This window comes from Anopheles merus, chromosome 3R, assembly GCF_017562075.2.
Source record: "Anopheles merus strain MAF chromosome 3R, AmerM5.1, whole genome shotgun sequence".
Lineage (NCBI taxonomy): Eukaryota > Metazoa > Arthropoda > Insecta > Diptera > Culicidae > Anopheles > Anopheles merus.
In genome coordinates this window covers 22,039,270-22,182,167 of record NC_054084.1, presented here as the reverse complement: position 1 = coordinate 22,182,167, position 142,898 = coordinate 22,039,270, and the positions used below count along the sequence as shown (strand labels likewise).

The window sequence follows — 142,898 nt, the reverse complement described above, 5'->3', positions numbered from 1 at the left end:
CGAGCAAAACTGAACTGAACGGACACAAGCAGTGCCGTACAAGCTCCGAAACAAGCCCCCGTGTCGTGCGTGAATGAACGACCAAAAAAAAAAAAATTGCGGCGGACCACGCTGCTCCCACTGCTGCTCAACAAAACAGCGATCTGTAATGACATTTCAACCGGATTATGATGCTATATTTAGTTGCTGGTAAGAAAAAGGAGAAGTTAAAAAAACATCAAACCAAAGAGAGCGAGTTCCTGATTTTCACGCTCGATACACACACAAGAGAAAGAGAGGCACGACGGTGAATGTTTTGTTTTAAATAAAACAGAGCGTTTTGCGCGAAAGGAGTGGAAATTCGTTAGCAGGAAGCAGGAAGGTAGCAGGCAGGTACGGGTGGTTCATGTTTGCTTGTACGGCACCGGAATTTCACCGGTCCCGGTTCACGATTCGTGAGCGGCTTGTTCGCACGCCTATATCTCTTTCCCCAAACGAGTGAAAACAAATCTGAAAGGCACATTTTTTGCCTACGAAAACATGTCGTCCATTTCGAGCAACCCGATTAGGTGATGAAAAGATGCTGCGCTACAAACAGCTAGCCAATCCGACCCGAAACCGGGGTTTTCGCTACGCAACGTCATGTCTCAAGATCCTTCTCCCGCTCAATCCACCAATTAACTGATTGGCAACAGCAAAAAAAAAAGATTAAAAACCGCCCAAATGCCTGTCAACGACCGCATCATTATTTTTTAAGACCCAATCATATCCCACCCCATCGGTTCGATTTGTCACCAGGCTGGCCCCAAGCCAACGGTCGTGAGCGTTTGCTAAGTTCCGGGACGATTTCTTGTCCTCATACACAAGCCACAAAACTGGAGTGGTGAATGGACAACATACACCGCCAAAAAAAAAAAAAATATTACAAATTGCTTGCCTGGCATGACCATTAACCTAGTTTTGGAACCACCAGTTTTTGGCAACTGTTCATCGCCCAGGGCCCAGCAGTCCCGCAGGCCTCCGTATAATGATGATGGCCCGTGTGTGTGTCATCTTTTAAACGCTCCACACGCTACACGGAACTGTATTTTAAGTAGCCACATTGAAGATGAACACAGAGTACTGTGTTTGAGCCGCAAAAGTTGCTTTTTTTCTGTGTATGGCGCCTTTGTATTTATTGATTTCCTGGCAGCTTGCTGTTTTTTTGTTTATAAAACGATCAAGTTTGTTGCCCTCTTGGGGTGTTTGAGGGAGCCAAAGTTTTGAAAAACATGTTCCAACCCAACGTACGGGGCACACTGTGTGCATTTGGATGGTTGCCAATTAAAATGGTTGAGTCACTTCACTTTTGAACTTGAATTTGGAGTGAATTTTGCAAAGTATTCGAAATTTTTTCAAGTTCTTCTGAAGCTTAACTTGTTCCGAACCTACAGATAAGTTGTCCATTTGTATCTCTATTTCTTGCTTTTATTGAGATGACTCTTTCGATGAATCAACACACCTGTGCTTGTTATTCAATTAATTAGTAGCTCAATCTATTACACACCCACCACATTGAAACTGCGCGCAAACACACTCTAATTATTACAAATTAGAGTGAAACTTTAACCCATTCTCCCACCGGGTGTTGGTGTGTTTCCATTTGCTGGAAAAGGTTACGCTAAATGTCACAGCACTCATCGGTTTTCATTTTCCCCAAGAAATACACCAACGAAACTCAGCAGTTTTCTCCCAACCCGTAAGAGGACTTACTACTGCCCAAGTAAGCAACAGCACCCAGCATTGCAACGTTTCCCTCATTGCCCCGGAAGTTAATCGCTAGCAAAATGCGAATTAAATATTACCCCCCCCCCGACCGGACCAACCGCACGTGTAGAGGCCGAACTGTGTGCGGACACAACGCGATGGCACACCACCATTTGTCATCTCAGAAGCGTTTTGTATTCGGTGCAGTGCGAGAAAGGAATGCGAACCAGAACCCATTCCTTGCCTTTCTGCTGGTTAAGCAACGGGAACTGCGTCCACGCAAACGGGAATGTGTCACCATTAAGCCGGCGTAGGGCTTACCTAGGACAAAAAGGGGGAAACATTTCATCCCTCCCCACTTTAATGATGCACGCATTTGTCATCGGAGTTCGTGGCGTGGTGGCAGTTTTAGCGACGCGGGCGTGGCGCGCAAGATTCAATTTAACGCTCGCGGAAAACGTGCCGGTTTGCGTGCAACGAACGCCACCCGAAGTTGAGGCAATGGGTGGAATTTATGGATTATGGAGCTTGGTTGTTTTGTTTTCTGTCCCCAGTCGCCCTGTTGCACTGGTTTTTATTACATTTTAGTAGTGGAGGAGGTTTGGTAGAAAAAAACGAAAACCTCTTTCCCCTTTTTGACGATGCACAAGTGTGTGAAACACGCCACACATGATGGGAAACGTGAAGCATATAAAGCAGAGCAGCGACAAAAAAACGAGGCATGGGAACCGATTTGTAGCAAAGTGTCAACTGGCGCCAGCCGGTTTTCTCGAACGATCCTCCCGTACCCCCTACCCTTCCTTCTGAGTCACAATTTTCACCTGCTGGGCGCGCGCGCTCACACGATCGTGAAGCAGGGCAATTTCGTCACACGAACGAGAAACGCTAGCGACGCATTTGCACTCACTCACTCACTCACTCAGAAAACGAACGGCCGCGCGAAGTGAGTTACGGCTCACGCGGCTAGCAATTAAAAAAAATGCAAGCAACTTTGGGGAAATCCTCCAACCCCGCGACTCAATCTCAACTGCCGGTTCATTCTGGTTTGGGGAAGGGTTTGTGTTTGCGATCGCATCACGTTCATTGCGCTAATCTCCCGACGGCTTGTGGCTAGAGCTAGCTCGTGCACACCGCCGTGCACAGTTTGTCGCGTTCATTTGCATTTTGTTTTGCACCGACACGCTGCGTGCGGATGCTGACGATGTTCACCTGTTGACGTGTGTTTGAATTTCTACGTACTGCGTTACAATGACGGCTCCAGGGGAAGAAAAACTTTCCATCGCAACGGCCGTGTGACGGCTGGTGTCTGTCGCCGTGCTCGCCGTTAACACCTCCTACCGATCACACCGGGGGTCGAGAGCAAACACCACCCGTTAACCGTAATACATCGATAATAAACATAATAATAACCTCAAAAGCGCTACCAGCCCGAGTAACGGTGCCGAGCTGTGGTGGCCTCATCAATAATGCATAAACTCACTGCTAGTGCACTCGATTTCCCTTCCCCGAGTCAAACAAGGAGCGCTAAAGGAAGGGGAAAACAATCAAGCAAACACACACACACACACACACACACCAGCTGCCAGCGACTAATCGGTGTAAAATCATGCTTTTCCGCGGTCCCAGCCTGAGCCTTCCGCGGGCTGCATAATTTTATCCTTTTTGGCACGTTTTGTGCATCGATCATACCTTGAACTGGGTGCGTTGGAGGAGGATTTAGTTTGTTTCTTTTTTTATTATTTATTTGTAATTTTAATCCTTCCCCTTTTGCGCGCGCACAATGTTGCAGTTAGCGTTGCATTTTGCTTCACACCAAAGCAGGCTGCTGATGGAGTTAATTTATTCCTGCTCCCATTTATCATCCATCTTTTTTCCGCTATTCAGTAATTTCCATTCGATCGAATCAACGTGTTTGTGTTGACGAGGCTATACCATCGGTTCGAGACTTGTTTGCTCCCATGTTTTTTTTATGAGCCATTTCATTATGCTTTTTTTGCCTCAACGATCCAACGGCTCAGGGACAGCGTGGTATTAGGGGCATCATGTTTGGCCAACCTTATGCACACCCCGACCTTAAGGCGTGGTGATGCGTGGTGTACGTGGAATTATCTCATCATTTGGACGCCGCTCAACGATCATTGTCAAGGGCCATCGGAAAAGTGGATCCCAACCCTTGTACCGCCCTTCTGTAGTGACCATCGGGGCCATCAGGACCGAACCGTGGGGCGTTTGTTTTGCTACCATTTCGACACAAACAACCATTTCACGAGCGTCGCTGCGATACCTATGCGTGCTGCTGCTACTGCCGTTGGAAAAACACGGCGATAAAATGGAAAACACTGAGCTTTGTCGCAAAAGGGCTTTACGGGCGAAAACGGTTGATCAATGTGTGTGTGTGTGTGTCTGTGTCCTTCACCACCGTATTGGATGCGGATTCAGGTGCTCTAGATGTTGATCCGATAAAAGGTTTTATAGCTCTGGCCTAATTTCACTTTCGAGTGCACCCAGCCGGCGAAGGCCAACCGCTGCTCATTCCTCATACTGTCCCTGTCCATTGCCTTCCCTTTTAGTCATCAAAATTAGAAGAAGAAAAAACTCCAGCGAGAGTGGTATATCGTTGAGCTGACGATGGATGAAGCAAGATTTACTGTCCCCTTTTTTAAGAGATGGATCAGTGGAAGCACCATTTGATGTGTTCGGTTTAGGGACGGTGGAATAGATCCATTCCTACATCAGTTCTGATGCCTACGATATCATAAATTTTGCTTCTGTCCCCCATTAAAAAAATTCCATTAAACCTTTAATTGCATAACTGCACCGGCGAGAGCTGATGATGCGCTGCGGTTAGGGAAATTTTAAAGCTGCAACCTTCAAGTCCAATCTTTGCTCACCGATCTGTTGTGTGTTTTCCAATTAGTTTTTCTTCTTCCTAGGATTCCCACTATTAGAGCACCGATGGCGACGATACATTAGCGGTGTGGGTACGGCGAATTATCGTAAAAATTCCGATGGCCTTCCTACTACACCCATGGCAGCTGTCGCCCGTCCCGGGACGGCACAGTAATTAAGATGACAGACGCAGTCCCACACGTGGAACCTGCTCCAGATGTGCGCGTGCGAGATGGTGTGGGCCATCGGTTTAGAAGAATCCCGCCCGACCCGAACCCCCAAAACCAATAAGTAGCGGTAGTAGGGATGAGCCAAAGCAAACGACTCGTCGCATTCTGGGAAGTGGGCAGTTTTGCTTCGTGCCCACACGTGAGCAATTTATTGCGTGGAAACAATTGGTCGAAATTCATTGACAATGATCCGAACACGGGCAGACATGATTAACTGTCGCGTGAGGGATAGTGTGCTCAGAAAGGCACACAATAACACATCTCGTACGAACGTCATGCTTGGGGCGTTCGGAGGAGAAAAAAGTGTGAAGCGATCATGTTGGCGCTAGGTATGTTTACTCGCTCACGTGCGATATGAATGAAATCATTCTTAAACACATCTTGAATTGTTTCATGTCTGCTTTAGTTAGGAGCTGTTGGTTCAGAAACAAACAAATTTAAACTACTAACTAAAACAAATCATGATACACAACATACAGAAGGACACAAATACTTCAATATCAAGGACTATGAAAATATACTAAAAATGTATGGAAAAATGAATACTAAAGCACGATAAATTGTCTTCATAATTCACTGCAGAAGAGTAAAAGTCAAAATAATAGCCAAAGGAAATGAGTGAATCATCAACAAACATTTACCATGTTTAAAAACAATTCTGAATTCGTAGTCCAAAATTGTAACTTTTCAAGACATTTCCTAAAGATTATGTATAAAATCATCTCACCTTATAAATTACATAAAAACATAAACCCATGCGCATAAATAGTTTAAAATCAACATCAACAATCTAGACAAGGCAGACAGCTTTACAATCGACAGCTGCATGGAACTGATGCACTACGATTGCTAAAGTCTTGCCTTACTGGCTTGGAAAATTGTTTCCAATTCTAAGAATCGGCAGCGTCACATTTCCCTGGAGGGCGAAAAGAATGTGCTCTTTAGCTGGCTTTTTTTCATTTCCATCCCACAACATTTTCTCACATTTTTCCATTGATTGAGAGAGATTGTTTTCGCTTGAGTCAGCAGCAGTCAGATAAATATGCTCGAGAAAACATTTCCTACGGGCAGCAGATGTACTAACAACAACAAAAATTACATTCTCCAATAAACCACAACAGCGCTGCTTGATGATTTGCTTACTCTTGCCATGAGTCCCACGATCATTTGCAATCAGGAAGCGAACGTGTGTGTACGAGCTCAAGCCGAGAGAGCGCTGTAATTACCCTGCATAAAAACAAAAGGTGGGCCCGTAATTTGCTGAGCGTAAACAAATACCCGCCGGTTCGATGAGTGAAACTAATATTTGGGCCAATTTTACGATGTTTACCACACCAACCGTCCCACCAACATCCAGAAAAGATATGAATGAATGTCTCATCGCCGCTTCCCCTAACAAGCTGCTCTACCATGGGGTTGTTTTGGCCAAACTCAACAGTGTCTTAACTGTTTACGCGTGCAGTTCTCCACCTGGATACGCTTTTGCGACGTTGCTCCAGGGAAGAATTTTGCATATGCTCTTTCTCGGACAGAACGGGGCCACACATTCCCACCAAAAGCGAATCAGACAAAACAGTTGGAATGCGTGCGTGGGATCGATGCTAAAATCCAACTTTAGAACGGTGCGTCGATGTCTACCGTTCCGGGAACACGACACGTACATTCCCTCCTACCCGGGCGCTATTTATATATGCAAAAAGGAATTTATGAGCAGCGCATCAAAGCGAGACAACGCAGCATAGATACTGCGTGCAGCGACGGTACAGTTGAAGAACGACCTGATCGTCATCATCATCATCATCATCACCATCGTCATCATCGTGTGCATCGGCACGTCGTCTGATGCGTCCCCAAACCCGGTGCAGCTCGCTACTTTCAAATGGCGTCCGCTTGTCGGTATTGGATTCGAAAATAGCATTCCCAAATCCCAAGACGTGCGTGTGCGTGTGGGATCGTATTCTAAGGGGAGGGGGGGCGACAGGGCCCATTGGAATGTTGAGGAACGTCTCTCTCTTTCTCCGTACGCCCCGGGAACGGAATGCAGTCAAAATGCAGTCATGCTGCACACGTCCGTCCGTGAGGAAGTACGTCCCATGGGGGAAAGGTACGTTTCTACCTTGGTAGAGTTGCTTTCCGAGGACGGCAAAAAGAGGGATTGGGCTTGGTCGTCTGATTAGGCTTCTACATAACATTACAGTGCATTTGCGCGCAAAGCAATGCGACGAGCGACTGTGTCGAGCGATCGTATCGACCGCAAAACAAGGAGCAAATTCTCTACAATCTAGGCAAAGAATGTGTTTCTTACCTTACCTCCACCGTCCTCCGATGAGGTGTCCCACCGTAAGCAGCAAGAGCAAAAAGGTAGGGTTGTCAACCTTCGGGAATTAATTTAGGACTTGCTACCCACAATACCGCACGCAGTACGAGAAGAAGTGTGTTCGTCAATCAGCAACGGACAAATCGAATCGATTGGCTTGAAGCTAGAGGATACAGTGGCTCTTCAGCATTCCAACGCTGGGAGGGGACAGTATTGAAAGTGCTTCAGACGTACAGCTTCTTTGTTTCGGGCGGTCCAATCGAGTTGGACTTGGTGGCATGAAGAAGGGTTAAAGCTGAAATTCGAGATGCTTCGTACGGCTGGAGGATTTGTTTCGTACACGAACCGTTGCGAAGGGTCGGAACCGATGAATTGAAACCCCTTGAAAAGGGTTTGACTGATGCTGGTTGAGTGGATCCCACGTACAAGTGAATATTTAATCACTTTCTTTCTCTTGCACAACCGAACAACCGAAGGACAGAAGGATCGTTTTGCAATCAAATTAACTCGACACTGTATACAAGTATCGAACTTCATCATATCAGCATTTTCCTTTGGAAATTGCCTCTTCTTACTCGTAGAGCCAAGCCTTCCGATGCTTTACTGGAATGTCTCATACAGATTGGAATGTGTACATCTCTCTCACTCACCCCGTTTCATATGCGCTCGCTAGGGAAAGTAAATCAAACGCCCGAGTGCGAGAATACGGTCAGCTGAATTCTAGGTCGAAACGATAAATTCCAACCCGATAATGAGCCCCGCGGACCTGTACCGATCGAAACCGCAGCTGTGATGGGCATCCAACAGTGGGATTACTCAATCGCTCGGCCGTTGCGACGGCCGGTGGCGGCAGCAAACGGCGGCTTAAGCTGCTTGAAAAATATGTTTCCTCACTGTAAACCCCCGCTCCGAAAGGCGAGTTTAGTCCCTCGAAAAACTACCCACCCACACCTCAATGCCCGTCCATCACCCGCAACCGTCACGAACTTGCACACGCGTGTGTTTACAAACATTCCACTTGGACCGAAACCTAGTGGCGGCGGCTAGTGGTCAATCTTTCCAATCTTACTGCGCGGTGGAGACGCCCGGTCGGTTATGTGGTCTCGTTGGCGCACCACGCGAAGGAATGTACATTTTCGCAATTATTATTTATCTAACGCGGCTTACAGATGAGGAGCGACCATTTACGTGACTCACAAATGCGTGTGTATGAGTGTGTGTGTGTGTACATGCGAGTCTAAACGCATCAGACATGCCGCCATACTTTAGCCGTTGCTTTGCGCGAGGAGCACCCATCTTGCGACCGACCGTATCGAGTTTCGTTGCGCACTACTTGTTGCGACAAACCGCACACACACACACACGCGAGCGCCAAGGAACCCCCTTGCAAGTAACGCTAGGCCGATTGTGTGCACGCGCTTTTCGCCTCACTCAGACGTTGCCTAACCGCACGGAAGGGTGTTGCTTGGGAGGGATTTAGTTTGACGGGGGGGTTTTCTTTTTTCAAGATTATGCAACGCACCAACCCGTTCAAGCATCACCCCTTTATAACTGTCTAGCGAAATACCGAAACATTCATCATTACAAATCGTAATTGGCGCCGGCAGCAGCAGCACGCCAAGAGCTTAAATCACAATTTGAGTTTGAAGTGTTGCTTTAGCAGAAGCAAAAAAAACCATTAAAAGGCCTCATTTGAAGTCCCCTGATTTACTTGGAATTTACTAATAAAGTACTGGGAGGGGGGAGAGTTTGCTGTCCTCAGCTTTAAAATGATTAATTTCCTTTTTTTGCCTCCGCACTCTATCGGTGGGAGACATCAAGAGAGTTTACAGGAAATGGAGGCGCCTGGTTGCAGGATGCCGTAGGCGTCCAACCAAAGGGGGCTACGGAGGATGGGAAAAAATAAATTAAAACAACAAAGCGGATCTGTTATGCTTGCTCGCAATCGCCCCATGTTCGGTACGCTTTTTCATGCTGATGGAGAAACAAAACCTCCGGGTACTAACCAACCAACCACCACCCCCGAGCACCGAGCCGAGAGGAGAGAAGCTGTGAGAAGGAAGCAGATGTGCATCGGGTTGACCTTGACATTTGGCACAGCAGTACCACACCAGCAGCCCAGTACGAAACGCTCTGGAATGTGTGTCGTTCTCGAACATTTGATACACGTGGGTCGGTAAGTACATGGCAACCCCGCATGTCCGGGAGGGTTCTCGGATGATGGAAGCGTGTATCGCAAACAATTCTGGTAAAAGATCCTTCTTGAAATTTAATAATGAAAAATAAAAACATTTACATGAAGTTTTTTACCACCCAAGCTTATTTGGAACTTGTGTTGCAAATTCTTATTACGTTGAAACACCTAATTGCACCAATCGATGAGCAGTTGTTGCCCATGATTTGTCTTCAAAATTCAATAATCCGGTCAAAGTTCTTTTTCAGCGTAATTGAACGGAATGGGTTTGTTCGCGCTTGCAACTGTAATAAATTAATAAATCTCCTACCTCACGTATGATGCAAACTATTCCATTTGCAGTTCAAAAATCGCATTCCGCTTGTGTGATGGGAACACTTTCCAACCGCACCTTGGAACCACTCAGACCGCGGCGTGCGGGATAAAGGTACGGATTACAGCCAATTACTATCCCACGTATATGCACACACACGAGCCATTACTCGCTACGATTTTAATACAGCCCATCCATCAATGCCCTTCTCCCGCTGCCCATGTACCAAGGGGAAAATTTCCTGTACACGAAAAGCGTGCGCACGCTAACTAATCATCTGCCCCATCATCCGGTCGATGGACGACGGGTACTGTGGGAGCGGTGTGATTTGTGTGGGTAAAATTTCATTCACTAGAATATGGTCGAGGTTTTTTTTTGGGTGAACAGGATGAAACACCCACACATAGTATCACATTTTTTATAGTCTCATTTGCATGTGATGAACTTTAAACTGTACTTACACCCTCTCGCTGCTTGCTGCTTGGGCAGGTAGGCTCAGAACGTTCACACAAAAACACGAGCACATTAGAGCGCTGTAAGGGTGGGTGTTACAACAAATTGACCCAAATATCGGGTTGCCTCCCCCCTAAAAGTGAAACCTTTTCTGTGCCAATTTCATGGTAAACGTAGGCACTTGTCATGAAAGGAAATGGTAGAAAAAAAAAGTCATTTCATTCAATTTGCAGTGGACTGTGTTTGCCTTCCCCGAACTCCATCATTCACGTGCGCTACAAAACCGATCCTTTCATGGAAAACTGAGCTTTCAATGTCCCCCTTGTCGAGTGGCAGTGTAGTCGAGAACCTTCTCTCAAAATGGAGCAACAAAAACCCCACTCCCCACATATTCAAACAATCAAAACCCATGCACTACTGCGCTACTGACTTCTTACCTCAGGTCGGTTTGGCAAATTCTTTTGTTGCCTGATCTCCCGCTGCTGTGCTGATCAAAGTCTTTGACACGGTCGTCAAGGTTTTCCTATTCACTGCACTGCCACAAAGGATTCGGGCTAATCACCTTCGGTTGCTTTAAGAATGCTGTCACTTTGCTGTCGAGCTCTGTTCGACTCGATCGACGGGCAATTGTTTCTTTTATGTTTCTCACAAAATGCACTAAATTGATTCCTTTACTTTAGCCTTCAAAAGGAAAATTAGCTCTGAATGTCCTTAAATCGTTTCAATTCGTCTTGATACCACTACCAACAGTCTTCACTGCACATTCTTCCGTTTTCTTTTTTTTTTTTGCTGAGGTTGCTTCTCCAATTGCTCTGACCACAACACACACTTTTATCTGTTATCTTCTTTACACTTGCACACCCTCACACACTGCACTTATTTGCCGGGCCGAGATTTGCAACTGATAAGCACGGCAGCCAGCAAACCACCGGAGCCGACTTGTTGCACGGTTGTAATTGACCGTTTTTTTTATTCCCACTTCACTTTAGCGTTATTTTGCTGTTGCTGCTGTTACTAAATCGCAACAGTTGTGCTTTGTAAACTCCAACTCACACACACCCACTCACTGTTGTGTTTCGTCCACTCTAGCACGGATGCTGCAGTGCACGATTGCGATTACAACAACTGCTAATACACGACGCCGTAAACCGTACGCCAAAAAACCTGACGTCAGTGGTATCTGTGATGCTGGGTGCTTGTGTGTGTATATGTATCTGTGTGTCTGTGTTACGTTACTACAGACGGTACACGCGTTACACACAGAGGAAGCGTTTTAATACCTAACAGGGTAGACCGACCTTTTTTTGTTTGTTCGTGTGTCTTCTCTCGCTTTCGGTACTGTTTGGTACTGCACCGGGAAAACTATGCTGTTCGACTGAAGCCGGCACCCCGATGTGGACTCTCATTTATAGAAATCTGGTCGGTTGCCGGCGCCCGGCATCATCGGCGAGAGAGAAACAGTCAGGGAAATCCCACGCTTGGGAGACAGAGAGCGAGAGAGAGAGAGAGAGGTTTGTTATTGCATCGTGCTGGGAAGAGGAAAATTACTGCGAGAGTTAATAACATATTTGAGAGCGAACGATAGACCCTCGCTCGTTTTATGGTACGTGCCATAATAGCCGAGGAAACGTTTGCATGAGAAGTATCCCTTTTTTGATAACTATTTCTAATTTTAATAAGTTTTTTATTGAACGATTTTTTAAAACTTTAAAACAGCAAAAATCTTAAAGAATATATTGCTTCAAATAAAATTGCAAAATTGAAATATGTTCATGTATCTAAACTCAAATGCACAGCGATGATCATACTAATCGGTTGAATCAAATCACAAATTGCGTCTCCTGCTAGTTGTGGACTAGTTTCTAATGGATTACTTAATAAAATACATTCATTATGATGAAGCTATGGTTTTAGCTCAAAATATTGTTTAAAACTAACTTGATGCGTTACGTCCTACATCCTTCGTTCAGTTATTCCCATACGCTTTATGGACTCATCACTCTTACAGACTACAAAGAGTCATCCCTACATTCCATCGCTATTACGCACCAATCACCCACAGTAGAGCCCTTTCTGACGGATTGTTTATCACGTTTTTTCAACACCCTGCTCTGCCCCGTGAACTCTTCCACAGCTGTGGTGGAATTAGCTTAGGAATGCAACTCAACTGTTACAGTGCAACCCCGCCGAAAAACAACACACACACACAAACAGTCGTCAGAAAATCCGTTCTTCACCCAAAGACACCCGGTCCTGGCTTTACTGCACTCAAGATAAGGCCCCGGGACAAGTGCCCGCGCGAAGACGGTACGGCTCACGATCACGGCCGTCCCGTGCTGATATCCAAGATTTCTTATCTTGCTCGAACGCGTGCAAATGGAAAACGCGGATCTTTAGATAAACAAGCAACCTTGACGCGAACGAGCGAACAATCTACGGAGCGTCTGCTACGGAGAAGAACCGTTTTCATGCAACAACAACAACAACAACAACAACAGCAACAGCAATAACTGATCGTGTGCTATTCTGCGCCGATTGAGTTATCAAATTTGCGGCAAACACGGTTGTTGGGAAACCAAAAACTGATGTTTGCCCCGGACAGGAAGTGGAAGTCGTAACGCAATATCGATCATAAAACGCTCTCTCTCTCTCTCTCTCAAACTCAAATACACAGATCATGTCGGTGCCTGGTTTGTCCAGCACCAAAATTGTTTGCCCTATGTGCTGTATACATCTGGCAGTATTAAAGAGACACAGACGCATAGTAACGAGCAATCGTTTCATTGATGGATTAGTGTTTTTTTTAGGAGAATCTTGACACTGAACTTGAGCACGATCATTCAACTTGACCGAACCGGCAGCCGGGAGTGAATAGAAATTCGGTCAGCCTTTTAAGGCAACTGTTTGCGGATGTCTTGTTGATGGGTGAACCATCTTATTGAAAGACAACTGGCATGCTTTCACCATCCTAATGAATCCTTTCCATCTCAACAAGCAAAGATGGATTAAGACGTTTGATCCATTGTTGCTACGGACGGTCTGTTTGCACTTTTGGCTCTCGGAGTTACGTTTAATAATTTGTTCCTGTTTCCAGGTGCATGAACCTTTCATGCGATGAACGGTTAAACACGCCTGACAGTGTTCCAGCTCTCCGGGGTGGTTGGGGATGCTAATTTGCCTTGAACGGCCAACCTGGCTGTTTGGTGAACCCGGTGCCAATAATTCACCATGCAACCCCACAAACAGCTCACTCACTCAAAGTCATCGTCGCTATTAGTGACCCATTACCGAAGGCACACATCATTACGCGGGTAGGCAAACGAACACGAGAGTGAGAACAACAACAAAAACCCCACCATGGAGCGGGAAAATTGAAAGAACATGGTCATGGTTTGGGGTTGACTGAAGCAACAATGCTGGGAAGAGGATTGGAGGTGGAGGTAGCCATTGGTTCGGGTCAAGACATCGTCGAATTCAACGAACTTCCTCAATTTGAGTTTTCCCCCGTTTTCCCATTCCCGCTTTCCCCGGTGATTCGATTGTAGCCGCCGGGACTGGGCAAGAGTCACGTATCGGGGGCTCAAAACGTAAACAATCGGGGTCGACTACTTCCATCCCCGGTGAGTGGCCAGTAAGGTAGGCCCAGTAGCAAGTGTTTGGCTTTATTTCCATGGCGATGGTGTGGGGTAGGAGCAAGGGGTAGGTTCAAGATGCTGGAAATGATCGTATCCCCCTAGAAAGGATGTTGGTTTTTGTAGCAGATTTAGGTTTAAGTTGTACGAAAAATATTAAAAACTCGCTTCTTTGACTCTAAACGCGTGTATTTGTACTGAAATCTTCACTAGAGAATCAGTTGATAAATTATAATTTTTCTAATATTTTAATGTGATAAAAATCTTTTTTTTTATATATTAAAAATTAAACGCACTCAATAGAATACGCATGACTTTTATCTCAATTCCAATTGGATTGGTCAATTTGATTTATCCAATCCTACCAAAAAAAAAAAATCGTCCAATTGAGGTAAAACAGTAAAATCTACGCAGCCCCGAACTTCAATCGTCTTCTCTCCAGTCCTCTCTCGACAAGAACCGTAAACTTTCATAACATTCCCATACCGGTGGGTAATGGCTTTTTGAAAGATGATTTTCTTTTTACTCCTCTACCGTCCGAGGGGGATGGTTTCTTTTTTCTTTCCCTCTGTTCGTCATTTACTTCCTTATGCAGTACGGCAGTACCCAGCAACACCTCATCCGCCGGGTGCAACGGGCAATAGCGCAAACAAACGCCCCAGATGCATCGGAATGTCTCGCGCAGAGGCGTCCGTGCTTTAAGCGACCATTCACCGGGAGCACCGGGTGTCAATTGGCGTTCTGGTCGCAACATGTAATTCCCATAATCAACCGGCGATGAAAGGAAGCAAAGGCAGTCAAGTCGCTGTAAATGATGTTTTGTATCCAACTTACAGAGATTACCGTACCCCAGCAATAGGGAAAAAGGAAAACATCCGTTCAGCGTGCTTTTAGGAGCGAAAATACGAAATGGGAAGTTTACTTCGATTCGGTATATGAATGTGTGGATGTGGAGCGATGAAAGTGAATCGTGCGTGAGAGCAAGATGAAAGGGCATGAACAGAATGGGCCATAGTTTACACAACGCCTGCCCTAGAAAACTACTAAAGTGGTGCGATCCGATTCCCCCTAGCCGATCAAGGTTGACCAAACAGGCAATTAACTTTTTGGCCCTAATTTCGTTCGATTAATGGGACACGGTGGTTTTGGAGGGGAAGGATAGGGCATTAGGAGCTGGTCCCTTTAGCTAAGCAGAGCTGGACGGCAACAGTTTAAGGGTCAACAGATTGTGCGCTCCGTTCCGTTCGCACCTCATTTCGATCGATCACCGAATGACCTTACGAATTCCACGTGGCAGATCGAACCCTCACATCGATGTAAACAGTCACCAGTTAATGGAGTGTATCCCTGAACTGGGTTACGCTTGATCGCTTGTTTGGTCACCGATGGTTGGCTGGAGCATTTAAACGAAGCAGAAATATTCGATAATACATGCGACACGTTCCACTAAAACCAAAAAAACGGCCCCCCTGTTTACAGAAAGCACATTTCTTTCGCTTCAATCAAAAAGCCAGCGTTCCCATCAAGCACAGTATTATGTCAGTGACATTGAGGGGGCGTTCGCCGCCGTCGGTGACTGTTGCTGAAGGGGACTTGCTGCTTTCCCGTCTGCTGGTGGCATGTCGCGCGGTAAACTCTTTTGCTTCTGAGACGCACCGTTTCGGGTAGATGGATCCAGCAGCAAAACTCCTCTTCAACTGTCCTGCCGTTACAGCAAAAAAAACCCTTCCCCGGTGAGGGTCTACACGTTGCTTAGCTCCAGTTGTTGTGCTGTAGCTGCTTCTTATGCTCGCACCAGACATCGCTTATGCCATGCTTCGAGAAGACGCGTGCTAAGCAAATTACGCCATAGGAAGCAATCGAGCAAAGAGAGCGAAGCGCTTACATCGGGCCTTTCCCGCGATGTGCGTACGGTTATGGCAGAGCTCCAGTACAGCTTCCGGTGCCAGGTTTGTGACCTTTTTCCAGACCCCTGTGACTTACGGAAGAATCTGTTATGGTGCGACCGGTTATCCTTGCGTGCAGTGATACGTTAAGCAACAGTTGCAACCGTGAGAAAGTTGTTTGGAAACTTTGTTTTTTCTTCGACCATGTGCTTATCGCTTCCCTTTTTTGCTTCCATCCGAATGGCAAATGCCCTTTCCTGGTACCACTGGGCAGTACACTGGCTGGTCAGTACACTTTGTAGTGCTAATTATTTTCACCACTTACCGAGCCAATGCGAGATTCGTGGAAAATTGTTCCTTGATCGTTTAATTAGCTCCCCATACCGTGGGACGAAAAAACCATCGCACTCGATCGTTAACGAATGAGTCGCCCTCCACTGCCCCATTCCAAATAGCTATAACTTTTAACTCTGCCTTCGCAACAAGTCCCTCATAATGGATTATGCAGAAGAAAGTATAAATAGCGTGTATGGTATGCTTCGCTTTCACCATTCAACAGCCTGTTGGGATGGGGACAAGTTTTTCATCGTAAGAGTTACTTATGACTTTCTCGAGGAGAATGTTTAATCTTACCTTTTTCAGAAATTGATGAACCCTAATGTATGCTCATAACTGGCATAGAATATATAATACATAGGTTTGAAATGGTCGCTCGAAATATTCGTTTTGAAGTTATACTCCAACAGAAATTACATGTTTACATGCATAGTGCGTAATTAGCTAACATTTTTGACGATGGTTCTTCTTCTGTGGTACAAGTATTTAGTGGTGCTAAAACATAATCAAATTCAATTAAATGGCATTTTTTTCATTTGAAAACATAAACTGAAACCTTTTTCATGGTAAGCATTCAAACGCTGCATCATTACGTTTCTGCATATGGTGAACATCGTCACATCGCCCGTACTGCGCGTATTGCATAATGTTAGGCGGAATAGGGGAGCAATCAGCACTAACATGAGTGCGGTGAGTAGAATAACACTTTTACAGTACGTAGATTAAGCAAAAGGGTTTTTTTTTATTTCTAAAAAAAGGATTAATTGTTAATTTACTTTCTCGAGCATTTGGAAGTTATTTTCTCTGTTAAGTAATAAGTAAATATTATTTATATTCATACACTTTCAATTGCCAGTTTTAAAAAGTTTTACATTTTTTTTATTGCCAATACCTCTACTAGGTATGTAAGATTAAATTTGTATAAATAATACCTCTTCTTTTTCCTTACGACATAGCTACGCGTAATTTTGTACCAAGAATATTTTGCAATATTTTCAGATTGTTTTACCAATCGCCATCTATCGACCGGTGTGATATGTATAAGAATCATCCTTATTGCAATACTTAAGCGATATAAAAAATGGAACTACCATTATGAACTTTGATAGTAGATTGTCTTTAATCTTTAATTTTCTTGTCTACAACCATTACAAACACTTGATGTAGCTTGCTTTTCTCTGCTAAATATATAAGCGATTTGTATTTAATTAACTTTTTCATACCGTAATTGATGAACTTTTTGATTTTTTATGGATATGTATATCTACACACAAATTTGGATAAATCTATATTTATATAACACAAAACTTAAATGGAAAAGCACCAGAACTACCTTTCATCATCATAATAAATATATTTTTTTTCTCTATTATTATCAATTACAAATAGTCTTAACTTGTTTGTGGTTTTAACATCTAGAAAATTACTAGAAACAAATGCAAAAAAACTCGTAAAAAAATAAAACTAAAACAACTACAGTCTTTCCCCGAGTTACGCAAATAATGCGTTTCGGAGACATTCGTGTAACTCGGATTTTCGCGTAAGTCGAATATCACGTTTTTCAGTCAAAATAGGAAGTATAACAAGTTATTTATGATCAAATTTAAAAATTTAATGGCCATTATTGTGATTTCAAACTTTAAGCAAAATTGCAATTTTATTTTATAATTTTATTTTGCATTTGGAAATTGTTGAAGGAAATTGTACCAATTTGACGTATGAATTGTCAAAAACAAAAAATCGCGTACCTCGAATTCGCTTAACGGGGAAAGGCTGTATCTCATATCATCATGAATTCTACTTAAAGAATAAGTGTGGCTGGTGAGTTCATAGTAAAAATCTAGTGAATTTGTGAGTCTTAATCTAACTACTTGAACAAATTCGTTAATCCTTAATTAAATCATAATTTCAAAAAATTGGGTCATATGACCCATTTTATACTAGCTAATGCAACACCTTGAGTTGTCTCGAGACAAAAAAAAAGGCATCCCCATGCTCCTACCGCACCCTTAATGTAATCGTTCGGTATCGATAGTCTCGTCCCCACGGGGATGCCAAGCAATACCGAAACCCAGCAGTGCGGAAAAACACACACTCGCTCAAGCGACGGTAAACCACACAAGCCCGTCACCCCTCCGCCTAACAGTATGCAATCGCTGCTGCAGCTTAGCAGTGGGGAAAACTTTTCACCACTCCAAAGCACCCAAGCTGCATCCCCGCCTGTGCTGGTTTTTATTTCCTTGCTCCCCGTTTCTGCTGTGGCACACTCTTGCACGGCAGGACAGCCGCCAATCCCTTGACTGCATTTCCGATCAATTAACACAGTTTCCTTGAACTACATTACATAAGCGCTACCTTTTGCTTCCACTTGTTGCGTTGCGGGACATACGGCATAAGGCAAAAGGCCATCCCTCCATGCGTTCGGTGTCTTGTATCGAGTTTTGCCACGCGCTAAACTTCTCCACCCTTCGCGCCTTCTCGTGCCTCCCATACGTCGCAAAACCCCTTCGTTGAGATCACATCGATCAAAGTGGACCGCTACGCTTCCACCCTACGGAGCTTATTGGTTACGATTTTACCTATCGGGCTTCTGCATCAGCTTCCACACGCAGCCTCTCGCTGCCGTAGCGGACAAGCACAAATAAGGATTAGTTTCAGCGCAATTTCTCATTACGTGACACACGGACCTGTAAGTCGCCTTGCTCGTGCCATCGGGATCCTTTAATCTACCGTGCCCTATTCACCTTTTCTTTTGGATTTTCAGTCTTCCTCACTCTCTCTCTGGACTCTATCAGCTAAACGGCCGTTTAATGTGATGGCAATTTGTTGGCTCTACTTCAGTGTGTTCAGCGTGTGCTTGGAATCAGCTGCAACATGGCGCGATTATTCATTCTTCTTCTATAGATGAGTGTTGTGCCAGCTAATGCAGACTTCTTCTCCGTACGCTTCTTGGCGATTGGGATCGTAAAATCATTTTTGCGACGGCGGCAGCCCGCTTTGGTGCGGCGATTTCACCATCAACCACCAGTCACGAGACGTTCGCGCGGGTGCGAATGCAAAGAAAAAGGTCAACCATCGCTTATCAGTGGGTGCCCGGCCGCCCGCCGGCCGCACAGTTTGTTGTTTCAATTTTGAGCGAAAAGCATGATCGATGTGCGTCATTCGATCGAGTACGATCGTGGCCCGCTGGAAACTGGGACGATGATGCAAAGGATTTTGCCGTTTTCTTTTTGGTCCCAGGAATACACGCTCACACGCTGACAGACTCACTATCAGCTGTTGGGTGGATGGTTTGGTGGTAATATTGAAATTTATTGCCTGAACTGTTTGTGCCACCCGGTTCGGTAATTGCTAGAGGAGTGATTAAGATGAGACCTTTCTGGCTATCTATTGATTTAAAGCTGTTTTTGGGTTTCGTTTCGGTCTAGCCGTTCTTTAGAAATAATGAACTTTAAAGGGAAATTATAAAAAAAATAGAAATATTTTATTTATTTACAAATGCTTTTATTTACATCAAAGTTTGTTAGTTCCAAATGTACAACCATTTTTTGTTCTATTTCTTGATAAGATTCCATTTTACAGCCTCTTTGAGTGAGAAGTTATCACTTGATGTCAGTGGCATACAATAGACTAAATAAACGACTGTATCTTCAGGCTATACCTCAACTACAGCTAACAATAATGAAGAAGTAAGCTTATCATTCCCACACCCCAGTCCATTATGAAAATGTACTTCACATTTTCTTTCCTCCCCCAAACACAATGCTATCAACTCATCCCGGAACGGAGGCTTAGCGAACGGCACACGTGCACGTATGTGGCTACGATAAGACACCCACCGAGACACTGGTACCGGCGTCGATCAAATCGACTATCCCTTGTCAGTCGATGCTTTCCTGTCAATCATCGTAACGCGCATGGAGGCGTATTTCTCTAGCGATTCGCCCTCCGCGGCACTCCTCACAGAACCAGCGCGCCCGCAACGAACCGAATAACTCAATTAATGTTGGCATCCACCTACTCTGTCTAGGGCTGCAAACATATCATCTTTAAAGCGGGGAGTAGGACATGATGAAGCTTCAGCACTATCGAGGTTGGCATGTGTATTGGCCTTGTCTTCCCTGTTCAATGCGTTCTGACGATCGGCGATAGCAACTGAGCCTGAGCCCACTGCTAATGCATGCCACGGTTTGTGATAAGCGGCGATACGGTGGAGGATGCTTTATATCTTGATGGACCGCCGAAGGTGAGCCGTGTGCTGCTTTGCATTCAAATGAACCGAAGGGGTCAATTGCAGTTCAGTATTTATTGGCTGTTGTTTCCTGTTTCACGGTGAAATTGGAAATGAAGAGAACATGTATTGGATGTCCTGTGGGGGAACATCGAATGATTGAATGCATTGCTGGAAGAAAGGTAGGTCAGTACGGATGTTTGTTTGTAGAGCTGAGATAAAGCATATGAGTTTTATGATATCACCTGTTGCTTTAGTTCAATTTTATTGGGCTGTCATGATGGTTCGATCAAAAAATAAATTGAAGAACATATTTATGGACTGGCAAAGAATGTAGAACAAGGTCATACTACACTAGTAGAGTAAATTGATTTTTTTTATTTCTCATAAGTACGGCCAAGTATTACATAAAATATAATCAATAATTTAATAGCTAATAGAGTAATTAAATCAGCTGCATTGAAAGTGACTCTTTCTTCTTTAGAACTTCAACAAAATATATGTGCAAATTTATAATATTTTAAATTATTTAATCGAAAATACTTATTTAAACAAAAAATAATCGAACCTGACAACACGTGTACAGTCGTTTCCCCGAGTTACGCGACACTCGAGTGAAACGAATTCGAGTTGCGTGAATTTTTAATTTTGACGGTTCATATGTCAAATCGGTACAATTTTCTCAAACAATTTCAAAAAAAAAAAACAAAAAAAAATCTTTTTTGTTAAATGTTTGAAATCGCAAAAAGTCATAAATTACCGATTTATCAACACGAATTGTATTACATAAGTAATTGAGTACATAAGGACATCTATAAGGACATATAGATACGGACCCAGTATGTTGGCTAATATTTGACATTCGTAAAATTCCGAGGTACGCGAATGTCTCCGGCACTAATATTAAACTAATGACAATAAACGCTAAACGAAACAAACTTGACATCGTAAGGGTTAACAAGAGACACACATGTACGTCTTGCTGATATCTACCCCCCACCCTCCCCATCCCCAATGCACTGGCATTACAGAACGAACGATAGCTCAGCTGTTGCAAAGACCGGTTTGTTGCTCGTAACATCAAACAATAAACCATACCCCTTCACTTCCCCAGGGCTCCCCTTATCGGTTGATCCCTTCAAGCTCCTTCAATCTTTACGCGACAGAATAACGGTGAGAGAATTCACACTGAAATGCCGGCACTGTCCGAGGATAGAATTTCTTATTTTCCCAAGAAAAATAAAAGGAAATCGACACCAGCAACAACAACAACAAAAAACACCGAGTGCCGGTCTCAATGAAAATGTTATGAGCAAAAGAAATCACATAAATGCTGCTTCTCATCACTACCAACGCATTCCTCATCCCTTTCATTCCTTCCCGTTGTAATAGCGCATGTATGTCGTTGTTTGCCGTCTTCTCACCAGCGTGGGTGTGATTTTCTTTGTTCAACACCATCGGCAAGAGATAAAGGTGACACCTACACACCATTTTCTCTCTCTGTATCTCTCTGTATCTCTCTACACACTGAACGTTCAACGTTGCTCAAAAAACTGCCCGTGTCTGGGCGGGTTGGTTCAGTTGGTTCATTTTCATCCCTCTCCTGAAGATTAAACACAGCTTTATGTAGACAATAACAACAACAAAAAACATCCCCCTTTCTGTGAAGCTTCATTTGGTTGAGATGAGCGTGAGTGAGCCAGACAACAACACGCACATTGAAAGCATTTTTGTGCAGATGCTCTACCATGACCTCCGCTAAGAATTATAGCAAATTTGTCATTGTGGTGTAAATAAAAATGAATAATAAATCCGCATTTCCCCTTTTTGCTTTGTGTTCGAAAGTTTTACACATTGTTTTGCATACTTTTTAACACACAGACACACATACACAAACAACCATAGAAAAAGAGACTATTTTTATATCCAAAAACCAAATCCACGCTGGCCCACTGTGCTTCGGTGGGGGTGGAAAACCGTTTCACAAAAAGTGGAAAACTGCTCACAGCATCCTCTACAGCGCCGGCACTTTTACTCTCTTCACACACGCGCTCACGCGGCTTGGTTGGGCTGATCTTTTGCGTTCACTCCCGCACTCGCTGCCGACCGGAGTGTATGTGTATGTGCGCAATTCGGATGGAGAGCAGTTAACGTGCTTCGCGATTGCTAGTTTGTGTCACTTGTGAAAAGAAAGGCCCAGAGACATATTTTAGCTGCAGACTTCTTTTTAATGTAAGTATTTTGTGTAAGAAAACGGCGATAAATAAGCAAGAGTGTAGCGTTGTGATAAGATTTTACTTGTTGAAACGCAACGCGTTGCTTTGTTTGCATGAGGGCGCTACAGAGTCCGAGTCCGCGCGATAAAAACCCTTGCCACGGCGCGAGCTCCACGTATCCACGCGTACGCGTCACTGTATGCGTTTCGCTGTAACTGCATACGAGCCTGTTAGAATTGTTATGGTTGCGGCGCTGGAGGAAGTGTGCGGCAGAGAAAAAAGACACAACACAAACACCAAACACAAACCAGCGAGAGCGAGAGAGAGAGAAAGGTACGAATGTACGAGAGAGTGTGCGGTTAGCGTAAAAGATTAGAAGGAGCTTAGGAACGGGCCGATCGATTTTTAATCCAAGCCGGCGTTGGCGAGAGCGCGATAGTAGCCACCGCGAAGCAAACGAAAGTGAAATGCGAAACGGGCAGCTGAGAGCGCGATGAGAGCGGCACGATGCGAAAGAGCGAGATAATGAGAGAGTGAGCACGAGCCCGCGACCACCACACTGCTACTACGCATCCCTTCACTACAGCGCGGGCTAGCCGGAATCGAGGGTGTCTGTGCGACCCTCTCCCGTACACATCCACACAAACACCCAGCCGGAGAGCACCACTACACCGGCAGCAGACCCGTCGGTGGCAGCGGTTTAAGTAGTTGAACCGCGCTTTAAAGCGAACGCACTTAAGCTACAGCAGCGGTACGAGCAGCAGCGGCGTGCTTTCGCAGCAGCAGCAGCAGCAGCAGCAGCAAAACTTCTTCAACAGGAAGTGGCGTAGGGAGAGGAAGCTGGTTAGTGTCTCTGTGGTTCTGTGTGTGTGTGTTTATGTCTGCATCCTTGAATTGTCCTTTCTGAGTTTTGGTGGATGCTCAATGTAAAATCCAAAAACAAAAACCCAAAAACAAACGGTCTAGGAATTGGGGTATTTTCCGACTAAATCGCTCGTTGTGTTTGTATGCGGCTATAGTACGGCTTCCAAGGAAAAGTGTTTGAGTTTGTGGGCCTATAGCCTGTATCTTTCCCCGAGTGCAACGTTGCCCAGACAACGACCATGAGACTTTGGTCTTTTGTTACGTGCTCCGTCTGTGATAGTGATAGTGTTCCACCAGACAGGGACCGATTTTATAATTGTTTGCGTGTATTTAGTCTGACATGTTTTTGTTCCCTGTCTGTGTGCTCCACCTTCCCTAAGTACACCTTTGTCTAATTAGCTCCCCTTTACTCACACTCTTTTGCATCTTTTTCTTTCTCTTTTTTTTTTGCAGGATTTGCAGTGTGAACGGCTTTGAAGCAACGGCCTAACTTTTCAACAAAAAAACAAACATCACACAACCTGCCACACTCCTTCACCTCGTCGTTCGGAAGAGAGAGAGAGATCGTGAGTGTGTGCAATCGAACCTACCTGTGTGTGTGTGAGCGAGTGATAGTGTGGGTCTATTGTGCGTGCGTGTGTGTGTATCTCGATAGTGTACGCTTGCATCTTAGCCGATCCAAGTAGACCTGTGCTAGCCGTGGGAGCATCGACACTTCATTTTGTGATAGAAATTCAACGTTGTCGGTTGTCGGGCGTGCTAAATTCGAACGTTCTTGCTGATAATCTCGCGCAGGTGTTGTGGAACAAGAAACCCCACGAACTCCTCCAAATTGTGCTAGTAGAAACGCCGCGTGTGTAAAGTGACGTCGCTCCATCTTATTATTTTACTCCTTCGTTCGTGTGTGTGAAAGCAAACTACCTGTAAAAAAGAAAAAGATGGCTCTCCGCGTCGTGGGACTGTTCATCCGCCAGGAGCTGTCCGGGCTGGCCAGCAAACCGTCGGTGCGCATGATCAGCACCAGCCGCGGCCCGAACTGTGCCAGGATCCTGGAGCACTCGCCGAACGCGCACCTCAACAAGACGCTGCTGGACCGGTACACCCGGCTAAAGTACGACCCGAAGTACGTGCAGGCGACCTACGTCTGGATCGACGGCACCGGCGAGAACGTCCGCCTGAAGGATCGCGTCCTCGACTACGTGCCGAAGTCGCCGGAAGATGTGCCCGCGTGGCAGTACGACGGTAGCTCCACCTACCAGGCGCTCGGCGGCAACTCGGACATGAAGCTGGTCCCGCGCGCGCTCTACAAAGACCCGTTCAAGGCGGGCCCGAACGATGTGATCGTGCTGTGCGACACGTACCAGCCGGATGGGAAGCCGACGGCCTCGAACCACCGGGCCGCCATGCAGGACGCGTACAACCGCACGAAGGATCTGGAGCCGTGGTTTGGCATCGAGCAGGAGTACACCTTCCTGGACATTGACGGGCGTCCGCTCGGCTGGCCGGTGGGCGGTTTCCCGGGACCGCAGGGCCCGTACTACTGTGCGACCGGGGCGCAGAACGTGGTCGCTCGCGATATTGCCGAGGCGCACGCGGTCGCCTGCCTGTACGCGGGCGTCCAGTTTGCCGGCACGAACGCGGAGGTCATGCCGGCCCAGTGGGAGTACCAGGTCGGGCCGGCGCTCGGTATGAAGTGTGCCGACGATCTGTGGCTGTCGCGCTACATCCTGTGGCGCATTGCGGAAGACTACGGCGTGGTCGTGACGTTCGATCCGAAGCCGATGGAGGGCAACTGGAACGGGGCCGGCGGGCACTGCAACTTCTCCACCAAGCCGATGCGGGCGGAGAACGGTATTAAGGCGATCGAGGCCGCGATCGAGAAGCTGTCGAAGAAGCACGACAAGCACATTAAGGCGTACGATCCGCGCGGAGGAAAGGACAACGAGCGCCGGTTGGTGGGCCGGCTCGAGACGTCGTCGATCGACAAGTTCAGCTGGGGCGTGGCGGATCGTGGCACCTCGGTGCGCATTCCGCGCGGTGTGGCGGACGCGAAGAAGGGCTACCTGGAGGATCGTCGCCCGAGCTCGAACTGTGACCCGTACGCGGTGTGCAATGCCATCCTTACCACCTGCCTGCTGGACGAGTAAGCGGAGCGGGGGTGAACGAGAGTGTGTGTGTGTGTGTTTGAATGTGTATTGTGTGTGTGTGTGAGAGCCGAACGACATTTTCTCCCGTTGTTTGTGTTGGCACTCCCTCCGCTCCCACCACACGCGTTTGTTTCCCTTCTGCTAAATCCCACCGCTGCTCCTCCAGCATATAGAAAGCATGACGCAATCATGCCTGTGCAAGATCGATCGAAGCTTTTCCTCCCCACAAGACAACAAAGAAGACGGGGCGAACACACCCAAGATGGGTTCTATGTATACGGTTTATTTTTTGCTTCATTTTTTTTTCTTTTCTAAACCAAACTTTCCAATTGTGTTTGGCCGAAAGGACTCATGACTTAGGCAATGGAATGGCGTTGGGCAAAACATGTCAAGACTTTCACCGAGCGAACTCGATGGACTGATGATGACGGTAGAGATGTATATTTGTGAGAGATGCCTTTTTAATGAACCCGCTTTTATATAAAGATGTGTGTGTTTTGTGTGTGTTTTTTACAAAAAAGAAAGATCGCAACGAATGTATTTCTATTTTACAAGCAAAATCGTTAAAGGAATTGTACAAAAAAAGGAGCCATTACAGAGTGGAAGGAGCAAGAAAAACTCATCACAGAAAGGGTAAAAATGCTTCATTTGCTATAAATTGTGCATTTCGTTCTTTTTTTTTGCTCTTTTGTTTTGTCTTTTTAATCAGCAGCAACACGCTTACATTTTCAGCAATGAAGTTTGGTTTTACTCATTGGCAAAAAAGCGTCTTAAGAAAGAGAAAGAGAGATATCTGTTTGTAACGAGCAAGGGACAGGATGTGCATTATGATTTTTCGTTTTTTATAATGGAGGCTGTAAACTCAACCGGGCAGACGAAAAGGGAAAGCGATGATACTTAGCTTGGAAGCAAATGGGCAGAAGACGATCGTACGCAAATATTCCGAATACACAAGCATAAAACACATTTTATTTCCCGGTAAGCGTAAAGACAGGTGGGAGCGCGATATTTTAATGGGTGTGTAAGAAAGAGAGAGAGGGACGTCAGAGAAAAAAAAGAAAAACAAGATTAAAAGCGAGCAAGAGAGAGAGAAAAAAAGATAACAAAAATTATCGTAGCTGTTAAAGTAACTTGTTGTTTAGAATGTAAGTGCAGTTGAAGTGTAAGAGCGTGTTATATCAGCGAAATAAGGTGGGCAGACGCAGGAAGCAAAGAAGTAAAGATGGATGAAAACAAAATAACACAAAAAGAATAAATCCAACCATCACGTTATGCAAAAACAAAGCGAAACTCTTTATGTCTGTATGTGTGTGTATGTGTCAAATTGGCAGCCAATAGTAATACTTATGCGCGAAATATCAAAAAATTTAAAACAAAACAAAAAAACATTCGAAACAGACCGGCAAAATTGCATAAAAATAAAATAAAAAATATCAAAGTATGAATAAAACAAACAAACAAACCATTAAATCTAAAACCGCTTGGAGGATGTGTCACGTTCTTGTCTTCCCTTTTTTCTCTCCGTATGTGTTTGGTTCATTCGAGAAAGCAATATTTTTCCTCTTTTCGCTAGAAAAAACAGCAACCGCTCCACTACCCTACTACCTTCGTGGCGTTCAATTCCTTCCTTTGGGTAGGGTTATTTTTAAAACCTCTCCGTTTCCTTTCCTGCACTGACCTCATGTGACAAAACGGTCGCTCCCACGACTTAGCAGGCTTAATGATGACCATCATCATCATCATTATCATCGGAAAACTCATTCGACCTTCTGATCATTTCAAACATTTCACAAACCTGAAACGACCTTCTGGGTTCAGCGGGACACAGCTGACCGCATCGTGTTACACACAGCTCAGATGACAGTGCCACAACCCTTCCACGTACTGCCCTTAAGCCCCCTTTGTAGCTCCTGATCCATAAGGAACCATCTTTCGTTCGCCCATGTCCATGTCGAGCGAAGGTTGCGCCAGGTCCTACCGTGTGTACTGCTGGATTTGTTTACGTTGTGCTGTGAAAAATCGAAATCGATGCCTTGAACTTCGAACTAGCTCGTGGAGCATTGTTGTTGTTTTTCCGATGTTTCCCTCACTCTCGCCTTGGTTGTCAGAGTTCCGGTGTAGCTAAAAAAAAAGGGGAGAAGGTCTCGTTACGTTACACAACACTACGAACGAGGGTGTGTTTCGTTTCTTGTTCCTTCTTCAAACATACATACCCCATTGGCCCGCCAAATACGGCTGACAGTTGATTAGCCAAAAACGTGCTAGAAAAAGAGCACTCAAAGTACTTTCACTAGAGGCATGCTTATGATGGATGGATTTGGCGAAATAACGATTTGCGTCGGTTTGGGGTTCACGCTTATGTAAGCCATTTAAAGCTGGTGAAAGATCAGGTGAGTGGGGTTTTGGATGTACCTCTTTTCAACATACGATAGGAGCATTGACCTAGGGAAAGGTTTTTTTAGCGAGGTTTTGATTTTTGAAAATTCCCTCAGCACCCTTATGTCAGAAGTGGTATTTAAAAAATCCCCGTTTGATGCTTGATGTGATAACGAATCATGCAATCTCAGTTTGATTAGTTTTGCTAGACGCTTCTCACCCCATAAATCCTTTTTGCATGACATTACTTAACGATGTGTTAAGTAAAACATTGTTCTTCAAAGTCAAGATCGAGACCATCCAGCAAACGGGTATCGTGTATCATTTCCGAGAAAAAACGATCACAACGGTACAACATACCTTTGGCACAACGGCATTAACAAGTACAGCCCCGTCGAGCACCTTAACACTTGGCGACATTGTTGTTTTCTTGCCTTTGTTTTCGCCCCGGGGCCCTGCAGGGCGAAACAAAAACAAACCTTGTGCTGCCCCATCGCTCCATGCTGGCTCTGTTCCATTGCGGTGGCACACGACAGTCGCCCTATCGATGAGCTCACGAGTAAGGGCAGCAGAAAGCAACCCCAAAAAAAAAGGAAGGAAAAAACAACCACGCTACACAAATACGTACAGAAACACCCCACAATCGAATGGAAATGGGTCTGCCCTGGCTTCACAGAACCAACCCTCCCTCTCAGTTGTCGGAACACGGCTAGCGAACACGCGGCTATCAGATGATTTCGCGCGGGCGAACGAACCAACGAAAGCGAATGCGGCTTGCGCAAGTATGTGTTTGATGCGGACCCGTACGCGCGTATAACGAAGCATACGCTTTTGCGCCTGTGGGGCGCAAGTGGTTCAGTCGCGCGCGCACTCCTCTCGTCGCCTCGACGCAACACAGCAACGCGTTGGCGATGGTGGCAATAATAATAATAATAATATTACACTTCCCAAGCAAAATGAGAACGCGATACGCGGGGAGCGATAGAAAAGAGTGGCTAAATGGGGTGGGATTCTTTTTATTCTCTCTTTTTTTTTGCGTTGGTTCACCAGCTGATCGAAATTGGGTAAAGTTCAGACAATCCTGAGACCGTGTAATTGAGGCCGGATTTAAGCACTTTTTTTGCCACGCTTTAAATTTCATTATCAGTTGGATGTAGTCGTTGTAAATGTACTTATCTTTCGTTCAAAATAAAAAAGACAAGAAGATACATAAGAGATCCGCCTTGATGCGGGCTTTTATTAAAAGGCAGCGGGTTGTTTTTATTATATGTCTTTGTGTAAAGCTATCCATAAAATTAAAGAAAATGTTAATTTTTTACCCTTCATTCAAATAAACAAGAACCCATGGCAAAAAAATAAGCAAACAAATTCATTTTCAATGCGAACAACCACACAGACATCACCTACCCCATTTCTGAGCGGAGCTGTTGTTGCTTGTGGGAGGGAAGGGTGCGATAAAGCTTATAATGCGTGTCATCGAATCTAGGTTAAACCGTCTAAAATATCTGTCGCTTTACTGCCGCTTTACGATACCGCTCCACCACCGTCACCATACGAATACTACCCGCAACGGTTGATATAATGTGTTGGTTATTGGGTTGGTGACTGTTTTCTCCTGCAGCTAGCCAGATCGGGGAGAATAAAATCTCAGAAATAGAAGAAACATAGTGCGTGCGTTTGACGATTGTTTTTGTTGTTGTTTGGATTAGGGGATTTGTTTAGAATAAATGGCTGGCAAAATGATCGTGTATATTCGCAGCAGATTTTCGGGATAGGATTTTGCTTTATTTTATTACAACATGTTGGAAATAATAATCTATATTTTATTGGACAGAATTATCATCGTAGAGAATACAAGCAAGATGATCGCGTTTTTAGATTTTCAGAAGGTAAAGAGGATAACGTAAATACGATAAGGTAAAGGCAGAATATAATATATTTGTTTGTCAGATAATGTTAACAAAGCTTTCAAGTTATCAGAAATTGTAATTGAAGTATTATTAGAATAAACAACAGTCGTTTTTTATGATTTTAAGGAAGTTGAATACCCCAACGCGAGAGCGACGAGAATTGCAATAAAATTTCTTAGACGATCTTAGACGAAAAGTAGCTTCCAGCATGAGCACAATTTGTTACAAAAGGTACCACAGAGACAAAACAAAGAGCCAAGAAGCATAAATAAAGGAATTTGGAATAGAATTGGTTCGTCAATACACATTTGACAGCTTTTGACCTCGGCCAAAAAAATAAATTCTTTGAGGTGAATGTAGATTCGGTTAAGAAGGAGAATACCCCTGTCAAAGAGTAAAACGGGGGTTATTTGAGTGAGAAACACATAAACCAGATCGAAGAATGTCGTTACAAAACAAATTCTCGTACACAAAGTTGTTTTTTGCAACAGAAAATGTTTGAACATGTTTGAAATAAAATTCTGTTCCAATATCCGTAGCGTATTATTACATTTACAACGCGGATTTATTTATTAAAAAGGGGAAAGACCGATAAATTCTGGAATTATTCCTGTAATGTTATAGGGCTTTGAGATGTTCGATTTCAATGTTAAATATTTCAAGATCTTAATGAATATCACTCAAGAGGGGTGATGGCAAATCAGAACGTCATGAATAGAACGGAGAGTGTATTTATAAATGATAACGGAATTTATGGATAATCCCTATATTTATCAAACCAATCAATCCAGGTTTGCTATAAAGGTTTTCATATCTGTTTTAAATCTACAAACAGAATCATAGCCAAGTATTTTTCTCCTATTTTTGAGTGAAATATATGCCTATCTTTCGTCTAGTTATTAGACAATGCGAAGCTTACTGTCACCACGTCAAGTACACTATCAATAAAGAGGGAGAAAATGATCGCGATCGTTGTTGACTCAACGTCGTTTGACAGCCTAACCGTGTGATCGTCATCGTTGTATTTAATTTATCTCTTTAATTTATGTTGTTGTCTTTCCCTAATGCACATTCTATTGCATCGTAAACAAAAACAAAATACAATCATTTAGCTAGCTCTACCCAACAAAACAAAAAACAAAATAAACCCCTCCCCAGTACAATGACTTGGCAAACTGGTAAACCACACACACGCGCAGACGAGCCTTTCGCACCACAGCGAACACGCACCCGGCGCATTGAATTCGACCTAAGCAAACGCGACCGAACTAGATCCTCTTCCTTATGTCTCGGCTGGTTTCCTTTCGAATCCATATTGACTCATTACTGAACCACTGAACCACCTTCTCCCACCTGGCCGCCCACACTCTACCCCAGCCCTGCGCAGGTCGTTTTGCACACACAAAAACCACGAACCGCTCGCGATATCGCTTCCTGGTGCGGTGAATTGTGCCGTTCGGCTTACATATTTGCCACCCTGCCCTGGCCAGAGTTATTTCATCTTTCGATATTTGCATCTTGCCGTGCAGAGTGGGTTAACCGGTTTTTCTGGTTAAATGTGCGCGGATTGTTGGTTTACTTTGTGCTTGTTGTCTTCGTGCAAAAAAAACTCAAACCTTCCAAACGCGAGACTTTGCGACGATCAGCGCAGTTTGCGAGCGTTTTTGGCTTGTGTTGTTGCCTCGCGCGAATCAAATTATTCCCATCACGAGTACCTCGTCCCGTTTTGTTTTGCTTTTGTTGTTGCCGATCGTATGATGCTGTGTGTACTGTTTGTTTGCTGTTTGTGCCTAGCGTCATGACGCGACGTATTTATTACGCGTCTAAAAATGAAAATCAATCACTCTCCACTCCACCGGGAGCGTATTCTATTGGAAGTGACCACCTGGGGTGGCCATACGCCATTATCTACACCGCTCAAGAGCAAACACACACAACACAGCGGGAAGGTGTGTAGCAAAGCAGCAGCAGCAGCAGCAGCAGCAGCACAAAACACAATAGCAAACAGATAGCTGCAGCGATGCGATGGTTTGATTGAGCCGCGATGGGTCCGGCGGGAAGCCATTTTTATCAGCATCTCCGAGTGCGCTACGGTACGGCACATCACATCGACAACCGAGACATCGGACACGCTTCCCGCGGAATGGCGGACCTAGTAGCGGCACGTAAGCTGCGTACAGAGGCAACTTTATGACAAAAATAGCTCCCTTGTCAGCTGGTCAAATGACTGATGGTCTCGCTGTCTCGCGCTTCTATTCTACCTCTAATGCGTTCGTGTCGATGAAATCTCAAACTCGAAATCACACGCCACACGCACGTTCAATATGGGAAGACATAAGACATTTGGGTAGAAAAATACACATACATTCTAGAAAGAAAAGTGTCAAGGTCTCGAGATGTCAAGACACTATTTTTATAGGATTAGGTGGACGGTGGACGAGACATTCCTCCCAGCTGGTCCCGACAGTAGTTGCTTTAAGGTAAACGAACACATCTGTACATCTATGCAGCTCCAAAATTCTCAATTAACACCTTTTTTCTTCAAGTTGTCCGAGTAAATTTGCACACGTGCTAACATCTTAATAGTCGCAAATCAAAGAAATGCAAAGCACTGCCGCTGGGACTATTAGAAGTGTTAACTGGTTGTGTAAACCTGCAAACAAAACGCTACTATTTACATCCCCATACGTGATTACAATGCCAGTCAAACAATTCCTGTTGTGTAATCGCTGCCATTGAAATCCTGCTGAATGAACAAACATTTATCTCTTGATCTTGGAAGCTCAATAATGCCTTACCGTGTGCTCCTGATTACCGCTCTCGATCCATCCGTCTACTGCAATCGAACAAGATTTCCCTTTCGATGACTTCCAGGAGCATCTGAAACCGCCCATTGTGTTCACTCCAATGTACGTGTCCATCAATCGTTATCGCACCCACTCGCGCGAGGTGGTTGTCTTCTTGGACGATACCCACTCGTACGGCCGTTTGCAAAGAGATAGCCCAGGGGTAAACCCGCACTGTAAGATGGATTTACCCCCCTCTTGTCTCTCGGGAGGAACTGAAAAGAACAAAAAAAAGACACATTCATCGATAAAGCGTTCTCAAGCGAAGTGTTTTCTAACAAACAGCTACTGCTGGCAATTATTTAAAACGCGATCAACCGATCATTACCAGTAGCTAAGGCGGCCAAGAGTGCCTGCCCGCACGCTGTATGAACGAATTGCTGATTAAGGAGCAGCGGGGCGCGGCTACTATGATTGAATTTTTATAGAAACATACCAGTACACCATTACCCCATGAAGGCATGAGGATGAGCGGCACCCTGTTTCGGTGTTTCCCTACGGTGTGTAATGCAGCAATCCAAGAATAACACTCCAACACGCTCCAGTAGTCAATTGCTGATTAGCAATCGCACAGGCGTCATTAAACACCGTCAAGGTAATTTACGTTACAACGCATTGATGAAGTCTGCCCGCGGCCTATCTCGCGCGTGTTATTGTGATGTTAGAAAAGATTGAAATTGAATCCGTAAAAGGAAACAACTTGCAGCGGCAAGAATGATGATGAAATACTCTACCCAAGCGCGAATGTAGTGCAAGTCCCTCTTATCAATTCGCAGTGTGTGCAGTTGCAAAAAAATACGATTGTCAAAGAATCACACCTCGGTCGCTTGTGAGTGGTGTAAGAGATCTGATTAGGTTTGAGCATCGCATCGCTATTTTTGATCGATTGCGAACGATCAATTACAACGCATTATGGATTTTTTTTTGAGCAGTGGTTTGAAGAAGGTTCAATGTGAGTATGACAACTTCATTCGGTGGCTATAAGGCATCACACGCTAATAGTGTGCTGTGTGTATTAAGCTATTACTAAAACAAATCAATTTCCATCACAGCTCATCGGTCCCATTTAGCGCCGTTGCTAAACGACACTAATTAGCCGATAAACACACCAGTCGGTCTCGTGCCCGGGTCCCGTTCGTGTTGGAGGCTCGCCAGCAGCAGTCTCGATAATTGGTGGTTTGAGAAAACGTGCCCCATGCCCCAGCAACCTTCCTTTAGCCTACCGCCGCTCGCACGGGGATAGCAAAGATAGGTCAATATCTTACTCTACTCAATCGGACCCCAGCGTGGCGCTTTGTCTTACTTCACACTTGACTGCGCTAAAACACACGCTCCATCGTAGAACGTGAGCGGCACGTTTCGCTACTGTTTCGCTACGCCCCGACCAACGTGTATTCTGGGCATTGGTCCAGAGATGGGAAAAACTCTCCCTCAAATCTTTAAGCTTCATGTGCAAGCGAAGAAAAACGTGCAGAAGAGCCACGTCCCACGAACGAGCATAATGAAGCGCCCCCATGCCAGGCCCGGCGAATCGGTGCGTGCTGTGGCGAAAATGATTATCAACGCATCACTCTCCGGTCATCCGTTTGCTGCATGATTTGGAAGGGAGCCCCGGGACGGATAAGACGGACGCTTCCCGCGCTCCCGAGTCCAACGATCATTCCAGCGCCGCAGAACGCGCGGAACGTTTGTGGCTGAGTGAAGAAGATTCTTTGCCATTTATCAGTAGCAGCCTGGACAAGTTGGACAATGTCCTCTGGAGTCAATTTGACCTCCTTTCCCCTGGTGATGGTGGTGGATGTGTACGGTTTATATGAGCCCAGGGCAATAAAACATTACGACAGCTGACTGGTGTGGCTGGAGTTTCGTGTCATAAAAATGGGAATAGATAATGCTTGCTCCAGGGTAATTCAGACATGACCTTCCGTTATTGTCACGGTGCAATGAGTGGACCTCGAACCAACACAAAAACATGAGATTACACTTTCACTAGAGCATGGAGCAAAGTCACGATTTTTTTTTTGCAATAATAATGATCACTTGAAATTGCACGTTTATTGTAAAGCACAAAGCTACGATCGCACGTTTCTTTCGCTCTCGCTCGCTGTTTGGCTGTTTATTCCGTACGAGGGGAAGAATTGCAAACCAACGCCTTATCAGTGCACGGTCACACAACTCTCCGACCGAAGGGTGGGCAACCAAACATTCTTCCGGATGGTTCGGTTCTTATTTACCGAAAAGCTTAGCGTACCTCCCTAATGGTCCGCTGGTTCGATCGGTATAAAATGGAAGTGAGAAAAAAAAAGAAAAATTAAAAATAAAAACACACGCGTCTGCCAAAAAAGGGTTCGAGGGCCTAGACCTGTTTGCGTGTAGTGTCCACTCGTACCGATAGCACAACCTTGAACCTGCTTGGCTACAGGGAACGTCTCGAAAGAATGGCTTCTAAGCCACGACAGGAAAATAAAAACACTTCTCATGAGAGGAACAACAATCAGGTTTTCGTTTTGCGCGGTGTGTGTGTGTGTGTGTCTGTGTGTAGAATCCACTCGTTTCTCCCTTTACGTCATCGTCACGACCAAGATCGAAATCTGTAAAGCGCTGTCAAAATACGTGGCTGTCATGCGTTAATTAAACGCGTGGCGCGGCTCGACCGCGGTTGGGGCTTCGATACTGATAAGCAGGTTTCGGCCGTGATTGGTAGCATAATTGAAGCAGAACGATAAAGCCGTATGTTTTGGTGTGGGGCGTTTTTTGTTTTACTTACCGACCTTTGCTTTAAATCACTGGGTTCCACAGCTGGGGTGTGTTTCCAAGGCAACAAGGCTTGTTGCTTGGATGCGTACAATGTAAGTAAGCCGGTTCCAATTGTGATTGTCATTTGACCAGCTCGACGAAACAATGTAAAGAATAGCACTGGGAGCCGGTTCTACTAGTTGGAAGAGTTATATCTTCTTTAATTGTTCATATTTCAAATAAAGTATTGGGTTTTTAAGTGTTCTAGAAGTTTTATGCACACTTATTCAACACTTTTTTTGCAGATTGTAACAAGAATGACTATAAAAACATCAATAATAACTCTTTACTAATGACAAAAAAACGATATCAATGAAACGAATTGTTTAATGTTTCATATTATCGTGATACGAACTCAACATTTTCGCAGTAGTTTTTGCAAATTCCTCGGCCAGTTCTGAAGCTAGACTTCAGAATTTCGATGTCGTTCCATAGATAGCATTTCTGAGGTTTGAATATGTTTTAAAAATGAAATGTTTTTTTTTTTTACATTTTCTGTCATATTTTGCCCAAAATGTTGATAAACAAACGTTATCAAAGTAAAACAGTTGAATGTAAATGATCCTCAGTTCCTTAAGTTTTCATGGGCAATAAGGGCATCTGGTCTTCTCCGGCTACCATTAAACAATTAAGATTGTCCTTTTGGCCAATATGACTTTCGTAAATCTATAAAAAATAATGATCACACTTTGAAGAAAAATATTTTATAGACCCTCCCAGTTGTTGAGATTCTCTTTTAGACTAACCTTCTACTTCAGTCCCATACATGCAATAAATTGTGCACAGTTAGGTGTAATTAATTTGAATGAAATAAATAGGCAGAAAGGTAATTAATAATTAAGTATCATTAGCTGAATCTAATCTCGTAAGCTATGCAATACAAAAAATGTATTACGCTCACATTTTTAATTAATAATAATAATAATTTAATAATATTACATAAATGCATTGCATGGAGTGAAAAATCTGTGGTTGAAAATATGTAAAATGTTGGATTTGGCTGAGCTTCATAGGAATAATAAAGTTACTGCAAAAATGATATCGTTTATGCTCTAAACGATTGAGCAAGATTTCAATACTTTCTCTTTTCTCAAAGCATGTAACCTAAATATTATTAGTGTAATAATTGTTATGTTAATATGTTAATATGTTTGCCATGAAGATGTTTACTTGACTAGAATTATAATTGATACTATCACATCGTCCCCACGAATTGCATTGATCACGTACATTGTCACCCTGATGTTTGAATAATTTATTTTAAAAATAGTAGAACATGAAATCATTAAATTATGACGTTTCAAATTTTCATTTCCTTCCAAAACAAAAAATTAAAAAGAAATATTCATAGAAATGTTCATCAAAACATATAGTGCCTATCCCTAATTTTTTATTATAGCACTCAAAATCGCAAAACAACAACAATCATTCGATGCAAAAAAAGTATCTCCTTTTTTTCGGAATCAGCCGCTGAATCGTTCTTTTTATTCGTAAACAAAATAATGCACCCAGCCCCAAGTGCCAATGTCAAACATGCGTACACGCTCCGCAATCGGCCAAGGTTACGGACGATGCACGCGAACACACCTAGCGGCAGTAGCAGCAGCAGCAGGAAGAAAACCACCAACCACAAAGACAACGACCGAAACCGAGAGAAACGGTTCAAGGTGCAAACGTCGGCAAATGTGTCGACAGTCGGCTGCAATCGTTGGCGCTTCTGCAGCTCTGCGGTAGTAAGGAAGCGAACCGTCTTGTGGCGCCCTCAAGCAATTCAGACCGCATCAGCGCGTTGCGCTGTGCGCAGTGCTGGAATGCCGACAGACAGATGACAGGTGTGTAGAGTAGCGGTCAATATAATACAGGCAGGAGAACGGCAATGACAAACAGAGTTCGTTCGTTCGTTCGTTTTTCTGCTTGCTTTTTAGTTTTGCGGGCTGAACACACTCAGCTGATTTGCGTTTATGTTTGCGCGTAATGCAGCTTCGTGCAGCGGACGGTTGACGTTGCTGCTCTGCCGGAGGGTGCTTGCCGGTGCGTGATGCAAGCTGTTTTAAAACAGAAACATTGATCTTGAAGTTAACACGATCGTGTAAACGGTTGGTGACATACTTAATCACCTTTTAATTCAGTTCCTTCCTTAACAAATGAAGATGCTCATTCCTCACTGATGAGCCCGGGTCGGTGAACTGTTTAAATCAACCTCTACCAAATTGCGTGTGTGGTCTGGGGCGCTGATAGAGCAATAAGGTTAAAAAACACGAGACAAAAAGGCTACCGACAGAAGAAAAAAAAATAAACAATGTAAACCCTTACTGAACCCTGCAAACTAGTTCGCTTCCGAACCGATTAAACGATCGTAAAACTGTCTCATAAAATTGTCATAAAACCGATTGGGCGTATGTGATTTTTTTGGGCAGGTTACGCGGAGAATCGGGAGGGCGTGCGGATCATCGAAATGCCAAAACAAAGGCAGCAGCAGCAGCAGCAGCAGTAGCTACAGCACATAAAACACGCGCGTTATGCTCGTTAAAATTGGTCGGTTCCGATTACCTTCTCCACGGGAAAAGCGGTTGCGTGGCCGATGGGGAGTGGTCAAACACATGGACATGGATTTCATTTGTTTACGACCCTGCTGTGTTTGTATTCCCAACCCTACTTGGGGTTGCGCTCTAGAGCGGCGGGTGGTGATGATAGTTGTGTTGATTTTTAATTTACGACCCTTTCAGGTGAACTTGGCATTTGAAATAGGATCGTCTAAAGCAGGCACGTTTTGTGTTGGCCGGTGAGTTGCATGTCGCATTTAGAAGATCGTTGCATTTTTCTGTGATAACATGAAAATCCAAACGTTCTATCTTATCTGTCGAAGGAATGCTTTCATGCAAAGCTAAATCTTCTTTCAGGATTTCTCCCACAGGGTAGAAGCGTGATCACAATGATTCGCACAGACTGGATGGCCTTCGAATGAGCGAACATCACGCCACCGATGTTTTCGATTTTGCATTTTTTAAACCTGATTTCAGAGAAGAAGAAAACAAAATGAACAACCTACATGGACAAGCGGGTTGATAGTTTTGAGTTGGCCGGTTTATTTTTGTACTCCGCTCTGTTCTGACCGCACTTCAAATGCCTTTGACAGTGACCGAATGATGACTGTTTGACCATTACTCGTTCTAAACTGCTCGTAACATTAAAGAAACTGTATTTTTTCTATATCTTCCACCCCTGGAAGGTTGAGTTAATCTTTTAAGCATGGGGGCACATTGAAAAGCACTAAAAATAAATACCATTACATAATGTACACCATACGCACACACACGCGTACGCAGCAACTTCCCATCATCATGTCCATCAGCCCGTACACACGTGTGCGCATCGATCTGTGTGCGCTTGGCAACGGCGCGTTCGAAACCGCGCAAAAACCTGTATCCCTACGCGCTGCTTGTTGCGCTTCGCCGTTGTTGTTGTTTGGTGCTTTGCATTGTTTTGTATTATTTTGGTATTCGCTGGTTTGTTTGTTGCTGTGTTTTGCTTCTCCGTTTCGCTTTAGTCTTATTTGTTGTGTCTCCACTTCAGACAGCTTGCCAAACCCGTTTTGTGGAGATCGGCTTTTTGTTTTGCAGCTGGATGAGACAGCGAAATTGGTTGCCGAGCCTTTTCAGACTTCGACCTTTGTGCCGCTTTCTAGAGGGTGTACTGTTGCCGCGTGGACCAGCCTCCAGTCAAGCAAAGACAACACATTTTAATCGGATTATAGTGTGTGTGTGTGTGTTGCATGCGATGTTTTTATGTTATTTCACAAATTGTAGAATTATGAAAATTAGTATTAATACTTTAGACCAGCGGTCGGCAAACTTTTGAGGCAAAGGGCCAACTTTAGTAAATGATCGAGTGCCGCGGGCCAGGTGAATGCGTTTTTTATTATTGCGCTTAAATTATTACATTTTAATCTTTTAGAAACATTTTAGGTTTTTATTGTTGTTTTTCTGTAATTATATCATCCAAGTATGGTTCATCCAAATTAATGGTGCTTACTTTAAAAACTAATTCTAATCTTTAATCATTTGAGAATCGGCAGTAGATGGCCAAAAATGTGATCATTCAAAAAATAACAAAATGGGATCAATATCGCTTCTTGAAGACCCCATCCTCCCACACCGCAAAATATATTGAATATATTCCGGGGATGATGCCGGTCTCGAGAAGCCGGTCTCGTAGTATAGTCGTCAACTCGTGCGACTTAACAACATGCCCGTCATGGGTTCAATCCCCAAATGGACCGTGCCGCCATACGTAGGGCTGACTATCCTGCTATGGGGGGAAATCAATTAGTCACTGAAAGCAAAACCCACAAGTGGTGCATGCAGGCCTTGACCGGCAACGGTTGTTGAGCCAAAAGAAAAAAAAAATCCGGGGATGATACAAAAGTCAGAAAGGCTGAAAAATTATCGAAACAAACATAGATTCAGTAATTATAAAAATGATTTAAGGACAAGTCAGATGTCATGCCATGTCAGATCAATTGATAGGCTTTTTGCCCATGAGACAACAAAAAACTCTAAACATGATGACCAAAAAAGTGAACCAACCAACTTATAAGCGTGCGCGATCAACGAATGACACCCCGTAGCGTCTTAAATGGACTGCGTACAGAAGTCTGACGTCGCATAAGAACATTTCTGCGTATTGATCACCAACATCTTGGCACCTTTAGGCAACAATCAAAGCATCGCAGGAAATTACATTTGAGCCCAGGTTCATTTTTGAAGTTCCAAAAAAGCTAAAAATGAAGACAGAGGCACAAGTGGCTACATTACTGGGTTATCTGGGCCGGGAGATCGATGCTACCCGCCAAACAGTGAAATAGTATGGGAAAATTAACACACATATCAGGAAGCAGAAATCGCGTCCACTGACTTCGCAATGGCAAACAATGACGCCAAAACTCAATGCGTTCATACTAGGTGAATTTCGGTAGAATTTCGACATGACACCCTAGTCTGCAAACTGATACAACATCCGTCACACGTGTTCCATCGAATTTTTCTGGACCAACATGATGCAAAAGCTCTACTCTAACAATTTTGTCGCGAAAATTTATGATGCCTACAGGCATGTCTTCGTCCATAATGGCGAAAATTCCGGATAACTGATAAAAGGCAACTCCCAAAGTCCTATATTTATTTGTCCAAGGAAGCTTATATAATTACCTTTCAAATTATGTACATGTTAAGAAATTATCTCTCCTAGTTTTTTCCACAGCCAGCCGAAAAAAGGCATTTTTTTCTTGTAAACGTTACGGGGATATTGATCACGAGTTCGAACATACCGAACGATCCGTTATTGCACAGTACTTTAATTAAACTTGAAAGAGTACGATGGTATAAAATGTTATTTTTAAAGATATTCAGTAATTTGTATACGAATAGTTTCTTCACATCTTTCAAAATCAGTCAATCAGTTCGCGGGCCGGATTGAATGTTGCGGCGGGCCGCATTTGGCCCGCGGGCCGGACTTTGCCGACCGCTGCTTTAGACTATAGCATTTATGTATGTAACAGTCATTAAGCATTAAGACATACAGATTACGTATTTATCTCTCTGACTTAATTGTCGTAACTTTCTTCAAAAACATAAGTGAACATATCCTATCATCAGATTTACTCAAATATTAACCTACAACTGTTGTATTGGTAAAAAGGTGCACGAACTCAATAAAATTAATGTATTAAATTAAATCGAATAAATTAGAAGGCCAACTCTACATGAAATAGTGATCACTTTTTTGCAAAAAATAAACTTTTATTTGTAAGATATAAACTGTGCGCTTTTCACTATCACCTAATGTTGGGGCCCTTGACGATTTCAGTCAGCTTTTTTATATGGAATTAGACAGTTGGAGGCTGAAATCCTATCAACACTCCATACAAATACACACACAAAACTGGCCTGCGATTTGCAGTCTAGATTATTTCAGCCTCAAAGCTAGAATTAGATTCAAGCACCTGCTCGAAAAAGGGCAAAACGAGGTGGTGTTTACATTTATCCCAAGGTGCATTTCAGAGATTAGGTGGTGGAATCTAGAATCAAAGTATTTGTAGACCAGGACGTCTCATAGCATGTTTTCATAACACAAATTTTATTATCACTTTTTGACAGGATGGGTGGAAATTTTTGCTCAAACAGGCTTTCTGGTAGCTTGACAAATACACAAACAAACACTCTTCAGAAGCAGAAGCGACAAAAATCAGCCTTCCAATTACATACACTTTGGGATAAGTCCACCTGTATATTACCGCGTATGCTACACGAGGTGAAATATACAGCGAAATGAACTATTTGACAGGTAAAATATCTGTCAGATAACGCATCACAGCAACCAGCTGAAGTGCAATGTAAACCAATAGCTTGTACAAAATTGCAACTAAATCCATTAAACAGCTTCAATATCAAGTATTTCGTCAATTTTCAGTCAACAATTCTACATTTCTTCCAATTAGGGAATATTCTGCTTAAAAAGATATTCCTTTCAAGTGAATTTCAAAAGCGGTTGTTGTATCTCCTCCAACTCTTTAGCTGTATCTGTCAGATATTTCACCTGTCAAATAGTTCATTTCGCTGTAAATTTCACCTCGTGTAGCCGGGCGGTTATACCCACTTTGAAAGCTGCTCGAAAACGGCTGTACAATGCAAACGGATGACCGGCTGAAATTTCAGCCTACGAACTTAAAACGGAAAGGGGCCCGTTGATAGAGTTCTTATCAGAACTCTGACGTCCTTGAACTTGGTAATTTGGTTACAAAAAACGCCCTAATCACTAACGAACTCATTGGGAGCTAATCGACAAAAGAAAGAGTATTATTGAAAAACAAATTCCTGTTTTTCATTCAAAGTGCCATAACGCACAGGAATTCTTGTGGAAACACCTCATAATCTTATGCTTTCAAAGCTATCTTCAAGTTTAGCTATGCGAAGCAACTGCAACCTCTTGTAGCTTCAGCAAGTGTTAGATAAGAGATAAGAGAGGAAGGAAACACTAAAGTCATATGCTCTGCATCAACTACAACATGTCCACTACTCGAGCTCATCATCATCAATTGCAAAAGTGAAGAGTTTTATGACGCTACCCGTGTGTTGCTGTAAGGCCAAGAAATGGTCAAATGAAATTTTAAAACCTCATCCACTTTTATTACTCGCCCAACAATCCATTTCCCACACTGCACAGCACACACATGGTAAACCCATTGCCTATTGGTGCATCAAGCTTGCGAACTACCCCTATTTGCACATTAGCACACACACATACACACACACCGGTGGCATTACTGCCAGCCCTTGATCCCGCGTCGGTTTACGCCAACCAGTGCCGACTCAAGGACGCCAAGAGACGATGATGACGCGACACATATTGATGGCGTGGTCTCTTTTTTTGTTTCTGTATACCTTTTGTTTTGCATTTCACTGCACTTGCTGCTGCTGCTGCTGCTTGCAGTGCTGCATGTGCTCGATGTTTTGCTACCTTGGGCGAGGTTGCTGAACATAATGGGTACATTCGAGTGATCGCACAAAAGAATGGACAGAGAGAGAGAGAGTGAGAGTTGGTGGAGAAATGTTTGAGAAATGCAGTTCACCGTTACCCAATATCGATGGATGTGTTTATTACTACTGAGGTGTCAATGACATACTGCATGTTGCTGTTTTGTTTCAGCTCAAACAGCTGGCAAACTGCTGATCCTATATGAGCTGTCATAACATTGTTTAAAATTATAGAAATTCTGATTTATTACAATAAAGCCCCATTTACTGTAAAGTTAAATAACGATACCAAGGATGAAGATAAAAAACCACTCCTACAAGAAATCCACTCCGTACAATCGATGCAAAACCAGACGTCCAGTCGGGTGTGAATAACCTTCACTTTCTTGCGTTCGTCCGTTCAGCACGTTCAGGTCTTGCAGGCGATAGCGAGTGCATTGCCACCGTTACATCGAAGACGAAGTTTCAGTTTACATCTCTATCAGCTGCATACCCGGAAGCTTTTTTGCATTATCACACTCGAGAAGCCTCACTTGAGAGCAGCCGGAAAAAAACATGAACACGCAAACGCAAACAATAGAGCCATTGGAAATTCAGTGAAAGAGAATCTCAAACCCAATTTTTCGAGGAAATTAAACCGCCACCACCCCTCCAATATGTAGTGAAATGACCTTCGTTTTCAAGGACAATCGAGGATTGGGCACAATAGCAGAAACGATCCCTCGAAAGTCTTATTAGCTACCGTCGTTTGCAGTGTACAGCCGTCTGTTATAGGTACGCCTACGGATGTCGGTAAATCTTCGCCCGAAAGTCTGGAATGTTTTATTTTCCATTTTTCTGCACCCCCCAACACCCGTACAAGTGCAGTATAAAATTGGTTTTTCCGATAAATTTCCTCTCCCCAATACAAAAAAAAGCTAGCCAATCAATTCTTCTTTCATGTTCGTTGACCTTGCCACACCAATCGGGAATTGGGACTGCGTGATTGTGTGTCTGTGTGTTGCATTTCCGATTATTATAATTATATCCGACGATTTATAATTATATTTACTCAACATGGTCGTGAAAGGCATTTTAATGAATTTACTATATAAAATTAAACTCAATCCAAGGTTGTTGTGAGGTAGGACTGTAAGGGATTGAAATGTAATTCCCACTCCCAACCATAAGGGAGGTTGGCTTTCCCTTCATTGGCTCGGCCCACATGGCACATTGTTGCCGGGACGTGTGACCCCACAGCCGCTGCCAGCACCATCATTATCAGCATTTATTATGCATTCCATGCTCATGTTGCAGGCTTGGGTCAATTGCATCCCGACATCTCGACAACCACCACCATGCTTTGGCTTCAGCTTCGTATGCAGCACCGTCTCACCATGGCACACGGAGTGTCTCGCCTCTCTCCATACATTGCTTCATTTAATCACGCATTCATTCGTAGCATAAATTTTATGCCTATTGTTGTTTTTTTTTTGTTTTTGTCACCATTCTCCGAAACACACCATACTGCATCGAAAACTGCAAACCAAAATAGGGAGAAAAAAGCAGGTTTTTGATCAATTAATTGGCCGGCTTGATCTCTCGCCACGACCGGGCGTCGTCCTACATTCGTATTGCAGCGCGTATGCGTGAGTGTGTGTGTTTTAATTTTTATTGTGATAAATGGCACCGGGACCTTTAATGGGGCCAGACTATCATTTTCATTTCTTTTCTTTCGCTTCACACACTTTCCCGCGCCCCGTTTGAGCTCTTCTCATTTCCATGACGATCCAGCAGCAACACTGGTCATCATTATGCAGAGCAACAGTTTGTGCCGTTTGCAGCGTTACATAATGAACCATGTTGTGTGCGTGTGCGGGGGGAAGGAGTTGGTAAGGGAAGGTTTCGCTAAATGAAACCATTTAAAGTTTGTTTTTTTTTTTCAATTTCAAAACGAATCGCCCAAAGTGAGATCACTCTTCCCTCAACCCGAACCTCGTCCAGGCGAATGTTATGGTTAGATAGAGCCGCGATTGTGAACACAATCGATGAAAGTGTGCCTCGGCTGCCGTTCAAGGGGAACAGCAAACATGATACTTGTAAGAGCAAGTAGAAAGGGGAAGAAAATCAGATAAAAATAACCATTCCCTGGTACGGATGGGGGCTGTTTCTGCGAATCTGTTTTGTGGTAGAGAAGGAGGATTTTGATACCCGACCGGCGAATATTGACTGCATGTCCATCAACTGACCTACGCTAACACGCATGACGACACTGGGCCTCGGCACGCTACGCTACTTAGAGCCTAGAAATACATAAGACATGTGTAGGATAGAATAAAAATAAATGTACCCATGTTACTGCAATTCAGCAATGAGCAATTCAATATTTGTGTTTAATTATTTTTTTGCTGTTGTTGCCAGTTAATTTTACTATTTTAAAATTATTGATCTAATTCAATGCTGAAGTAACAAAAATAATCGCACAGCATTCCCACCAAACGTGTTTTTTATTATTTTTGTCGAATTTTTTACGGACCAAACCTCAATAACTATTATTAATTAAATATAATAAACAAATGGATTTCTTATTTATTTACTTTTCCACAGTTACGGTTGCTTCGTTTGAACTCCCTTCGTAACGATTTTCAAACGTCTTATGCTGCGTAGAAAGAGATGGCTGCAGATGTACGGTACAAGAGCAAAAGCTTCTAGGAAAGCTTTCAACAGAATAGTGAGAGCTTTAAGCTTGGACACAAAAGTAAGCTTTGGCTTTTTGTGTTTTACTTGAAGTTTTACTATTTTTGAACGGTATTTCTAACGAATTTAAAAAAATATATGTATAGCTGATTTAAGGTACTAGTAAAACGTTATAGATTAGTTATAACAATTCTCACTCAAAATACAGCACACGAAAAAAAATACTGAAATATGTTGTATCTGTTTATCTTATGTTGTGTTTATTGTTTATCTTATGTCGTAGTACGTTGTATAGTAGACCGTTCGATAGATGCGTTAGCTCCTACAAAGCTGGATGGAATCGAATCTCAATCGAACCGTTTCCCCATCGCAAAGACTGAGTATGCAGATGTATTAATAATTCTCGATGGCCTGCATAGGATAGCATGATCGCATAGGTAAACAAGAAAGAAGAAAGTTTGTCGGTAGCCTTGAATGTTTTTACATGTTATATAACTATTTTCTAACTAATCGTAAATATGCCAAGATCTAGCAAACAATGTTTTGATATTGTATTTAAACAAATTATTATTCCTCAGACGTGTTTAAACTAATGGCATGTGCTCATCATTATTCACCGCCGGCAAGATGTTCTTCAACAGCTATCACATATTGTATTAACATCACAATAAAGTCTCAGTTCTTGCAAATGATTTTCAACACACCACAAAGAACCAGCTTGAGACGTGTTGAAAATCTGAACAATTATCGTGGAAGAACTAAAAAATTATTGTGATGTCAATACAATGTGTGCTAGCTTTTGAATAACATCTTGCGGGCGGTGAATATAGGGTTTTCCAAGCCACTTTCGAATGTGTACATAATTATTCACCACATCCAAGATGTTTTTCAACAGCTGGCAAATGGCTTCAAAATAAAATTTCAGATTTCAACAAATAACAAATTCAATTCAAATTCAATTTCTTACACATGATTTTTAACACATAACAAAGAACTGTCAAACGTGTTGAAAATCATGCTGATGAAACTAAAAATTGTATTGATGGAAATGAAATGTCTAATTGATGTGGATTTACATCTTGCACGCGGTGAACAACAATGTTTACATTTGAAAACCGAAGGGATGGTCACGTGGTACAGTTGTAAATTCATACGACTCGATAACATGCCCGTCATGAATTCAAACCTAGAATGGACCGTCTCCTCGAAAAACCGTGTATTGTAGTGGCTTGACAATAAAGTCTCATTTCTTACACAATTTTTTCAACACACCACAAAGAGCTGTCAAACTCAATCCTGCTTGAGACGTGTTGAAAATGATATCAAACAATATTGTGATGTAATTATAACATTTGACAGCTGTTGAAAAACATTTTGCAAGCAACGAAAAATTCTGTAGACATTGGAAAGCGACTAGGCAAAACCCTGTAATGTATTCCAATAAGAGGCTATTGTGCTCTTGTATATTTTAATGCTTACAATTGATGGTTTCCTTATACAGCTAATGATTTGCTAACGCATATGATGTAGTGAAGCAACAGCAATCGACAACTCAACGACTGCTGACCTCACTTCTGATTAATTCCACGGTAATTCCATTTGGCAAAACGTGTCTCAACAACTTTCATTTCCTAGGAAGCAGCAATAATGAGTTTTATATGATATTTATCAAATTCGGTTGCAATGGATTGTATTCTTGGAACGCTTCAGATTGTGATACGAAGATTGTTGGAAAAGAGCAAAAAACCGTCCATTAAATATTTAGCCTGTGAAGGAAGTGCGCATGCTACTTTTCCCAAGACAGATAAAAACAAAATTTTCTTCCATTACAATCAACATTGGTTTATTTTTCTTCATTTATTTACGTGATATAAGTTATTGATTTCTGTTTATTTATTTTTATATTTTTCCTACCATATTTACACCTAAATAAACGTTCACCTCGAAACCGCCATGTTTTACGTTTAATTGAACGCATTCTTTAAATGTTCACTTGCCCAAAACTCAAACCCACCGACCCCCGGGCCCTATATCCAGCCCCGCTGATCGTAGATCCGCAGCGTGACCTCGAGCCGCCGATAGTAGTCCTCCTCTACCAGGTTGTCGTTGAAGAATAGTGCCGCGTCCTGTTCGCTCTGGTCCGGGATCGATTCCTTGCGCGCCAGCACCACGCGCAGCATCGATACGATGTGATACAGCTCGAACGGTGCTACCCGGTCGATCTCCTCCCGGAAACTACCAAAGCAAGGAAATGGGATAATAGAGACGGGTGAGAAACAACCAAGCAAAACCCTCCACCTCCACCTTCCAGCACATTTGTTAACGGCCGCGTGCGTGCTAATAATTAATTGCTTTTGGGTTTTTCGTCCCACCAGCGGGTACACACTGTTACTGTGTGCAAACATAAGCGAAACCTAATGCCCTGTCGCGCCAAACAGGAAAACCAACCCACCTTTCAAGCGTCAGCTCGTCCTGGGCGGGAAACTGCAGCCGGGCCAGGTTGGCGGCCAGCTGCTGGAAGTAATACTCGAAGTAGCCGTCCAGCTGCGCCTCCAGCTCCGGATCGTTGACGCTGGTGATGATGAAGAAAATAACGTCCCGCACGAGCGAGTCCATCTGTATCAGCTGGAAGTCGACGAACTTGAGGCTGCACGGGACCTGCCCGGTCGGGTCTGTGTGTGTGTGTGTGAGTGTGTTCGTCCGATAAGCGCATCGGCGTGTCGGCGTGAAATGGATCCCAATCCACCCAAAACAAATGAAGCCGAGGCAATAGTAAAAATAGAATACAAAAAGGGACGTGTCCGCTTTGTTAGTTTTCTTTATGACATCCAATGGTGACAAACTGGGAAAAGGAAGAAAAATTACCATATTTGATCATCATATTGTTCACCCACAGGTCGTTGTGCAGCATGGTACAGTAGCAGGTCAGCTGGTCCGAGATCAGCTGCGCCTGGCGTCGATGGCACTCGTTTATCTTGGCGTAAGCCCGCCCGGCCAGCCCCGCCTCCACTCCGGTCCGGAGGATATCCTGCCGAAACACATCCATCATCTGCCGGAGCGTCGCCTGGCTCAACCCCGCATCGATATCAATCTTGACGAGATACTTATGAATGCCTGCCTCAAACACGTCCGGCTTCAGGTAGCGCAACGCAATCGGGATCGCATGAAACAGGGCCAATTTCTGAAGAAAAAAAAAGAGGAGGCAATAGGAAGCAAACGAACGAAACGGGTTGCAAACAAAAGCGTATCCACTCAAATCCTTCTCTGCTTTCGACCCATCCTTACCTTCAGTACATATCGGGCCAGCTCGCGGTTAAAGCCTTTGCGACGGTCCGCCGTAACGTAGCCGGCCAGCTTTAGGTTTTCGAACAGCATCACACCGTCCTGATCCACCTTTTCCACCGCAGGGTCTAGCGAAACGCGCGCATTAAAGCAGCGGCAGAACACATCGATCAGTTCCCCATCGCCGTCGAAGCCTTGCTCGCGCTGCAGCGCCAGCAGGCTGGGCACTATCTTCAGATAGACGGCGGCTTCCTTTACGAATGTGATGTCGATTTGAAAGATTTCGAGAAACTCCTCACTGCTCGGGCGCATCTTGGCCACGAGGTGCAGCAGCTCTACCGGCGGTTGATCGTCGTTGCTCGAGTTGTCCTGATTGGGAGTAGGCAAATGAATACCATGGTGAATGTATGTTAAATATAGAAATTTTAATCTATGAACAATTTCTAGAGGATTTATTACAATTTGTTGAAACAACAGACAAGCGTCCTGTGTGGTTCAGTGCAGATTGCCTTTTAAAGTGCAGGTTCTATTCCTTTAATATTATGAAAATTAATAGCTGAGTTTATTTCAATCAGGAAAACAGAGTTAAAAAAAAATAAAACAAAAATAGCCAGATAATTAAAATTATTCACAGTAAAACTAATTTGCATTTAAACCACGAATGGCCCAGTCGCCCAGTGTTTTATCGTTAAACAGCATTACTCAAATATTCACTAAATTAGTGGAAATTCTTAAACCTGCATTCCTGTTTTTTTTGCTTTTTTTTAAGAAATAAAATGGTAGTTTTCAGACACTGGGAGAATTAAAATTTCATATTTTATTAATTTGTTGATCAATTAATAATTACGTGAGGAGCTAACAGCGTTAGATCAGCAGCAACAGCTGTTGTGCTGATGATGAGGCAGACAACGAAACCATGGTCCATGTATTCGATTCAAATCACTAAAACTTTCATAAATTTACTCAATTAAATTATTAAATTAAATAAAAGATACTAGAAAGAATGGTAATTCATTTTATTAGGTAATTTCTCTACTTTTATTTTACATCTCAAGTCGGTTTCAGCGTATACTCAACTTTTCATTTTTTTTTTGATATTGTTTGGGCCAGTGACCAATGCTGAACTCCAGAAGAGTTCGACAGCACAGTCAGCACAATGCTCGGCCGCCTGAGGACATTTGGTCACCCGACTTTAAAGTAGAGCTTCACATTCAGCATGTTTACTGGTCGCCCGACGCCAAAACCGCCACAAGATTTAGCATTTCAGCTTCAGTAAGTTCTAAGCTTTGTTTTCCAGAAACCTTTAATTTTTTATATGAAAATATGTTACACAAATACTAAATAATAATTGTTTCTTTGGCTTAGACGAATAGTATAAACATTTTTTAAACATTTACAAACAAGATTTGATGAAAAATGATTGCCGTTTAAGAAAGTCGTTATTTAGTCTCTTTTAGTTGTTCGGGTGACCAAAATATGGTATCAAATCGTTTCAAGCAGTTATTTCTATTTTTCAGTTTCTTTTTAAACTATTAAAAGTAGTTAATAGACTGTTTTCTCATAACACAACTGTATAATGTTATGTATGTAATTTGAAAACAATGATCTTTATTTTTTAACCTTAGCAACTTTAAAAGAAGCAACCATTCAGTACAACTGTTCCGAAGTAAACAACTTTTCCAATACCTCCAAGTATACAAATAATCACATTAAGCAAATCATCTCATCACAAAAATGACGAAGCATCGGGCCACTTTAAGCAGCCCCAGCCCCAGTGAACCATTTTTCATTCAAATTCTACCATTCATGGCATCGAACAACTGGCACTTCATTCCGCAAAAGCGGCGAAAACACATCTTTCAACACAAACACCTACCGAAAGCTTTAAAGTGAAGTATCTTGTTTTGGGGAAAAAAGTGGCCAAACAAGAAGAAGAAGAAGAAGAATAAGAAGAAGAAGAAGAAGAAGAAGAAGAAGAAGAAGAAGAAGAAGAAGAGGCCAAACGCACAACAAGATGGAAAGGAAACACAATTTGCATCAACTCAAGCATCGCATTTACGTGTAGGACGGTTGTAACGGTGCAATTGATGGACGCAAAAGGGAAGAAGAAAAAGGAAAGTAAACGGCTTTCAATAAATCACTTCGACACTCGGCTCAGAAGTGTAAGTGAAGTTGACGTTTTCTTCTTCCTCCATCCACCAGCCGCCCAAAAAAAAAGAAGGACTGTTTCCGGTCGCTTTTTTTTTAGGGGTAGCAGGTCCATTTCAGCTTCTTGCTTGAATGATCCATTTTTTGCTTTTTTCGTTATTGCTCACGCATTCAGGTTCACAGATCTTTAACCTGGCTGTACCGCTGCCCAATTCGTTTCAATAGAGCAAGAAAGGAAAGGTTTGACCGTAGGCCCCAAAATTTAATGAAACACAGCACGGCGCTAGGGCACAGAAATGGTAGCCAGATCTTCCAGCAGTTATGAAAAACCATTGCTGGATGGAAAAGATGGTTGGCTCTTTTTCTTTTTTTATTCTTGCTGAACAACCAAAACAATCACCCTGGAAGTAATGCGGAGGTTATTTTTGCTCTTTTTTGTGCAAAGGAGTAGGAGCGTTTTTCTATTCGTCTGAACGTAGGATAAAGCTCAAAAGAGGAACGTATCCACTACCGATTCCATTAAAAAAGCGTTGGAAATGTCTTCGGTTAAATAGGAAAATTCCCAGAATCCGTAGTCTCGAGTCTCGCAAAGAGGTCCTTTCCAGTGAATCATTAAATAATCAGAGAGAGAAGAGAGAGAGAGAGAGAGAGAGAGAGAGAAAGAGAGAGACCATGACGGATATTATAATAACACAAAAAAAGCACACACCACACATACCATAATTAAGCAACCTATTCAATGCATAAGTGGTTTTGCTAATAATTCCAGGAAGAAAAGCATTAAATTATGTACAACTTTTGAAACAAGTTTCCAAAAGCATCATCCATTGTTAATGATCTCTTTCATTCAAAATCCTTCACAAAAAAGGCACTCAAAAGCATTTGAGGCTCACATCGCGTTAAACTATATTGCATTGCTGCTAACAATCTTATCACAGCTCGATACAACACCAATCACCAGCACAGTGGAACACAGCCCAAAAACCATTGGCTTGGATGCCATTCAGGCGAAATGTTTTTCCGTCCCATTAGCACGTGGTTGATGGAAACTTTCGCTCTGGCGCCCGAATCAAACCATTTCGCCACGTCATTAGCAGACGACACACACACACACGACACACACACACACACACACACACACACACACCACACACACACACACACACACACACACACACACACACACACACACACACACACACGCAAGAAACGTGCTTTCTTCCTTTTTCGAACAACAAAATTGAATGGAGAACGAAACGAAGAGGCGAAAGATATAGAAAAAAAAAACAACACGAAAACAAAATAAATCAAAACAGCTATTCTTTTCCCTTTATTTTGTGCGCTTTTTCCTCCTCCTTTGCCGTGCCTTGTTCAAGGTTAAAGATGCGTGCACACAAACGCACACACACACACATCTCGATAAGGCGGATAAGTGTGTTGGTGTTGGATAAGAAAATGGGGCCGATAAATCATGTTCCACGCCACGGCATTCACCTGTTGCCGCTGGCTGGCTTTGTTGTGGAAGGATTCGCATGCACCCTTCTGTCCTTCTTTCTCTACCACCGTAGATTTGTTTGAAACAATGTGCATGACGCAATCGCTCCTGGGCAGGAAACGTGCTTTACCCATAAGGAATGGGTTGAGAACATTTGTTCGTGCCTTTCTTTTTTCTTCTCCAATCATCATCTTGAAACCGGAGCAGAATCAGGTGTCTTTAAATAACTTTACCTTGCAATCGCGCTTCTTGTGCGTTTTTTTTTGTGTGTTTGTGTACAGAAAAAACAGCATCATTTCGTCTTATTTCCATCACTTTTTGTGTGTATGTGTGGCAAGTATTCCATCAATTGATCATAATTAATCATCCCTGTACGAAGACCGCTTCGCATCGAACGCGAAAAATCCATCCGAGCATCACTTAGAGGGAATCAAAATGGGAAAGATCACTCGGCACTTACTTTCAAAAAAAAAAAAAAAAACAAAACAAATATCCTCCCACCAACCCTCTTATGAATTTGAGTTCTTTTTTGCCTTCCTTCACCACCTGTAGCTAATAATATCCAGCTGTAGCTGCAGAGCAGTTCCAGCAACGGAAGAAGATTGAAAAATAGTAGAAAAAAACACACCGGAATGCCCGTTCCTGCTTCAAAGCGTACACTTATACACCTCTTTTTCAAAAGGAAATCCTTTTCAGACGAAACCCATCACCTCGACGAGCATCCTTTCGAAATGAAAAAAAAAAAAAACCAATCAAACATATCTCACATTTACACCTTCCAGCGAAGCGAAGCAATAGATAACACGCCCGAATCATGCCCGTGGATGATGGTGCTATCGATGCTCGCAGAGAAATCGATTGCACATGTGTGTCGAACGGGGAAAGATGTTTTTTTATGTAGCAACATTAAACGCTGGTTAAATCCAGAACCAGAATGGTATTGAATTTGGAGCAGGGTGATATTGAACGACGAGAGCACTCGAGCACGAGGAGCTTTTCCCTCGCTGCTTTTGACCAATGCTAAGACACGAACAACAACAAAAAGAACATCACTTTTGATGGCCTGTTCCACTGTGGCCTTTGTCGTGAGGGAATGTATGTGCGCTTGTTGCCACTTTTGCGACATCACATACTCCCACATCCCTATACAAGCAGCACAATCAATCCAGTCAGCAACAGGAGATGGCATCATTTATCTTCGCCACAGAACTGATACACCTCCCGACTTGCCCACCGCACGTGGGATGGGGTGGTTTAACAGCCACAGTTCCGTAGCGTCAGGAGAGGATTTAATTTACAATTTATGAGGCCACACGATCTAGCTGGCACCGCTCGTTGAAACGGGGCGTGCAAGATGGCTACGATGCTGGGATACGCTCAGCGCACTGTAACGCAGCCACACACACTTCATACGGGTCAGCGTTGGGAGTAAGGAATGGCGTGTCAACACTTTCCCGTAAGATGGGATTTAATTTGATTAACCATTTACACTCGAGCCCGTCTTCAGAGTCGTTCGAGGCGACTCAGCTTCACACCATGCTGTGACACCATCCTCTTTGCGCACTGCCGGAAGACAAAGCAAAAAGGGGAACACAGAGGAAAAGGTTACGCGACTGTGTGTGTGTGTGTGTCTTCCTTGTGATGAGCTTCCCGACCTTCGTGCTGCTAATTGCTTTGCCATTTTCTTGGTAGCGGAAAAGCAGCGGGGCAAAAGAAAGACCATTCATCTGAAGCCGACTGGGCGCCTCCATCTCCAAACTCACCACGTGGTGAGTGTGGTTTGCGTGCTGAAGGCGGGTGCTACCGAGGGCTATGTTATGATTAATATGCGACACATTCTGCTCAGCGTTTTCTTGGCCTTTCTTTTTGTGTTTGTGTACTTTCTTGAGCAGACACCTTTGCCTTCTCCCATTTCCGGTTGATTAATTTACAACCCCCCCCCCCCTGTAAGTGATTGGCTTGACAAAAACCCCGACCCACTCGATGTTGGTACCGTTGGGGGCCGTTTACCTTCTGCTCGCGGCGCTCCTGCACTGAAGCGTCCTGGGCGGTACGAACCGTAACGGCCAGCATGGTGCTGCCGTAGTTGTCGCCGGGCGCAGTTAGATACTCCGACTCGTAGCCGAGCACGCGGGTGCCGGCGGGCAGGACGGGCGCCAGCAGTCCCTCCAGGTCGCGTATCGGGGGCGGTGGAACGGTAGGCATGCTGCTGGATGCGCACCAAATCAGCACCAAAAACAGCAACCGCACCACCAAACTAATGGCGTACGCGTGACTGACAGACGACGCCGTGCGGGAAGCACGAGCGCGCGAGCGTGCCTGTGTTCCCTGTTTGCGCGCAGCGACGTGTTAAGCGTGTTCTGGCACTTTTCCCACAGCACGTAACCTATTAACACTGTACTGTAACCGGGGTGCAGACCGAACCAAGCACCAAGCCTGCCCGGAAACCGATTGCTATCAGGACCGAACGCACCGAGCCGCACGCAACAACTGGCGCTGCTTTCGTGGACGATCGCACTGCACTGCTTAGCGCACGGACGCAGATACGAACACGAACAGCGGTGCCGGTTGGATATGGGGACCCCGAATGCGACTCCCGAAGCCGAACACTGGAACCGTGGAGCGGTGTTTAGGGAGCGCTCAGTTCGCCAGCGAGAGGAAACGGAATGGAGAAGAGACGTTTGGCCGAACAGACGACAATTGGTCAAGATTGCAACGCCGAGCGCGCCAAAACGGTTCCAGTTTTGAATGAATGGCTGATGCGCGATTGAGATATGAGTTAGGAAAAGGAATTTATTAATAGCTTCACATTAAATTATTGAGATTTATTGAAGAGATACATAATGTTATGGTACTCTATGTCTGTTAACATTATAAAATTGGTCAAATGATGCTCGTAGAAGCTTATTTATCATCAAAATCAATCCATTGTAATACTTATTCGTTTCATTATAATTACTAAACAAAAAAACGACCTATGATTATTACTTTGATCCTATTCCTACGTAGTTTAGGGCCTCTTACGCTGTGTGCACGTTCTAGTACACCCAAAAATATTTTTTTGTTGTGATTTACTTTTTAAACTTAATATTCATTTTTAAATTTATATAATTGAAACGTTTGAGCTAAGTGATTTACTTTAAATTCATAATAAAAGGTACAGAAAAAAGACAAAAATTTATGGGATAGATAATAATCGATGAAAAGGTCTGTTTCGACTCCTGCTGTTTCAATATTAATTGCTTCGTAAATTAATTTCCATTGTTTATTACAATATGAAATTATTATCCAGCTTTCTTTTTTCATGCAAAAAATGTTATTTTGATAATTCACCGTGAGTTTGAATAAAGAATTACAGGGTTTTACTAGTCGATTTTGAATGTATACATTGTTTTTCACCACGTGCAAGAAGACACTCCAAATCATTCTGATATTTCATTTCCATCACAATAATTTTTAATTTCATCAGCATGATTTTCAACACATCTCTCACACAAGCTGGATCGAGTTTGATAGTTCATTATAAGTTGAAAATCATGTGTAAAAAATTAAAATTGAATTGAATTTGTTATGTGTCAAGACCTGAAATTTTATTTGAAGCCATTTGACAGCTGTTGAAAAACATCTTGGATGTGGTGAACAATTATATGCACATTCGAAAGTAGCAGTATAATTTTCAACACTTCGACGGTCTGTTTTGTCACCGGGATTTGAAGCTGGATCTCATCACCCGTTGGCCGTATAAGTGTTGAAAATCATGCTGATGAAATTGAAAATTAATATTATAAAAATGAAATATCAGGGAGATGTGAAGTAACTTCTTGCACGCGGTGGAATACAATATTTACATTCGACAGTAGCTATCGAAAACCCTGTAAAACTTATTTTGATAACAGGTAACAAAATAAATAAATTGTTATATTTTTTAGCCCAGCAGAGTTAAAACCTGCAGAGAATAACTATGTTGCTCTATTATTACACTCTTGAATTCCGTAAAATTCAACAGAATGGTTCACTTCAACGTGTAAGATACGCTGTAGGAGTCCATCAAACATCTGTCACAGTATCTTCAACGCATTTACAAACATTTACAATACCCTCTTCTGTACATTAAAGACACTTTTTTCCTTCTTTCACTTCTTGAACTTATCAACAAGCAACCTACCGTACAGCGATCCCCAGCCGGGGGCGTCTGTTGTTATTTCGTACGCAGCGTTATCGTGGCGTATCAAAGCGTTTTTGGCTAATCGAAACGACTGCGTTTTTAAAGCGGCGAGTGACGATAACAAAGGGCGATAACAAACATTAACCTACCCGATAAACCATTGATTATCTATTATCTTAAACCTACGTAGGGGAAGAGTTTGATAAAATACTTTGAAGCGTTCTGTTTGTGTGCTTCTCTAGTTTACCTCAAAATGCAATCATGCCATGAACAAATAAATCAGGCCAACCTGTCCCAATCAAACACAGTTCAGGAGTACGAAAAACACGGGGCATAAGTCAATCTCTATTAGCACCGTTTCAAAAGTAAAGCACTTCATCACACACCCAGAACCCTTCGCTCGTTGACGCAATAGTTAAACGGTGGTGGTCGGTTGGTGATGATTTGGTCCCTTCCCGTGCGGTTCTTCCCATTCAAACAAAACGCACACATATGTCGGTATGCAATTCATGCGGCATGCAATTGCAATAACCCTTCCCTGCATGCAACGAGGGGGCACACACAGACACATGCACACGTAAGAGGCACGGCTCTGCTGACATGTCACTGCCATGGACATTGCCGCCAAGTGACCTTGGCCTTTTTCAAACACAGTGTGTAGTGTGTACAGGAAGGGCAGAAAGGTAATTTTCGAATCGAAACCAGACCTAACCGCCTTGTTGCTGCTCCGTACTATCGCTTTGCGTCTCCCTGCTAGAGTTCTGGCCAATTGACGCTGGGGGTGAAAACCACTTGACTGGTGCATTGATTGGTCCTCTTCCGTTTGGTTGGGATTTACGAGTTTTATGAGCACTAAAATTATTTAAAATTTAATTTAAAAGATTCTTTAATTGGCTTCAGTTTTTGGAGTACAGAATTTTAAAATTGCAACAAAAGGTTGTGCCAAATACATCCCAATCCTGCAATAAAATCCTCCCTTTGCACCGTTCTTTAACGCTTTGATTTGCTTCAATTGACCACCCTCGTGCTATCGTGTCCATTCGTCGGCAAATGTCCCCACCATCTTTTGCAGCACTTGTCAACCCGATTGATCCACTAAATTATGCAGTAACAGTACTTAATAAAGAGACAAAAAAGAGAAAACACCCAAAGCCCTCCCGGCCCATTCCCCCCGCCCAGTGACTGCACACATTTGCCAATTTGCCAATTTCGTCCCATCACGCTCCATCTAGAAAGGGCTGGCTCGCGGCAGCACGAAATCACCATTCCCCCGACCATCATGATGATGATTTCTTTATTTATGGGATATAATGTCCCATCCTTCTCGACATCTATTCTCGACACTGGGCGAGCGCGCGTACGCAAACGAAATGACTTTCTGTTTGTGTTTTACGGTTTGCGTTTGGGACGGTTTTGGGCCACCAAATGGCCCGAGAATCTGACACTTCCGGAATATAATCTGGCGTCTTAGTAATGGTTAGAGCTGCACGTTGGTTAGGGATTGCGAGAAGAAGAAAGTCTATTCTGAAATTCTGATAGACCGATCATACTCAATTTAAATGGTGAGTTCATAGTTTTAGACGGCCTGTGATGGTACAAGGGCATTTATTATATATTTTGAGTATTTTTTGTTCATGTAGTTGTTCTGTTATTTACTTATTGTGTCTTTTTTAAATATGTTAAGCATTTATACTTTTTAAATATTTATTATTTATCTTCAGTTTTGGTTATTTTTATCTGTTTCTAATTTAGCGCATCAACATATGTTTTGTTTATCGTTTAGAATAGTTGATTCTTTCTCCTACTTTTCACTCATACCCTTCCATTTTTCATTTCTTGTTGTTAAGTATTTTTATTCAACATTTAACAAGTATTTAACTATTTTTTTATTAAGTTTTCTGTACATCTTTTCTATGATTTCTATTTTTATTTTTCTTATTTTTATTTTTATTTACATCTTTTCTATTCATTTAATTTTTATTTAAAAATTCTTCATGTTTTTGTTCTTTCTTCTAGATCTCTTTATCATTTATACATGCAATACACATCTTATATTTTTATAGTTACAATTGAACTTAACTTCAATAACGATACATATTATTATTTCTTGATAGTTGCAAATAATTGAGCATTTTTCATATTTTTTTTTAAACAACTTATTACTAAAATTACATTTTCTTAAGCGATTGAAATGAGTATTTATATGTCAAATTTTCCAAATAGTTTGCACAAATCTCATGCATTCAGCAGTACAATTCGTCCTTAATTGCACAATTAACGTCAACAAAATTGTACATAGCACCAGAAACTTGATAGCTTTACCACCCCTCCCCCTTGCAACAGCCCAAACCAAACAACAATATTAAATTGAGCCACAAATGCTTAACAAACATTCAAGTTCTAATGATAATTTTTAATACCCTCTCTAACGACGTTAGCGAAATTTTCCGTGCCCGCACAAAACTGACACTAATCCGCTCAAGTGGAAAACCACAACGCTCGCGGTCGCGGCCGCAGGTTGGCGATTCCCTTCCTTCCTTTCTACCTTTCTGCCCTGGTCACAAGAAAATCTTCACTTTGTCATTGTCAAATTGTTGACCTTTTTTTGGCACTGTGACGAGTCGTCGTTCGTGCCTTCTGGTTCGTGCCCTCCAGAGCAGATCGCTTTTATAACATCAAAACAGTTCACCGTCTAAGCTCTAAAGGTACCGCAAAAACTGCGCCAAAAATTGTGCTCTAGCAGAAGGGGGGCAGGTTAAGGGTACAAGGAGTTTGGCGACAAACAATTCTTCCCCTCCATCATCAGCAGACGCGCACAGAACCGGAAGCTGATAGGCACACCGTTGGCCGCCGCCTAGAAATCAGTACCGAGTAAGACTACCCGCGGCTGCAAAAGGTTAGGTGAGCGGCTGTTGGAAAGTTAGGTTTGGTGCTATCGTAACATGAAATTTTAATTAACGGCCACCGTCTTAGTTACAGCTAGAACGCAGCGGCACAGCGAACGACGCTTGGGAAGGAGCGCCAAAAGCAATCTGTTTCTCTAATTTTAGACCAATGCCCTTAAATGACCACCACCACGATGGAGGGAAAGTTTTAATTACACACACACACACACAGCCGGACGTGGTCGAGATGCAATTCGAGAGTATGGAGAGGGAGTTCCTCGGAAACGCCAACCTACGGAACAGGCTCAGGAAAACAATTATTCGATTAGTTTGTTGACTGACGGACTGACTGACTGTTGTTGTTCCTCCAAGTGCCCATTGCTGCCCTCGCGATCTCTCTGTCTCTCACTCCTCATATGAATTAGCAGAGGAGAGCAAGGTGTTATTTAATTTCTGCACTCTATCTCTCTCACTTTCTGTCCTCCCCTTCCGGACGTAATAAACTGCCGCAGGGAAAAAAAAGGCTTCACACCCACCGTACGAGTGGTTTGGCTTTTTGGCTTGATGCCGCCTGCTCCTGCTGCTCCGGGTTGAATCAAATTAGTTCGGTCTATTACCGGCGGCGACAAACGCCCCGTCGTCGTTGCTCGTCCTTATATATGTACCGTGCGCTACTGGCCAACCATTGCCGGCGAATGGGAAGACATCGGAATGGTCCCAGCAAAAGGATGAGATAACAGATTTTAATCATCACGCCGTTCGCTTTGCTACAAGCGCACACAAACACACCGTCATCGACGTCCTTGCGCTCGGCAGAGAAAGGATAACGAAGAAACGAATATCTGGTGTGTCCTATATCTGGTCCGTGCTGAGGAAGGTATAGTGAATTCGGCGTAGGAGAACGATGGTAACTCTGGTATATGGTGTGTTTGTGGTCACGTCAGGGTGATTGTCACCATGTGGTACGTGATGGTGATGTAATTGATGCCTGAAGGTCAATCCTGGAGCCGTACATCATCTCTATAGGGAGCAGTGCGATCACAGAGACTAAGAATGCACTTACGGATGCATAATCAGAAAGAGAGAAATGTCGAATGTTGCCAAATGCACAGATGTGGCTGATGTTGATACATACGAGATATGAGATAAGTAATGAGAGACATATTTGTGGATTTATGGATAGCATGAACTGCAGACGTTACGATTCTTTTGATTTAGTTTTTGCAAGCAATTTGCCATGTTATTGAAGATGTGAGTAGGAGACGTGTCCAAATTACGACAATATCCAAATGTACTGTATTTTCTTGAGAAATTGACCTAAGCATTGAAAGCATCTTCGAGGAAGAATTAAGTCCATGGCGTAGACTCATCAGAAGATCAGAAAATTTCAACTCCAACAGAATGTACAAAGACCTCCACCGTTTCCCAACACGCATCGTAGCAACCTGTTCATTGCTTTTTGCTTAGCAACCTCTTCGGTCGGGTGTCTCCATTCGATGAGGAAGCGTCCACAGAAGCAGCCGTCATACCTAGAGGACTTCTGGCACGAATCGACCAATCCATCCAGAATGTCCCGCTGCAAACCACCGAAACCGGTGTCCTTTCCCGCACCGATACGCTACGAATGGAGCAAGGCGTACCTGGCCCGACCGAAGGATAACCTCATCGCCCATCCGGACAGCTTGCTGAAGCATCCGTTCCGGCCATCGTTCGAGAAGGTAAGTTTTTGAGGAAAGAATTGGTTTTAAGCAAAGGAGTGTATTTACTTTCTAAAAACACACGTACACACACAGCATGGTGATCCGACCATGGACTGTCTGCTCGACTGGTCGTACGCGAGAATTTGGCACTCGGAGGCGGAAGCGTTTCGCCTGAACCGGACGTTTGCGGAAAAACCGCCACCGAAGAAGAAGTTTCCGATCTACGCGAACCGTAAAGCGCCACTGGTGGAGGTGAGCAAGGAACGGTTCAACATGAGACGGTTCCAGAATGTGCCGGCCAAGGTGGAAACACGGCGTACCGCAGCAGCTCCATTGCGCCCGTTGTGTACTTTTTGAAGGGTGAAAATTGGTCGTTGAGAATTGTAAATTCCTACGAAACTAAATTTCCCACGCCATTTCGTCTAGTTGTGCAAAATCTAGTGTATATCACTGTAGAATCTCGTGCGTGAATATCTCCCCCTCCAACCGCGAACAGAGCATTCTCTCGCACTGTTCCTCTCTCAAAGCACGGCTCCCCATTTTACGCTCACAACTTCTCTCCAGTTTCCAGTAAACATGTGCGTTCGAATTGCTGCGAGCGAGTGACAAAGCAAGCGCTACTGCCAGCTGTCAAACGTCCTTCGCCGAACGTATCCTTCCAACGTGCGTGTTGTACGAAAAGAAACAGAAAGAGATGGCAAATGTTAGAGAGCATGCGAAATAAAAAAAAAAGAAACTGGTAAAAAGAAGGGAACACTTACATCAAAAACACCTTTCTTCGCTGCGTGTCGGTGTCACAGGCTCGAGGAGTTTTGTGTTTTTGTGTGCATAATTTTCCACCAACCTCCCAACCGATCAACGATGACTAAACTTTAGGGAAAACTGGCTTGGTTTGTCGTTTTTAGCGCTTTAGTTTGTTAAGGAAATAGGCCCTCCTCAGCTGTGTTTGTTAGAAACCAAAAATATCTGAATTCGCTCCAGGATTCTTTGAGTTCTGTCGAGTCCTACCATCAGCCACATAGTTTTTTTCGATTACGTACCAGTGTTTTCCCCCGTTCTACCTTGACTCCTCCATCCCCGAGTGGTGCTGTGTTTTGTGTCGTCACCTGCTTCCGGATGGCAAAATTACGAAGCATCTTCAAGTAAGAATTTCTCGATTGTTGTTCCAAAACCACAAAGTGACTCATATATGATATCTCTTTTTTTTTGTTGCAGAAAACACCTGATCCCGAATCTGGAGCGCAAATGTCGCCTGTGCCTGTCGGATAAGGAAATCGTACAATCGATCTTCCAGTCGGACAACAGCAAGGAAACAACCGACACGCTTGTGGAGAAGATCTTCGAATGTACCGCAATCATGGTAGGCGTTGCGACGACGGCAACAACTTGATGTGTTTATGTGATGTTTGAGTATCCCTTTCCTTATTGTTAGCTCTCCAAAGACTACGACTACCCTTCCCCCATCTGCGAGGACTGTGCACTAAAGCTGGACGAGTTCTTGCTATTTCGCACGAAATGCTTGCGGAGCAACGAGATCTACCGATTCAATCGACTTCACAAGCAGCGGCTTCTATTTACCAGAAAACCAATCACGACAGAGGACAGTGGTGGAATACCTTGTGAAAAGCTGGATAGTGAGTCTACTGCATCAACAGACGAGCCGGATGTTACTGGTGGTGTTGGTGGTGATGTGTATCCCAAAGAGGAAATTACTATCCCTTTGCCCTACTCAGTTCCTGCCGTGGTCATTGCCGAGGCGAGTGGATCGAGCAGCTCCGACAGTCGGACAGTTATCGAGCAGGAACGATGTACTGCCGAAGGTGATCCGGAACAGGATCACAGTTCGATCGTGACGCTAACGTTGCAAAACGGAGAGGAAGAAGTTACAGAAAGTCCCTCAATACAACATCAACAGCATCAGCAGCAGGAGAATGAAACGGGATGTAACGGGAACCATCAAGGTTCGTCCTCGTCCGGGTTGGACGAACCAGAGGATGAGGAGATCCCGCGTTGGAAGAAGCCACCGGATCCGGACGATAGTGAAAGCACCGGACGGTTATCTCCCGCACCCGTTGTACTTCTCGTGGATGAAACGGACAGTATGATGGGATATTCTATGTTTTAAAAAACCGCAAGAAGTTAGTACTTACTCAGAAATCTGTTCTATTTCAAACAGCTACCATAAGTGAGGCTGAAGACGTGGAGGAAGTGATACTACTACCTGCCGAGCTGCTGGACCCTTCCCCGACGACAGGTGACGAACTGGAACGGGTGGAGATGATCGGCGACGTAAAGTTCCCGATCGAAACGATTGAGCAGCTCGACCAGCTGGAACGATTAGTTCGAACGTGCGATACGGCGAGGGAGCGCTATGTAAGATCTTCAGAATCTCCTATTTTCGACCTCGCTAACCTTTCACCTTCCCAGATCACTCTGCTGCGACGGCTGAAAACACACGATACCTCGCTCAGTGACACATATCAACGGTTGTTTGCGGACCGGCTGCTGATCCACTACAACTACGATGGCATCTCGCCTAAGTACAACAAACGACCACTGAAAACGTTGCTACTGTTCACCGAATGTATGGCTGGTAAGTGGTTGAAATTGGGACGAAATGATTTTGATGATGTCGCTAATGTTTCTGTTCGCCTTGGACGTGTTCTAGTGGCCTGGGAGGACCATATGGATGCCGGTAGGGTTAGGGAGGCTGTAATTGAGGCTGTGAGAAAATCCCATAATCGCTACAATCAGTACAACCATCGGAAGGTAAGGATCATTGGTCTGTTTGTTTGTAGATGGTTCTTTTATACTCATTTTCTTCATATTCCCATTATCTAATGTCCTTCGTCTAGCGTGCCAGGTAAGATAGTATCTTAGTATACCTTCAAGAATTGCCTTTAATTCTTCCCCTTTTTCTCAAATTTTGATTAATTATAAAGCTACGAATGGTTATAGCTGAAGATACCCCACTAAGTAGCGGTTCAAGTGAGGGAGCAGATGAATCCACAAACTGCCAGCGAAGAAGCCGCATTAGTTACACGTTTTATCAAAACACTCCCCAATTCCCCTGAGAGGAGGTTTGTTTTCACTACAACATTCACTACGACACAGTTTTCTATGACACAATACACAGAATCGTACGGTTATTAGAACGAATAGCTAGAAAATTGCTACCAATAAGCATGGTTGACTGTTGAGACACAGAGCATAGTAATAGTAGTAGCAGTAGCATAGAGAGTATTAACATAGACGTAAAGAGTGAGTACGCACATCGTGTGTTTAGAGCGAATCGAACCAACTACACCGCGCAATTTGCAATTACCAGTATTACAATGATTGTAGTAGTCTCTATTTAGCAAAAACCTTCACTAGTGGACTAGTGCGTGATATACTTAGGCAATAAAGAACGACACTACTGACTGTAGGAGCTGAGTAGACAGACAGTGACGGTAGCAGCTCGGATTTAAGCAGCAACGTGTTCTTAGAGAAATTTAAAACAAACCCCAGTGATAGTTATGTGAAGCAACAAACAAACGTACAATGTACTAACGTCCTGCGAACGGAAACAGCGCTTCACTTTTATGGCAGCCATTAGTAGCAGTAGTAGTAGTAGTAGTAGTAGCGTGAGCAATACCAGTTAGAAATTATGTCAGTGTACACGTCAGTATCAAATCTTTTCACGCCGTTTTATCAGTTGCTGATGAGTGCGTACTTTTGTTAAAAGTGTTCGTAAACTTTTGTACCTTTACATAAGGCCTGCGTGCGTATGTGTATGGCGACTGCGAGATGCCATTTTTGAGCCATTTTATTGTGTGTATGTGTGTGTCTAGATAGAGTGATATCATGATGAAAGGGGACCAGCATAGGACACGATCCCCCGCTCCCATCTCCCATCTCCCAGCCAATGCTCCACTAAAACTCCAATTAACTTGGGCACTGTTTGCCATTTTAGCCTATTTTAAAGTTTCAAAAAGAACGAGCAATATCTGAATAAGCGGCCGTTCCTACTGAATAAAAAAAAAACAAATTTAAACACGTTCAACAATAATGATAACATGATAAAGCACACTGTTAGTGAGCATAAATAACGACAGCAGCAAGAACAACCATACAGCTGTGCACTTACACATGGCGTCCTTATCAAATCAAGCAATATTGCACTTGCAATCGAATGCAAGTTGGCTGTGTGGTGCGTGCGGTAGGATGGTATAATGCAAAGGAGAATTCGAGCTGTAGGGACAAAAGGAGCGAGCCACATTTTCACAAATTCATATTTTCATCTTTTCACGCGTGCACAAACATAAAGCTACAGGACAGGGGTTTACTTTTAAAATGATTATCTTACTATCATGAGAACGGATTTCTCTCTATCTCTCTTTCTTTTGTTATAATGTAAAGGAAACGCAAACTAATACTGTGAGAAAGATAGCAACACTACAAGGGAATAAAGTGCAATACAATCTTCCACATAACGTTACACACATACACACATCTTACGCCAGAGTGGCGTCGTTTCGTTTCTTTCAAATACCGCTCCGAGGGGACAAATCACCGATTTAGATGTTGTGTTCTTTTTAACGTTTAATTTCACCTGTAATTCTGTGTATGCGTTAGTTCTGTTGCTTCCCCTAACATCGGATTACATTGTATCATCATTGTTTCTGTTTTATGTATTGTTACTGTTTATACGAACTTAGTTAGAACGAAGTAGTTGCTTTTCGGGACACAATTTTTGTTTAAAAAGCATTTCAGTAAATTGATCCGAATCCAAAAAAGAGAAAAGGAGCAAGTTCTGCTGCAGTCACGTAAGACCTCACTATCGGGGACGGCGTATTGTAAAAATGTGTGGTAAATGGCTAGCCGTATTTCTAATATCAACAGAGTGGAAAATTGTTCACACAGTTTCTCTAAACGGACCTTCAAAAACCCCAACTACGTACCGGGTAGCGGGTTAAAGAGAAAGCGAGTAGAATGTAACAACGTTCATACTTGATCTCAAAATTTAAAAAAAATTGAAAATTCACCACTTTTTACGCTCATTCATTGCGTTTTCATAAATTAAGTTCATAGTTACATTCACCGAAAGCAGTGCAGCACTACAAGTTTGTTCAGAGGCAACAAACCGTAGCAATGCAGGGGTAGCAAACAACTACAACGATTTTATAGCGTGTTACGGGTACTGTTGTTACATTCACTTATTGTTGGTTGCATTACTGTAGTACAAAAGTGATGATCGGGGCAAAGGAATTCACAAACAGAGTAACAAAAGTGATTTAAAAAAAAGGTCATCCACGCACTTTGCGCAGAGGACGAGTACGAGCTAATTACAGTAGTTTGAGTTAGATACGGATCTCCCACGGTCATATACTTTACTACCTTGTTTTTTTTTTGTTTTGTTTTGCTATGTGTTTTTTTACCTTAACGAAGAAGGAAGTGTGCTCACTCACCACCGTTCGCTCTCTTTCTCTTTCTCTCTTTTTTGCCCTCCATTCTAAAGAGTACACCCCTGTGCAAGCAAAAGTGTCGCAAAACACAAACGCTACGCCAAACAGCGGCACGCGTCCTTGTCCTTCTCTGCCTTGTGCGTTCCGCATACCTTACAACGGAATACGGACGGGGTGAGATGGGGAAGGGGCACAGACCACAGACAGTATGGGGTAGTAGTACTTGTGTCGTTTCTTCACGGTTGATTACAATATGCGCTTAAACATCTAAGTATCTGCTGCACTCACACACCTCACCTTCTTTCACATAAATCATGCGCACGAGAGCTAGCAAGCAGCAGCAGCAGCGTCACACGGTATGTAATTAACCGAAATGGAACGAAAAGTTGGAACTGTTGCCACCGCCACCGCCCTGGAAGCCGCCGAACCCGTAGTCGGACGGGAAGAAGAACTGTCGATAGATTTGCTGCGGATCGATGTCAGCTGGAAAAGGTGCAAAGAAAAATAGTTCAAATTAAGCTTCGCCGTCCCTAGTTGGTTTACGCATATCTGCTTCGTTTACCGCTGTGGTTCATCTCCTCCAGATCCTGGCCACTGTCGTAGCGCGATTTCTTCACCGGATCCGACAGTATCGTGTACGCTTCGCCCAGCTCCTTAAACTTGCGCTCCTGCTCCTTCTTCTCCTCGTCCGTCGCGTTCGCGTGCCGGTCGGGATGGTGCACGAGCGCCCGCTTGCGGTACGCCTTCTTAATCTCATCCTCGGACGCCTGCTTCGTGACGCCCAGTATTTTGTAGTAGTCCTTGCGCTTCGACTTCTTCAGCTGGAACTTGGCGTCGCGCAGCAAATTCTTCACCTCCGGCGAACGGTCCGACTTGAGCGCCTTTTCGTAATCCTTCACCGCTTCCTCGTAGTTTTCCATGTTGTAGTACAGCTTGGCACGCTGCAGCAGCGCCTTCATGTACTTCTCGTTCAGCGCCAGCGCACTGGAACAGTCCGCAATCGCTTCGCGCAGGTTGCCGAGCTTCGAGTTCACCAGCGCCCGGTTGTAGTACAGCTTGCTGTTGATGTCCTTGTTCTGGGGATCGAGCTCGAGCGCCTCCGTGTACGTTGCCAGCGCGTCCCGGTACTTGCCCGACTTCCACAGCTCGTTGCCCGATTCCTTCTTTTCCTTCAGCTGCTTCGCTTTCTGCCTCATCGCCTTCGCCTTCTTGTGGTCCGGGTCGAGCATCAGCGCACGCTCGAAGTGTAGCAGCCCCTTCTCCAGGTTGTCGCTGTAGTACAGCGTCAGCCCGCGCACGTAGATCGCGTCCGCGTTCGTGCTGTGCGTCTGCATGATCGAGATCGCAATGTTGCACGCCTCCTCGAAGCGTTCCAGCATCGCGAGACACTCCGCCTTCAGCAGCTTGTTCTGTATACTGCCCGGTGCAATCTTGATTGCGTTATCGCAGTGATACAGACAGGTGCGATAGTCCTTCTTATCGTAGCAGGCAGCCGCTTTCTCGTTCAGGTCGCGCAGCTGCTTCAGGCTGGCAATCTCCTCCCGCAGTGCCGTGTTCGAGGGGTCCAGCGTGAGAAACTTGCGAATCGCTTGCTCCGTACCGATGACATCGCCTGGAAGGGAAGGGGAAATGGTTCAACGATTGAAGACAGCACATGATTTTCACCCATTCAAGGGCATCGCAGCCCTACTTACCGAGCATTAGGGAACATTTGGCCATACGGACGTATCCCTTCTCGTACTTCTCGTCGATCGTGATGGCCGTCTTCACATCGTTCAGGGCGGACCGATAGTCGCCGAGCATCATGTAGCAGGCGGAACGGTTGCCATAGTAGGCGGCCGTACCCGGGCTCAGGTGAATCGCTTCCGAGTAGAGATGCAGTGCCGCCTCGTACCGTTTCAGCTTGTACTCATCGTTTCCGGAGTTTTTCTTCTCCTCTGCCAGCCTGTTGGAAAATGGGGGAAGCAAAATCGAGAAAACAAAATGTAACTCTATTAGTACGGTTCGTTCTACACCTTTCGGAAAAGGTCACACCTGGTGGGGGCGGGGGGGGGGGGGGGGGGGGTAAACGAAACGTAGCATTTTTTTCTTTTTTTTTTTCTTTTGCTTTGCTTGAGCGACTGTGCAATCGAATTCAGAAGCTCAGTTATAAATATTCACCGTGAACGGCGAAATATACAATGGGGTGAGGTAGGCTGTAAGGGTTACGGGGTAGGTTAGAGGAAACGATGGAGCTCGCTACTCCCCCCGCGACCTATGTGTAAGGAGGTGATGGGTGACGCAAATTTGACTAGAAGGGAGGAGGGGGCAATCGTAATCGAATGATATTCGCGACACTGCCCCTTTACTGCCCCGTCCATTAAAAAAGGTGCTATAATTAAAACACCCTTACTACTGTGCACGACGACTGAAACTGAAAAAAATGCACTTTGGACAATATTTTATTCGACGTAATAACACACACACACACCTTTCGATTGCCACCACTTCCTCCATTGTGAAGCACTCAGCAGCACGATGTTGTAGCGTTAGCTTTGCTGGTATTCACTTGCGAAATGGGCTCGCACGCACTGTGCACCGTGTCCGTCCTGGCCGGTGGAAATTGTTTGCCAACGAAAACAACTTTTCTTCCCTGTTCCGTTTCTGCAAGAAAGGAAATTGTTTCCAAATAGCAACCAATCTCTCACCCCCACGAGCTCGCACCAAGGGCACAAAGTGAGCGAAAGCCAGGTCGGTGCAGGGCGTTACTGGATGAAGGCTACTTAACGTGGGCGCAGCACGAGCACTCGCTGACAGTTGTGCGCACAGTTGAATGGTGAAGTGGGTACTAGGAGTACGGGTGGTTCTCGAAATATGTCAAATGCCGTCAGGCGATTAAAATGCAATAAATTTTCACAAAAAAACTTCTTAAGAACTACTTGAAAAATATTATCTCTTCGAAAATTCTTGATATTAACCTGAATACGGTCTGTTCTCGACATTGGAGAAGCGCAGGACGCGCTAAAATTAACAATTCATTTATCAAATTGAAACGATTTGCTCTATTAATTGTAAGATGTAAAAATGCAATTATTAAAAAAAACATTTTGTGTAAATTTTTAAAATCTCATATGTAAATATTCTGTAGAAATCGTGTTTAGCAAACGATGTTGTAAATCAAAGAACTGAATTAAATCCAACTTATCCATTTCAAACAACCTTTTTAGGTAAAAAAATATATTCGAGTTATTGACATTTCAGGACAGTTAAAGAACACGATATTCAATCGTTTACAGTGACACAAAGCGATACAAATGCATCTCTTGAAAATGTGATGTGGTATAGTTTAGGGCAAACAAACACGAATTAAAAAAAAAGGTTCACCAATTTCTGGACAATCAGAATTTCTTTGTCAGTATCTGATCTGATCTTCTGATTACAGTAGAGTATCGATTTCCACGGATAATACAGGCGTCCAGGAGTTACGACGATTCGTAGATACGACGATTTAGATTTTGACAGTTAAAAGATGTCATTGAGACGAAATTGATCTATTTGTTTGAATTTCTGTGCAGATAACCATTACAAACATATTTCCTCAGATTCTACAACTCCCTGATCTTGAATATCTATATCGTGTAAACGGAAATATAAGATTTCATAGATTCCTACTCTTCAATTTCGGTTATAAACTTTATATTCACAGATATTCGACATACGACTATTTCAACTAACGCCTTGCTTTAGGACATTTTTTCGGTCCCAAATACAGTCGTATCTCTGGGGACACCTGTTCAGATAAGTTTAACCAATCGATGCGTTATCAGTAGAATATTTTGTAACTAATTGACTTTAGTTGTAATCATTCTTCTTCAACAAATATGAAGTTTGAAAAGCAATAGCAAGGTCCACTTTTTTTGAGTCCACTTTGAAAGGTCCACCTGAAAATCGTTGCAAATGTTCACCACAACTTAACAGCTGTCAAATTTATCAGCACGTTTAAGCCATCCACCTCTTAATCCACCCCCGGTCACTCGAAATTGTACTATATTTAGTGCAAATTTGCAAATTTAGTTCGATAATAAAATAATAAAATAAACCGCTCAACAAAATTTTATTTTTGAAGAAACCATGAACGACCCAACCTCTTCGCCATACTGCTCACGGGTTCATAGTGATGGTGCACGGGATCGGAACTTTAGCTCCGCTCCAACCTTCAACTCCCAATCCGGCCCGCTTGCGAGCTGTCAAACCGAAGGGTAACAAAAAAATCCTGCCCAATTTTTCTCTACCAATCTTTGCAATTGTTTTCAATTAGTTAACACAGTTTATTTTCTTACTTTTATACACTGAACGGTGTAACGAATAACTAAAGCGTGCGGGGGGAATGTAAACAAAGAAGTGTGTCCGAAGAGTAGCCCACAGCACCTCATTTTGATTCTCCAGTCGCCGCTAGCCAGAAGACCCGTGTGTGTATGGCGAGGGGCCTTGATACGATGGATGCCCAAAAGGAGGAATAAAAGTGAAGTGAAATTTGTGACCATTGCTCGAGGCTGCGGCAATACCCCTTTGCATGTAAGCATCTTTGTGTAGCCGGTCGAGTACGATTAGCAAAACAAAATCCAGATATTTATAGTAACCAAACGCACCCGGCCCACGGCTGAATACGAGCGAATCGAACGGTGGAACGAATGTAAAGGCGATTATTTTCTAAAATGGCGCATTGAACGTGTTAAATTCATCGCCCATTAGGTGGTGGGCCGATGCGAACCTCGAACCAACCACATTCCATCACCCCCAGTCGCACCTCTCCCCTCACAACCGACTCGCTGTGTACGCAAATCAGCTGTTTGCACCCCCGCAGGAGTTTTGTTTTGATGTCGGACAATTATTGAATAACCTCAATTTTGCTAGCCATAACCTAAGTTTGTGCTACCAAACAAATCGGCCTCCGTTGGTTGGCTGTGCCCTCAGCCTCCTCCGTGTGTGTACCGAGGCGAGCACCCATTCGTTCAACCACCGACATCTACTTGACAGCGCTCGCGCCCTCTGGTGGCAGACAAGCGTACCGGCGTACTCTGTTTTATCTCCCACGAAGCACGCGTGTGTGTGGCTGTGGGTATGTGTATGTGTGCACAAGTGCCGAAGCTAAAAAGAGCTGTCATTTCTCGATGCGCGATGGCAAGCGGTAAAGCAAATGGCAAATACTTTCATCTTCGTTGTTGTCGTTCTTGTGCCGTGTCTCATATTTCGAGAGCAAATTTTCGGTTGTACTAATCGTGTGTCCCTTCTTCTACAGTGGGGTAACCGTGGCGTAGCGTGCCAGCCATGAACCACAACAACCCATTGCCTCCGCTTTGGCAAGTGGCAACTACTACCGGCGGACACCAGCCGCGAATGAACAGCAGTGCCGGCAGCAGCACGAGCAAACTCACCGCCGGAAGCATTTCCTCTGTGAAGTACGTGTCCAATGCACGGCCTACCATGAAAATCATCAACATCCCCAACCAGCAGCAAGCGTCGATGACGGCCACCAGCGATGGGACGCTGCTTTTCGGCACGTCCATCGGAGGAGCCGGTTCGTATCTAACAGTGACGAACGAGCAGCGGCAAATGCAGCCGCCACCACAGGTACGCCGACCGGTGACAACCACCACCACCACCACCCATGCGGCACTGCTGAACGAATCCATCCTGCTGCAAACGCCGGACGGTCGGGAGTACCTGGTGGACGAACGGTCGATACAGAACATCGATCAAATACCGCCGGAAAACTTGATCTACATGACCGCTTCCGAAGCGCTGTCGGTGGTCGATGCCGATGACGTCGGCCAGCTCGCGATTGTGGACGAAAGCCAGCTCGCGCTGCACGATTACGTAGTGCCGGCGGAGGCGGCGATCGATCAAACACAGCACCAAGTACAAGAGCCCGCCACCTCCGCCGAGGCACAACAGTACGCGGAAGAGTGCGAGGTGACAGAGGAAGTGATTACGGACGATTGGGTGCAGCCGCAGGGCGAAGAGTGCGTGCAGGTGACGGTCGACCAGCTCGGTGTGAGTGCGGTCGTGGTGCAGGAGGAGGACGACATTTCCGTCCCGCTCGACCAGGACCAGTACACGCTGTCGCGGCCGTATCCGTGCGATTTCTGCAGCCGGCGGTTTCGCAAGAAGAGCAGCCTGCAGAACCATCTGATGGCGCACTCGAACGATCGGCCACACTGTTGCAACCTGTGCGGGGCACAGTACAGCCACCGGGCGGATCTGATCAACCATCTGAAGCAGCACGCGTACTCCGTGGCGGAGCAGGACGAGCTGGCGCTGCGCAGTGACCAGGAAGCGGAATGTATGTTATTTTTCATCGTTTTTTTTTGCATTTTCCGTGAGCTCATTGTTCTGTTGTTTCCCTTCTTTTGCTTTCAGATGATCTGCCCGATCTGGGGCACACTTCCTCCGGCGCCGGCGGCCATAGCATGAAGCATCGGTTGCGGCACTCGAGCGACGACGAAGACATGTACATCCAGAACTCGATGGTGAGCTACAACTCGCAACCACCGATGCAGCTGATTTCCACCACGCATTACGGTGCTTCTTCCTCGTCGACGATCGGCTCTTCCTCGTACGCGCATGACATACCGATGGAGCAGCCGCCTTACCTCGAGAGCGTTCCTCCCGTGCTGGAGCAAAAGTACGCGCTCGGCAAAATGGATCCGACCGGCCCGGCAACACTTTCCGTCACCAGCGGCACCACCGGCAAACGTACGCCGCGGAAAAAGCAATCCCAATCCACCCAGGATACGCGAACGGCACGGACAAAGCCCGTGTTTGCCGCGAAAGTCGGCAGTCGGCAGATTAAAAAAGAACCCCCGGATCATGGGGAAGGTGGTAACGCCATATCATCGCCACCTCCCACGAGGACGGTCGCAGCGGACTGGCGCAAACCGTTCGTCTGTCAGCAGTGTGGCGCATCGTTCGCGCGAGAGAAAGCGCTCCTTTCGCACGCCCGCACCCATGCCGGCAGCACGCGCTACGATTGCGCACTGTGTAATGCGCATTTTTGGGAGCAGTCGCTGCTGCGGGACCACGTGCAGCGAGCGCACCCGGCGCAGGAAGCTTGGGTGGCCGACCATGAGCCGTACGGCAATGCGCACGGAGCGATAGAGCTGCCAGTGGTAGCCACCACCACCAAGCAGTACAATTGTGATAGCTGCAGTGCAGTTTTCTTCGAGCTGGACCATCTACTGAACCATACGCACCACGCGCACGGCACATTCGAGCAGCATCAGCAATCGAGCTCTAACCGTAGTGTGTTGGTGAAGCAGGAACTGCTGCAAACCTCCAGCAAAGTGGAGCTGGAAAGTGACCGTGAAGCGGAAGCCACCGACCAGGAAGCGATCGAGGAGGACGAGGAAGAGGATGGCGAAGAGTACGAAAATCTCGAGTACACGATCGAACATTACGAGCAGCAGGCGCCGCCGCCGCAGCGTTCGAACGAACCCGACCAGTCCGCGCTGACGTGTCGCGATTGTGGGGAGTCGTTCGACAGCGCGATGGATTTGCTCGAACACAGTGAGGTGCACGGTGGTGGCGCCGCCCAGTACGAACCGCTCGAGTGTCAGCTGTGCGGGGAGAAGTTCCCGGACGAGGCCAACATCAAGCAGCACGTGCAGGACCGGCACCGGGACGAGCTGACCGCAACATCGTGCGCGATCTGCGGCAAGCGCTGCAAAAGCCAAACCACGCTGATGAAGCACGCGTGGGACCATTCGCGCGAGCGGGCCCACTCCTGCTCGAAGTGTGGCAAAACGTTCCACCACATGACGCGGCTGAAGCGGCACATGGACTCGCACCGCAACAAGGCGGTCCGGTGTGAGGTGTGCAAGGAAGAGTTCCCGGACGGCCGGACCCTGATGAACCATCGCCATTCGCACACGAAATCGAACGAGTATCCGTGCCACGAGTGTGGCAAAACGTTCGGTTCGCGCTCGTCGCAGCAGATCCACATGCGCATCCACACGGGGGAGCGGCCGTACGCGTGCCGGTTCTGCTGGAAAGCGTTCGCCGATGGGGGCACGCTGCGCAAGCACGAGCGCATCCACACGGGCGAGAAACCGTACGCGTGCCCCGTCTGCCCGAAAGCGTTCAATCAGCGCGTGGTGCTGCGCGAACACATCCGGGCGCATCATTCGCAGGCGGACGCGAAGCGCGGCTCGCCGGATCAGCCGTACTACTGCACGGTTTGCAGCTCACCGTTCGGCACGACCGCCGATCTGGTGCAGCATCTGATCGAGCACAGTGACACGAACACGGCGATGAAGCGCAAACCGCCCACCTTCCCGCGCAAGTACAAGCGGCGCCGAAAGCTGAAACCGCACGAGCTCGAGCGGCTGCAGAGCGGCCGGCGGAAGCAGAAATCCAAGCGCCAGATGGACAATGAGGAGGAGGAGGAGAGGAAGAGGAGGAGGACGATGACGATGGGAGTGGGGGTAGTGGGAATCAATTCGAGGACGGTACGACAGCGCGCACAACGGATCGCACGGTGGTGGAACGAGCGCGCGGCGATAGTAAACCAACCGGCTCCTCGTTCGTTCGCTACCATCCGGACGGGACGCGCAAAGCAAGCACGCGCGAAATGTACCTTGAGTATGACGACATGGGAGGAGGGAGCGCCACGCATGCCCCCAAGGCATCCTCGCAAGGTATGCTGGACGTCAATGGGATCAATCTGCTGAGCAATGTTGTGCTGCTGCACGGACAGCAGGAAGAGCCGTCCCACGCGCACAACAACAACCATCTGCCCGAATCTCCTCCCCAGCACATGTTCGGGGAGTTGCCCAAAGCGAAGCAGCAGCAGCAGCAGCCACCGGGAAGTTCGCGCATGATTTACACCCAAAAATCAACCACAAAAGCAGCCCCAGCGTCGTCCCGCAAAACGCCATCCTCCCGGAAACGGTCAGCCGCCAAAGAGCAACGCCCGGCGGCAGCGCCACCGCCGCCGATGAAGCTGGAACCCGACGAGGATGATCCTGCCATCGCGATGGAAGCGTTGTTCCGCGGGCGCAAACGTAACGCTTCACTACTGCCCGAGATCCCGCCGCACCGGATCTCGTCCGTCGGCTTCCCGCTGCTGGACGATGGCAACACGGACGACCCGATGGACGAGCCGGAGCAGCGGGCGCGCCGCAGTACCGCCTCGTTCAGCGCCTCGGAGGACGATCTGCTCAGCCAGCAGCTGCTGATGGAGATTTCGCACAAGAGCAAGTACACCGAGCGGTTCAACAGCGACACGCTGAACGATCTGGAGGAAATACTCCGCTCGCCCGTCAAGGGTGCCGGTTCGCCGGCCGTGACCAAACGTGTCACGACCGTTCCCTCCACCAGTGCTGCCAGTAAGAAGCAACAACAAAGTGCTGCTGCCGCTAAAAAGCCAACCAGCCAGCGTAAGCGAACGGCCGCACCGAAAGCAAAGGCTGCGGCGAAGGTGAAGAATAAATCTGCCGCTTCCTCCGCTGCCAGTGGTGCCGGTTCCTCCAGCAGCAGGCAGCCACCAAAGCCAGTGGAAAAGCGGGCGGCCCGAGAACCGCCGGCAGTGTTGCGCAGTCAGCGGCTTACGCGCCGCCAGCTCGAGCGTGAGGTGAACTTTCTCAAGGAAGCGTATGACGCCGGTGAACCGGTGCACGAGGCAACGGCTGACGGGTCCGGTGGCTCATCGTCCCCCGCGGTGGTAAAGACAGAAGCGGTCGACAAACGCTCCTTGCTGGATGGCGCCACGACCGGAGTGACTGAGGCGCTGGACCGACCGGACAGTTCCGAACGCTTGGCAGCGATGCTGCTCAACGATGGCCTTCCGGACGAATCGGACAGCAGCAGCAGCAGCGGTGAGGGAAGTCGCCGTAGCAGTGTGATGTCCACCGCAGCGCGACAGACGCATAAGTACGGTCCGGAATCGTACGCAGAAGGATTGCAGATGATGGAAACGGTGGAGGAGGAACATGTGGTAAAGCAGGAGGATGACCAAGGGCAGGGTGATCATGCCTATGAGCTGGGTGACGACGATGTGGGTGAACTGTATCTGGATGATAACGACACTACTACTACCTCAGCAACAACACCAGCCGCAGCCATCGGTGACGAACCGTTGCATCGATGTTCGATCTGTTGCGCCTGCTTTGATGATCGGGCACAGCTCATCCTGCACGTTCCGGTGCATATTTAGGTGTGTTAGTGTGTGTGTAATAAGGTGCCCTCTGGTGCATGCTAGGCATGCCGGTTTTGATGCGTTATATTGTTTTCTAACTGCCAATTTAAATCCTCTGTACAGTGTGCATTCATAAATTAGTGCCCCCCCAACGAGCCGTTTCGAGCGAATGATGGGGGGAGGTTAGCTTTTAAAACCTAAAGTCTCACAACTTTTTTTTTGTTAAGTTTTCCATCAACTTATTAAGGATCGCTTCTTAAAAAAGAATCCTACGAAAAGTGTCCGCGAAAGTCGCAGTTAAAATGAAACCCGATTACTTGAGCAAATAAAATCGTTACAAGTTAAGAGAGCTCTTGGCGTGTCTCTGTGTGTTTTTGTGTACATTTTTCATCTAAAAATCTCGCAACAAAAACCGCAACAGGAAACGGTGGGCACCGCAGAACGCCTTCACAGATAAACGCGCCCACCTCACACGCGATAAGACGCAGCGGGAGTAAGGTTTTAATCTTATTTCTCCCCAAAATAATTATCTTACTGCAACAGTTTTGATTGTTTGCAATTATAGTAGGCAAATAGTGTTACAAAAATCCAATTCGGAGGGCCACCCGGAACACCACCGTGTCCCAGTTTGTGCAACAATGGGAAGTGTGCGGATGATACCTTCCTGCGTTAATTGTGTCTACCTCAGATGCGTAATTGTTGTGCCCTCGAAACAGATGCCAAACCACTGGGACCGCTGTTGTTGTCGTAGAACATTAAACAAAGGATGGGTGCGTCGTCGTCGCCGTCGTAGGTTGGTGGGGATTGTTCGGGCTGGCGGGCAAATCGAACCGTTTGCAGTGTCGTGCGGGTGTAACACAAAAATAAATCACCCGTTCAGCTTCAGACCGTTAGAGGGATGTGTATCGCAAGTATTGATTTTGCTCTTGCTTTTCGCAATAGTTAGACGCAGACGGATACCGAAAACAGGGTCAGGGCCGTTTCAGATACTTTTTGTTACTACGGAACCAACATAACCTCCCCTGTTGGCTGTTGGTCGTGGGAAAATTTCTCTCACTGCACGGGCCGACAAGAACGTCATCTCTCCCTACCGTAGAGGAGGAAATTAACCAAAAACCTAACCATACAAATGTGCCATTTTGCTACACCATTGACGCACAAACGCATCAGACGATCGATCAGAGAAAGAGAAAGAGAGGCTACTCACATGTTAACATCGACCGGCACGAATTCGACCTCATCCGAATCCTGCTCGGAGGCGACCTCCACCGTCTCGCTGGTGTCCATCGTTGACGGTGTGCCCGCCTCCTTCGGTGCGCTCGTTTCCGGCTGATCCTCGATCATAATCACATCCTCCGACTCGGAATCGTTGCCGAGATCAATAATCGGTGTATCGGACATGTTGGCTGCACCCTCACCACCACTGCCTGCCTGCCTACCTGGGGACCCTTCTGTACTGCTTCTAATGCGTACTGCGTATACCACCAACAACCAGCACGGCACCGGATTTTACACTTTGATCCTGCTGCAAGCAGTGGCCCAATAGGGGGACAACAATCAATGGGAGGAAAACCCGGGGAAAACTGGACACGAACCGCACACACGAACGCACGCACACGCACACGCACACGGATGGGGGACTGCTTTTTTCCCACCGTTTCGTAGCGGAAAAGGGAAAATTTTTGCTACGAAAGAGTAAATAAATAACCTCTCTCGGTGGTACACAAAAACAGCAGTAACAGCAGCAGCAGCAGCTGGTGCAGTACGTGCGCGAGAGAAGGTTAGGGCACGGTGACGTTTCATATTGCTTCACCAGCTCATTCAAACGCGCGTTTGACGTTAGGGAGCAAAATAAAACGGGGAAAATTGAGGAGTTGCTCAAAACGAAATGTTTTTGTTTTTTTTTTTTTCTAATGATGACTTTCGTGGAATCAACTAATTACTTTAGCTAAAAATGCACTCGAATCCGAGAAGTGCATGAATTCCAGAGCACTTTGAAAAGAAGAGTTCCTATTTTTGCCTAATTCAAACTAGAAATCGAATCGAGGTATCGAACGTTTTCCCGCTCCGGAACTATTTCCTTTAGTCCAGTAGTTGAAACTTTCTACGAGAACAGATTTTATATTTACTCCGGCTCTGGAACTGAAGCTGGAACTGAACAGGAACTTATCCCCAGTGTCACAACTCCACTAAACGACCACCTGCTGCGGAGCCATAATTAAACATGATAAGTACGTAAGATTGACGAAAATATGTTAAGCTATTTACACCGGCACCCACAGTCTAATGACAGCTCCACAGTACGATTGCAACATTCCCCTAATCGATTGCAAAACTCCCCTAAGTGATTGCAAACATCCACAGCTTGCTTGCAACATTCCCCTACCGATTTGAAACATTCCCCTATGTGATTGAACTATTCCCTTATATGTTTCGAAACCCTGTATTACAACTCATCATTACATTGCTGTACTTTTCTTGCAATGTGTTTCGACAAGTTCATCTAATCATGACCTATATAGCCTTCTAACTTTCCGAGCAAAAATCTATACGAATGGTCGTGTGGTCAGATACGTGGGTATCAACACCAACGACCATTACTCAAATCTCACTTGCTTTCAGTGCTGGCGATTTCCATTGGAATTTAGTATTTAAACAATCGTATCGCCGTTCTAGTTCTAGCGATGCATAACTTCAATGCGAAACCATACAACAGTACAGAGGAAATGAGAAAGCTCTCCTCCAAGCGATGAAGCTCCACTGGTTGGGTATCCCATAAACAGATGGCGCCACCAGCTTTTTTTTGCTATTTTTAGAATGCATGAGTCGTTTGCCGTCTGCTAAACGAAGTCTTTCTATATGCCGTTTAGGTTGAGAGCTTGAGTCGTTTAAAACCCGTTTAGTGGTCGTTTAGTGGATTTGTGGCACTTGAGACCCGTGTATATGACCACACGATCATTCTTATAGTATTTTGCTTGGAAAGTAAGAATGGTATATAGGCCATGATTAGATGAAGCTAGACGACATACATTGTAAGAAAAGGACAGCTATATAATGATGGGTTGTAAAACGCCATCTATTGAGCAAACCAGTGAAGCTATGGAGTTTTCGTTTTTTTTCTTCTATGGATGCTTGATTGTCCAGTCGTTTCAGCTTAATGTGTAGCGTTTGGGATAGTCATCAGTCTGATTATAGTTTGGTGATGGATTCTCGAAATTGCACTCATGGGTAAAGCCCACTTTCTAGCATTGCTACTCCAGCTCCGATTCCGGCTAAATCAAACCAACGGCTCCGCTCAAAGCTGTTCCGAGCCGTCGCAATCGTCTGTCCCGTTTGGAGCCCGGACTACAACTAGCTAGCTGATATGACGGCTCCGGACGGTACGATTCCGAAAGCTCTGGACAGCTCCAGCGTCTCAGGACGGAGCCATCAATTTAATTTCGCCAAAATCGGTGTCAGGGAAAGCAATATATCACGGATATATTCCGATCTTAGAACTGAATTCAAGCCTATTTCCGTCTTGGAACTAGTTCCGAACATGCTCGAGTACAATCATTTAAATCCTACCAATTCTCGTTCTAGATCCATATTGCTTCTTACTAATGTTCTGTTAGCGAAGCTTCCGGGATCTTAAACCGAGCCTTATTAGGTTCTGAAACTATTCTGCAATCTTTCTTAGTCCAGGGATTGATTGAAGCTGCAATCCGAATCTCGTACCTGTAGCTGATGCTAATTCTGAAACAATCTCGGTGGTGGCGCTGTGCTCTTCAATCCACTATCTGTTCAATAATAGAAGGAAGAAGAGTTACAAATAATTCCAAAAAAATAAATAAAAAGAAGCAGAGTTATGAAGAGCTGATTTTGAAGAAATTTAATTCTATAAATTCAGCACCGATACTCACTCCGATGCTGCCCTTTTCCTCCACGGGCACTAGATGACACAACCCGTTCACCAGCAGCTAACTATGGGCGCGAGTCGACAACTTTGTGACCATAATAATCTGCCAGTGGAATTTTCCATCCACTCCGCTGGCCAAAATGATGCATTTGCTTGCCCGCTTGCCGTACCACACACAGCTGTCAAACCGCAGCAATTGCAGAAACGTCAGGTCGCAGAAGCCAGTTTGTTTCCTGCTAATTTGTAACCCGCGAGTGTTGCAACATTCTCCGTAAAAAATCTCAACTCCAGTTCTGCCGAGTGAGCCGAATAATTACTGCCGAATCTCGTACGTTTGTTGCCGATGTAGCGATTAGAAAGTTTTGTGAAATGTGTTTAGTTGTAGGGCTTATGGCGTAGCTTGTCTCCCTCCCCCCTTTAGTTGGTAGTTCAGTTTTGCGTTTCGGATTTTCGGACTCTTCCGCTGCCTACCACGTTCGCTGGAAAAGAGCGTAGAACGATTTCGCGAAAAAGTGTGAAGCTCAACAAAGGAGGCAGTGGAGAAAAAGCGTTGATGACGTTGACGCTGCTGCTGGTGGAAGCTGTGCCGCTCCTTCCGTGTGTGTGTGGCAACGCGTCGAAACACGAAACAACGCACTGCTCGAGAATGTGGGAGTGTGTTTTGGAATTTTAGGGAAATTTTGGGTGGACTCGTCGGCGTGGGAAAGCGGCGCAGAGGTGGACGCCCTTTCTAGAATCCTCACCTCTCCCGAAACGAACACACAGAGACGTGCACACAGCCACACTCACACACACAGCAAGCGCAGCATTATCCATGCTTCCAGACGCATGAAACGCTCTGTGGAGGCTGGCCAAGCATTCGATGTGGCAAATTGAAAGCAGAAGCAAACGTGACGCTGTGGTGGTGGTGCTGCTGCTGCTGCTTCTCCAGAGGTGAAAGGAGCTGCGTTCCCAAAAATTCAACCGACACTACCAAAAGTAGGTTACCCGCTGCTTGATGGTGTGTGGTGCTTTTGTGCTGTAAAAAAAACAACGTTTCCGAAAGTTTCTTCTCATCCGTGCGTGTGTGTGTGTGTGTCTGTGCAAAACTCCCGTCACCCCATTCCATCATGTTCGCCCAGCGCGATATGATTTTCAACACCTTCTTCCCACGGTGCAGTGACCTTGTTTTCGGTGGTGGTGAGCTGATATTTGGGAGCTGATTTTACACAACCCAGTACTTCACCAAATCACAGCATGGAGAGCATAAAATTAGGTGACTTTGTGTGGTAGTGCGTTTGTGTCTGTGTGTGTGGGTATGCGCTTCATGCCATTTCGCACAAGCGTTGAAAGTGTTTGCGCTCCTCTGTGCACATGTGCGTGTGTATGTGTAGAGCATAATGAGACAACAGGATTTGGTGTGTCATTGCTCCGGTGTATATCGCCCTTAGCATGGTTTGGGGTGGGGAAAATTGGCAAAAACAAAGAAGCCAACATCGCCCCCTGCAAGCCCAATCCAAGCAAGCGCGTGACGATCCTTTGTTGTGTTTTTGGGGCAAATTGAGTGCCATTGACAGTTGTTGTTCAAGAAAGGGAGAGCATCATAGATGAAACAAGCTGCATGCGTGTCTCCTGCACGTGGTAAGTAAGAATTTACAAAAAAAAAAAAAAAAAACAATGAAACCCCCAATGTCTTTCACCTTAAAGCAATATTATTTTGTTTCACCTTTTTTTTTAGCTACTCGGGGTGGGCATTAGAAACCAAACCAAAAAGGGCACACGAAAACACACGCAGGAAATTGAACCACCCCGCTAATGGTGATTAGTTTGTTTATTTATCAAACTTTTGTAGCCGCCAGGCCTACTTTTGTTTACCTTTCGAAAACAAACGAAACCAACCTCCCCCCCACCGGTTGCTCTCTGCCGGCACTACCCCCTCGCTGTGGTCGGATATGCAAGCCGTGTAAACAATGCATTGAAAAAGGGAACGGGTCAAGCGAAAGGTATACATAGACGCCGGCAGCATAAAACTCTGGCTTGTTTGTAAAAAACGAAGGTGTGTGTGTGTTTTGGTGTGTCTTTGGTCAGCATGGGACGCCGCGCAAACCCTTCAAACAGCGGGTAGGAAAATATGTTGCTGCGCGGAACAAATACATAATGTTCAATTGTATGCTCCACATGTCATCGAAGGCAAAACGTGGCTGTGGATCTCACTGTTTTGGTGTATTTGAAAGCGAAAATTTGCGCTCCAGGTGTCCTAAATGGCCTAGGTCGACTCCAGTAAAGTTTGGCTTGTGGTTTGATTCCCCCGCCAACTACCCCTTATGGCATGGATTGATTATTTGGTCACGTATGGTACAAAAAAGACGAGGATAGGCAAGAGAAGAAGTCAATGCGCTGTTTAAAAAGGACGTCTTAAAAAAATAATTGAAATAGAGTTGCAAAAAGAGTGAATAAGCACAACACTTCAAATTTTTCCGCATCGGAATAATGATATTCACCTTTTGCCCTATTTAAGGTTGCTTTTCACATCCTTTTTGCTGCCAACGGTGCACTGTGATCGGACTGTGTGGGTGTGAGCCTCCGGTGAGCATAGTGCAGTCCCCTCGTGCTCTGTCTGTACGCCGCGGCAGTAGCTACCCAGTTGGTGTGTGCAGCAGCAGCAGCAGCGCACCACCAGGTCAAGGCTTTATTTTCTGCACCTGCGTATCGGAGTTGGGTGTTCGTAGGAGTAGGCAGCCCCAATCTGGGCCCCAAGCTCCATATGATTGGTTTAAAGTTCGTGTCTTTTGCTTGATGCTTCTAAAACTGTTATTTTTTTATTTTTTAGCTATGCGCACGATTATTTGAATGGAAGCAAGGGGCCCGTATAGCGTGTAGTTACGGAGCAAACACACGAATCGCTTCATTGGCACGTTCTACATTAGCTACTCGATTAGCCCGGCACAAGCGCTCCGTCCCGATAGGTGTTTTCCGTGGCAAGACGAACCGGGCGCATTTGCCCAGTACGAGGTCGCATTTATTGCAGACCCGTTTGCGTTGCAGTGGCGATGTGTTGGAGTAATTTGTGCCGTTGGTGTGCGAATTTGTGCTACAAACGCAACCTGCAAACCTCTGATAGTAGTGTAGTGAGTGTGGGGCTGTGGTTTTTTGCAAAACGCAATGTGCGAAATTGCACTTCCAATCAAATCGATCCCCCTTCACCCCATCCCTACAGGAAAGCTCTTCAAATGGTCTGGGAAAAGCGAAGTGAGAGGCAAGCAAATGCACACAAACACACACACAACATGGACGAGTAGTGCATAGCTAAAACGAACGTAACGTAATCGGGATCGGAAGGGAAGCAGAAATATTTCTCTCCAGAGCCGAAATGAAGCCACCGGCGGGTTTGTGCTTTTTCCATTGCTGCTTCTCCGTTCCATTGGAGAGCAGTGTGGAAAAAATCCCCCTACTCCAATACCTACCCGCACTAAGAGCGGGAGCTCTGATGGGGGTGGAAGACTAACATTACATTAGAAATATCCCGTTAGCGGCCGGGGCACACGGAATTCCGCCGTGTGTACCGATTTTCTCGATTTGCCGGTTTGCTTTCCCGGCCTGGTGATGGTTCCCGTTCATTCGTACCGCTTTGCTGCTGGTGATCATACGTTTGGTTCGGGGTTTTTTCTATGTGTGTGTGTGTGTAGTAGCGAGAAGATTTGTCGGTTTCTTTCCCTTGATCTTGGACGAGAGCAAAAGCGACTGAAACTCTGCGGGGCTGTGTATGTGTGTGACCATTGATGAAAGGAAAAGATGATTTGTGACGTACCAGTGATGGCTGGAGACCACCACCAGTGGATGAGAGATTGGTTGAAAAGGTCCAAACGAAGTGAAAATCGGTTAGGTTATTTCTGTTTTTTTTTTTTTTTTTTTTTTTTTATTTTGCACCTTAATTTATATTTTTTCATATTTTAGTACAAACGAAAACATCTGAGACTTCGAAAGTGTGGTGTGAATTTTATCCAACAAGCCACCAAAATCTATACAATTGATAAAAAGAGGCAAACCCCTGAAGAAACGTGGCTGTGCTCAAAAGCAAGTTAAACAAACCACATGACATCGGCCACCTGGAAGAAGCAGGGATCCTTCTTAAAAAATGGCATTTTTCTTACTGCTGGAAGCTTATTTTTTGCGAGTGACGGATAAACAAACTGTGCACCACAACCATACGAAATCCGTCGTCTTCTATCGTTACTTACCGTAGGTCCAGAACCACCCCCTCCTCCCAGGCCTCTTGCTCGCGGAACCGTAACGACCATAAAGAACAATAGACTTAGTTGGAATACCTTTGTTTTAAATAGACCATAATTTGGGTGAGACCAGCACCCCACCGCCACCACCACCCATAACAATCTAAATACGCTTGTTCAGTGAACAGAGAGCGCAACTCCTCAACTGTGGGTAGCCAAGATGCAAGTCACGTGATAAATTCACGGTCAAAAGTATCGTCCAGCTGCTGGGTGTTTCCGATCGTTAGGTTTGAAAATTGTTGTACAATGAAATTATTTAATTAGATTTTCCAATATGTTTGCTCTCCTATAAGAAATAGGCAGAGAAGCAGCTTGGCACCATCTCGTCGTCGTTTGTCTCCCCCCCTTCAATTGCGATCTTGTTGCTGCTCTGACGCAAATCAACTGCTGCTGCTCTACATATCGATTCGGCCGGCCTGATCAGTCGCCCGGAACGATCTTCACCAGGTGGAACAATCTGCTTCTGCTGTTTCGCGCAACCACCTTCTCTTCGCGGTTCTGTTGCGTGTGTACATCGATAGTTGAAGATGTTGAAGTATTTAATACTTGCACACTCAGCACCACCACCACCATCATGAGATGTAGAGCCGATTTTTGCCTGTATTGCAATCGATTAAATGTGATTTTTTAATTCGTAGAACTATGCTGCTGATGTAGCACATAAAGTGCTGGTGTGCCTAGGGTGATGTATAAAAGTCGTCGGAGTCTGACGCGTTGCAAAAGTTACTGGAGCGTTCAGAGTACAGACTAGAAGTCATCGATGCTTGCGGCGTATCTTGCAATTGGCAGAGCTTCTGCAGAGGCATTACAGCGACGTCATCCGTGTCTAGAGCACATCAGGGCCCGAGATCAAACCAAAGAAGAACCACGCCAGGAGGGTTGATTCTTTTGTAATAAATTTATGATCATATCTACCATTCGTAGGGGCAACCTGCTTCCCGACCCAGACCTGCCTAACTTACCGGATCGTGGATCCGAGACCGGCTCGTTCCGTTAGCTCTTTGGTATTAATGTTTTGCTTTCCTCTACCACCAATCGGTTGAGATTTTGCGGCTTGTTATTATTTTGCTTGCCTGTCTGCCCTGCCCTGCCCGGTTAGCTTGCCCGGCGGTGGTGTGGTGCTCAGCTAGGCGGAAACACAACACTGGTTCAGGATTCCGCACCACTGATTTCTTCTCTCTGGTGCTGCTGTCTGTGAGTGTGCGTGTTTGAGGTTGGATCAGGTCGCAAAGGGAGAGGAGAACACAATCGTTGTAATGAGTTTTAAGACGAGCGGTAGAAATTGATTATGGCTTTTTGATTACAAGCGGGGAGTTAAATTTGTCATAAAAAATATTAGCTTGCTTGTTTTAAATTACATTATAATTGGTAATAAATGTAACTTATTTATTCATTTGAAACAGCTAAAAAATTGGAAAGAGTATCAGCCAATTTGGCAGTCGTCAGCATGACTAACTTGGAACAATTGCACGTTGATTAATTATTTTTTTGTTCTCAACATGGTTGCGGCGTACGTAACCGCCACTGTATCAATGGGTTCACATTTGTTTGTTTTGGTTAAGATTTTGTATCGTATTTTCGTACGCAACACCCCTTCCAAACGCCATGGCGAGTTTATTGACATTTCCTTGATTGCAATATTCGTCTCGGAACGTTTAACACCCAGCCCCAGAGACGATACACGATACAACACACGCTTTGGTTTTCTTTTGCGCGAATTCTTTCGCCAATATTTCGCGGACGTGTCGCTCGTGTTTTGCCCACTGCTCGTATGTACTGTGCGTTATGGCGTGAAGAAAGACCCACGTGATGATCTATCTCACTGCAGCCTATTCGTACCGTCCGTCCAGACACCGTTACTGTCTTTTATTTTTCTTGGGAAAATTACAAAAATAAAAAATGGATGAATCATAGCGACATGTTTTCGTGTGGTTAGGATTTTTCTGTTCGTTTTTTTGTGTGTGCCTTTTTTTAATGTTTATTTTTATCAGCCTGTTTGTACCCGTGCCGCCGTTGAAACTGGATGACAAACTGTGGCTGCTCGCATTTTAATGAAAGTTAATCGATGAATTACAGTTTCTACATCGCCCTCTTCTTTTACAAGCGTTTAAACGATCGTAAAGTTTACCATTCATTAATACAGTTTCGGCTTCGGCAGATTATGAAACAGTCGACGTTAAAAAATGTGCAGTTATGTGTGGATTGTGATTTTTTAATGACACTTTCTTCGGTGACGATTTAGGTGAGAAGACAATGATGAGATACAAAAAAAACTGCCGCTATCTTTTAAACAAAGCATTATGCCCGATCGAAATACAACGCGGTGCAATATATTCGAAAGTTTTGGCTAACTTGATTGCGTGTTGCCTTGCTTTTGGACGCAACAAACAATCTATTAGTGTGCGTATGTTGCGGCAGTGGAATAGTGTCATCAGTATGCTCTGGAATCAACACAAGGAAGGACTGAGTTCAAATCAGCCTAGAACCATTGTGGGTTGTTTGTTAAAATTGTGTAATTATCAAAAGTCTTATAAATAGGTGAATAATAACAAACTTTTTAATCCAACTTATAGAAGCAAATTTTCTTTATTCTACAAAAAAAAGTATGGACAATACGATCATCGAAATGAAGCCTTATGAAAGATTTTTTTATAGAATATTATATTAAATTTAAGCCTGATCAAGCTATCTAAAAGTTCTGCTAATACTTCTGGTTTGCATTGCTTAGAGATCATGTTTTGCTACGATACACTTAATGATAACCGCCTTGAGGTAGAATGGAATGGACATGTTCAATTTCCAAAAGCAAATAAGCATGTGCAAAACAAAAACCATTTTTCCCCGGGGGTGGCATTCATTTTGCGCACTGTTTCCTTCATCGCCGCCCTATCGGCGAGAGCACCGGAGACAACCATCACTCACGAAGGTCCACCATCACCGCTCAATTACTTCATTAAACATTCATCGGTACATTCCGCTGTTTCTGTGCGGTGTGTGCGTGTGCCTCGGGAGGCGATTTAAATTGCCCGCTTGTCTCCGCGCACATATGCTAACCAAGCTGCGAGCATTTATCCGGCAATGTATGCGAGAGTGTGGATTAAGCGCGTACTTCGTTTCATATATGGTCAGTTTCATTCGTTGGAGCAAAACATTTTATTCAATGAATTGTTTTTAGCGCTGGCGAGCTAGGCAAAAGGGGAGTTTAAATCGGGACAGTGTGATGGTCACCGGGGGACGTTTAATTGCATTCTTGCAACGGTTGGGTCGATTAACGGTAGTTGCTCAATGAAATACGGTTATGGTTACCTTGGACTGTGAATCGAAGAAAGTGAACAAGCATAATGAGTTAATTTTGGTTTATTAACCAAAATAATAGTGTAATTACAATAAAGCTTTGCTGCAAAAGCTACAACCGTATGATTTCATACATCTATAAAGCTATGCATTTAATGCCAGTGAAGTATTTCTCTTCTACAGGTATTTTACACCCCTTCAATCCGACTCCATTTAGTTTCAATAATTTTAATGTCATATTTACATAGACCAAGGTCACCGCAAGAAGTGTCACCAGTCAATTAACGCTTCCCCTCCGTTGTATGTTTAGTTGAAGCATTGCATCAAAAGCGCGAAACAGGCAAATTCAATAGAAAAGAGAATATAAAAAAATCCATTTGGAAAAGGTCACGACCCAGTTTTGAGGCTACGCCTAAGGTGCACTATTGATGACCGCATGCATCGTCGGTAAACGTTATTTACATGTGACAGCGGTACGGTACTGTTTGCGCCCGTATGGGTTTAAATTGCACAAAATAGTAAAAAAACCATCGAAATGGGTCGATGGCGAAGAGAGCGTGCGTGCATGCTAATTTCTCCTTGACATGGTCTATCTTTGGTTTTGTTCGTGGTACAGTTGATTTTTTGTTGTTTTCATTCAAAAAATGGCCTTTAGAAATACTGTTATACAGTTAAAAGTGTGTGTACAAAACGCTGTATTTAAAATGATTTTATTTACTATGAGTGTTTTAGGTCGTGATTGAATTAATTCTTCGGTTGCCTAAAGCGGCTCCAAAAGACCTCATTTTGAACTTCTCTCTCCTCATTTGTTGTCAATCATGCAGTGTTGGCACATAAATCTCGAAAAGAAGGCAGCCATTAAATTAAAACAATGCCCACTGCATGTCAAAACACCGACGGTCAGCAGCTGTTTTTGTAAAAGAAGAAAAAGAAGAAGGAATTTTGTCGCTGCCGCCCGCCAGACCATTTACGGACGGGGCTACAATCAGATGCAGTTTTGCTTGGGTGCTGTGGCTGTTGCAAACCGGCAGCACCAGCTGCATTTACAAGCAATGAGGAAACGATGTAAATCGGCACAAGTACGCTTTGTAGGTGATTACAGGTGGTGATTAATGCCACCCAGTGTCGTAGTTCTCGTCGCGAGCTTGCTTGCAGTGTTTGTATGAACGTACCCAGACACAAGTGGAATTGCGTTAGTGGGACACGTTTTTGGTTGGGCCTCCCTAGCGTATCGCAAGCACCCTTAAATGGGTTACACAAACAAAAAATATCATCACGTACTTCAAGTCGTCCCAAGGCACGGAAACCTGACGGAAACGTAGCGCAAACTGAAGGTACTTGCCAATCACAAGATATCATTAACGATTTAAACAATCCTCGTATTTATCTTCGCACTACTGAGCGCCTGGGAAGTAGAAACGGTACATTTTTTAATGCATATTTTGCCAATAATTGATTTATTGAACACGCTTTGCATAACTTTAGGCGCAAAGGAAATGTGTTAATGTACATAAATGCATACCTTCAGGCGCAAAGTAATATTTAAGGCTTAAATTGGATTGTAATGAATAATACATTATGTTGTTCTTAAATTGAACCTAATTCAATCACTTCAAATTGAATCTGAGATGAGTTAGAGAGACTTTGAGAAACGAATACAAAGGGATTGTAGAACAAAAGTTAGTTTTTGCTTTATCAAATTTAGCTCCAATCAATATATCCCTCATTGTTTATACATATGTAACTTCGCGTCAATCGAATGATGATCGATGGCGCTTTGAAGTTTCGTGTTCTCTGGATCTTATTTTAGGATTTCCCTTTCAATCAGCGTCCCATTTCTTTCCATCAAAATGTCGTTTCCTCAGCTATTGTTTTTCCATGCGTGCGTCATAGTATGACGCGAGAAATTGTTGCTGTTGGAATTGGATTTCCACTTTTCCTCGTCACTCATTTAAATAAGGTGAAATTGATCCGAAGAATGGCTGTCGATGTGCAGCTGGTGGCACTGGGAGCGGTGAAGCCCACGTTCGTCGTTAATGTTGATCATGTGAAAATTCATTCACCTTCATTTCTTTTGTCTTCGAATAAATGCACAGCTTCCGCCGAGCTTTCATCCGAGATGCCTGAAGGCCTAATGCTTTGTTTTTGCGCCGATCGAAGAAATTGGACTCAGCAAGATCGCTGTTTGTTTATGTATGGCGGGGAGTATGGAGTTACTTTCTAATGCACAAGCTGCAGCTGTGGCCAGATTTAGTCGGTAGTGATGGTGGTGTTGGCTATGTGTGAAGTGTTGCATATTTCTGTTGTGTTAATTATTGCTGCAATGGTTAACTCTATAAACTGCTCTCTTTTGTGCGCGCTGTTTGTGTTAGATCGAGATGTCCTGAGGAGGTGTTGTGAAGATGAAAAACAACCATCTCTCTGATGGTGGGAACCAGCGCACATTCGGAATCTGGTGAAACAATTTCTTCTCCCCGTCGCTGGCCATTCAGAGAAAGACAGGATTTATTGATTCAAATTAAGCTTAGATTGTATAATGGGAGCAGGCCCAGCTGCCCTAAGAGAAAATTCCATGTTGTTGAAGTTCGATTCGATTGACACTGCATTTCCATCGGTAACACCAGGAAGATATAGAACACTTACAACCCTTTACTTCACTGCATGTACATTGTACTGAGAGTGCTTAATTGTTATACGGCAAGCTTTGTCTCAGTTGCTCCAGTACTCACACTTAGTCGCCTTTCACTTTCTCACAATTTGTACGAGGAAATGATGACGATGATGCAAGACGTCCAAATTTTGCATCTCTCGGTTTGGTTGCTGAAGCCAATACTCCTGCACGATGCACCAACTGGTGATCATTTCCGTGCATTCACTAATTTGTGCGTGGAGCTTAATTAATTGGTGGAGCAGTGGTGGTAGTCAAGCGACTAGCTACAGGCCCCAATCGTGTTATTAATAAGCTTCTCTTACAACAGATTGTTTGCTAAGAATGATTTAAATTGAACTAAAAAAAACCTAATTCGATTGTTTGCTCCCACACCCAATTCTCACTGTTCGTCAATTAATTTCCCTGGTTTAATTTTCCGAAAAGGCGAAGGAAATATATCTTATCCAGTTGGTAACAGCTAATTTTAACTGGCCTGCGATACGGGATAAAGGTTCATATTGCATTTAAACAGGCTGCTTTGAGAAAACAGTTGATTATTATGACTTTTTTCTCCTATTTGATGGTGAGTTGATGATGGTGATCATCATCATATCATCTTGCGTGAGATTGATGCCCATTTTCCTATGACGATCGAGCGCGCGTGCGCACGTGGCAAAGTCGGCGGGAAATGAGTTTTTGCTGATTATACTGGATTCTCACCCCACAAAAAAGAGAGAGATCACAGCGGCATGTCGTAGCCAAGATGAAATGAAGAAATAAGAGGAAACGTATTTATCTCCTAGTGGTTGGTGGAAACCATTGACGTCGCCCGGAAAATGCAGTCACGGCGGCGAGTTAATGAGTCATCTGCGTCATCGAATGCCCGATTAAGAGCGGGCTTGAAATCATTGTGAATTGTTTGCTAGAGAAGAGGTCTGCGCCTGGTTGTAACGGATTAATGGCCCCAAAAACTCACAGAGTGCCGCGTGCACGCTTGATTAGGCTATCCGCGTAACAAGGTTGCTAATGTGGCTGTGTGTGGTTGTGGGTATGCTTTTCTAATGCTGCTTTTACGATGTTGAAAGCCACGGAAGTAAAGTTGGAGACTTCTTGGAGCATTGTTCGGTTATGAAGCTACTGGAAGAAGTTGGCGTAAGCGCAAGCACGTTGATTTGTTGAGATAGATGGGTCGTTAAATTAATAGATCCTGAAATAAAAAAGATATTTTTTATCTTGATTCTCTTGAACGCCCTCTCATAATGCACCAAAGCCTATGGTCATGTAACGTTGATCTTAAAGGCATACTGCAATATCTTTATATGACTTTTGGTTTTAATTAGACCATTGTTACTCTCACTATACTAATTTGGTTACGAATCACATGGAATCATAGCTCTTTGATGTGGGAGTTCCTTAATAACATCCACTGCTGACGTACAGGGGGACGGGCTTGCCTGTCTCCTATTCAGCTTGGCGCTAGAGAGAGCAATCCGGGACTCGAAGGTGGAGATTTCGGTAACCATCTTCTATAAGTCAACCCAGATCCTGACATACGCTGATGATATAGACATCATTGGTCTGCGGCTCTCCTATGTAGCAGAAGCCTTCGCGTTTTCGAGAGCGGTTTCGGACACTTCGGAGACAGGCCAAGAACGCAAAGTGGTTGTAGAGCACCGGATAATCAAGTAAGACGTACAAAAAGCATAAATATGATATTTGGAACGCTAAGGAGTGAATCGTCCGAGACTATAAGTTTGACATATCCAGCTCTGGATCGTTCCGGTTCAGATACGTCGAGCAACTAAGTAGGTTCTTTGTGATTTGTATAAAATCCACATCCACGCAGGCATATATGGGCACTTAATTTATAAAGATACGGCTCTATACCAGGATCGACGGTTGCGACAGGTTGTTTAAAGTGATTCGATTCCTCAGGAATCAAATCAATGGTATGAAATGTACCTCAAGTGAACACAACAAATTTTGGAGTACGAAATCCGTAGTATGTATGTTCGAGTATGTTTGTGCCTGACTACTGGTTTGAAATTTGTATCTTGAAATGTCGAAATTTCGATCGATGCTCCACCATCTGTTCAAATGGATATTTTCTTCCACATTTCTCCAAGTGAAGGAAGTCTGTATCTATCCAGCCATCAAGATCTCTTGAAGGATTGGGTTCTCTGGAGACACAAGGCTTTTTTAAATTATTATAAACCAGTTCCTAAAGGTGCATCATTTGTACGAAATACAGAGTATTGCTGATCTACTGACAGTAATGGATAACAGCAAGGAATTATCTAATTTTGCTTTCTTCGGCACCTGTAGCATGAAGCATTCAAAGCCTACAAGTAAGTAAGAAGTCACGCAATACTTTGTTTTTGTCGTAGTAGTAGGAAACAACCAAATTGCACACGCGATCGTCATTTCGCGTGTAGAACGAATGTAACGCGATCCGCAAAAAAAAAAAAAAATGAAGCCGGTATCGTGTGGGCGTTTTTACCATGGTGGACGACTTCCTCCCAAGTGCGTCGCATGATCGGTTCGAAGAAGATCGGCCTTTTCCGTGCTGCGATCAGTATCGGTGGTGCGATCACCATAACAACAAACACCGGTGGCGGTGGCGGTGTATATTCCTTTTAACATGAACCATTGCTGCCGCCATGTGCGGTAATACTCGGGTTCCACCCCCCAAATCAACCCCGTCTAACTGTTCAAATTAGATAACAGCAGCGGCGCAAAATGCGAAGGAAGCACAAAACCACCACCCCCGAGAGTGTGCGTGTGTTGCTCGGGTGAAGGAAAGAAGGAAATGAATCGTACCAGCGCGCAACAACACCGTCCGGTAAGAGTGTGTGTGGATACCGGGACTTGAGTGAATTTAATCGTACACTCACTGCCCTGCTGTTAGTAGGGTTAAAAAAGCTCAGGGGGGCCTTTGTGCCGGTTCACTAATTACGCTAATCACGGAGTCCAGAGGTCGGGTTCCGCTCGATTAGTGTCGGTTGACTCGCGAAATTGGTTAGGTCGCGCAGCATAGCATATGGTTGATGTTATGCTCCAGTGGCGTTCACTACTTCTGCACGGCACTTTATTGGAATATCACCGCGCGTCCGTGATGTGTGCCTCATCCGGCTCGGAATATGGCAATGGTTTTTTATGTTAAGCGCATTTGATTATTGACTGTGTTCAGGCTGTAGTGTAATGTGTGTTTTTTTTTTTAATTTGCTTTGCCTCTTTGTAACACTGCTTAAAAGGATCATTTTGTACTACATTATCTAGTGTGTTTCTTCAGATGTTGAAAACATTGAATTGACGCGAGTACTCCAAATTTACAACATCTTCCTCGATGCTAATGCTTTAAGATCGTAAATCAACAGCGCAGGCATGATTTGCAAACTGTACTGCAACGGCTACAGGCGGCACAGATTGATCGCTGCAGATAGTCCATCAATTAGTTGCGAACAAATTGTACAATTAGTGTCACGAGGGTGTGCGATCAGCGGCTCCATTTTCTCCCTCACGATCAGCAGTTCCATCAAGTAGTGCTTTTCGTCTGCTGCCAATCCTCTAGCGAGCTTCTCGATGGTACACGAGGGGCATATGTTAGTACAACCCAGTGTGATGATGATAACTTAGCATCATCATGGTGTGGTGGTGGTGGTGGTGTGATGTCGTGATGCAACGCTGCGCGATTCGCGATCCTCCTTAAACTCCCCAAATGGGCATCTTTATTGCCTTCAGCTTTTTTTTTCTCTCCTTCACTGTACGAACACTGATCGCGTGCAATAAGAAGATGCATGTGTGATTGCATAAATTGTCGCGTGCGCGCTCTGCCTTCTTCATTGATTGGTCGTGTGGTGTCACCGGGCGATCGTTGTGGAATGCATCTTGAGTGTTAGTGGAGGGACTTTACTTTTGCTTTCGAAAGCGTGAACGTCTTCCAACGCGAACGTTAATGCAAACTACTTCAAGCTGAACAATGTTTGTTCAAGCAAAGGTTCGGTTGTTTGCAGGGAAATCAAGGGTGCTTTTGTAAGCGCCATTATCACTCCGAACCGAAGGAGGTTAGAGCACATGGACAAATATTTGTTAAATAATGTCATATAATTTGCATTTGTCAAATTTGTACGCATCATTTTTCTCCATAGAATAAAATAAACCTGCATTCAACCTGAATTTCTCTCTCGTCCAACGTGCATCGTGGATGTTTGCCAATTTTCTTCCAATTCCAACGATTTGTCATTTCCGGTTCACGGTGGTGGGTGATGTAGGTTGTTGATGCTGCTGTTGTGTGTTACACACGGTCGTCTAGCACCCCAAACCACCAATGATCCAATGCTCTAACACACCATTCCAAAAAGTCGCAAAATGACATAAATCCTTCCTTCGTCTGCTCGTTCTCTCTGGTTGCTTTGGCCTGATGGCCGGCCAGTATTTGTATGTGTGTGCCTGGGTAGGTAGACATGCTCCAGACAGCGCTGGGTGGCAAACCTATCGCCGTCGATCTCCTAAATTGTGGTGTCGAAGGAATTATGGCGACACACAACCGGTGCTGCTGCAGCAACGACACACACACACTCGTACCGGTCGTCGCCGTTGGTTGCCGTTTAAACCGCAACGCGTCATGCCGTGCTATTTTGTCAACGCGGTTTTCCCACAGTTTGCTACTACTCTACCATGTGCATGGTGTTGCAACAGTCTAGATCTAGAGCAGATATTGGGCAGGAAAAACGGGGCTAGCCTAGCCCCGTTCTATCGCGAACTACTCCCCCCCCCACCCGTCCCAAAGGTCAGTTGGGAAAGCCGGCGGGAGTTGAATGAAAATTTAATCCAAAAAGCGAATCTAGCCTGCGGGGCGAGTACAGTTCCATCAGTAGCTAGCTGTTGTATGTGAGCACAGTTGTGTTGTGAAGAGTGAGGTCACTTTCTGTCCCACACACAAGTGCCGGTGAAAGGACAGGAAATTAGACTTCTCGTGCACACGTGTGTGACGTAAGGGTGGTAGACGGGAGAACGTTTGCTTTTCACATTTTCAGGTGCGGTCAGAGTGTACTACTCGTACTCCGTTGGACGAGAGCTGTACGTTTATTTTGCCGTTTATACTCTTGGGATAAGATTGTAAACAAGAAGTGGGCCAGTTTTTGTTTGACCTAACGTTTCGTGGATAGTTTATGAGTGCAGGGGACCATAAAGACTCAAATGACAACGAAACATTACATTGCCATGTGATCCACGGAAGAATAGATAATGTTTTTGTGCTTCGTTATTTTAAGTGGTAAAGAAATATTTATCATAAACGATACAACCAAGAAATCAAAATCGATCTTTGAAATGTTACACGATTTAAGCTATTTTTAAATGTGTAGTTTGACATTTGGCGTCAAAAATTAAGCTAACACATATATGTAATTTGTCAAGCACTTAATTAAGATGCTATTTATAATTGGGAAATGGTCCAATCGATCACCAAGAGGAGCCATAAAACTATATATGAGGACGACATTAGAACTACTGTGAAGTAGAAGTTTAAATGCTTTAATGTACGATTAGAAACGTTTAAAGATCATTGTGACTCGAAGTTATCGTTCAATCGAAAAGGGTTTTCTTCTTTCTATGTTATGAGAAAGGAGGTTTCCTCCTATGTTAGTTCAAACTTTAGTTTGAGTCCCCATAATCATACCCTTATCGCTAAGATTTCATACGTAAAACTGGGTAAATATGTTTTGTGTACATCTTAGTTTTGACCGTACGGCCACACCAAGCGAAATACACAGCGGAATGAGTTTTTTGACAGTTGAAATAGTTGATTGGTACCGCTTCACGATCATCATCTGATTTCGCTCGGTATGGCCGCCCGATGACACTGTGGGCCGCCGTCATTTTTTATGAATTGTTTGTACACCCATAACATTGTAAAAAGACATTCCGTGTGGTAACATCATGGCTTCCCTTCAAATTACGTGTGGCAAAACGACATACACTCCCGCACATACTTACCATACCGACCGGACTAATTCGATTAAGTTGTTCTTGTTCTTGACAAAGCAAATGACCGCAGCTGAGCTAAACTGTGTAGCAGCTCGGCGACTTGTGTTTAGAAACGCTTGAATTGAAATCCAATTTTGTGAACGATTATACTCCTGCGGGTGGGCATGTCAACTATCGGGTATCGCCGAACGGTGTAATTTAAGCCTCTCTGCTGCCACTGATGTTATTTTTCTTTGCATGACATGTCGTCTACTTAATAGCTTTTTTAATGTAATTTACATTTGCGTAGGTTTTCGGCAATGCTTCCCAGTATGCGTTCTTGTGCCGTTTGCTAGTGATTGGCGGCATGTACATTTCACACTGCATACAAGCGTGAACCGCCGCCGTGTATATTGCATGTCGTTGAACTTTGGCACTGATCGTCGTCTTCGTCACCGCCGCCAGTCAGTGTCAACTTTCGCCGGAAGTTTTACATTCCTTACAGCGATTTTCTGTTTTGTCTTTCTTCACCAGTTTGTTGGTGAACACTATTGCCTTCTCTGTGTGTGTGTGTTTGTGTGCATAGTTATATCGTGTGTACTACGGTGATTAGAGGTATACCGTGCTGAGTACCAAACAGTAGTAGCAGTTCGACTTACGCACGCATTCGAATCCCCAATGGTTGTGATTGGGAGGGGTGGTGAAAAGCATATTGTGTATTGTTGTTGCAGACCAGTGTGCGTGTGTTATATGGCCGGCACAGGTGTATCGTCGGCTCGATTAGGGTACGAAAGGAAAGTGGAACGATTCGGTCTGTTCCGTCTTCTTGCAAATAAAAAAACAAGACGTTGAGCTTTCGAGCTTATCAAATCGATCGATAATACGGTTGTGTTGTTCATGCGTGCATACGTTTTTTTTTAAATCGTTCGTTGCAATCTTCTTTTTTCCGGGAACGTCGGTTGGTTGCGTTTTAGGTAACATGGCCTAGTGACGTGTGAAAAAGTGAAATGTATAGTGAAAACGCAGCACAAAATTTTCGCTCTTTTTATGCTTTCGCTTCCTCGAGAATCCGAGAAGAGGAAAAAGTATAACATGTATGCTTGTATATTGCTCGTTTGATTTTTTTCTTCCTGAGCTACAGAAATGAGTGGGATGTGGCCAAAAAGCATTTTTCTAGACAACACAAATCTGGATATTGGCTCATATATGATGCTCCGGCAAACAACCAGCATCCATCGAGTGATGGTAAAGCAACGGAAAACGAGACTGTGTCTAGACTAGTGATGGGTGAAGCTGGACAAAATTCCGGAGTCGTCTGGAGTCGTCTGGAGTCACCTGGATTCGTCTGGATTCGTCTGGAGTTGTCTGGAGTCGTCTGAAGTCGTCTGGAGTCGTCTGGATTCGTCTGGAGTCGAGTAGGACTTCAGACGGCTCCAGACGACTTTAGACGACTCAAACTCTTGGCGACTCTAACTCCAGATATCCCCGACTCTTGGCGATTCTGACCCCTGGTTATTCCTACTTCTGACCACTCCTGACGAGTCCTGGTAACTCCGACTCTGGGCAGAACTAGGGTTCCGATTTTCACGAGGTAACGATAGCCGTAGTCAGATGATAGTCATGGGTGTGCTCTAGAGCAGTATTCTCCAACCTTTATAGGATCGTAGACCGTAGACCATCGTAGACTTGAGTTTTTGAAAATACATTTGCCACGGCCCACATCTATTTATGGCATGCATTTTATAGACTTAATTACAAGTTTTAAATCAAGAATATGTTTAAATCTTGTTAAAGACGTGCCCTGAAAATATCTATTGCAATAAGCTTTCCTTTAAAAAAATCATTTCTTTTTCGCGGATCACTTCTGTTAACGCTACGGACCACAGGTTGGGGACCACTGCTCCAGAGGATACACCACTAGTCTAGACGTGTCTGCACAAACTGCTGCCACACACTTTCCTAGTTTTGCTTCCCAAGAGGCGTGATGAGGAAGATGACTTACTTCATTCCTGGCGGGAAAGTTATGACCCTCTTGGGTTACCCCCGGAGCGAGATTATATTCGCTCCGTGACATGGAACACGTGTTTGGCTGGCCTGGAACCAACGTTAGGCATAAATCCATTTGAGCCTCTATCATTAGACTCGATCGTAGCGGGACCACAAGTGTAAGGACCTATGGAGCATAAGAGGGGCTGGAAAATGAGATGCTTAAATTAGTCTGGAAACGTCACGCTTACAGTTCTCCGATGACATTCAGCGTAAAGGCTGCCACTTCTGACGAGAGAGCATTAAAAATAGGAATAACGATGGGCATTAATGGTTTGAAAGTGGCTCTTTCGACCATATTTTGGGGGTTTTGTCAAGGGGGAATGAGAAATAGGCATTAAGGGAATGTCAAGCATGATAGAACAACAGTTCTTTTCAGCAGTCAAGTGCTGACGCTGACGTCGTTGATCCGCTTCATCGATGACTCGTTCTTCGAACGGAAATCGATTAGAGAGATGATGTGTATGGGAATGAGTGTGGACAAAGTGTGCCCCCCCCCCCATGCAGAAGCAATTATGGCAAGCTGATGAAATATGTGTCAACAAGCCGCGCTCCGGTTGAATGGCTGCTCGGGAAAAATGAATCATCTGTCGCTGGAAGTCTGTGTGTGTAGCATGTGTGTCAGCATGAATTTTAAAGTTTATGATGATTGGCAGCAATAGCATCAATTGTTTACAAACGTGTTTGTTTCACTCGCTGCACTTTTGGGTGCATCACAGCCCACTGAATATTCTATGTCGACTATGTCGACTTTAGCTTCATAAAGAATGTTGCTCGTGGGAGGAATTCGCAATGCATTCCAAATGTAAATGAAAAACACTCCATATTAATTCCTTTTTCACCCAAATTATCCACTTTGCAAGGTGTTAAATACTAATCATACGCTTCCGATTTGGTCGGTGTGAGTGAATTTTCTACCATTGCCTTTAGTTAAGCAATTTGCATGTTGCATTAATTTACGATCAAATTCCACTCCCTTCGTGTTTCCTATTGGGCGCCATCAGGGAGCACTTTGTAATTACAAAGTAGAGTGAACAGCTTGTTTGGTGTGAAATTGGCCACCCTCGAGCGAATGGGGAGTGAGGGCACTCCCAACAGCTCCCCATGATGTTGACCAAAAAGTGAGAAAACGGCATACCACACGCACACCTCAATTCCCCCCAAACTGTCTGTAGTGCGTTTCTGCGTGTGTTTACCTTTGCTCTCGTTTTTTCACTTACTTTAATGATCTTTAATTAACATATTTTCATCAAACTTTCACTCATGCAACACACACACACACACCCTGTGGTGGTCAATGATTGTATGTTTTTTTTTTGTATATGCGCAAATTCTTTTTTTGTTCCTTCCTTTTTGTATCCATTCACCTGTAATTGCTTTTTCGCCCAAAGGTGTGCGGTGTTGGTGTAGCGTTAAAAATATGCATTTGATTGCTTTTTTTTTGTTTGTTTTGTCTGTTTTATTTCTGGAGTGAAAGATTGGGACTCGAAAAAAAGAGCTACAAAAAACGCACGTTTTCTTGCGAATGAGGAGGAGAAGGGTTTGATGCGCACTAAAAAAAACGGCTCTCTGTAGAAGAGATGAATTATTTATTACATTTCGGAAGTGGGGCTACGGTACAGTGAATTCCGGTGAATTTGAAATGTAACGCAAATTGAATTGTTTTTAAAATGGCGCTTAAACGTGGACCATAGATAAAACGCTGTCCAGAAACGTGATGGCTTAGGGTTTTCCTCTTTCGCTTTACATAAACCGCGGCATCACTAGCATAATTGGATGGTTATAATCGATGTCACTTTTCACGCGGTGCTCTGCTACTACTAATTGCTATGCAAGCGAACGGAAAGCAAACGAGGGCTGGACATTGTCACCACCGGCTTGGATGATGTATCAGTGAAACCGATCAGTCAATAGAAAGGAAAACAATCTCTTTCAAAGGTGCTCGTTGTAGTCAATTACCAATGAGAAGCTGGAAGAGTGTAAACCCCCGAGCTTGTTAGGGTTAGAGATAATGTATTATCAGATTCACAATTAGGCGAGAGCGTGATCGTTGCATGATCGTTGTTTGATATGACAATTACGCACACAAAAGCTTGTTTGGGCCTTAACAACTGTTGAAGATTAGAGTAGAGCTGGAAGGAATTAGAAATGCCACGATTTCAAGTATTTTCTTAATATTTTAGGGCGATGCATAAACATTTCATAATTATTACATTAAACGTACATAATAAAACACTTTCTCCTGTTGCCTTTTTGCATAAAAATCGTATCCGTGTGTGCCATATTTGAACATCCTTTTGAATGTATTGTTTCTTTCTTATGCACTACAACCAATATGGACATCGTGAAAGTTGTTGCTCCGAATCCCGTAAAAGGATCGAAAAAAAGGGAACGGTTTATTGTGGGCCCTATTGGGGCAAAAAGGCACGAAATCAAGCTTAGCAGCGTGTAGGTGTCGATCTACGACGTTTATAAGTTATTGTATTAAGTCCACATATAAATAAAATGAGGGCCAAAATTGGGGGATCGGTTGCGAAAAAATGGGTTGCTTCAAAAAATACCGAGCCCCAGCGCCTCATAGGGTAAATTCCATGTTTTGTGTTTATTTTTCTTCTCTTTCCTTCTTTTTTTTTTGGATCATCGCCAAACAGATTCCTCGAGGAAAGGCCTACACCACCACGTGAGGCAGTTTTTGTGGGGATTATTTCGAAAATTTGTGGGCGCCGCCGTCCAAGATGTTGGTGATGCGGCGATGCATTTTGTCCGTGGGTGACGAAGAATGACGCGCCCTCGTGTGTTGATTGGATTTTCTGTGGCTGTGTGCGTGCGTGCGTGCGTATGTGCGATGCGCCACCTCTCTCTCTATCTTTCTCTCTCTTTTTGATGTGATGAAAGCGCACATGTTGTTTTTGGACATCAAATTGTTTGATCTTCTCCGTGGGTGAATCATGCTGTAGAAAAGTGGTGGAATACAGCAGGAACGGAGGAGTGGCTGTGGGGAGAGTGAAAGAAAAAAGTGAATGACCGCGCTGTGTCCAGCGTAAAAGGAATGTGAGGGGGTTTGAATATCTGTTGGGGGCGATTTGTTTGACGATTGAAAGTGAAATCTCAATCCTACAACCTCCACGGTGCAAGAACTTTGACCCTGCGGGGTGTCCCAAATAGGTTTATAGGTTTTGTATGATTAAATTTCGTTTTTGTCCTAATGACACTCTAATTACAAACCATGGCAGCACTGTTGCGTACAAAACGGAACGCAATTGTCGCCATGGTGACATACAAATTGAAGACACTAAAAACGGGCTTTAGTTGTCATTTGAAATATGTATGACTAATTTGCCAAAATTCTCTTCCCCAAATGATGCAATGCCTCCTGGCGAAGGTCTTTATGAGATCATCACCATCTTCTGTGTCTGATTGCCACCCCACCTGGGAGACGGGTTGGGTGGGATACTTGTGGCTTTCGGACACTTGATGACAATGACGTCACGTTCAGTGGTCAAAGACAAACACACACACACACAGATTGACAAATTAGTGTTGCGAGGTTCGATTGTCACCACCACTCTCTTGGGTAATAAACGCACACCTAATGGAGCACTCAGTAATGAGCTGAGTGATCTTAAGAGCATCTTTTGAGGTTGATTTATTTGTTTAACTAAATTTAAGCGTCCCCAACATTCTTCCGTAGTTTAACGATGTTTTAGGTGCAAAATTACGGCAAAGATTCTTGCCCGGCGTGTTATAAATATCGCGTGACGCGTGTGTCTACACGTATTTTTAGAATCACACCTTGTGTCTAAGTTCAGTTGCATCTTGCGTTTGGAGCGTTGGTATCGCTTTAACATGATCATCAATACTAACACCACTTTTTCGGCAGTAGACTGCATCTGCAACTGCATTTGACAATTCGGTGGAAGCTTGATTGGCGTATTGAGCGTGTCCCAACAAGAACAGCAGGGGCATGTTACCGTTCCGTTGAGTGCATTTTTCAACGTATTAGGTGCAATGCTGCTTTTGCTTCCTCTATTTCGGATAAGAGTCCCCAGCGCGCGCGCTGCAGTGCATCCTCTACTAGAAGTGTAGAAGAGAGAACTTGCATTAAGAAGGCGCCTAAAATAGAATGATCTATTTTTAAGTACCTGGTGCACGTTTTGCTAGTAGTGGGGAGAGGTGCGCTTATAGTGTGCTGCATGATGTACTTGTAGAGAAGATGCGTTCGGGAAGCGTGTTTTCGGGAGCAGAAGAAGCTAACAAGAACCATTTTCAATGCGTGTTCTGAGGAGAAGAATAGTGGGATTTGTTGTTCTTCTCCTCAGTTGGTCAAAAGCGGTTACCATTTGCGTACCAGATTTAGCTGACCTTTTAACTCAGACCTCCGAGCGAACTCTGCTGGGAAAGGCAACAAATGACCTTTCGCCCCCGGTGCGGGTGGGGGGACCAAGCGAGAATAAAAGATGACATTCTGATGGTAAAACGAAAAACATGGCCCTACCAGTGTGTACTGTATGCTGCAGCCAGCCACCCTTCATCCGGAGTATCCAATTTCAAAGGTTGTTGGTTTTGTTGCTACGAAATTCCGACTCCGATGTGCCATAATGGGTGGCTTTTTGTCATTCGAAATGCTGCAACGTGGCCCTTCTTTTGCATCGGTTGAAGGGAAGGATGTGCATCTTTTTTATACTTCCCCTCACGAATGGTTTTAGTGAAGAGTGTATGTTGGTGCTGTCTTGTCGTTAGAGCCCCCCTATGCGATTTGGTACCGCTACGATGGAGTTTGGTAGTTTGTAGTCCGCCCCGCCCGGGGGTACTAGGCAGAAACACGTTGTGCGGAGTGAATTCTAAAATTGTAAGAATTTCCCGGCACAAACCAAGCGAGCATGCACGTGCATCTCTTGTCGCGTTCGCCTGTATCTGCTGTGTGCATGTCTTTCCATCTCTCGTCGGGATGTCACCCGACCACCACCGCTTGTGTGTACCGCTGTAAAGAAACGCTCTATCATTAGATCAACTTTTACTCGCGCACCCCAAAGCGAGTCGTCGTCTAACGTTGGTTTGGTTTTGTCGTGACAGTTTTCCACTCACACCTTTACACAACATCCCACCCCGCCCTTCGGGATTTAAATTATAATGACTTTCCCACACCGGTGTGCACCACTTCCATTAGCCGCACAACAACCGGGGACGACCTCAAACGGCATCACTAACCGTGTGCTCTGTTTTCTTTTATTTCCAGATTTAGAAGACACTCTCCCGGCCCCAGAGACATTCACGGCACAACGTCCCCTCCCCCAAAGTACGAGCGGGAACACTCCGGCGAAAGAAAATGTTCCGTTAAATTAACGAACTGCGAACGGTTTAATTCACGCGCGACACGGCGGTGCGGTTCTGCCGTAGTATTATCTGAAGCAGAGACAAACTGAGCGCAGTGTTGCCACGATTTTGCCTCTAAAAAGCGACGACCCTCTTCCCCGTTTTTTAGCCGTAAAACCTGCACCGGCAATAGACATTTTTGGTACGGAAATTGCAGTCCCTCACTCCCTCGGTCTCAGGAATTGGCTCCCGGAGGGCATACAGGCAAGCAGGCAGAGTTCGTTCGTGCTCTGCTTCTATGAATTCTCCAGAACGACTCCCAAATCTGCACTGCGGAGATTATTATTAGGAATAGTTCTTTAGAGGTGGAGCCGCTATCGCTTCTACTAAATGCTACATCCGGTCGTGTTTTATGGTTTGCGTTCCCTCGTGACGTATGCTTATTCCGGCTCTCCACCAATCCAACATTTTCCTATTTTAGCTTATAAATGCAGCGGGGCCCCCATTGCAACACTGTGCATAGAGCGAAAGGCCCCCCACAAGTGGAGAGTGACATTTGGGAGGAAATTGGGAATAGCCCTTAGGGGGCTATGGGCGACCGCGCGGGGATTGCGTGTTCAGGTTTTCCTCTGCAACAGCTGCAGACTGTCACAAGTGAAGTGGATTTTAATATTTCAGCTGTGTGTCCCTACTTTCCTATACTCCTGTGCCTTATGTTTCTTTCTCAGTGTCTGTGCTGCTTTGAAATCAGTATTTGACTTCCGACTTTTCTATGTGAATGCATTTTTAATACTAATTTGCTCGTTCCACTCTTCTAGAAATTTAGTGTGTATGGTGTGACTTGGTGTCTCGTTGAATAAATTGGGCTAAACGGTGTGTTTTGTGTGTGTGTGTGGAAGTGAAAAAAAGAAGAAAAAAAAGTAGCTTGCTGCATAATCTGCTGGCAGCGATTAGTGCATCCCCCTGGGGTCACGAAAGTGCCAAAAAGAAGGAGCGTGGTGCAGCAGTGCAGTGCCACTATGTGTGTTCAATGTGCTGTGTTATGTGTGAATAATAAATGGTGAGGTAAAATTGGCGAGACAACACAACACAAGTAGCAGCGAGAGTGCAGGGGAGAGAGAGACTGTATCATCCTTCTCTATATGCATCCTAATTTGGCCAGACCGTGTGCAGCAACAGCTTCGGTCTTTCGGTGTCGTCGGTGGGCAGAAGTACACCGCGGGCAGCACTGGGTGCTGTAGTGGTGTGGTGTTATAAAGTCTTCCCATTCCTCCGCGCACCATCGCTACCAGTGTTTCGTCCCAGGCACTCGATTAAGATCGCGGCAGTAGCACACCCGGCAGCAGCAGCAGCAGCAGCAGCAGCACGGGCCAGAACGTGAGCGGCGGCCAGTACCGCGAGCAAGTGAGACAGCGTGGCGATCTACCCTTCTGTCCCCGCGGTTGGAATATGGATAGAAGTGTAGATTCCATCGGTAGTTGCTCGCTTGATGTAGATGCCGATTCGACCGACTTCTCAGGTGAGAGAGAGCGAACGATAAACGATTTGATGGGGAGGAAGATATTTTTAAAATGGATTAGGAGCGAGAACTACCCCACGGAAAGCCGTTACAAAATACTTTTTTTTTTGTTGATTACTTGGTTTGTATTTGTATTCATTTTTGTGACAACTTTTTTGAAATATTTGATGATATTTAAACACAATTACAACAAATTAAGTTTGCATTATAATTGCTTTGGATGAAATTTCAAAGGCATTAGTTAGCTAGGTCAACACTCTTGAATGGGCTGTTGACTCTCTTGACATTCTTGAATACTTATTAAATCGGGCAATAAAGGTTTCTTACTAAATTATCTGAATAAAGTAAATTGTACTCTGAATGTAGTAGAGTGAGACAACTCAAATAATTTACTCCATTAAGAGCACCAATTAGAGTGGTTAAAAATAAATAAATTATGGCAAATGAAATAACAAATGCAATTATTTGGTTATAAGTAGATATTTATCATATGTAAACTACTTGCTCAAACCTACTATTCCAATGGTATTAGTTACTACAATATCATAGTATTCAAAGCAGATTAAAATTTTTGCTATAAAGTTTGCTATAAATTAATAGTGCTCTTAATTCCCCAACTGACATTTTATAGCACGAATAATCGGGAATTCGAGCAAATTCCCTTAAACTGGAACCTTTAATTTCCCTTAAACTGCACCAGTTTAAGGGAATTTAGAAAAAGTCCTTTAAAATCAAATGCGAGGCGGCTTTTTCGTTACTTTCTTCTAGATTCGCTCGGAAATTATGTTTCCTATCGTTATAGTTGGTCATGTATCAATTTTATACTTAAATAATACCCATTTTTATAGAATAACGTCACAAAAATGTAGCTTTTGTTTTTCATAAAAAAAACCATAGCTATGAATGAAAAATGAGCTTGACGTCGTCGTCCATCGATAGAGCAACGTCTAATTTACGATCACACCAAATCTTGGCGCTTTCAACACACTTGATCACACACAAATCCACAATTTCAGGCGTATCGAGTACTAATCGAGCAGATATGGTAAAACAATTTCGAGCAAATGTCACTTGGGCCTTACCTGATGTCTATTGCATTCTTGCTTTCGATTCAAATTTTGTGATTTAATGTGGCAAAACTATAATATCATGTACTAAAATTGGCTGTTTAGTTTCATGATATCCATCTAAATCGTGGACTAACTGTTGTAAATTTACCAATTATATCTTCATGCTTAATAGTACTATTGGCAGAAATAAGCTCAGTAGCAACTTGCAAATTCTGCTATAATTTACTTATGAAATTTATTCCTTATGTTTATGACGATATCATTATGTCATTGGGTACTGTTGTCTTTGTTTCTACCACCTAACGATATCGTTCTAATACATACCCTTTTTAGGTCATTTTCTAGTCTCGTTTTTTCTCTCTGCATCACATCAAGCTTACTGCTCTGTATGATGAAATTTCTACTTACTTAATTAAAACCATCACTGCTCACAAAGACGACGCACTAATCTGTTTCCCTCTCTCGTCCCGTGGGCGGATGAGCCATTACGATTCCGGGGAGTGTAAGCAGGAAGTCATTTCTTTCACGGCCATCCGTTGTCCCAAATGTGGCGCGGAGCAGGTTTCGGACCAACTTCGGGCCCGGAATTGCTCAGCTCAGTTTGTTGGTGGTCGAACGACGTCGGTCCCCCCGGATAAGGATGAAACCGGGCAATCAAACTCGCTTGGCAACCACCTTGTTATTGACAGACAATTGTGCACTACTCCCTCCGTCTTCTATCAACGGACACCGTGGCATTGAATGTGTTGTCCCGATTGAAACCGGTCCCGTGGTAACTACACCAACCAAGATGCGCGCGGGTGTACGCGGGATGTGTGACGATAAATCAAACCGAGGTGCGATTGCTCTCTGCGGTCCCAAAACGGAGCAAACAAACAAACAAAAGCACCTTATAAAAGTGTCCCCGGAATGATGTGGCGATTGCCAAAAAATTGGATCCCAACACACCCGATTCCGATCGTTTGTCGCTGCTCTTGAATTGGATTTGAGACCCATTAGGCGGTCTGTGGAAGGAAACTGGTATACCAACCACTTGCCATTAGAGAAATGGGGAAGTGAACGTGTGGTGCAATCCCACGCATTTTGCACGTGTGTGTGTGTGTGTGTGTCGTGCATACGGGGTAGGCTAGATTTGGGTAACACTCTCCGACGTAGACCAAACGTCTATCAATCTCTTTGTTTCTTTTTTGTATGGCTTTACGTCATCCGGCCAGGAAACACGGGATGTTAAACGCTCTTGGGTAAAAGTACGCGTGATCATACACGATTTATGATGAAAAACGTGGGTTTAATCCATTTAATTTTCTTGTTTTCTTGTTATCTTCTCCTGTGTCTCACGTTTCGGCTAAGCAGAGGCCACCTCTACATAGGCGCGAAGGCAGCGCAATTGGGTGTATGGTATAGCGGTGGGCATTGTTATTGTTCCATTTATCTATACTCTTACTTTGTAGTTACAAGGTGAGTGAGACCCCAGAAGAAGAAAAACCCTCATATTGGGGACAACATATCCCCCCGTAAAACCGTGCTTCTCTCAATGCTCCGGTAGGCGAAGGTCAATGTCAAACGGAAATTTAAATGCTTTCAGTTTTTTGTCCCGCTTCACGTGGGTTGAACGATACCTTTTCCTTCCAATTGTCTTTTTTTCTGTGTTACATTCAACATTGTCACCTTTGTACTCTGTGGTTACTATTAGATTGGCACAAGCTGTATAAAAACCGTTCTTATTGCATATTGTCGACTATAGTTCACATTCCCGTTTAGCTTTACGAGCAACCTCGTAGGTTTCGACTTTTTGCCTCCTAAAAACCATAGGGAATCTTTCTTGGCTTTTGTTTTGTTCACTTCGCATATGCAAATGTGTGAAATTGAGTTCCGGACCTTCCCAGACTTGTTGCCTCTAACACACAACATCTGACGTTGAATGATTGCTTTATAGCATGCCGAATCGGTGCTCATTCTGGATGCGGGGAACGAATTTTGGTGGTGGGCGTTTTGGCGGTATTCTACGAAACAAAGCACCGTCAAGGACACGGAAGTTTGTGTTCTTTTTTTCTTATTGAAATGCTGTTTCCTATCGGTGTGTGGTGATGCCGTTTGGTTTTGCTTTTCTACCCCGATTCGATTGTTTGTGTGAATTTAATTATGCACGCATCTTGAATATTTTACCCTTGAATTTCAGGGCCAAACGATTGGGCTTTGGGTTTTTGGGTTAGGGTTTAAGGTGTTTTTGTTGTACCGGAAAGATGAGTAGCATGCTTAAGCTCGTGTTATGCTAATTGGAGGGAATGGAACGCTCTGGCGGATGTTTTGGACAAACGAGACTGAAAAAAATCCTCAGAACATTTTAAGGCTGCATTTACTTAGTCACTTTCGTTATAATTTGGCTTCTTCTTCGTCTCAAAGGCGATCTATTTTGTATGTTCTAAATGCTGCAAAGCTTTAAGCATTACACGCTTATTTATAGACTGTTGTATTAAATGATCCGGAGTAATTAGCACCTTCACCGGGCGTTTGTTTGTTTTTTTCCGTTGTAATCCGTTATTTTTACACCAGCTAGCTCGCTAGTGCTTAATGCATTTTTAATGATCGTCCAGGTTTTGGATGGGCAGATGTTGTCATTAGCAGCTCATCCAGAAGTTCTTAATTCGTTTGCTTCACATGGCATACTCTCTTAAGTAGATGGGAAAACAAAACCACATGAATCAATTCATGAAGATGATGAATTAAATGTGTACCTTTTAAAAGGAAGTTCCATGAAGTTTGTGGGAAAAATTGTCCAACAAATATACACGACTGTAAATGAAGAGGATTATTGAGTTTTACGAGAGGAACTAGAAAATCCAATAACTCCAGCGCATCGCGAGTCATCGACTGACTGTAATCCAGTCCGTAATTAAAGCCTCTCTAGCGGTGTCCGGTTGCGCTTAGAGAGCCGCCTCGCCTGACGCAAGAGGAGCATTGCATTTTGTATTTACAAGCTCTGCACCAAGTGTTTAGTGCATGGGAATCCGAAGCAGTCGTGCTCGCTGTCATCGATCGAAGGCGAACGGACGGAATCGCCTTTAATCCAGTGTATCACCCACCCGGTTCGGTTCGGAGGAGTGAGAAGCCCTAAAGCTATATCGACCCTCCGCTCCTCTTCTGGGGGGAGACCTGGTCCCAATGGTCGGCGACACACCGCATGAGTGCGTGAGTGTAGTCGCCGTCTGCCGTTTGCGCGCACTGCTTGGGCGTACGCCGGCAAAAACTAGACGCGTGCATTGGGGGTGCGTTGGTGTATACAAATGTCCGCCGACGCCTTCTGATGCTGTTGTTAGCGTGAGGAAGGGATGGCAAGGTTGGAACTGCAGTACAGAAGAGAGCAAAAGAGACTTCAACGACTAACAGAGAGAGGTTCTGGTGGGTGGGTAGGTAATGCACTCACTCAAGGTAAAGTTTGAACGCATTTTGGAGTGGCGTGGACCCATGTAAGAGGGCGCCTCCATGCCAGTCAAGGAGGGGAACCATTGCGTCATAGAAGAGAAGTCAAAAAAGGGAGTTTTCTGTTGGGTGGAGGGCGCTATTTGGTGTTTGCTCCAAAACAACCGGAGAAAGAAGTGGAGGGAAGCGTTCGGAACTTCGGTCTTGCAGTGGCAATGGCTATAAGGCAATAACAACAACCACCACCACTACTCCAAATGATCGCGCGTGTCACGAGAGAACCGCGAACGACGAGAGGGAGAGAGAAGGCTTCCTCTAAGGTCCCGCGTGCGCCGTCCGCCGTGTTGCTCCAATGTGCGTTCGGCAGTCGGTCCGAGCGGTCGTGTAATTCTGGCGGCGAACGATCGAAGCCACACCGAAAGCAGACAGCATTATACAGTACATGCCTGCTGCCTGTTGTTGGTTGATAAGAGTCGGTGCCTGAAACTGAAAGTGAGTGAGAGTGGTTCGGTCTTGTAAGCGTGATATTACCCACCGTGTGCAGCGCAGCGTGTTCCTTCAGCCTCAAGCCCAGTGATCGGGGTGATCGACAGTTCGAGGTTTTACCAAAGAAAAGTAGGTTGGAAGAATGTGTATGTAAATATGGTTGATCATCTCTGTCGAATGATAAATAAATTGCAAAAGTGCATGCAAATCGTTCGAGATACACACACACGTACAGGCAGACGGTTGATACATGGAATGCGACGCAAATCGTTTAGTAATAAGTGGTGCTGATGCGAACGCGGCGTCATCCGTCGGCGGCGGCGGCTCCTTCCAGGCACTCTCTAGGTCCAGGGCTGCGAATTGTGTGTGTTTTTTCTGTGTTGTGTTGTATGGTTGTCCGCCAGCAAACCAGTTCGCATATGCGCGACAAGGAGAACAACGCATCACGCATAGCTGTCCGCTGACGCAACGTGTCGCAAGTGTGTTCGCGTTACTTGGTGTTTCGCGCAAAAAAAGGGTGTTAGAGTGGACTCCACAAACTGTCGCGCAAAGGCCGCTTTTATCAAGTGGCAAATTGATCATCCATCTTTTGATAATACAACACGAAATTGAGAGCAACTGTACCGTAATAAGGTGTTCAAGTGGATTATTATTGTGAAATGCAATGCTTACAATACAGCTAAGGCTAAAAAGGTTACTAAAAAGTTATATGTCATTCAAGGTTTTAGTTTGAAGTGTTTCCAACAGTGCATTTGTAAGTAGAGCATAAACAAGAGTTCGCTATGGCTCATCCGCTTACATTCAAAATTGGTGACACACAGGATGCAATTCTCCGAAAGGGGAGGTGGTGACATTAGCATGAGTCTTCCTACGTACGTGCTTTATTCTGGTGCAGCGGCCACCACTCGAACACCCACTCATTACGACGACTGCATTGCGAATCGCTCCGACAAAAAACACGTGGGCAGATATGGATCGCACTCCCCTGAGGGGGGGCTATGGCTTGCAGATTTACAGAATGATTATAATTTAAGCCCAATTGTTGCGAGAACCACCTCAATACGTGATTGCAGTGCTGTTGTTGTGTGCGGATAATGTATTAGAAAAGCTGTATTAAACTCCGGAGGGGGGGCTTTTACCTTTCCGCGCTTGTGACTAATGCAATGTGACTCAGCGGGTATTTGCCAAAGGAAGCAATAATATTGTCCCCTTTTTTTAAAAAAAAGGTACTGCGTGCTCGATCAATTTTGGGATGGTGCTGTGTACTACGATACGATTAAGCGAGATAAAGAGGAGGTCTGTGTGACGAAGTGTTACTACCACTGGGTTTGTCGGCGGGAGAAGTCGCTGTTATCATGTTACTCCAGCCAACCGAAACAGCCCGACGAGCGATGAAGGTTATGCCTCCCGCTTGTGTAAACATATTGGCTTACATTCTCCCCCCAGTGCGTCTGATTTCGTTCGAGCGGATTGCGAAGAAGAAGAAGAAGTAGAAGAGAGTAAACATAACACAACTGCATCGATGTTTTCCGTACGCGCTATCTCTCCGCATGGTGTGTTGTTATGGTACCTGTATCAGCACCATTGGCCTGCTTCCAAATGCTCTGTGTGCTCATAAACCCCCCCCCCCCCCGCTCTCCCCTCTCTCCAAGCTGATGGTTCCTTGCAGTCTGAGTAGTGAAACCACGGGAGAGTATGTTGCTGGTACTATTACGTCGAATTGAATTAGTCGTGGTTTTCTCTGCGAATCGTCGGAAAAAGGGCAAAAAGGAAATTTCATTGATAAGAATGTGGTTTAGGGAAGGAAGAATGTACTTAAGTTTTTTTTTTGTTACAAATTTACACTGATAAGAAGGTTTCAACCATATTTATCCAAAACATTAAGGTGCTGTTGTACCCTTTCAAGTACTGTTCGCGCAATTACAACGGGGTGCAGCAGCACATTAACGTACCGAAGGTTGAAAACGATCAATTGAAAGTGTCAATATGTGTGTTGCTTGCTGTCGGAGGTGCAATTTAACAGACACACTCACACACTTCACACACTTCAAGTTTATCGGTCATGAACAAAAGTGCTAAAAAAGAGAGAAACACGAGAAAATACGATCCATCGTCAGGCTCATTTATCAAAGTTACTTTCTACACATACCCCTCCTCCCGAATGCTTTATCACGCTCTGCAACACCACAAAGACTGATTGTGCGAAGCGAAGTATATGGGGGTGCATGATGAACTGTGGTTGATTGGTAATTTTGAAGGACGTTTGTCTCTCTGTGTTTGTTTGTAGCTGGCGATAAACCCCTTTCTGTAATGGTCGTAGCAATTCGAATTGGCGTTAGAGTGGCGCGCCGGCACCCTGAGAAGATCCTTGAACGTGTCCTATAGCACCAAAGGAATGCGTGCATATTGTATATAAATTTATCGTTCCCATGACCGACCACTAACAGCAGCGACCTTGTGTGTTGGAGGAGAACAACGCTTACTCGTGTGCCGTCCATCCAGAAGGTGGAGTCCTGAGAAAGCCCTTTCCAGCTGGAAAGGAAGAAAGAGCGCTTACCCACGCGCGTGTGTGCAACAGGAGGTTCCGGCTGTGGAGAGCGAAATTTACGACACCCCTGTTTGTGCTGTGCGTGTGTTCAAGCTACTGTCCTTCAGGGGAATGATTTTAATGTGGTCGCTTAACTACCCTACAGCCAGTAGCCGTACAGCGAGATGACTGTGCCGTCGTGTGCCAGCAATTGACGCGATTTACGCCTCGAGGCCGTCGCTGGGGATGTGGGAGGATCGATTTTCTTGGCCTCTTGCCTCTTGAACTTGAAAGTCGATGAGTTATGCCACGTTTTTTTGCGGTAGGTTAGGGGTTTGTAGGACGTATTCCATTCGATGAGAATCTACAAGAAATAGAAATAAATGCGTTTTTAATCGATCTGTTGAAATTAAAATAATTTGCTTATTTCTCTTACCATCAAAGTGATTGTTTCTGAGTTTTAACATTTCCTTATTATTCTTCCCTCATCCCCACAGACACCTCCGGAGAGCTGAACTTTCTAACACCGATTTCGGGCAAAGACATTACGCGCGAATTCACCGCCGGCATCAAGGAGCGTTGTATGCTACCGGTCATTAACTGCCAAGCAGTCACGAGCGTACTGGACCCGGTGACAGGACACATCAGCACGGTGCTAACGACGACCACAGCACCCAACGGCCAGCAGCAGCAGCAACAGCAAGCACTGCAACCCCTGCTAAGCGGCACCGGTGACAGCTCACCAACCGCAGCCACGAACAAGAAGCCGAGCTATCTGAACCTGGCGTGCTGCGTCAATGGGTACTCGAACCTGACGACGTACGATTCGAAGCTCCGCCAGGACATTAACAAGTCGCGCGAAGTTTCACCCAGCCGTCCGATCATCGCGACGCTCCACTACAACCGTACCGAGACCGGTGCCGGTGGGCATCTGCTGGCCGCGCCAACGCTCAGCTACGTGAGCATGAACAACACCATCAACAATAACAACAATAACAACAACAACAACTACAGCGCAAGTACAGGCGGCAACCGAATGCTCAAGATGAACGGTGCCGGTGTAGTGAACGGTGGTGCTGCTGGAAGGATGCGTGGCATGAATGGCTCAATCCTGTCACCGCCCTCGGGTGGTGGTGCCGATATGACCGACAACGTGGGGATGTTCAATGGAAATGGAAGTTTTGCCGGCAGCATGCGTACGAAGGTAATTTCCTCCCAGTCGCAGATCAGCAGTCACGCGCGGGACGAAGCGACGGCCCAGCTGCTGATGACGCCGAAGAAGAGCTTCATCCAGCAGCGCGTCGAGAAGCTGTACGGAGCGAGCGAGGTGGTGGTGCTGAACAAGCAGAACTACAGCAGCAGCGAGCGCAAGTACCTCAACAACATTGCCAACGACAACACCAGTGGCGGTGCGTCGGTCAAGCTGATCCATCACAGCAGTACGGCACAGGCTGGACAGCAGCAGCAGCACCACCATCACTCGATGGGAAATGGAACGGCCCGGAATGGGGTAGCGAATGGGGCGGCCGGCGGTCTGCACGTGACGAACGGCGGAACCAACGGCGGCTCGGTGCACGATGAAAACGGCAAGCAGCTAAACGGGGCGGCGGAAGTGAGCAACGGCAGCGACGAGGCGGACGTTGAATCGCTGCCCGTGCTGCGACATTTGCGGCCCGAATTCCGCGCCCAGTTGCAAATATTTTCACCGAAAAAGATGCCGAAACCGGCAGCACCGCCGGCGAATCGTACCACGGCCGTCAACGGCAGTGCGGCGACGCATGCGAATGGCAACACTGCGGAAGAGAATGTCACACTTACCACCGGCCCGAAACGGTACACGCAAGCGAACGGCAACAGCAGCAACACCGATCACCTCGAGCAGCAGCAGCATTCCCTGGTGCGGGAAGAGCAGGATCATCGCACGACGGTTACGAATCGATCCACCATGGTGGTGAAAAATGCTCGAATTTCTTCGCACACAACCACAACAAGCAGCAGCACTAATGGACGGACTGCTGTTGAGGAGGAGGAGGAGGAGGAGAATGCTCTGCTAACAAGCAACCATCACCATAGTAACGCTACTAGTGCACGCAGCAGTACCATCACCGAGGCAAAGCAGCAGCAGCAGCATACCACCGGCGTCGTAACGGAGCAGCATCATCACGAAACCGCGTCACAGAGCCGCTCGAGTTCTACCGACATGTCGACGACCACCACCACCACCAAGACATCGATGGCGGCGGTAACGTCATCGAAGACGGTGATAGTGGAGGAAAAGATGCGCTCGCTGGTAGTGGTGTCGCCGTCGTCGGCAACCGCGGCCGATAACGGTGTTGGTCGAATGTCGACTGCCGATGGTGGTAACGCCATTGCCACGGCCGCCGCCACTGTCGTACCTGACGAGCCAAAGCCGACGACAGTCGTCGCCGCGAGTGTGATCGAAAACGGCGTACAGAACGGTGTTCGACAGAGCAGTGACACCATCACCAACGGGCTTGAAAGTGTTGTACCTGCAGTGAGCGTGAAGAAGGAGGAAGTGCTTGTTGTTGGCGGTGGTGAAATTGTGAATTGTGATAATAGCAGTCAGTTCGTCGCGGACAATATGCGCACAGCGAACGGCGGAAGCACGGTGGTAATGGAACCGGTGGCCGCCAGCAGCATCACGTTGCCCGCGGTCGCGACGATGGCCGATTTTGTCCATCCTGTGGCGGAGGGAGGCATCCAATCAAATGGTAAACCAATCGAGGTAACCACAAATGGCCAGGGGAGCAACGACAGTAGCTTTAGTAGCAGCAACAACAACATCGTGCTGGACGGTAACCATTTCCTGCGGATCCTAAAAACTGAACAGAATCGGCTCAAAGCAATGGCTGACGAAGTGGAGCAAGAAATCAATCTGTTGAAGGTACGCATTGCGGGGGCAAGAAAGGTGTTTGAGTGATCAAGAGAGGGAGGATGTGAGTGTATTGAGATGCGCCCGGTAGTGATAACGTTGTTACACCTCATCTCTTCGTAAGGTGTTCTTTACTTCTACTTTCCATTTTCCCCCTTTTTCCGAGCACCAAACACAGACGGACGATGTTTGTCTATTTTCATTTTCATCTGACAGACATATGTATGCCGGTTCCTCTCCCAATCCACTTGCACGTTCCGCCGCTCGTCTTGTCCGCCCTTAAAGTGTATGAATTGGCAGCTGATGATAGTTCTTTTCTGATGTAAATTTTAGGCCGATGGCGTCGAGTTCGGCGAGGACATTAACGGATACATCCTGGTTGCTGTGGGCAAGGCCCGCCTGCTGTGTTCGCAAAAAATGAAACAATTTGAAGGTTAGTATTGCGTGGCGATGTTTGTTTGTAGATCTGTTTTCGCAGCGTCACGTGGCGCTAAATGTTTTTGTTTCTACCGTGGAAAAGATTATCCACAGATAAGAAAAGCTGCACGGTGTAGTAGTATTAATGCCCAGATAGTGTAGATTCGTTGGAAGTCGAATGACGCGCATGGTGTCGTTGCCTTTGAAGAGATAAATCGATCACGTTGATAAGAATTTTAATTTTGATACATGAAAACTATCTTTATTCTTTTGTTCAGGGGCTTAATCATCGCTTTTTAATTTTGAAACAATTTGTGCTTTAAAGATGGAATGTTTACATATTACACATTTCACTCACGCATAATTCGCTCGAAATGTTGTCAACGAATAGCACGAAGGGAAGGGAAAGGCAAAACAAAACATTCCATCGATCCATAAATAGATGGTCGCGCGAAAGGCGGTGATGGCCGGCCGCCACCATCAAAACAAACGCTTTCGTGCGTTGATTATTCGCTGCCGCGTGTAGGCCATACAATTATTTCCTCCTATCCTTGTTTTTGTGTGTTTCTTGTTGGGCCGGCCCGTAACGATTTTTTTGAGTTACGCTTTGATTTTTCGCATTAATTAATACAGCCGAAGGTGACACGACGGAGTGTTTGTTTCATTTAGCACCCTCACACTCGTACCGTTTTAGTAGAAAAATTGATAGGAAACGATCGTAAACAAGCGAAATACAGCAATGGAAAATAAGGCATTCATATCTAGGAAACAGACATAAACTCGAAACTAATTTCCTTTTTTGTGAATTTAATTGCTTTTCAAGATTTGTGCTACACGAACCTCAACCAATCGCCGGACGAAAAGTTCCAAACGACCGGCGAAGATTTGCGAGGCTTCTGGGACATGGTGATGCTGCAGGTAAACAACGTCGACGCTAGCTTTGCCGAAATTGATTCGTTCCGGAAAAATGGTTGGCGGGTAAGTTTTCTAGCACGAAGAGTACCGGTTCTCCTTTTTGTACTAAACTTTTGCTGTACGGAAAGGGGAGAATCGCGCGTAATTTGCGTCAAGCAAAGCACAGTTTCGTTTCATTTCCGCTCATTTTTTGATCTCCTTCTTGCTGTGTTTGTCATTGTAGAAACCAGCGCCAAAGAGTCCACCGCCACCAGCTCGCAATGGGACGGCAGGAGCGACGCGCACCAAGCTGGTAAAGCGTCCGTACAAAACCGGCGGCACAGCGAACGGTTCCACCGTGACGGACGGCAGCAACGGTGTCGAGGCGAAAAAGGCGTCCGCCGCGCTGGCGGCAGCCAAGCGGGAGGCCCAGCGGAAGCAGCTGATGGAAATGAAGCGCAAGCAGAAGCTGGCCAACAGCCAGCAGCAGACGGCGGTGGAAATATTTGCCCCGGCAAGCGACGAGCCAGCAGCGCAGCAAAACGGCGTCGGTGGTGGTGATGACAACAACTGTAGTACGGCCGTCGTCCCTCCGGTAGGGACCGCCGCAGCAGCCGCGACGACGACGCTGGTCGATACGAGTTGATCTCGTGAGACGGCAGCAGCAACAGTACGATTGCTTTAAGCTTTTTTTCCATCACTCGCGCCCCCCATACCTGAGATAGGCTCATTTCGGAGTTCAAGCTAAAGTCGAGCGAAAATTTTATCGAAAGCGACAACAAAACACACCAATACAAACTGTAGATGCTGTCTCTAGTTAAGATGAAACGCAAACGGAATCGAGCGAAAGCTAGGCGGTGTGAGGAAAATTGACCACTTGGTGGAGAGACAAGTAATGTTTTGTAAATTACTACACACACACACTGGACTGAACCTTATTTTTGACAGTTTTCGTTAAGCTATCCGGAACAGTGAAACCCGCAGCACCGATCGTCACGGCGAAAATAAATCGAAACACCCGTTCATGTGAATGCAAGACTACGTAAATACCATGATCATCATAAAAAACCCCCGTTCAATAATTTGTCCGAGCACATCACCGGTTGGTATCGCTCGGATTTTTTTTTAGTATAAAAATTCCATCCCTTCCACTGTACCCGCGATGAGATGTATGTTCTCTACCACAAGGTGGAATCAAGTTTTGAGCATTTTCATTTATCCCATTTTTGCACTAAGATTGCAGAAAATTCTAACGATCATTAAAAAAAACCGTAACAACCGTGAACTGGAGACCAGAAGGAAGCGCGTGAAGCAAGAAATATGAACTGTTGGAAAGCACGTACACAACAATGTGATTGTTTTATACATTTTTACGGTCGAATATTATAAAATTATTATTATGCCTGTTATTGTAAGTACTAGTTTTTACATGTAAAATGACACGAAAGGACTTTTTTTTTAAATCATTAAAACCAATTCACAACCCCATTTTCTCCTGGACAAAAACGTACCTTCCGTTTCCGCGTGCTGCTGCTGCACTTTGGGCACCGCAAGTCCCACTTTCCATGACCCGCGTGCAAAATGCAATCGACAAAATGATGTGTATGTGCTCAGTGTAATCAAACCTTGAAAGAGGGATGTAAAAGAAGGGACTTGGTTAGGTTTTGTGAGCTCAAGATACAAAGGAAAGACGGCAAGATAGGTTTAACCAAGGAAACAAGCAAACAAACAAACACTCTTAAAGACAAGCTCAAGTAGAAGAGCCCCCTCGAGCAGAAGAGGTTTTAGTAGCAGAGTTTAGGTGTACGTTCTCTTTGCTTTGCCCTATCGCATCTCGGTCGTACTACGCACGCGTGTTAACTATTAGTTTTTTAAAAGCCACGACTCACACGTTGAATATGAAACCGACACAACCATACTATACTATACTACTACTAAAATGTACATGCAGTGGAGCTACACAAACACAAAACTGCGAAACCAGCAAATCGAAATGTAAGATGAGAAAGAATCTCTATTTATTAACAAACAAAAAAAAGAAGCAAACAATCGAACATCATTTATCTAGTTCTATTATCGCTGCTTATATTACTCTATTATTAGCATCCACTACTACTATTATTATTATTGCAGCGCGCGTGCATAGCTGTTGCTTTTACACGCTCTCCTCTCTTGTTGAAACTAGTGGCGAAAGAAATCCAACTTCATCCCCCTCCAACAGACATGAGTTGCTTTTGCATTTTGTGGCACTGGCGGTAGTGGTGGTGATGATATGGCGAGATATGTACAAGAGTTTTACAACAGTTTTTCTTCCAATTCGAAGAACGCCTGCCGGCCGTGGAATGGACAAATCTTTGTAGATAATAGATTCTGCGATTATTTTCCACTTGTGAGCGCAGGCCGATTACTTTCACGCGAGCTTAAATTGCCTTCCGTTTGCGAATTGCCTATTACCGTTACTACTACACTATTACTGCTGCGGCTGGCTAGTAGCCGCCCGATCGGTTCATGATATAGCACATTTGTATTTTGCTACACGTTGCTTAACATAAACAGTCTTATTCTACTACTGCTTAACAGTTTCGTTAGCTTTTTTAGCTTCTTCCGTAGATACCTTTCCTTTGCATAAAGCCTTAATTACACATTTATGATATGCAAAATAGGTGTGATAGCAGGTGAAATTCGAATGAGAGCGAATTAGATGGACACATTTTTGAAGCATTTGTATTTTTTGACGTTTAGAGACGTGGAGAAGCAGCAGCAAACGAAAGAATGAAACAAAATCGAGATAAACACACAAACATATTGCGTTAGCGAAAATTTATCCACTGAGCAAGAGTGCCTTATTGAAATCGTTCTTTGACCAAAAGAAAGCAAACTTTTGATGCGCGCATTATGAGTACAAAACAAAAAATAAAGCATTTTTTTGCGGTTCCCCTCTTTTTCCTTAAAAAAACATACTATTTTTGGTTTTTATAGTTTTTGTTTTCTTTGCATGAAATAGTGTGAATTCATTCTTGTAAAACGTTTGCTATCCATTTTTACCGTTTTGCGGGAACAGCTGTTATTTATGTTGAGAAACTAAGACTCTCTCTTTTTGCGTTTTGTTTCATTTTCTACGCCTCCAGTCACTCTCCAACGTGACACGTTGATAGTAAAATGCATCATACAAAGCGGATCATAAAAACGAAACTATATGCTTTGTGATGCAGTGGCTCAAGAAACGATTATTTAAGCGATCTAGATGAAGAAAGCATACAAAAGTCATTACACCTTAAACAACAGTATATGGAGTGTTGTAACCGTGCACACAGACACACACGCTATATGTATCCCTGTCGCGTCCCAGCAAAGTATGTATGATGTGTGTGTGTTAAAAAAAAAGATCGGTGTTAATCCAACACCTACAAGCAGTAGAGGAAGTGCGTTGTGAAGTTAGTAAACAACGAGGACCCAATTAAGCTTGAACTAAGGTGGATGGGGGCGAACTCAGGGAGCGCTCTCCCTGGACGATACGTAGTGACGCTTCGGTGCGTTTATTTTTCGATTTGCGCAATTTTTTTGCACATTTTACTGAACTCAAAAACGTAGCGCTGCAGCTGCAAAACGACGGTCGTAGGTCAAATATATAGAAATGTCCAACAAAAAGAGAACACTATTATAATAGTAAAGCAACAGCAAAAACAAGTAAGGAGCGATAAAAAACATTTAAAAAAAAGCGGTAGGATAAATTGAATTACATATAAACACAAGCACGAAGTAAACGAACTTATTATCGAGAATTATAATAGAAATTTGAAATTGAAACAAAGGCAAAGCATGCAAACAAAACCACCAATATATTAACACGAATTGTAATTTGCGATAACTACACAACCCACGTACACATGAAAGCGTTCAGCGGAAGAAGTCTTTGAACTTTTGAAGCAAAAATTACCTATTTTAATGTAATAAAAAAAAAACCCTCCTCACACACCAGAAACACATTTGAAGAGCACTCCCGCTTGGGAGTGGGGCAAGGTCAAAACACGTATTTAGGATTAGTATATGCTGCAGCTTTCTAGCTGCGCGCTTGATATGATGAAGCCGGTTATGGTGCTCTAGACACACAAACACACACACACACACAACAGAGTCTCGAGGGAAACGTGTAACACATATTTAAAGTATATAAATCGGTTCCTTTTCTGTTTGGCTTATGTGTAGATGTCAGCAAAACTATAAATGCGTCAAAATCGAATTGATTTAAATAAATCGTTCAAACATTACGTCGTTTATTTGTTCACTCAATGTTTAAAACTAACTTTTATTTAGCCTTTTTTGCTTAAATCCCTAACGATGACTTGTTCTTATAGACTGGAAGTGACTGCGACCTTTTTTAAAACCTATTAACACAGCGCATTTGTGCAGTGACCAGAAAGTATTGAGGATCGCTTCTTGCACGGACGGCGGCAGGGCTGTGAAATCACAATTGTGTGTGTGTGTGTGTTGATGTGTTGGCAGGCGAAGATGGTGATCACCTTTTCTAAAAGTGCATCTTCTCGATCTGCACCGTGCTGTGCTTGATGCGGAAATCGTGCCGCGCGATGTGATCCGCCGTGGCAAGAATTTCCGAAGCGTTCGCTAACGGATCTGGTGGAAAGATGGGAGAAAAAAGACATGCTAAATTGCTTGCTCATGGAATGAAGCGAAAAACGCCCTCCCAAATACGTACCGATCATCAGATGCACCGTCATCACATTCCACGCGGTCGAAACGCTCCACACCCGCAGATCGTGCACCATCTTAACGCCCTCGATGTAGGCCAGCTCGGCGGAGAGCCGCTCAAGCGACACGTCCACGGGTACGGCATCCACCAGTATGCGCATCGAATCGCGGAAGATACGAACCGTCGTGACGAGCACGATCAGCGAAAACACGAACGTACAGATCGGATCGAACGCTTTCAAGTGAGGCTGTGGACGACGAAGAACCGGGACGCGTAAGTACACTCCGAAGAACCGGGCATTCGAATAAAGCTCAACACTTACCGCAAATTTGATCACTATTGCAGCTACCAGCACGCCAATGCTTTGTATGAAATCGCCGATCACGTGAATGATGGCCGCTCGAACGTTCAGATTACTGCTGTCATCCTGCACCACGTCCTCCGCACAATGCTGCTCCTGATGATGATGATGACGATGATGCGCATGAAGCTCTGGAAAGGATGCATCCAACCGGTCGCCTCCGCGCTCCTCATCCTCACTGTGCCCCCGGGTGGAAGATTCCGGATCGGTGCTGATCCGCGAGTACGCCAGCTTGCTCGAGCTGATCAGATCGGGCGAGTTCAACCCAGCGTCGATGCTCATCCGATGTCGAACGCTTTCCTTGTGCAGCTTCAGCCGTGCGTTGGTGAGAATCGTGTCCAGACTTGGCCGCTGTTTGTGATCGGTGAGGGCGAACGAGTTGTGCCGGCTGTTTTGACGCGACGATAGTGGACTCCCTGTCTGCGGGCTCGGTGGATAGTTCGGGATGACGAGCTGTTCGAGCTTGTCGCACTTTTTCTCATCGCACGATTGGGCGCGAAGCATCCGACGTGGTAGCGGCGAGCAGGACCTTGACAGTGAGAGGCGTGTTGCGATAAGCTGAGGAGTTTTCGACCGTGGCCGAGAAATGTGACTGTGGCCGTGGGAATGGCTGTGCGAATGATGACCATGTCCGCCATGGCTGTGACCGTGGCTGTGGCTGTGTGGCACCACACTGCAGGACCCGTGTAGAATGAATGCCGTCCTGTCGGTGGGATTAGTAGTAATGAGTATAAGAGCGCCACCCCGTCAGTGGATCACAACACTTACGCAATATTCATTACGACGCCCAGGATCGCCACAATGATCATCGTATCGGCGTCGATCTCGTAATCTCCCTCGATCAGTCGATTGGCGGACATGACCACCAGCACGGCGGTCAGGGCCCAGATGCCGAAGATGGACAGCAGTGCACCGAGCACCTCGACCCGCCGATAGCCAAAGGACATCCGGGCGTCGGCCGGTCGGTTCGAGATCCAGATCGAAATGATCGCAATCACGAAGCTGATGCAATCCGAAAGCAGGTGGGCCGCGTCCGTCATGATCGCTAAGCTGCCGGACAGGTATCCCCCAACGAATTCTGCTGTCTGCCATTGAGAAAGAAAGTTGATTTGATGAGACAGGAATAGATATTGTGCAAATATTCGTAAGTAACACTCTTCCTTACCATAAACGCTACCGTAAACAGTGTGGCCCACATAAGCTTTCGCTTCTCTGCCTTGCCATAGGACTCGTTGGACGATTGTGCTGCCGATGTGAAGAGACAGTCGGGTTTGGAAAGCTGCAGAATAAATTTAGATTAGTTTTCCAAAACCATTATCAATGACGCACTCGAGATGATGGCTAGAAATTCCGAAGACACACATGCATAGCGTGGTCGTTTTATAAAAAGCCCAGAACAACATCCGGTGAGATATGGTGCTAATCGTGTCGACTAATAGCAGATTGGAGATGAATTGTGTAAGTACACGCATTAAACGTTTGGCACACACAGGAGCTTGAGGAGTGGTCTCCAATTAGCACACAGTGTGACACTGGGACAAAACGCGTGACTTGGCAATTCCACAATGGAATTGTGATCTGAAGGCAGGTTTGCCCAATTTCCGGATGAAAGCAGTTAATGCGCCCTTCCATAGATATATGCAGGATGACGGTCAGGGCTAATTGTTGACCGTGGTCTTGTTTTTTCCAATGTCCCAATGGTGGTCCCTAACTGTTGTGATACGCCTTGCTTTGACGTAGTTTGATCGTAGCTCCTGATCGTAACCTGATCTTCGAAAGGTACGCAAGCCAGTGTGCTCCACTTGTAAATTAATCTCCAGGGGCATCGTCACCAGCGATTGGGGGACTCTCTTTTACGTCTTGCCGGTGTTGATGACGCCGGAGAAAGATAGGAACGTCTGTGTAATCGTCTGCTGTTACCAACTCCGTGCCGTGTAAGCGGGAAGGATCGGTTGTATTCCCTACTCCCGCAGCAGGGGCTGGCGGAAATTGGTGATAATTTTGGCACTCTTCTTTCTGTGTGAGGTTGCGCCGAGCCGGCAAAAGATGTTGAAGTAGCTCGCGTTTTATCTTCTTTATTCGCTCATTTGTTTACCAATTCCCAATCAAGGACATCACAGAGTAAACGCGCGTGAGCGTTGGCAACGAAGCATGGGTTGAGCGATCGACGCTCCTCGAAGAGTGTGATCTTCGGCGTGTGGTTTGCTTTGAAATTCTGAAATTTCATTAGAGCAAGTTCATTTACAATTGCAGCACTTTGTTGCAATGATAGTAGGAACAGTTTTACTGTTTGTTTACTCAACACCGTTTATAATAAGTTCTCACGATATGCTTAAGTCCTGTATTGGCTGGATACTACAATAGTATATCAAGAATGCAGTTAAGTTTATCCCAAAACATTCAAATCCACCAAATTGCTGCCGCCCAATAGAGAAAGATATTAAGCGATAATGGATCAGAAATAGGGGAAAAGGGAAGCAGTAACCAAGGACGAATGTAGAATTGGTGGAATTTACTGGTCAAAACGGCAGGTTTGATGGTAGTCTAAGAACTCCTTTCATTTTATGTACTTTTCTATCATTTTTAGAAAGCATTTAAATTGGAATAACAGTATAAACAAGCTACATTAGTTACCAAGTGCCCTCTTTCTACATGAACCAAGCTTTACATGGGAAAAATAAACATTCCAAAAACCTCATAAATGTGGTTAAAAACGTCTCTTATCGTTAGAGGAACATCAACAACCACGACGTGGTTTAGTTCTTCCATCAATTGCTATAAGACCCCATATGTAAGACTGCCCTTACAATCCCAAAATCAAAACGCCAACCGTTAGTTTACAGCAGCTCTCATTCCTAATTCCCTCATGCTGCCTCTAATGATCGCGTTACCACCGATGCATTATAAGGCGAATAATTTCAATGGAACGCCTAAGAGGGTAACACTTCAACCTCAACCAAAGGTTTATCACGCACCCAGCTGAACGTGAGGGGGGTAATTCCATCCCCACAACACCACCACCCACTCTTCGATGTGCTTCGTTTGTAAATTCAGACACACACACATAAACTCCACTCTCTAACGCCGTGGGCTCCAAATTGTTCGTACATAATAGTGACATTTTGGTTCATTATCGTTCGTTCGGTGTTTTGGCTACGCTATGCTACTACAAATTGGGACGCCTGGAAGATACACACACGTAAACAAACACGAGGTTTTACACGATTGCGAGACTTGATTGTTTTTTTTCTCTCTTTCTTGTAATCTATTTTTTTTTGTTTCACTTATCACTTGTCAATTGTGTATGAATTGGCTGTCGCCCTATCATACACCCCCCCTGCCTTATTGATGGCACGTTATGATCACGAGAAGAGGGTTGGTGGGGGGTTAAGTATCACGATAGGCCACTTTCGATTAGATAGTGGTTCTTCAGCTAAGCTTAAACTCTCCCTCTGGCCGGCCCCCCTCTGGATTGTTGGGGTTTGCTTACATTTGTGATGCTTTGTAGCAGGTGTTGGCGGCTGCCGCTGCTATTACACTGTTGCAGCTCGAGATCGGACAGATCGTGATGATCGTCATCTTCCGGTTCCGAGTGTATGCTCACTTCGATGTAGCTCGTCATTTTGCTGCGCCGAGCAGAGTTAAAACAATCGTCCGGATTGGGGGAAATACCGCAGATAATTTGGACACTGATAGCAAAAAGGGAGCCCACCTCTCTAAATAGGCTCACACGACCTTCAACACTTTTCGATCGCACATGATCTCCCGAGCACTGTCGTGATTTTTGTTGCGTGGGATCTAGCACACACGTGTTCACTATTATTCTGCACACTGCAGCACCTGTTTGAGGGTGGATTTCTTCGCCAGCCAAATTGATCCCCAGGCTAACCACTTGCTTTGTTTTCGTGCGGATGTGTGGCAACTACTAGCGCGGTTCCGGCAGCAGCACTTGTTTCACCATGGTACCACGACGGAGACGACGACGACGACGACCTCACTCAGCTGACGGCGGAACGACAATAGCGGGTCCCGCTGGGTTCTGATATAATTTTTATATTCCCCACACACAACCGTGCGCTCGTGTGGGGGTTCGTGAGTTCGATGTGTGTATTTGACGGTTCGTGCCTGTGGTTTATGCCCCGCCGAAAGACGGTCGGTCGCATATCAGAGGGTTGAAGTGAAGCAGCGGTTTGGTAAGCGGAATGTGATAACAGTTTGTACCAACAGCCCGGTCATCCGGGCTCTAGTGTGGTGTGGCGTTGGTGTCGCATCTCTTCTCGGTCCGTTCGCTCGGTGGCGTCTCGAAACGGTCGGGATCATTGCGGGATTTTTGTTTTGTCTTCTTCAACACGGTCCAGTTCAAACTACAACGCCCGTTCTGCACGCTTTGTTGGCTTTCGCTTTTAGAACAATGTGCTTACGGTCAATATTGAAGCACGCGGTTAGGGCGGTTGTCTGTGATTGTGCTTGTATTGAAAACCGAACCGAATCGTTCGTTGAATGTGGTTCACGTTTCAGTAAACTGATGACGTAGTGAGGTTCGCAGGACGACATGCAGGATTGGGCAAATAAAAAACAGGAAAATTAAGTCGTTCGCTCAAGAGAATTTAGCAAACGGTGCTTAGTTTGAAGCTCACGCTCGAAGGTATTCAAGCCGCACGCTTCCGATCAATGGTTAGTGGGGATCTTCCGCGATCGTTTTTCGATTGATTTTAGTTTATAGCGCCGCAGTAGTTTTTTTTTTTGACGATTTTATGCAAATCATGGTAATAATCAATTAAGCATTAATTATTCCATCAAACACTGTGCCAGACAAGCACGCCCAGAACAAAACAACGCTGTAGTTTTATTGCTAAGCTAGCTAATTATGATATTTGCTTATTCGTACCAAAAATGAATAATCTCAACAGCAAAACGACAACTGACAAATGAACATAATTCCACGATTGATTTGAAAATAGGTGAGAGCGTGAGAGCGTGAGATTCTCACTGTGGTTTCCTGCTTGCGGACACGATCATGCACGATCGTGCACTGTGGACCCGTGGATATCGTTCTTTGGACAAATTGTTAACCTTAATGTTATAGCGAACATCGGTAGTAGTTTGCTATAATTATAGCATACTGCAATAATAAGCCTTTTTAATTCTAACTTTTAAATTTCATTTTTAATTTGAATTCTACATTGAAATTCTGCTCGTAAAAAGGGAGAAAGAAAAGCATTTCAAACATAAAATATTCCTGAAGTCTTTTTAAATTTGAATTTGAATTTTGCGGTGAGATTTATAGCTCTAGCTTTGTATGCTAATTGTTCAGTTCTTCCTTTCCCTCTTTCTTTATGATGTATTGGAACATATTGAAGTATTAAACGTTTTATTGTTTTCCATTACATCCAAATTTGGATATTTCCTTGCCATTTGGTCTGATAAAATGTAGGTTATATGTAAACAAATAACTAAGAAATAGGAAAAATGTAAGTATAATAATAGGTGTAAATGGAACAATTGTAAGGTACGTAGGATCATCGACACACGAGCTTGCCACCCCATAAGATAGTACAATTTACTTCTGCTCCTAATCGTGTCCTTATTTCAACGGACTATTCAAGAACCACTTCGACATACTTCGAGACATAATCGACCACTTTATTGTCCAGTTTCCCAAGTGAAGAAAATAATTTTCTGAGCTTCTCATCTCCGTAAGCCTTTTCGTAATGAATCCAACTAAAGGCCACTCCTAAGCCTTTAATAATTTACATCGACATCGGTTTTCGATCTCAGCACAGAAACCCGACTGGTACTGGTATCCTAATGAAGCACTGGGGCTGTAATTGGGGCAAGGGCGCAAACAAGAGATGCGCACGGGGATCACGGGGGCTGGGGCGTGGCGAGGCTCAATACCAGTGGTCAATGCAAATTGGCACATCGTAAATGACGGCCCATCGCCAATCGGTTATTGCTTGATCATTATGGGCCTCGGGAAACAGTGGGCCGGGGGCGGGGAGAAGCCATCGTGCAGCATAAATCAACTGGATTTAATCTGATTAAATGTAGCATGAGAGACAACACACCAAGACAATTACGCTGTCGGAAAAGGATGAAGGATGTGAGAGTGTTTTGAAGGAAAATAAAACATGATTTTAAATATCGTGGATTTAAGTGTGGTTTTGGGTGCCTTTTTGTTTCAATAATTGCCGTTTTTCTTCGTTCTCAGAGCAGATTCATCGCAGAACACAAAAAAAAACCTGGTCAAACTAATGCAAGGGAATGTATTTAGAAAGGCAAAACATGGATCAACATCACTGCACGCAATTCAAACGTTGGACCTAACACGAAGCGTTTATATTTTGTTCGCCTATCACCTTGAAATGGAACTGTTTAGTAGCTTGTAATCACACTCACTGTGGATGCTTTTATCTGCTTGTCGACTGTAAACACTAGTTGCACTGTCAACTTTCGTGAAGGATAATTAATATCGGAAAGAGCCCCTTGTTTAAAACGATGATATGCATTGTGAAACAAGTGCAGCAGTAGGTAATTAAGTACACGGATATGTCATGTAGAGCCAACAATGACACCCCGTTATGCGTGATAAACTAGAGGACAGCTCTCAATCAGCATGTAATAATGATGTATTATTATTTTAACAGATCTGGTCATAGTTTTTTTTTCCTTTAAGCAATCCGAAAGAATCGGAAAACGATGAAGAGGCGAGTACACCGTCCGCACACTTTTATAAGTTTTATTTCGTATGCACGTATTGAATGACTGATCGTGATCAATGGCTACATGAACATGATCCTAACAAGAGTTTGTTACTGTCTCCAAGAAAATAAAATTATTGGTACAATTGGTGGGTCCCAACAATACAAGAATACAATAGTGACGAAAGAGTCCATAAGGACCATCAAATGACAAAAATACATTGCGAGACATTGACAAGAATACAATAATAACCAAATGAAATACATAAATTAAATTAAATCGTGTGCCTCGATCTACTAACCAAACGAAGTTAATTGAAGGATCCTGGAAATAGTTTGACACTCCTGACATGATTCAAAGAAGTTGATTTAAAGAAACCGCTTGAAGAAAAATGATCGAAGCCTGTGATAGATTGACTCACTGCTTTGGTTGAAGGATCGTATAAATAGTTCGACACCTCTGTCATGATCCAAAGAAGCTTATTTAATGCCATTCGAATATGGGAGGGAGTTATAGAAGAGATATTTAATACTGATGAGAAAGAGTCGTTACTCATTCATTCAGTAATGCGACATCAGGGGTAAAATGGCTATCAGGGGTAGCGCTCTCTAACAACCTGTTCAACCGAAAAAGTAAACAGTAGTTGAAACTAATGCGGAACTGCTTGATTGTTGTGTTTCTGTTACAGTCGCACCGAGAGGAAACCTCACATTAAATAGACAGTTTACAAGCAACAAGCAGTAGCATTGAAACAACTTCACTTGATGATCATCTGCTGCCTTCACCGGCTTCAAAGCTTTATGCCAAAAATCCATTCAAATTGTGCCCGAGGGAAGCAAGTGAACCAGCAGCAGCTGACAGCTTCCTATCGTCCAGCGGAGTAGTACCGAACGTGCACCTTACATCCATTTAATGTGCGCCAACGTCCGAAACATGCGTCCCATAGCTGGACCCGGTTTCAACCGTCATGCTCTACGCGAACAGCGAACCACACGGTAGCTAATATTTCTTCGGTCGTCGTCCATCCTGGAAAGTGCAGGCTGAGAGCTGGTAGCACCGTGTTCATATTTCAATTCCCTTTTACGTGACCAAAACGCGATCATCCGGCTGCAACGCGTGTTGAAACGGTAGGATAGGCTGGCGGAAGCTAGTAAACACAAAACCATCGTCGGGGGGGATCGGGTAGGATCGTAAAGACAAATCCAAACCCACCCTGCAAACCTTCTCGTACCAAACCTAGCTGCATACCGTTTGCGGCCACTGCAGTGCGGATTTTAATGTGCGGCCGTTAAAGACAAAACATTGCACATTGAAAATACGCAACGAGCACCATTAAAATGGTGGAACCGCGACGATGCCGACCACGACGACGACGACGACGACGACGACGACGACGACCCAAAGCAGTGCGTTAGTGGTGACGGCGACGCAAACGGCCCGCAGGTGGTGGTGCTAGAAACGAAGACACTAAATTGGCCACGCAAAACCTCCACCTAGCCTGGTGTGGAGGAGGACGTGCCGCAGGACAGGAGCTTCGGAGTGGCAGCGCCTCGTCAGCGAACGTCATTGCTGCCCCTGGGGTTTGGATGCACCGATGCATTTATGTTTTGTGTGCCCAATGCTCCCGAATGCGGGGCACGGCGGGGCAGGCAAAATGAAGATGTCAGTTGGCTTTGTGTCGAAAGAGAATTGACGGTCAAACGACAAACGAAGGATGTCAGCGCATTATTAGAAGCGTGTACGTGCTGAAAGGTTGCGGGAACGTGCTTTCGCAGCGTGGGGAAAGTTGTCTTTATTACGGTTGTGGGCTTAGGGGCAGAGGTGAATAGACTGGTCCTTTAATTTTACATAAGCCATTTATTTTCAGATAAATAGTTTAACATGAAAAAATTATTTTTTGTCAGTCATTATATCTGAATAAATCTGAATAATAAGTAAATCAAGTTAGTAATTAAAAACGCTTAACATGATGTTTAAGTTATTTAATTAAGTTTAAGATGAGAGATACATTCAGTTTAAAATACAAAAAAACATCAATTGAAAAAACGATCGAAGCCGTAAAACCTACAAATGGGTTTTTGTTGGAAAGACTATATCAAAACAATGCAAATCTTTACTGAAGTTGGTAAAACAGCACAACAAGCGATTAAACAAGGAAATTACGCCTAAAGCTATGCAAACAGGCACTGCAAATCATAACAGAAATGGATAAAACAGTGCAACGAGTGACACAACAGAAATACGCCTAAATTTATGTAAATAAAAATAATTTATAAAGAAAACAAAATTAGCATATCTGAAATATCGAAGGCACCTATGTAATCTATTACAAGCAATTGAATCGATGTTCTTTGCTGTTCTTCTTCGGTAATTCGTATGATGTTGTTATTTTATTGTTATGTTTAATAGCCTGTTATGGTGAGTAGTACATTGTTGTTGATTTTTTCATTATTGACATAAACATTAAATTATTCAATGATTAGCAGTGAAATAGCTTGGACTATACTTATCAACAATCTTCTTCTTCTATATATATATAAATCTCGTGTCACGGTGTTTGTTGCGAGCAACCTCCGAAACGGCTGGATCATTTTCAACGAAACTTTGCACACACCTTATGGTGGTATGAGAATAGGTTTTAAGACTTAAAAATCTTTCAAATATTACACTAAAATTAATTTAATAATTATTTTCTAACTCCCATACAAAGAGCAGGATTGTTGTTGTGCTGTATACAGCACTTTGACACTTGGTGTAAGGTGGCTGGGGGTTTACACTCGATGATCGGATCCTGAGGGGATACGGGCACGATACAGATATCCCAAGTAAAAAAGCAATAATGGAATATTTTAGTTTTTTCGGAATAACTCAGTTTGTCGGGTCAGCTAGTTATCAATAAAAAAATCTTATTAACACTCCAGCACATGTTGATAAAAAATTCAGATTGCAGGCTTGTCGTTAATGTTCTCAGGCTTATTGAACGCCTGAAAGTATGCAATATGTCAATTGAAATAAATTATAATCGGTTAAATACGGCAGCGCCTATGAAAAAACCGCCCAACCTACAAACATCTAAAGAAAAAGGATTAAAATCAAACTTTTTGTGTTTAGGGTTTCTGAATGTTTTTGAAAATTTTCCAAAGGTCTTTTTACATTTTCCTATTCAAATATTTTTTAATCAATTTTACAACTAACTGCCTTTGAAGCAAAATAAATTTTAGAATAAATTCAATAATATATGAGAAATATTCGAAAATTCTTGTCTAATTCTTTTAGCTCAACAAAATGGACCAGTTTTGCCAACCGAAACCAATTTTCACCTACCTTCCCAAACGCTTCATTATCAGCTCCTAGCACGGTACCTTTCTCACCACCTATACAGTGTCCCAGCATGAGCCCATCATCACAAAAGCACGTGCGTGTGCCCGAATCCTGCATCCAATCCATCCATCCGTCCATCCGTCCGACCGTCCGTCCGTCCGGCTAACCAGTCTGACTGGCTGACTGACAGACTGCTGACTGGCGTGATGCACAGACACGTCAAGCAGGGAAGCCGCTTGGTTCGCGCCACCGCATCTAACCCCTTTTGCCGAAAAAGAAAAGGGTCAAAACACGCGCCCCTTCTCGTTCACGAGGGCATATTTGACATTTCCATGGAATTTACCGGCTCGGAAAATGCACTAATGAGTAGTTGGCAGTGTGCCCGGTCGTCACCCCACCCGGGGCCCGGTAGTTCTCCGTCCTCAGCATCCTCATCCCTTCGGTCTCCCTTCGCACAACCCTTGACGCTTGCCGTACGCATTTTGTACGGAAAATAAATCTCGATCGCGCGCGCGCGCGCTCACCGAGCAGGCGGTGACAATCAGACAGCAGGGCGAAACAAACTAACGCAACACGGCGAGCGATGATCACTTCCGGCTCGTATGATCGCCGCACAAACGAGTCTATTATTCGTTGGTAGCAATGTGTAAAGTTTTAATAGTTCTCCCTCTCCCCTACTCTTCTACCCTTCTATTCGCCGTTAATTTTGAAGAAGAACGGACACTCTATCGTCCTAAGCGAGCCGATCCTTACAGGCGCAGAATGGGGACCAGAAGCGTCGCACATCGTACCACTGCGCCACCGGTTGGTCATTTTTCATTTTAATGTTTTTTTTCCTTCATTTGCACGTTTCAAGGTGTACCGAGCGCTGGGGGACCAAGGAAAGGGACCATTTCATCGCGAAGATATTTAATTCGCAATTAAAAACACCCCGCCGGTTCCCTTCGTCGGTCGATCCATCCGGTGCGATTCGGGGCCGGCTTGAGTTAATCGAGCGAGGTGGCAAAGCGTGATATGAGCAGTGCGCTGTGTCTAGCTGGGATATTTTGACAACTACACGCCCGGCTGATGAAGATGAATTACCTCCCCCGCCCCCCGCCGGCAGAGAGCGGACAGGGATGGCCATTTGGCCTATATGTTGTGCGGATTTTGGGTTTGTGGTGGTTGACCGACGAAGTAACTGCTGCCAATACCAGAAGCAACCAGGGCGAATCGAACGTTGCTAGCTGCCGTCGTTGATCGGTGACAGGAGGAAAAGAAGACGCAGAATCCTCCCGCGGGTTGATGTCCTCCAAGATGGATGCTCACGGTTTTTTGCTTGTTTTGCTCCCTCTCTTTTCAGTGTCCCTGTTTTTCCAAACGTTCGCGGCAGAAGTTGCGAACGAACATGAGTTTAATTGTATTATATATTTTATGCCGATTGTCAATTCCTTCGTACGCGCATTTTTGCGGATTGCGTTCTGTTTGCGCAGCAAAAAAAAAACAGAAACAAAACGAAACGCGCGGAATTGAGAATCGTTTTTCATTTTTCCAATTCCTGGCTCCCGGGACGGGACTAAGGGAGGATGGTGGGGCCGTTTTTTTTTCTCTGCTTCTGAGATGACCATTGACGGTCCCTCTGGCTGCTGCTGCTGTGCTGCTGTGTTTTTTTTGGGGGGCAAGAATCGCATTCGCAGGACAAATGGGAAGGCTTCTTCAAAAGTCGGCCGGGCGAGCCTGTGTCCCTTTCCGGCGTTTGCCGTTCGCCGTTGGACGAGAGCTGGCTGCCAAGGTAAGTATGGCTTTAATATTTATTACCGATCGTAAAACAGGTGGATAGTTTTTCAAACTGCCGACTTTTATGAGTGTTTCTGTTTTCGGAGTTGGGGCTTTACGAGCAGGGGGCGAGGTTTACGAGGCTGGAGACTGGAGGGTCGCTTCCCTTGAGATTGTCAACCGGTTGGACAGTTTTTGCTCTGCTCCTCTGTCTCACTGTTTGATGGAGATTTCTCTGCTGCTGGTTAGCGAAGCTGGCAGAACTCTCAAACGATTTGTTTTTGGGTTGCGATCGTTTTGGCTGTGGTATGATCGGAGTGTTCGGTGAGTTCCCCTCTCCCCCCTCGTCCTGTGAGAAGCAACACTGATCGATGGGAAAGTTACCTTAGAAGGGAGAAGAAATCATATAAAAAGAGCTCTTAAACAGCGACCTAAACAGCAACCTGCCAACTCGGTCGAAAGAGGGAGTGCGTGAGAAAAGTTGGAAAAGTTGCTGGCGGTAGTTGCTGCTGCCCCTAACGTAACCGGCGCAGCGCGGGAATTAATCGTGCCCAAGCGTACTACGGTAACGTCTTGATCTCCTTTTTGTTTGCTTGCTTGCTTGTTTGCTTGCTGGTTTCGTTTAATGTATGGTTCGCCTCCCTCAAAGAACGAGCAGCCCAACTGTCGTGGAGGTTTGGTATGGAAATGAGCCACCTTAACCTCGTTTGCTGCCGAATCGTTGCGGTCACCGCGGTCGCGCGGTGATGGGTTATCAAAAGAGTGTTTTATTACGACCGCTTGTACAACAAGCGATTAAGGTAATTTAAAGGGTCGTAAATCACAAAAAGCCCCATCCATACACGCACACAGCACCGGTAGTGTGTGTGTGTGTGTGTCTAGGTTCGGATTTCTGTTTGGTTTTCCTTTTCTAGTACAAACACGCGATGAAAGAAAGAAATCAGCTCATGGATAAAATATAATAAAGCAGGCACCTAGAAGCCGCACCTTTGCTAGCTTTGCCCAGTTGGCTTAATGGTGCGTTTTATTTTATTTTTATTCTATTTAATGGTGCGCGGACTTCTGCTCCTTTACTTTACTTTTACTTATTTTTATAGAGACTTTGAGGTCTAGCTCATTCGCCTCTTCTGCTCCGGTGTAGTTGCTTTCGGTGCCTTCGATCAGCGTCGATCAGCAGGGATGATTTATGAAGGTAGTGTGGTTTGAGTAGAACGTTGTGTGTGTGTGTTTTTTTTTTATTACCGGCTATTGCAAATTCTTTACGACGAAGAAATTAGGTAAGATACGTATCCGTGCTAATGTGTACGATGAAAAGGTCGGTGAGGCGATAAGTTTTAGGATGAAATATGATGCTTGGTTGGAGTTTGGTTGAAAAAGAGGCAAGGAAAAAATGGGGTTTTTGATCATACTTAAATGAAGCCGGAACAGCTTCTGATAATTTTAGTCTTTGCTTTAGAAGACGCAGAAGCGAAAGAAACTAAAAAGCATTTTCACATAATTTTGAGACATCAAACGATATGAAGTAGGGTAACTGTACCAGTATTGGACTGGCTAGTGCATGCTGTTTCGTCAAAACTGGTCATATGCTAACAGTTTTTAATATTTTTCATGAAAGTGATGTTATTTTCATTGATAGGCTACTGTAATATGGTAGCTGGCACACGCATTATTATCTTCCTTTTCAGTTATTGCACTATTCATCGTGTAATTGGTGATATTTGATAGAAAAAATGTCGTAGTATATGTCGAAATACGGATTGGAGTGTTATGTTCAAGTTGAAAAGGAAAATTCAGTCAAATACTAGGTGTGTTATTGTTACAAGTTTCGGCAATAGCCCACAATATTAAACTGTCAGAAAGCAAAATTTACATCACACATTTTTTAGGCAGCATTTAAAGTGCAAAATAACTTGTTCATCGTGATTAAAAATTCCAAATAGATTAGAATAAATTCAACAACTATAAAATCTTTAATAGCAATACGGCCTGAATAAAAAAATCTTTAAAAAATTCAAACATTCATCGGTACACTGTTATGTTTCTCTTAATAGCGAGACCTGCCGAACTATTGGCTGACAGTAAATCTGTCGAAATCTGCTTAACTGAGCACATTTTATTTGATATGTTGGCAAATACACAAGGAAATTATGTGAAAAGTCGTATATGAACCATAAATGAGCATATTTGAATTTCAACATTGTGTTTTGAGACATTTTTTTACCGCATTTTTCCATAATTTCACGTGTTTAGTTATTCTGCCAAAAATTGGTACACTGCCGAATACTGGTACAATTACCCTATTGATAAAATAATTAAATATTCTACAACAACGTAACAAACAAAAGTTTTCGTGTGCCATTTGGTGTACTATTTTATGAATTGCGTCGGTACTAAGTTGCTTTGAATATCGTAAAATTCTTACTTTTATGAAACCTACTATTCACTAAAAAGAGGGAACACTAATGTCTTTCAACTACAAATATCTTATTCTAATTAGAGATTTTTGTAAAGTCAGTGCCTTTTTCATAGTTTTCAGCAGGGAAACAAAAAACATAATTGTTGCTGCAAAGGTCCTAGTCATAAAATAAGTTAAAATTGTTTGCTTTGTGGAAATATATCCTCAATTTGAAAATACATAATTTTTGGCACAATTAATGCATAATAAACGCTTAATAAATTATTTCAAGTTACTTCAAATAACCTAAAATTCTAAAAAAAAAACAAATACAAAATTAAATAAATTAAGGGATGCTCTGTTTTCGCATGAACCTTCACTCTTTTCTCACTGCCTCGACCACAATCAGCTCGGTTTGCATTATGCAGATTTACGTTTTGCACACGCGTCGTGATATGTGTGTTAATTCACGTAATCGCTCGTATACTTTCAGGCCCAAAACCGTAAGCGGATGAAATCATAAAACCCTCACTCCTTTCTTCTGCAAATGATCAAGCGTTTGATAGGCGAAATTAACATATCCTCCCAATGGAATGCAGTTGCAGCATAAACTAATGTGGGGTGCTAGCATATACACCCAGCGTTCCCAGCCTCATTTTGGTAGCGGCGAGCAAAGGATGCTTTGAAATTTGCTGCGTTCACCGCGCTACCGTTGCTAGCGAGATTGGATAGAACAACACCGACACACGTGTCACGTCATAATGGTGTGTACGCACCGTACAGCAGAGTGTACCGCGGTACCGTTGCTTTCCATTGTTTACGTAACAATTAAGAACATCATCAAAAGCCATTTAGCGAAGCTGTGGCTGTTGGCAAGTAGGTGGAATACGTTTTCGAATCGAAAAAAAAGGCATCCTCTAGGTGAAAAAGTGGGAAAAACGTTCGCATCGGCAGCGAACACACATGCGTATCACATTTTCCCACCGGACCGGAAACGGATCCGGCGTCCCCCGGAGGGCGCAAAACAGAAAAGGTATTGGTTTTTGCTCCTGCCCTACAGTTTTTGTTGTTTTTCCTAATCAATCGAGAGCGAATAGGAAAAGAAAAAACTAAAAAAAAACCGTACCCGACTCATTCACCCTAAACCGGAACACACCCTAGGCGCTTGCGGAAGTAATGCGCTACAGGACGGGACGGCGAATAAACGAAAGCGCGAATGCTGTGCGCCACGTGCTCACCTTCACCGTTTTATGATGTTTACAAATCACTCCACTTGCTTGCGCATATGCCAACGTGCTTGTTCTTTTGCGTTAGCCGGAGGGGTGAAAACAGCACCATAGTGCTCTAGTATGGAGTGTGTTCTAAAGGTATTTTCCTGGTAAGAGTGGAGTACAGCGATACCGAAATAATAAAAAATCCCACAAGCAGGAACGTGTGCTTCAGTCAAGCGGAAAAACTTACCGAACATGGATGGTTAGTTGTTTTTTTTTCCTATTGGACGCTCCCACACTACTGGTGAGGGTTTGCTTCTTTGATAGCAGATTCTTTCGCCGCTTTTCCATATTCTCTCGTTTGCGAACATTCCCTATCGGGAGCGGCCAAGGTTTTCCTTTCCTATTATTTGTTTCAATTCTGTCAATCAATCATCGAACATTATGATGTGTTTTGGTGTTGTTTCGTTTTTTGTTGTTCTTGTTGCTGTTGTCATTTTTTGTTACAACGAAATCTCATGAACAGGTTTGAAAACCGAAGCGATAAAGCGAGGGTTGATGGTTTTGTATCACTTTCGTCAGGGTATTGTTGTTTGCTATGATTTTGAGTAACGTTTAAAGCTTAACCAAAACTCTTCTACTCTACTTAACCAAAACCAAAACTTTTGTATATTTTTAAAAATTTTCTTTTGATAAGAAGTATATCAAAAAAATAAAAATAAAAAGCAATCAAATAAAAACGCATACTTTTTACCTGTTTTAATAGACGTATTAATGTTTTCGAAATCATAAAATAGGCCTGTTAATGTATTCTAGTAAAAACAAAATAAAAATTTAATTTTTATGTCCCTGATAAGCGCCTGAAGGTATGGAATACGCTTTTTAATGTATATTTTACCGGTTTCTAGAAATAATACACTAAATTCAAAATGAAGAATATTATAAACAATATTAAAACTGAATATTATAACATTGATTTACCTGAAAAACTCTTGATTATTTATCCTTGTTATCGCTTTACATTTTCCAGTCTTACAAAATTGTATTTGCTTCCCCCCAAATTTACCGTCATCACCCTTATTTAATTGCTTCTTTCTGAAATCTTTCCCTTGTATCTCTAATACCGCTCCGGCATGAAGGTACTACTTCATTTTCATGCCGCCTTCGGTAGCATCAAGAGATCGTGTCCCGCGATATTCTCGCGGCACAGCTTCTCGGAACGCCAAACGTACAAGATCAATCGGCAATCAATCGTCACCTAAGCGATTGGATCGTCTCGATGACACCTGAGAGAGAAAGAGAGAGAGCGCGAGAGAAGGGAAAACCCACGTTTCTCCTCACCGTACAGCAACCGTGGAAAGGATTATGGTGGGTTGCGCTGCTGGGAAACAAAACGGCCCGACCGCGTGAGCGTTACGCAGCGGTACGGGGAGATAACCCGATCGAACGGAACGGAATGGACGGATCCGTGCTGATGAAGTGCTATAAATCATTGCCGGTTTTCTGTTCTGCAGCGTCGATGGTTTACGGGTTTACGCGGAATCAATAAAACGGCCCCGGCCGCACTTATAACGCGCGACTCTCGCGCGAATTCCTCCCACGTGGCACGGTTAATCCTTTCTTGTTGCCACTGAGCGGTTAAAAAAAAAATAATAACATTAAACCAATGCCATTGGGGGAAGAAAACGCCACTTCAAAGTGTGAATGCTAACATGCTGTTTGTGGTGACCTGACCGCCCTGCTTCCCCTTTGCTGTGAACATCTCCCTTTCCGTCCCAAAAGCGTTGGGGGGTTGTATTTTGCTTTTAAAATTGTTAGAGAGAAAAAACGACGCCCATTAAAAAGCAGCAAATAAAACCCATACGACCCGGTACACGCATGAGTGGGTTTAGTATTGGTTGGGTAGTTAATGCTGTTGTTTGGGTGTTTTTTTTCATAATTATTTTTTTATTACAAATACTGCCGGTACGCTACCGGCATCAGTGGATCAAGGCGTGCGAAGGCGTTGAAAATGTTGAAACGGGAGTGCGCATTTCATTTCATGCTCGCACAGGAATTTGCACGATCTTTCTGCACTCAGTGTTTAATTGTTTTTTTTTTTTGTGTGTATGTGTTTGTGAGGTTTTGTTTAATAATCTCATCTGTTACTCGAACTCCCCACGGCGATGAAAACATCGTGCTGACGCTTTCAATAGCTTCCAGTTTATTCAATCGTGTACCACAAACACCCCGGATCCACGCGGAACAGCACATTTACATCACTTTTTTGTTCTTCTATCGGCTGTATTGAATGGCTGTCGTTTGATGTTTGATGAACATTTTCAATGGAATTCAATACAGTTTAACGCGGTTCAGTCAATACCTCAGGTGTGAATGTGTTGCATTGCCTTACAACAACCATATTCGATTACATTTCCACTGAAATAGAGATCAAAGAGATATAAACATTTCGATTGAAAATTGTAATTGGAATGTGAAATGTTTCCATTGAAATGATTTCATTAAATGTTTGCATGAAAGGGATGAATGTTTAAATAAAATAAAGACACTTTCACGATACATCAATTGATAACTACTGATATCTACTCGAACATATTCCACCAGGCCTATTTCAGCAAACAAACAAAAATAACTATTTGAAAATGTTTTAACATTGTTTTACTATGTTGATACGAAAATAAAAAATATAAAAAATATAATATATATGAATAAATATAAATAATATAAAAAAATAAACATTACCACAACAATATTAAGGAAAACACTGATCAACTAAAGCGTGGAACTTAACATCAAGACTAGTGTTGTGAAATGTAGATTTTGTTTAAGGAGGAGGCGACGTCTGCTTAATGCCCTGAGAAACCCGAGGGCTCTATGTTCCACTCTATGTTGCTCTTTACACTCCACATCCTTTAAAACAGATATCTTTTCCAAATTGATGATCGCACAATACAAAAAAAAAATTTATAGGACACATATAAATTCACGGATTAAGCCTAGATTTCTGGTTTTGAAGAAAAGAAGACTCCAAGTGTCTTTTGCGCTCCCTACACAACACTACCCAGGGCTGACTTTGTTGCTATGGATACTCCAATCATTTACAGTAAAATATCCGAAAGATGTAGGCTCTTCAAGATGCATCCTCCAAGATTAACATTTGACAGTCCCGTCATATTCCATACATTTTATGTCTCTTCAGGATGAATGTCTCCCAAAGGCGAATATTCTTCAAGTTGTATATGCAATTTGGTAGCCAAAATTCTCTAAAATGATTTTTTTTTGTGTCAAAATAAGTTAACAAAAATATTGGTCAAAGGATGCCATGTTTTTACCGAGGTTTCTTGGATGCTTCATATCAACTCTGTCATAAGTTTTCCTTATAACATGAATATCTCTCTAAGTGGGCGGTCCCTTGAAGATTCCTCTTAGAGACATTTCAATGTATATGAAATCATGGGGCTCTGGGTTTAAAGAGAAGAAGGCTCTTAGTGGCCTGGTTTACAGTAAAAAGGTTTACTGTTTCAATGATACAAACTAGCAAATTACAAAGTGCCTGAGATCGAAGTGTCCCACTTTATATGTAACGTTCGTTTTTGTAGTCTAATCAGTGGTGGCATCGAGCCCTTGATGGCGAACCCCCATCTAGAGAAAAAAATCGCCTCTGCATGCTAAATAATGTTGCATGCGAAGTAAATAAGTTTAATATAAATTCTAAGCACAGATAACTGGTGTTGAGTCATTGAAGAAGATCAAGCTGCAACGATGTGTAGAATTGGAAAGCTTATTCAAATCACCAACACACTAACGGAACGGACGAGCGCAAGTAAAACCAGCTTAATAAAGCAACTAACGAACTAGCTTCCTAAGCAGTCAAAATAAAAGACAAAAACAAGATTCTTTTATTTTACAAAATGTAGATTTAACTGTCACCAACAATCGCCTTGTTATGGAAATGAAGATTAAATTATAATATCAACTCCGTACAATAGGATAATTGATTTTTCTCTCTTCCATCATCACATAGCTCACCACTCATTTTCACGCTGCTGTGGTGTAGGGCCTTTCGGTTCCTACCAAACGCCCCACCGCCTGCCGCCACCATTGCATTCCTGCATAATCTTACATCGGTGATCGAAAATTGGTCGTTTTCTAAATTCGAACAAAAAGAAAAAAACCACGGAGAAAAAAGACAAAGGGATAAAACATTTGTTCGTCTGTCGACACATCGGAAAACGCATTCATAATCATTTCTGTCAACTGTAACAAGTGCTTCCATGGTAGGAGGCCCGCCTTTCGGTGGCCCAATGAAAGGCTCCCTTTTGTGTCGCTTTAAAGTCTTTCCAGCTCCTATTCCAGTCTTCCCACATATTTTAGTATCTTGGTGACTCTCTCCCCACGGGCACTGCACTTCAATGCAGCAGTAGCAGCAGCAGCAGCAGCAGTGTGGGATTGGTTCGCCTCGGATATCTGTCGTGCTTCCTGCATCGAATGCGTCATTAAGATATAACGAATGCCACTGATTTTCCATATATTACTGGTGAATCGCTTTATATCTCCCTCATCCCTCCACTAGCATGTTTTAGGAACGGAAGCATCTTCAGAAACGACACTGATATCTGTTGCCACCCGATCTGGACACGATCGATCGGACGCAGCATTAGCAGCATATGCTCCCCCACACTTGCTGCTGCTGCTGGTGCTGGTTTTGGCTTCCCCGGTTGAATGATTGGAGCCTACGGGCTGTGTAGGCTCATGAGGGAGAGTGCGAACTGGGATGAGAAAATTCGTCTAATCCAGTGGCCGTCGGCCGTTCCCATCGTCGTCAATTTATGCGTATTTCGAACGAAGAAAAATAAAACAGCCAGAAAAAAGGGGCTCGAGCTCACTTTTGGGGGAACACATTTTGTTGGAGTATAAA

General features: G+C 44.4%; 9 protein-coding genes across 18 annotated transcripts in view; 5 read left to right on the top strand and 4 right to left on the bottom strand.

Moving 5' to 3' along the window:
• LOC121597198 (ras-related and estrogen-regulated growth inhibitor-like protein) overlaps positions 1-11,482 on the bottom strand; it is a 25,694-nt gene extending 14,212 nt beyond the window's left edge. Inside the window, 1 exon segment of the mRNA XM_041922788.1 lies at positions 10,559-11,482. The gene's annotated coding sequence lies outside the window, so the exon portion shown is untranslated.
• A 10,863-nt stretch (positions 11,483-22,345) lies between these two features.
• Positions 22,346-25,946, top strand: LOC121596313 (glutamine synthetase 1, mitochondrial-like). 2 transcript variants are annotated; one of them, XM_041921149.1, is made up of 2 exons: positions 22,346-22,438; positions 23,740-25,946. In XM_041921149.1, the coding sequence occupies exon 2, from the start codon at positions 24,225-24,227 to the stop codon at positions 25,431-25,433; it is 1,209 nt and encodes a 402-aa protein (XP_041777083.1). In that variant the 5' UTR covers positions 22,346-22,438; positions 23,740-24,224; the 3' UTR covers positions 25,434-25,946. The 2 variants fall into 2 exon arrangements, with proteins under 2 accessions (XP_041777083.1, XP_041777082.1); XM_041921148.1 differs by lacking the exon at positions 22,346-22,438 and adding an exon at positions 23,060-23,265.
• Positions 25,947-47,437: 21,491 nt separating this feature from the next.
• LOC121597564 lies at positions 47,438-55,021 on the bottom strand. The gene is made up of 5 exons (XM_041923403.1): positions 54,505-55,021; positions 48,855-49,220; positions 48,435-48,750; positions 48,022-48,241; positions 47,438-47,804 (listed from the first exon to the last, which is right to left on the bottom strand). The coding sequence occupies exons 1-5, from the start codon at positions 54,697-54,699 to the stop codon at positions 47,597-47,599; spliced, it is 1,305 nt and encodes a 434-aa protein (XP_041779337.1). The 5' UTR covers positions 54,700-55,021; the 3' UTR covers positions 47,438-47,596.
• A 5,980-nt stretch (positions 55,022-61,001) lies between these two features.
• LOC121595464 lies at positions 61,002-61,972 on the top strand. Its single transcript, XM_041919471.1, has 2 exons — positions 61,002-61,262; positions 61,338-61,972. Exons 1-2 carry the CDS (start codon positions 61,041-61,043, stop codon positions 61,599-61,601), a joined length of 486 nt encoding a protein of 161 aa, XP_041775405.1. The 5' UTR covers positions 61,002-61,040; the 3' UTR covers positions 61,602-61,972.
• Positions 61,973-62,100: 128 nt separating this feature from the next.
• On the top strand, positions 62,101-65,168 carry LOC121595463. Of its 2 annotated transcripts, XM_041919470.1 has the most exons (9): positions 62,101-62,386; positions 62,460-62,604; positions 62,677-62,878; positions 62,978-63,343; positions 63,421-63,617; positions 63,672-63,837; positions 63,913-64,013; positions 64,100-64,107; positions 64,187-65,168. In XM_041919470.1, the coding sequence occupies exons 1-9, from the start codon at positions 62,361-62,363 to the stop codon at positions 64,200-64,202; spliced, it is 1,227 nt and encodes a 408-aa protein (XP_041775404.1). In that variant the 5' UTR covers positions 62,101-62,360; the 3' UTR covers positions 64,203-65,168. The 2 variants fall into 2 exon arrangements, with proteins under 2 accessions (XP_041775404.1, XP_041775403.1); XM_041919469.1 differs by having other exon boundaries at positions 62,677-63,343.
• A 642-nt stretch (positions 65,169-65,810) lies between these two features.
• LOC121595461 (dnaJ homolog subfamily C member 7) lies at positions 65,811-78,602 on the bottom strand. Of its 2 annotated transcripts, none has more exons than XM_041919467.1 (4): positions 78,073-78,602; positions 68,386-68,636; positions 67,254-68,303; positions 65,811-67,174 (listed from the first exon to the last, which is right to left on the bottom strand). In XM_041919467.1, the coding sequence occupies exons 1-4, from the start codon at positions 78,264-78,266 to the stop codon at positions 67,056-67,058; spliced, it is 1,614 nt and encodes a 537-aa protein (XP_041775401.1). In that variant the 5' UTR covers positions 78,267-78,602; the 3' UTR covers positions 65,811-67,055. The 2 variants fall into 2 exon arrangements, with proteins under 2 accessions (XP_041775401.1, XP_041775402.1); XM_041919468.1 differs by lacking the exon at positions 78,073-78,602 and adding an exon at positions 69,162-69,443.
• On the top strand, positions 70,910-75,499 carry LOC121595460 (zinc finger protein 850). Of its 3 annotated transcripts, none has more exons than XM_041919466.1 (3): positions 70,910-70,929; positions 71,970-73,013; positions 73,091-75,499. In XM_041919466.1, exons 2-3 carry the CDS (start codon positions 71,999-72,001, stop codon positions 75,397-75,399), a joined length of 3,324 nt encoding a protein of 1,107 aa, XP_041775400.1. In that variant the 5' UTR covers positions 70,910-70,929; positions 71,970-71,998; the 3' UTR covers positions 75,400-75,499. The 3 variants fall into 3 exon arrangements, with proteins under 3 accessions (XP_041775400.1, XP_041775398.1, XP_041775399.1); XM_041919464.1 differs by lacking the exon at positions 70,910-70,929 and adding an exon at positions 70,940-71,245; XM_041919465.1 differs by lacking the exon at positions 70,910-70,929 and adding an exon at positions 71,342-71,858.
• Positions 78,603-80,985: 2,383 nt separating the features above from the next.
• LOC121598116 (myb-like protein A) lies at positions 80,986-118,683 on the top strand. 5 transcript variants are annotated; one of them, XR_006005518.1, is made up of 7 exons: positions 80,986-81,091; positions 105,120-105,820; positions 113,821-116,228; positions 116,550-116,649; positions 117,457-117,611; positions 117,772-118,419; positions 118,476-118,683. XR_006005518.1 is itself a non-coding variant. In XM_041924704.1 (6 exons), exons 2-6 carry the CDS (start codon positions 105,751-105,753, stop codon positions 118,171-118,173), a joined length of 3,135 nt encoding a protein of 1,044 aa, XP_041780638.1. In that variant the 5' UTR covers positions 80,986-81,091; positions 105,120-105,750; the 3' UTR covers positions 118,174-118,683. The 5 variants fall into 5 exon arrangements, 4 of the variants coding, with proteins under 4 accessions (XP_041780638.1, XP_041780639.1, XP_041780641.1 ...); XM_041924704.1 differs by having other exon boundaries at positions 117,772-118,683; XM_041924705.1 differs by lacking the exon at positions 80,986-81,091 and adding an exon at positions 81,238-81,741 and having other exon boundaries at positions 117,772-118,683.
• Positions 118,684-121,803: 3,120 nt separating this feature from the next.
• Positions 121,804-126,660, bottom strand: LOC121598117 (zinc transporter ttm-1-like). The gene is made up of 6 exons (XM_041924708.1): positions 126,087-126,660; positions 123,762-123,875; positions 123,365-123,681; positions 122,558-123,299; positions 122,242-122,482; positions 121,804-122,159 (listed from the first exon to the last, which is right to left on the bottom strand). Exons 1-6 carry the CDS (start codon positions 126,216-126,218, stop codon positions 122,053-122,055), a joined length of 1,653 nt encoding a protein of 550 aa, XP_041780642.1. The 5' UTR covers positions 126,219-126,660; the 3' UTR covers positions 121,804-122,052.
• Positions 126,661-142,898: the final 16,238 nt, after the last annotated feature.

Bases quoted from the DNA above. Each gene is read 5' to 3' on its own strand.
- LOC121595461 (XM_041919467.1), bottom strand. From the start codon at position 78,266: ATGTCCGATACACCGATTATTGATCTCGGCAACGATTCCGAGTCGGAG. The intron at 68,637-78,072 runs GTGAGTAGCCTC...ATTTTCCAACAG, and splicing joins GTGCCGGTCGATGTTAACAT to GCTGGCAGAGGAGAAGAAAA. The intron at 68,304-68,385 runs GTAAGTAGGGCT...CTTCCCTTCCAG, and splicing joins CAAATGTTCCCTAATGCTCG to GCGATGTCATCGGTACGGAG.
- LOC121598117 (XM_041924708.1), bottom strand. From the start codon at position 126,218: ATGACGAGCTACATCGAAGTGAGCATACACTCGGAACCGGAAGATGAC. The intron at 123,876-126,086 runs GTAAGCAAACCC...TTTATTCTGCAG, and splicing joins TGCTACAAAGCATCACAAAT to CTTTCCAAACCCGACTGTCT. The intron at 123,682-123,761 runs GTAAGGAAGAGT...TCTCAATGGCAG, and splicing joins TGTTTACGGTAGCGTTTATG to ACAGCAGAATTCGTTGGGGG.
- LOC121597564 (XM_041923403.1), bottom strand. From the start codon at position 54,699: ATGCCTACCGTTCCACCGCCCCCGATACGCGACCTGGAGGGACTGCTG. The intron at 49,221-54,504 runs GTAAACGGCCCC...ACTCCCAATCAG, and splicing joins AGGAGCGCCGCGAGCAGAAG to GACAACTCGAGCAACGACGA. The intron at 48,751-48,854 runs GTAAGGATGGGT...TTTTTTCTTCAG, and splicing joins TGGCCCGATATGTACTGAAG to AAATTGGCCCTGTTTCATGC.
- LOC121598116 (XM_041924704.1), top strand. From the start codon at position 105,751: ATGGATAGAAGTGTAGATTCCATCGGTAGTTGCTCGCTTGATGTAGAT. The intron at 105,821-113,820 runs GTGAGAGAGAGC...TCATCCCCACAG, and splicing joins CGATTCGACCGACTTCTCAG to ACACCTCCGGAGAGCTGAAC. The intron at 117,612-117,771 runs GTAAGTTTTCTA...TTGTCATTGTAG, and splicing joins TCCGGAAAAATGGTTGGCGG to AAACCAGCGCCAAAGAGTCC.
- LOC121595460 (XM_041919466.1), top strand. From the start codon at position 71,999: ATGAACCACAACAACCCATTGCCTCCGCTTTGGCAAGTGGCAACTACT. The intron at 73,014-73,090 runs GTATGTTATTTT...TTTTGCTTTCAG, and splicing joins CAGTGACCAGGAAGCGGAAT to ATGATCTGCCCGATCTGGGG.
- LOC121595463 (XM_041919469.1), top strand. From the start codon at position 62,361: ATGGCAAAATTACGAAGCATCTTCAA. The intron at 62,387-62,459 runs GTAAGAATTTCT...TTTTTGTTGCAG, and splicing joins AAATTACGAAGCATCTTCAA to AAAACACCTGATCCCGAATC. The intron at 63,838-63,912 runs GTAAGTGGTTGA...GACGTGTTCTAG, and splicing joins GTTCACCGAATGTATGGCTG to TGGCCTGGGAGGACCATATG.
- LOC121596313 (XM_041921149.1), top strand. From the start codon at position 24,225: ATGGCTCTCCGCGTCGTGGGACTGTTCATCCGCCAGGAGCTGTCCGGG.
- LOC121595464 (XM_041919471.1), top strand. From the start codon at position 61,041: ATGAGGAAGCGTCCACAGAAGCAGCCGTCATACCTAGAGGACTTCTGG. The intron at 61,263-61,337 runs GTAAGTTTTTGA...GTACACACACAG, and splicing joins TCCGGCCATCGTTCGAGAAG to CATGGTGATCCGACCATGGA.